General features: G+C 38.9%; 2 protein-coding genes and 1 long non-coding RNA gene across 5 annotated transcripts; 2 read left to right on the plus strand and 1 right to left on the minus strand.

The window, feature by feature from the left end:
- The first annotated feature begins 33709 nt into the window (after window positions 1-33709).
- On the plus strand, window positions 33710-92162 carry LOC124136360. 2 transcript variants are annotated; one of them, XM_048401425.1, is made up of 19 exons: window positions 33710-33825; window positions 38491-39313; window positions 52102-52191; window positions 53586-53597; window positions 56831-56905; window positions 57492-57585; window positions 59233-59466; window positions 61651-61809; window positions 63782-63893; window positions 65198-65332; window positions 66257-66358; window positions 67853-67965; window positions 68416-68636; window positions 70470-70632; window positions 71810-72082; window positions 73974-74175; window positions 75636-75781; window positions 80207-80368; window positions 91627-92162. In XM_048401425.1, the coding sequence occupies exons 2-19, from the start codon at window positions 38563-38565 to the stop codon at window positions 91760-91762; spliced, it is 3180 nt and encodes a 1059-aa protein (XP_048257382.1). In that variant the 5' UTR covers window positions 33710-33825; window positions 38491-38562; the 3' UTR covers window positions 91763-92162. The 2 variants fall into 2 exon arrangements, with proteins under 2 accessions (XP_048257382.1, XP_048257383.1); XM_048401426.1 differs by lacking the exon at window positions 53586-53597.
- Window positions 92163-92461: 299 nt separating this feature from the next.
- Window positions 92462-97429, plus strand: LOC125383208. 2 transcript variants are annotated; one of them, XR_007222701.1, is made up of 2 exons: window positions 92462-95416; window positions 95497-97429. It is a non-coding gene; the product is annotated as an uncharacterized LOC125383208 (long non-coding RNA). The 2 variants fall into 2 exon arrangements; XR_007222702.1 differs by having other exon boundaries at window positions 92462-95188.
- A 3186-nt stretch (window positions 97430-100615) lies between these two features.
- Window positions 100616-115164, minus strand: LOC124136359 (cell division cycle protein 123 homolog). Its single transcript, XM_046502285.2, has 12 exons — window positions 114929-115164; window positions 111300-111368; window positions 110644-110698; window positions 109835-109873; window positions 109111-109206; window positions 107664-107770; window positions 106779-106912; window positions 105727-105849; window positions 104502-104530; window positions 103615-103719; window positions 101430-101564; window positions 100616-100746 (listed from the first exon to the last, which is right to left on the minus strand). The coding sequence occupies exons 1-12, from the start codon at window positions 115039-115041 to the stop codon at window positions 100690-100692; spliced, it is 1062 nt and encodes a 353-aa protein (XP_046358241.1). The 5' UTR covers window positions 115042-115164; the 3' UTR covers window positions 100616-100689.
- Between the last annotated feature and the right edge of the window lie 6732 nt (window positions 115165-121896).

Raw genomic sequence — 121896 nt, forward strand, 5'->3', positions numbered from 1 at the left:
AATGGGCATAAAGCTCACGGAGACGAAGGATATAGATACAATACCACATTTGATTTTTTAGATGATAAAGTACATTTGATAATAAATTCAGTTATTGATATCTAAAAACCGATTTGCCATATTGATAAACATTTCATGATAAAACAAAATCAAATCTGTGATATCATATAACGATTAAATAGTAAAAAGGCGCCCTATATATTGTTCTTTGTGGACTGTATTAAGTAACGCATTTGCATCACGGCTATAGTGTTAATTGCTAGTCTGTTTTTCTGCACCATCATTTCTTGCATCTTATGAAAAACTGTTCAAAAAATGGCAACTTATAATTAACCAAGGCAATAATACTTACCCGACCTGCGTTTATTTATCTCTCTGTCATTATTATCGTTAACATGTGTCTACTTTTAAGTGTATATACTTATGCCATACATCGTACTGGTTAAAGAATGACACATCATCGTGAGATATATGTACTCCATACACATGAGCACAACGGTACTTTGATTCTATAGCACAGAAATTGTTTCCCCGAGTTAGTGTGTAAAGGTTCACCCCTTGTTTTCAGGCGTCTCATTCAGACAAATAAGTCATGATCAGGTGTGACAGTTATCACAATAAAAAGATTTTATACCTGGCGACTGACACTCTTGATGAGTCAGTGATTGAGACAACAGATCAATACACACGCTTCCTATTCAGCATGTACGTATGATTACATGGCTGTGTGTACGCATGGTATGTATGGCTGTATGTATGATTAAATGTATGTAAATTATGTATGAATGTAAATGTATGTAAGCCTAGATTACAAAATAAATGCTTTGGTCGTTTGAAGCCAGAAGGCAGAGGTATTCCCGGGAAAGAAGCGAGAGTTGGTCACTAGAGCTGAAACTTCTCTCAATCTTTTTGAATAATGCGAATGGACCAGAGTAAGCTTAGGGATTATCGGCTGTTGTGTGAAAACAATACTTCAGAAAGAACGACGTCCTGTCCCAATGAACAAACCTACAGATTACGGATTGAACGTCAAAAGTGTCTGTCAGGTTTCTTAATGCTTAATTACTTTTCCTGGAGAATAAGTTTCTTGTACAAGCGCTATCAAACATGTTAACATACAAATATATCAATGTTGAAGCTAGGCTTCACTTCAGTTTTCCTTTATTTAGCAGGCCCCTCATACAGCCTAACTGTTTATATTACTATATCCTGCTGTGCTTTACACCTATCAAAGCTATACATTACTAATATATATGGGCTTAATTTTATCTATATTGCAAACTTTTATACATCATTTATAATTAATAGTCAACATATATACCTATAAATCTTTACTATACTCAATAATGTAACGTAATGTAATAAATTTAACCCCCCTTTCTTTCTCTGTGTGTAATTCTGATGGAAAGAAGTCACTCAACCAGTTCATGCATTCCATGGTAAAAAAAGATCAGACTTGGTTAGAATCCGTGTTTATCTCCGACAACTTCCCACTGGTGACATTGTAGTAAACTTGGGAAGTGGTGATGACTTTTTATATTTATATTATTATAATCTGCCAAACTGTACATAAATGTGTGTGTGTTAAATCATAAAATTCAAAGTTCCTTACACCCATCAATATCATAATGAATGAACATTAGTTTATTGTATGGATTATAGAAAGCTCTCACTAAGTATATGTTTTACATGCATGAAAGATGGGATTAAGGGAGAAAGGAAATATTTTCCTGAACGTTTCCAATAACTAGTGGAGGAAATTGGAAATGGCTGAACCTGTAGATAGCGTCAAATCCGTGAAGGATTTGACAGATCTCACAGGGTAACATTCAACAGGCTCATTACCTTCGGATCGTGTTAACATTTTTTCTTAACAGTTTGGCAAAAGAAAAGAAATTTGAAGTGAACTACATTGGAAAATGAGAGAAGAAATTTATTGTCAATGTTTTTATCATAAAAACTCTCTGTTCAGTAAACAACAGTTGTTATTTTAGTACTTTCAAGAGGAATCCCAAACCTTCTCTTACTGTTATGAATGTCTAAGTGAAAGCAAAAAAACATTAAAGTGCAACAAAGCATTTTCCATGGACTTGTTTATTTGCTATTTTGATATACATGTGTTCAGACTGATTGAAAAATATACAATATCAACTAAAAATTTCTTCCGTGAGTGAATGCGTGTAATACTTGCATATTGGCTCCCCAGTTCTCATAATGCTTCATATGAAAGCAAAATTGTGTGTTATATTAACATTATCTCTTATGTCAGTGACTGATTTCAAACCGCGTGTCTTGGTGTTACACAGCCAGTGTCCCAACTCTCGTGTATCTACATTAATGTTTCGCCCTCGCGATCTAACGTTATAACATTTCAGGTCATAGACATCCTCTTATACATAGCAGATGCGTTCTGGACATATTACCTTTTGGCTCCATAGTCTGTACTGTCTTAAAATTGACTTTATTAGTCTTCGAATGTTACGTCTAGTACACACAAACAGGACCGTTTAACCTATATAAGGAATGTAGCAGACAGTGGATCTTCCAGTTGGCTAACTTTCTGTTGGTAATATCCGTTTTCTTTTAGCAAATAAGAGGATAGTTAGTAACCAAGATATACAACGCATATTTTCACAACTATCACAAAACCATTCGACACTGACACCGCATCAAACCCCGCGGTAGACTGGACACAGTTATGTGCTCACCGATTAGACTAAACTGTTAACAAAGCACGATGTCGAAATCGTCCGTGGTGAAAGAGAGGCCCACCGCAGTCAAGCTATCGTCGAAAGATTTAACAGGACATTAGCGGAACGTTTGTTTGGCTATCAGTATGGGATCGAAATGAAATCCGAGCGATTGAGATCAACCGAATGGGTGACACGATTATCAGCCGTTGTATCAGCGCTGAATAATGAAGTAACGAGATTAATAGGGAAGAAACCATCCGATGCTATTAAAATGAAATCAGTGACTTCCGAATCTTCAGCACCGAGGAGAGGCAAAGAACGAAAACTTCCGGATAGAGTAAGGGTAAGATATTTATACCAGGCCGGTGAACTCGAAGGAGGCCTACGTCGCGCAACCGATCCCATATGGTCCCTTAAGACGTATAACATTAGTCGATTGGTTACGAAAGAAGGAGAGCCTATTCTTTATTATCTTCAAGATGGACCGGGTAGGGCATTTGTACGAGAAGAGTTGTTCATAGTTCCCGACGGTACGGTATTACCACCATAACCATAGGCATAGGTATTTCCACCATCATTATCAACCAATCTCTTTGTATCTAAGGGGGATAATGATGTCTTGTTCATTCTTAATCCATATATCCTATGATTGTAACTTCTTAAAGAGTTCATCTCGTGTTTGAACGTTCTACCGTTAAATAATGATTCTTTATACTGTTCGTGTTTGATATGCTTTTTTACAACATACTTCTTAACGCCCTTAGCTTTTCTTATCTCTCCATTATCGGACTTCTTTATAGAATACATCTTAGGTCTTAATCCCACATACTCCGCTATAGGGGTCCCAGCACATTCATCCTTCATCTTACCTAACACCTTTTTATTTACAACGCTGTGCAGTGGATTATCTTTTGGGTAATCGCTCGTGTCGTACATATCTATTTTTTCTGCCATATCTTTATACACATCCTCGGTTTGTATTTCCATCAACAAAGAATCTGTGTCGGTATATAACACCTCGCATCTATCGCCGTATTGCTTCTTAAGTTCGTTGTAATAAAAGTCATACATTAAGTGTTTTGACAAGTCGAGAATACTCATACCGACGTACACCGGTCTGTTGAATTTTATATTACTCTTCTGCATATGCAACGCGGCTAAGTCGTTATCGAATATCTTGCTTCTGTTAAAAGCCGGACTGGCTATAAGTTTCCTGAGTCTTTCTTCCTCATTAGATCTGACTAATTTAACATCAACACGCTTCCTTAGATTCTCCATAGTTTTACCAAATACCGAGTTATTAATGAGCTTATATAGATTCTTTTCGAAATCGCTGGTAGCTATCTTTCTTAAATCTGTGTTCAACCTTATATAGGGCTCCATCCAAGGGCTTTGATCGAACTTTAGAACTCTGTGTATTTTCTTAAGTTTCATACCTAACGATAGATACAACTGGAGATTTCTGTAGTGAACTATATATATGTTTTATCCATCAAATTTGGTACGAGTTTTTCTACGTAAGCTAACCTACTATTACCCATCAAGGAGCGTTGATATTCCGACATCCAATCTTTATTAACCATTAATCTTTCGGGAGCTAGCGGATAACTGTTATGATCTTTATGTAACGAACTTGGATATTCCAAGTCAACTTCTAGTATGTACCCTTTATTCACTTCGATATCATTATTATGGATATTATGGATATCATTCACTTCGATATCATTGACCCATTCAAAACCACCCGTGGGTAAAGGTTGATTCATAGCCCATCCATGCAAATTGTTAGCGTCGAGATATAATATATGCGCGTCGGGTTTACTGGGATCGTATCCTTCCACTAATTTATTATTAGCCTTAGAATACCTTTTAGCTGCCATCGATATACCACCTCTTAATCCTTTCTCAATAAACAAGTGCATATCGTAATCTGTGAGTAATTTTAGTTCTACGCCGGTCTTCTTCAACAATGCATCCCACGATAGTCCGGGACTGGAATAGTACCATGTCGGGTCCAAGCCGTATTGTTTGAAACATGTCTTTCTAAATATCTCGAATATATCGGCGAGTAACAATACATCGGTTTTTAAGTACAGATCGTGATAATCGCCTAAATTCTTACAACCTAATTTATCCCAGACCGTCAGAGCGTGTTCATAATCGGCATCGGTTATTTTAGATTCTGTTAAGTTACTATAGAATGATTCGAGGGGTGGTAATTCAGTTTCTTCGAATCTAGACCAATCATCCATATATTCGTAAGGATATACACCTTTTCTCAGCAACAAATGACGAGTAATCTTATCGGTATATTTATTTGTTATCGCGAAGTCATCGGGATTGTTCGCATTAGCTAAATTGTCCAGGGAAGATAACAGAAACTGTACGGAGTCTATGAATCTAAGCCCATTACTTTGCTTTGTTCTAGATTTCCCATCCTTGTCCCTATAATGTATAGGTTTAGTCAACGAGAACGATATGTATTTTTCCATATTATTAGGAATGCACGTTAAACCGCCGTCGGTCTTCGAGATAGCTTGCATAATGAGATGTGAATCGTATCCCCTAAGGTTATGAAACACAACGGGGATGGGTATTGTTTGAGAATTCATTTTTAGTTTCAAGTTACACTCGTTATGAGCGGCTCCCCGATAATTACCCGTGACGTGGCAATGATCTCTTACGGAATCCCCATCCAGGGGTTTATTACAAACGTGACAACTCGTTGACTTCTTATGGGCCCTCCAATCATCCCTCGTCATACGCATGGGTTTCTTACACGATAATTTTTCCCTGATTATTCTCTCTTCATTTTGTAGATATTCTAGGAACTTTCCCGCTGCATCGGGACCTCTGTAAATCACAGGCAGGTTTGTTTTCCCATCATACCTTACAACTATATATCCAAACCCACAAGGAATATGTTCTTGAGTTTTGTATGTAAAACTACTATGGTTGGTATTTTCTATGGGTTTGATAAGCGCTTCGAAGTCGGCGTAAATTACGTACGGTACTGGCATTTGATTACAATAATGTTCAAATTTTAATATATTTTTTCCTTCTTTAGGCATATCGATCCTGATAGCATTCTGTCCAACACCTCTACAGTCTTCTTTATGCGCTTCTAATAGATCTTGTCTGCTGTACCCATGCAGGCATCTTTCACAGAAATATTTCTTTCTAGCATGTTTTGTTTGATCGTATAATAGCCTGTTTAAACTCTTTATCCACGTATAATGATATTTACCATCTTTTTCGATCAGAAATGAATTGATTCTGGGGATATTTTCCGGAGCGGAGCTTATCCTGTGTACAACAATTCCTTTAGAATGTCCGAAAACATTTATAGCTAAATTATTTTGCTTTTCCACCTTATCAATTTGTGATATTGGTGTAGGTTCGTCTATACCATCGAAGTTGAGTCCATCGTTTTGGGGATGGCTAGAAGGTCTATCCAGATGCTTGTCTACGGGGAACAATGCAGATCTTATCATCATTCTTAAATAGTCATCGCATTTATTTTTTACGTTAATTATGGCTTTTTTCTTCTTATAATACGGGGGTAAATCTATATAAGATCCACCTTTGACTGACTGACTGACTGAGTATGGTTTTACGCCGCTTTTAGCAATATTCCAGCAATATCACGGCGGGGGACACCAGAAATGGGCTTCACACATTGTACCCATGTCGGGAATCGAACCCGGGTCTTCGGCGTGACGAGCGAACGCTTTAACCACTGGGCTACCCGACCGCCCCAGATCCACCTTTGAAAGGCATATAATTTGCTATATCTAAATATAAACTATCGATTTTATCCACACCCTAACCCGAACCTCTATTAGTCCAGCGTTCTAAAGTTTCCTGTATTCTCTGAATTGATGTATCTTATGATGCGCTTATAGTATCGGATTCGGTTATAACTTCTTGATTGCTACGGAAATATGGTTCGGTATATTCGGTGCTATCGTCTGTGTTACTTTTACTCAATGTCATTTTAATCGTCAGCTGGTATTTTATACTATGTAAATCATCTAATTCCTCGTTAATTTTACTCGATATGATGGGCTTAATATCGTTAACATCCATGTTGGAATTAATATCCATCTTCCAACCTCTTAGATATTTACCAACGCTGGCGGATGTGGGTACAAATATTAATTCTTGTTGTTGATTATCATCAACATTATCAATATCAACATTATCATTAGGTTGATTATTATCTAGTAAAGCGATCAATTCAGCTCTTCTCATTCGAGAATAACCTCTCAGCCCACTGTTTCTCGCTCGAGCTTTGAGTTCCCTAACAGTCTGGGGTCTGTTGTATTCCAAACCGAGTAAATCCATCAATTCAGCTTTTCTCATACGAGAATATCCACGCAGTCCACTTTGCTTTGCCATAGCTTTTAATTCTCTGACAAAAACCATTGTGGTTGAATGGTATATGCAAAATGAGACAAATGTCTAATTGGTTGTTTTTCATATATCTAAATACATATTCTCCCCAACCTATTCCTCTCATTGATGTAATCTCTCTTCCTAGCATAAATAATCTGGTTCCTGACCCTATCAGCACCGTGTTTCTTGCATAAACAATAACGACCTTTGACCCCTATCCCGCATTCAGAACACTTATAGTTAATGTTTCCACGCCTGATGTAATAATTGTGTATGCCGCAGTAAAAATCAACACAGCGTCTATTACAAAGAGTAGTCTTCCCCCATGAGTGTAAACTTGCAATTATTCATGGTATATACATCTATCATATCATTTGTCTAAATGCAAGTCACATCTACACTAGGCGAGATATTGATTATGCTATTTATAGATCGCTCTAAACTAGGTCATAGCCACAGCTGTCACTGCGTATTCATGGTTTGGCTGAAAATCAATACAGCAGTCAATCCCAACATGATAAATTTTACCTCTCGGTTCTTTTGTTCCTCTGACGGTGTATAAAACTGACTCATTGTTGGTCTTGGTATTGGGTCTAGTTTTTTCCAAAAAACGAGGAAGTATTCGTGCATGGCAGATTCAACATCCTTAAACGTTTGAATTGAATGTCCTTCCTTAAGCAGTTTTTCATGAATAAAGTCTAATCTTAATGTCCTATTTCTGGCCCATTGTGACTGGGCTGCTTGGAGTTGTTCTAAAGCTTTATTATGTCTTTTCTGTTCCGAACCTCTCATACTAGAAAATAAAAAATTACTCCCCGAAAATGCTAGAGCATTAACAATAGCTCCACCGACCATCATCGCAATTGATGCCATATGTATAATAATATAAATATTCAAATGTTTAATTACTTCATTATGTCTTCCGGGAAAAGTCCTTGTTTGATGAGCATATCCTTCGTTGCCATAGCCAATCCAATATCAAGAATGGCCATTCCGATGTCATATCCATTAAAATCTAGCTTGGGAGGTGTGGCTTTAGTAATCATTTTAGCCATACGAGCATAGCCAATGGCCAAGCCGGTGACCACCGCTGAATGATACGTCGCGTTTACCAACATTTTACCGTCTGTAACTGGAGTAGTCATGCTTCTTATAGGATTATATGAGGACTAACCTCTAATTGAACTTGTTGTTGCGGCGGGGGTGACGTTTTCTCTTCTCCGGTCTTATAAAGGAACCATACAGCCGCTATACCAGCAACTCCTACTAGTGCCCATGTTTTAATCGGATAAATATTTGAATTATTTATTAATTTCGCTTTGCGCGCCAGCCCTCCCTTTCTTCCTGCAGCTATTTTCAAAGGATTCTTTGTCACTCTGGGTTGTTTTTTTGTTTTCTCATTCACATGTAGTGCATCCTCATTCACTTGTTGTTCCGCAATCTGTTGTGTGTTCACAATCTGTTGTTCCTCGTTCACAATCTGTGGTGTCACCTGTGTCTCCATTATTAATTTGAACTTCGTTCTTTATATTATTAAGTGGGCACGTATGTTTAAATTGACAATACCTAGCCGTTATTAAAGCTGTGGTGAACGGAGCTAAGAACATTCCGAATCTATGATAAAACTCACAGCTCACTGCGCTTATAGCGTGTTCGATGAATGGGTCTTTCTCTAGAGATTCGCATAAATGCAGGCGATGTTCTGCCGGGATGGGGAGAAACGTACTAGCTACGGCTGTGTATAGTTGTAATATAGATGTGAGGTGAAATTGGGTTTAACGTCGCGTCCAAGATTATTGCACTTATATAGCGACGTGCATGCACGTGTATGTGTGTGTGTGGCTGCTTGTACTAGTCCGGACTGATGCCGATTTATAGTGCTAGCTCACTGAGATACCATGCCGCAGTTTAACATGAATACCCCACTCAGACACAGTATACTGACTCCGAGCCGACCAGTCCTTGTTTTAGCCCCTTAATGCCGAGCGCCAGACAGGGTAACAACAAGTACAATCTTTTAACGTCTTTTGGTATGACGCGGCCCGGGATCGAACCCCGGACCTTCCGCTCTCCGGGCGGACGCTCTACCACAAGACCACGGAGGCGGTCTTGTAATATAGAAGACCCTATCGTTTTAGTCATGGTAGCTCCCAATCTAGACTCGTAACGCGCGTACAGTTTTTTAATTTCTTCGTCTGTCATGTTATCAATTTTTTTCGATGGTATAATTTTCTATGTTTATGTTTATCTAAAGATTTATCTGTAACATTTTGATCTGCATCAGATTCTTTGAGCATTTGTTCGATGAGTTCGTCGCATTCCATAATGTAATACCTAAGGAGATATTTAAGTCTAACATAATATAATATGACATATCCAATACAACCCGTAATAATGAACTGTTGCGAAAGAATGATGATTTCGAACCACATTTTATGTCATATTAACTGCTAATGTTCAATTTGCCACATTTTGCTACATTTTTGCTACATTTGCTATAATTTTACTATATTTTTGCTATAATTTTGCTATAATTTTGCTATAATTTGCTAAGCAATTGCATAAGCAGCTGGTTGATCGGTTTTTAATACGAGTTTACAGTGCTTCGTTGCCGCTAACACTTTTCTGACTTTATCTCGTTCGATCTTGGTATAAATGACATCATTTTCGCGTAAACATTCCTCGAATGAATCTTGGTCTTTGCAATGAAACAGTGCTACCCATTTGGTCTGCTCTCTGAGATCTTTCAGGACAGAGTTGTATTTTTGAGTAAGTACCCAAACGCTATGTTGAGTATGCCGACTGGAGAATGCTAAATACGAAAGCATATCTTTCTTTTTTGTGAGTTCTTTACTCGCGCTTCAGTCGTCTATTACGAAAAGGGTCGATTCTCCTTTGTATTTTTCGTGACATACTCGTAGACAGTCTTGTAATCGATCGCCCGGATCGACTCTGTGTACCCCGTCGTCACATAAATATTAACGAAAACGTCCCGATAATGACTTTCTAAAATATCTAGAATAAAAGCTGTTTTTCCACAGCCCGTTTGCCCGCATATGATAGCGCAGTGCGGATCTTTAGGTAAAAGATTATTATATCGACTTTGACTCTCTCGTTAACAGGTGGCAGTACAGGTGGAGGTACACCGCCTAACGATAAAAATGGTATAAAAGAGTGGATAAAAAAGCATTTAAAAGCATTAGGTTCAGCACTGGGAAAGCTCGCTGAGAAAGCCGCGGCCGCACTTCCCGGTATAATAGGGAGTGTTGTTTCCTGGCTATTGAATTTATTAGCTAAGACCACCACTTGGCTTAGTCAAAACTTGTGGGGGTTGATCGTAGCAATTGCAGGGCTGTTGTACGTGTTCGCTAAGAACTATTTATCCACCAATTCAGTTCGCTAACCAAATCATGAGTAAACCAACTGAGACTCCACCCACTACAAGCGCTGTTTTTTCATCGATATGTTGTTGATTTTTAGCCTCAATATGCGGTGACACTTGTGCGTGTGCATTAAAAGATGGTTGAGCGATAGTTGGTGTTTGTGGCTTGACTATTCCCTTTTCGCCCGTGATCGTTTGCGTTATTAATTCGACGTTAATATCTGAATTTATACCTGTTTTTTGTTGATCGGTAGCGATAACAATTTTATTATTATAACCTATCACTTGACCGATCTTAAGTTCCATATTACTCGGAGACATGTATAGTCCCGGCGCATAAACGAAGTCCACTTTGGATTGAGCGTACTGTAATGCATCTTGAAAACGCTTTATAGACGATGGTATGTCAACTGGTGAATTAATGGCGTCCTCCACGTTTGCGACAAACTGTTTTTGCGCATCGAGCGCCGTCCCAGAACCGATAATGGACGTTCGTGTTTGCGATTGTGCACCGAGAATTGCCCATACATAAGTTCTTATCGATTCATTAAATCTTACAAATCCTGGGTTAGTAAAATTATTTTCCGTTTTATCATTAAGAAATTCATTCCAAGCGTTTGCGATATCGTTCATTTGTATAAATTTTGTAACAATATAAGCCAAACCACCCTTAAAACTCATAAGGGAACCTCTCCAATCGTTACTCGAAAGTTCCCAGCCATGATTAAGATTATGCAATCTTACAAAAAGATTGTCTATCTGTAAGAATTTAAATGGATCGAATGGTTGATGAGTTTTTTTAACTAAATCATCGCTGACTTCTTTAACAGTTCTTTGTCCGCTGTACGGAACACCTAGACCTTGGTTTGCTCCTTTAATGCGCCAATCTTTACTTGTAGAAACATTAAATTCATTACAAATACGCTCATACGCGGACCTATCATAATTATTATTTGTGGAATTCCACGCTCGATCCTGCGGTAATGGAGCACTAATTTCTTTAAGTATACGTCTTATCTGATAATACACGTGAAATAATAAAACAGACTTATTTAGCATAAATCCTGGGGCATTAACAGATACGCCACATCCCGTTGTGGCACACCATATGGCAAAGTTTAACTGATTCTGCCAAAATTGCATAGGATTGTGAAACCAATCGTGCACCATTTTATCGCTAGTTGCCGTGACCCTGTAATTTTCAAAGATATCTGGGAATTTAACGAAAAATTCAGCACCAGAGGCAGTTACTATAATCGATTGATTAGTAATGTATCTCGATTTCATATTTTAGTTATGATATAGTATCATTGTATATTTAATATGTATGTTACACTCCCTGGAATAACAAATGGTCAGTCTATTGAACTGCTTCATACTATCGATAACTCTGATGGACAACTCGAAGTAGCTCTATGCGATGTAACGTATACCCGAGGTGGACCAATATAAATGCTATAAAAAGAAATAATGAGATGATTATACCAGGTGAAAGCAATAGTATTGAAAAACGCATTACTATACCTGATGGGTATTACAGCGTATGCTCACTCAATGATGAATTTTTTAAGACTATGGGAGCTAGTCTCACACAAAATGAGTCGAATGGGGCGCTGATTTTAAACCCTGGAGTAACAAGTATACTTATTGGTGAGAACTTAGCAATTACACTTGGATTTGGACAGCCAGTAATATTAGCACCCAACGAATCAGTGATTGTATATGCATTACCCGATTTAGTTCCCTATAAAGAGTTGTGTATCCATCTTGAGCAGATCAGTACGACGGATAATATTCAACAAGAAAGTCCTTCAACTCTGCTCAGAAGTGTTCCAGTGAAAAATGAAAAATATAATAGCCGTAGAACGGAATCTTTCTCAACATTACAATATAAAAAATTAAAGCGGGGTATTATTTCAGACCTCAAAATTTCTGTATTAGATGTAAAACACCAACCTGTACATTGTACATATAGGATACTTAAGTGTAACACTCCATATTAAAAATAATGGTTGATTCCATATTTAAGTTATGATATAGTATCATTGTATATTTGATATGTATGTTACACTCCTGGGAATAACAAATGGTCAGTCTATTGAACTGCTTCATACTATCGATAACTCTGATGGACAACTCGAAGTAGCCCTATGCGATGTAACGTATTACCCGAGGTGGACCAATATAAATGCTGCGAGATTAAATAATGAGATGTTTTTACTGATAAACAAATATACAATTGACAGTGCCATTATTATACCTGATGGGTATTACAGCGTATGCTCACTCAATGATGAAATTTTTAAGCCTAATGGAATGAGTCTCACACAAAATGAGTCGAATGGGATGCTGAAATTAACCACTGGAAAAAAAGGTTTAATTATTGCCATCAACTTAGTACCTAAACTTGGATTTCCACGCGACTCTCAATCTATAAACATGATAAAACCCAACATAACAATACATGGAAATACATTACCCGATTTAGTTCCCTATAAAGAGTTGTTCATCCATCTTGATCAAATAAGTACGACGGATAATATTCAACTAGAAAGTCCTTCAACTTTGCTCAGATCTATTCCAGTTAAAAATGAAAAATATAATAGCGGTAGAACGGAATCTTTCTCGTCATTACAATATAAAAAATTGAAGCGTGGTATTATTTCAGACCTCAAAATTTCTGTATTAGATGTAAAACACCAACCTGTACATATAGGATACTTAAGTGTAACACTCCATATTAAAAATAATGGTTGATGCATCAGGCCCTGGGACAGTAAGACAATGTAATACAATTGCGCTTTCCGATCTCGGAGACACAGAAGGATTTGATAAACCTGGTTACAATGGTAAGTTATACGCTTTACACTTACACGATAATGTATACAAGCGGAAAGAAGTCACATTCACTGGTAATCAAGAAGATTTAAGCGATGTCGACGTTAGTAGACTCATTAAAAACACTTCGTACAATATTACTCGCAACGACGATAATAAATGGGCTATGGTCGAAGCAAACATCGAGTTGCTACTGAATATCGTCATTACCCCAACTTATGTGATGATAGGTAAGGGACATAATTTAACTAAGATAATAAATAGTGGCATCGTACTCGCGGCTTATATCCCATCAAAACGAAAAAGTGTGTTAGTCACTCCCCTGCCAGAAAACCCAGGTCATATGTTATATAGTCGTCCGGCCTTAAAAAATGTTAGTTTAGATTTGGTTACTGAATTCGAAGATATTAAAGTTAACCTGAGTGCAATACCTAATCTTTCTACGCTTATTATTGAAGTCTTGTTCGGAGATGCACCGGAAGATGCCTTCGATATATTACCAGGTCTATCGATTAAATGGCTCAAGAAACACGAGCGTCAACGTTGCAGTATTATTCATATCGGAGCATCGCCCGTTGCAACCCTCGAGGGGGTACAAATTATTAAAAGTGACAGCATTTCTCTTTCTAAGATATTATTGCCGTATAATATACATTTGATAAGATTGATGTATAGTCTCAAAACATTTAAGCAAGACCAATTAAAGACTATTATATGATCGTAATATACACTATGAGTTTATATCCGGCGCTCGGTGAAGCATTTGAAAAGATGGAAACTGTTGATGGATTTCGATTACATCAAATAAGCGACATAAAACATCGAATAGGGAAGGATAGGGAGTTGAGACTTGGATTGTATAAAAAGTATCGCAGAGCCGTGAATGCTCTGGACGGAGTTGACACCGCTCTTGTAGTATCTGGCATGGGACTCGGTGTAGCGGGTATCGGTTTACTATCAACTATTATCGCCGCGCCTATCGTGCTCGGCATGGAAATAACCGCTGGAGTCTCGGGACTGGCAGGAATAGCGATAAAATTCATTTCTCATAGGTTGCAAAAGAAAGCATTAAAACACGATAGTATTCGGATACTCGCCGAAGCAAAGTTGAACAGCATTGAGGATCATATTTCGACAGCAATGGCCGATTGTAAGATATCCGAGGATGAGTTTTGTTTAGTGCTGTCAGAACTCACCAAATACAACGAAATGAAGCAGGAGATTCGATCAAAATCTCGTAAGACCAATGGTATTAGCAAAGACGAGAAAAAAAAGTTCATAGAACAGGGGAGGCAACAAGCGCGTCAATTATTCCGTGCCAAAACCAAAGAACTGGTTGGAGATTAAAAATAGATTGCTTACTATCGTTTGATCACATTTAGACAAATGCTTACATAAATATATAATAATGGAGAAAGCTATTCAATGGAGAGAATTACCACAAGGTTTTTATTATATCAGTGATGTCAAACCAACCAAATACGGTTATCAATTGTTTCTTATCAATTTACAAAAAGAGTGTAGTTATATAGTCTGGTCTCCTAGTAAAATGAACGAAGAACTTAATAAAAATGTTGAATATCGCTTTATCGATAAAAATAATAAAGAATATTTTTATTACCATTTAGACTCATCTAAAGCAATGATTGGCACCAGGTATTGGTGAGCTAGGGCCAATTTAACTTAATCTCATGACTATCGTTAAATCACATAATCATTTTGGCATAAAAAATGCCACCTGTAGTAGCAGTATAGGTATATGAATCCGGCTCCAGTGGAAGTGGTCCAGAACCATCATTACCTATACTACTTGGCCTGATCCAGTTTCTATCAACAGATAGTCGCCATATAGCTGGACTATTGCAGGTTGTGGTTTAAAATAACACATTCAATCACTCACGTATTTCACATATTCAATGCAAGAGGCTACTACGCGGGTGGTGGGTAGAGGGGGAGAGGTAGGGTGGTGGTTGTTGTTGCGAGACTTGGTTGTGTAGCTGGAGGGAGGGTGGGGGGAGAGGTAGGGTGGTGGTGATTGTTGCGAGACTTGGTTGTGTAGCTGGAGGGAGGATGATAGGAGAAGGGTGGTGGTGGTTGTTGCGAGACTTGGTTGTGTAGCTTGAGTGAGGGTGGGGGGAGTGGTAGGGTGGTGGCGGTTGTTGCGAGACTTGGTTGTGTAGCTGGAGGGAGGGTTGGGGGAGAGGTAGGTTGGTGGTGGTTGTTGCGAGACTTGGTTGTGTAGCCGGAGGGAGGGTGGGGGGGGGGGGGGGGGGGGTAGAGGGGGAGAGGTAGGGTGGTGGTGGTGGTGGTGGTGGTGGTGGTGGTTGCGAGACTTGGTTACGTAGCCGGAGGGAGGGTGGGGGGTAGAGGGGGAGAGGTAGGGTGGTGGTGGTTGTTGCGAGACTTGGTGATGCAGCTGGAGCGAGGGTGGGGGGTAGAGGGGGAGAGGTAGGGTGGTGGTGGTTGTTGCGAGACTTGGTTGTGTAGCTGGAGGGAGGATGGTGGGTAGAGGGGAAGAGGTAGGGTGGTGGTGGTTGTTGCGAGACTTGGTTGTGTAGCTGAAGGTTTGTTTCCGGTTACATCAGCTTGTATGTGGAAATTGACTAATCTGACTCTTAGTAAAACAACTGATGCATTCTGTTTGGAAGGACATATGAGTGTTGACAGAAAAGTTTTGAGGTGAGGTGATGTCGCGTTACATTGTCGCGTGTTTGTGTGTGTGGCTGTTCGTACAAGTCCTTATATTTTATAATGCTAACCCACCTATATACCATGCCACAGTTGAACACCAATACCCAACTCAGACACAGTATACTGACTCTGAGACGACCTGTCTTTGTTTTAGCCCCAAGAGTAAGGCAGGGTAACAACAAGTACTATCTTATAATAACGTATTTTGGTATGACGCGTCCGGGGATCGAACCCCGTCCCATCCGCTCTCCGGGCGGAAGCTCTACCAATAGACCACGGCAGCGATTAGAAACGTTTGGAGCCTCACAAGGAATTCAATAATGTTTTGCTGCGGACATCACATAACGACCAAGTTGCGTATCCTTGTCAATAAAGTGAATTGTTTGATGGTAATTTTATGGACGTTAAACGACTATTAAGTAGACACTTTAAAAGGTGAGGTGAAATAGGGTTTGCTTGCACGTCCAATATTATTGCACTTATATTGCGACGTACTTGCACGTGTGTGTGTGTGGCTGCTTGTACTAGTCCGGACTGATGTCGCTTTATAGTGCTATCCCACTGAGATACCATGCCGCAGTTTAACATGAATACCCCACTCAGACACAATATACTCCAAGCCGACCAGTCCTTGTTTTAGACCCATAATGCTGAGCGCCAGACAGGGTAACAACAAGTATCATCTTTTAACGAAGTTTGATTTGAAAGCTCTACCACTAGACCACGGAAGCGGTCCCAATTAAAAAATATAATTGTTGTGAATAGTATACTCAACAGCAAAAGTTCCTGTCACACCAATATATCAGTGTATTTTTCAAACAAGTAAAGTTTGGTTTTCAATAGAGTAGTACATGTATGGAATCAAGTCACAAAATCGCAACTGCTACAGAAAAGTATGCATTCCATGCAAAAATTGACTTTTAAGCAAGCCCCATGCATTTCACTACCCCAGAATGGGTATGAAAACATGTGCGTGAACGGGATTCCCTCTGCATTGTTTAGCATCGTGCTGACAACCACTCAGAAAAACAACAAAATTACGCAATTATTCAACATTGCGAAATGCCACGCCTGTCCGAAAATGAGCGTCTTCGAGCAATTGGAATTCTTGAAGCAGGATCGAGTCAACGCGATGTTGCAAGACACCTTAATCTTCACATCTGATCTTCACGGATAATCTCTGTTATTTTTGTTGATATTTCAAACGTAGAACATGGGATAGCATACGTTATTAACATCGCCTTGATCTCACTTTAAGTGGTGAACCACCCACAACACATTTCAATCACACTCACAAACAATGTAAATACAGGTGAAGACTAAGTTATTGTGTGCGCTACAAGCTACTGATGATTTGTCGAGGGACAATGGTCTTGAATGTTGATCATAGTCCTATTGGAATACGCAATAAAAACACATTACCCTCTGCGTTCAACATTGGTAAAAGTCATTCGTTGCTGATATGAATGACTGTATAATAGTTTGCTTATTCAGTGGTCAAGTACAAAATTAAAGAGTAATGAATTTCCCTCATATGTACATTAACTGTTTGTGTACATCAATCATTTTTGGGTCATGTTAGGCTTCAGGGATGATATTTTCACCGAAAGTTGTACTATTCAACCATAACAAATACTGTGCAAATCACAATAAAGCTCTTATGGTCGTTGTTTACGCTTTGAAATGGTCAATTATTGCCAACTGTTGAATTTCACTTTTCTCTGTATAAAGAACTCACTGCATACATGGTCCATGTATAGGTTAATTACTGTAATTGGTTATTTGATATTCAGTTGCGTGATATGTCACAGAGGTAAATCTAATATTCATAACAACTAATTTATTTGGCTTCTATCTTTTATATGAAACAAATGCTATAACATGGGGTGATAAACTTCATTGGCAATAGACGTAGCATATAATTGTCCGCATGAACAGTCTACTCTGTTCCAGATATGTTTATTCATTTTGTCAGCATTTAAATCGTTGCATTCCTGGCTCAATGATTCATTTGACGAAATCTTGTTCCCTGTTTTGAATTACCGTCAGATAGTTCCAGACCAATTATAAAATTTCCAGCCCTATGTGTTGCGCATAATTCCGAGATAATTCGAAGTTCATATTCTTGTACGAACACTTATCAAAATTCATTTATACCTAGTACTATTATGTACATATGTATATTAGTTCAAACTATAATAATGACTCCCTCTATTCTCGAAACGGTCTTTGTTCTACGACAACCGACAATCGTAAGTCGGTATGGGAAAACAAAATATTTGTTTAATTGTTCAAAGTTCATAGTCAATGTCATATGATTATAGACAAGGAAGATAAGAAATTAAATATAAAGAGTAGACACTTTAAATGACACAAATTCTTTTAGTTAAATTTGCTCATAATTTGGTCTTTTCGTGGTACATAGCGCCAAAATACTCTTAATTATTTACTTTCATGTCATTACTAATCTCACATAAGGTCAAAAAATGTACAACGTTTAACAGATATGATAATGACATGTTGTATCCAAACATATCCAAACATATCCAAACAAATCCAAACAAATCCAAGCTTGGAAATATGACCTCGACAAATTTTCGAACGGTCGTATTTCCATTTGGAATGGTGGTATTTCCAAGTTTTGGATTGTTTGGAATGGATGATATTTTGTCCAGTGATGATTAGTTGGCGCCCGTCTAGACTGTCCAATCAACGTAAATATACAAACCGTGATGTTACTTGACCAGTTGATGACACCTGTCAAACTCAAAGTGCCCCTGGTCCTCCACCCACCATGTGTAATACTTTAGCGTACTTGATTGCTTAACTTGCAGTTATTTCACTGTTAGGCTGAGTGATGAGAGAATACATTTTGTTGTTTTTGTTAACGATCGTTTCCATTTTCAACGTGGTAACCTTATAAGTGACTAACTTTTTTATCATGATGAAATGAAACATATTAAAATAATCAGAGGGACTGACGATCGCATTTTTCGCATAAATGTCATGCTCGCATTAATTTCATGATTTACTGAAGATAGATTTGAACATTTCTGAGCAACGATCATGTTTGGGTAAGGGAAGTAATCTTGTCTCCGCTTGCAATTGGATTTTGTTCCGAGATCGCAGCTTGACTGATCGGTACGGCCGAAAGGCGGCATCCATGTTGTTCATGCTCCGCTGATCACGGGGCCTCATTTGTCTGTATTCTGGGTGTCTAGCCGGGAGAGCCACATTTCAGAAATGGCTATTGCCGGTAGAGCCACATTGCAGAAAGAAGGTCTGGTGATGGACTATAAGGAAGATGAGGAGGTGAAGAAGCTGGTGAGAAGAGCTGCTGCCCTCCCTCTACTACCTCGTGACAAAGTGGATGATGTGTGGCTTGATGCCATTGCTGACTCTCCTGCTGGCCCTAAAGTGACTGCTTTCATGGACTACGTGACAACCAGTTGGGTTCAAGGAGGGGCCTTCATGCCAGAGATTTGGAACCATTTCGAAAACCAAGGCCACCGTACCAACAATCACCTGGAAGGGTGGCACAACAAGATAAAGAAACTTGCCAAGAAGTGCCACCCGAACATCTAGGAGGTAGTGAAGCTATTTCAGCGAGAGCAGTCACTCAAAGAGGTTGCAGTCCTGAGACTCACTCACCAGTGGTCAGAACCTTCACGAAGAAAGAAGTACAAGGCAACAATCGATGCACGTATTGCGTCCCTCAAGATCCAGCTCCTGAACCAACACCTGAGTGAGATGGAATATGCTGACCACGTGGGCGACCTCCTTCATCTGCAGTAATGACATTAAATCCATTATGATATTCATATGCTATTCATATTCATCAATGTAAAGTTTTGATGAATATGTTATCCTTGTTGAATAAAAAATGAGAAAACAAGACTTGTTTTGTTATATACGGTAACCTGTTAGAATCACAAAGCATGTTTTGACAGCATAGCCGCGAGAGCCACATTATACAATCACGCAACCATAACCATTGCCGCGAGAGCCACATCAATTTGGGCTATCTATTTTCGACATGTGGCTTTGCCGGCCTGTAACCGTATTCTGCTTATGAGCCGGGATGCGCATGAAACACGGGTGTCAAAACGAATATATTTACCAATTATATGTACGGTCAATTAGCCAGTCCAAGAGACAATACCCTGGTTCTACCACCTTTAGGTGTAATTACGTCGCATGCCCCTGGTTCACGGTTCGTCTGATCTCCCGTCATAAAACCACGATGTTTATTTTCCTGGAGCCTCCGACAGCGCCGACTTCCTGTGTACATGTACGTACATGGCAATAAATGGTTTGACAGTTGTTCGACGGAATCAATCAATAATTATTGACAGAGTGATGTAATTTAATTTTGTCACTATTCACAACTCCTATTTTGATTTTCTATTGTTCAGCTGTATTTTCGATCAGTTTTATATTTATAAAAAAATCTTCTCTTGTATTTATAAACCAAACCTAAAAAGATTATATAAGAACAATTGTGTTTTAAACCGTAATTTTTCTATTAAAACAAACATGCAAGTAAGATTTCAGCCGTAATATTACTTTAGTTACTCCACAGATTACACATCTTATATGCTGCAAACGCAGCGAATGTAATGCTACTACGTCACAGCTGCCTCGGTAATGAAGGCGGTTAGAGCAGACGAATTCCCCCCCCCCCCTCGCTGTATAATGACGGTCGCTAACCATATATATATGTATTTTTCGTGTTTTTGGCTTGATTTGATTGTCCTTTGTTGAAAACAAATGTTCAATTGTGAAAGCAAACCCCTTTCCCCTGAACGTTAAAAGACAGGAGACTTTGTTTTTGTCTGAAATATCAACGTTGAAGTCGTTTATATATTCGGAAATCCATATTATGGTAATTATTTATTAAATGCATTTCCTGTTTTGTATATATGTATATTTTATTATGTTAATATGGACAATGGTAAAATTCATTATCACAGTTTAAGTGCTATTCACAAATGTATGTAAATCTACTTCGTGATGAATGAAGCATGGCAATAAATGTATGCATCTGATTCTTCATTTGTTCTGTATTCTTTGATGAGAATGAGTTTCGTTAATGATGATCACTCTCACAGATTTTTTGATAAGAGGATGGGACTTTAACTGGAGAATAGTTATGAAAAATATATATATATAAGTATAGGCGGTCTGTGCAAATGTGGTGAAACTGATACCTCATTGATTTGCCAATCGGGACTTGGAAATCATAGTCTGTCATTAAATTGATTTTAAAATATATGGTTTTGACTGTAGTACGTCCTGACATCATAATATTATGTTGTAAACAACTTATCTTATCTTATGTTAAGTAAAACAATTATTGATAACTTCCTGAATTCCAATTGTTCAATGAACAAATTATTCACAGCTCTGGCGTGAGACAACAATAAATTAGATGTTGCCAAAGATTGTCCATTTCATGATCTTAGGCACATGTCGGCGCACTTACATGTGAGCCGTCTAGACGACTGTCTGTTTTGTAATTAAATGGCAGCTGCTATCCAGCCGAAGACCTATTACTACACAATCAGCAATCTAAAAAACAACAAAAAATCCTCATCCTAACCGACTACAAGCCCTCAAAAATAAAAACACTAAAAACCACCCCAAACTAATAAATCAAATACTCAATAGCTGAAACAACTTAACTAGGGCAGGTAAACAAATAGAGTTCATTTGAACCCCCGCCCACGTAGGAATCTTTGGAAATGAAAAGGCAGATAAAGCAGCAAAATTATCCCTTAAACTCCCGGAAATAAGCTTAAACTTACCCAGCTCCAAATCAGAAATCAAAAGTCTCACTAAACAAAAAATGGCAAAATATATACCAAAACTTAAATAGCCAAATCGGGAAAGTACTAAAAAAAAACCTAAATAAACCAAAAATACTACACCCATCCAAAAAAAATCGACAGAATAATTACTAAACTACAAACAGGCCACACCAAACTAAATAATCACCGTAAAATAGCTAATCTACACACAACAGGAAACTGCCCACACTGCAAACAACAAGAAACACCAGAACACGTACTCATTCACTGCACACACTACCAAACACACCGAACAACACTACAGACCACCCTAAATCTTAAAACCGGACTTACACTAGAATCAATCCTAAATCCACAAAATAAATGAGAATAATTCAAAGCCTTAGGTTTATACCTAATTAAAACAGGACTAATTAGTCGAATTTAAACCCCATATAAAATAATAAAACCAAAACTACCTTATCTAACAACCACCCAACACACACAGCTCCCTTAGTTCGTCCCCCACCCACTCTTGGCATTCTTTCCAAATCTCAAAATTTCAAAATTACTATATAAGCAACCCCTATATAAGCACCCCTGTGTTGGAAATATGTTTGGAAATGTTGCCATTCCAATTTTGGATTTTCTGGAAAGATCCATCCTTCCAAGCTTTGGAAAGTTTGGAATGAGCGATCTTTCCAAAGCATTCCAACGTTCATTCCAAATTGGAATGGACGCTATTTGGTCTTGTGCAAGTTTGAACAAAATCAAATCAATATGTACAGAAATATGGGTTTGAATTTATCTTGCGTAAGCTAAGCACTAAGCTTACTTGTCGTGCTTATGGTTACAAAATAACAAAATTCATAACAGATAATTATCCTTTGCTAATACTATTTTGCTAGCCCCATTTCACATTGGTGTTCTCTCAAATAGTTCCACTCATGTCTCAACTATTTTCACAAGATAGAGTAACGTCCCCTCGCGAAGGATAAAATATTTAAAGAAGCTATCGTAAAATATCTTTACTTATTTCTTACACATCTCTCTTCAAAACGTTTAAAATATTTTTCGTAACCATTATGTAACTCGCGACCTTAGACCTTTGATGTAACGAGTCAGCGTATTCCTCATTTGGTAGTTAGAGTGTGTGCATTGAATAAACATTTAAGTAACCATTATTATTAAGTTTGAACAATTATTAGCTTTGACACAAATAAACAGGGCGAGTATGACAAGTAAGGCAAGGTGACCTTCTTTCCATATCAATGATAGCTGTTCACTAAAATGTTCAAAAATCGCTACATGCCTATTCAATTTATAAGATTGATATAATACCAGAAATGTATTTAACAACAATTCGATCTTTATCTTTACGCAGATATTTAACGAAGTTCAGGTGTGGTATACATACCCTCAATATACAATTATACAGACACTCCAAAGATAACGATGTTTTAACATCAATGTGTCCTTACTGCAAATATTACCAAGAAGATGAATACCATGTTTTATTAATATGTCCAGTATATGAAGATATCAGAATGAAATACCTGCCTAACTATTATTATACGTATCCATCACAAAGAAAATGTGTACTGTAAATCAACAACCAAAATAGCCACATTCTTCTGAGACTTGCAGTTTTTGATTATAAGATATTTGAAAGAAGGATGATTGATTGAATATTAATAAAACTGTGTACATCTATTCAGCTACAATATACATGTACAAGTGGTGCTCAACGACGAATTTCCTACAACAAAATGTCATTGTACTATTGGCCTCATGCTTCAGCCACATATACGAAATAAATCTGTCTGTCTGTTAACTAAAATACATGTACACACCACGTTTCATCCTTCTAGCACAAAAATATAAAAATGTTGGAGAAAATGTCCCTAATATGCCAAGAGAAATCCCTCTGGTGACCTTGGCCTTGAGTGGTCATATAAATTAAACTACTTAAAATGAGACCTTTACTTACAGGCCGATATGCCAAATATACAAACAAGATGTTAATAAATGTGGGGTTTAAAAGGTTTGTGTGTAAGTATTATGTAACCCGTGACTTTGACCTCGGATCCACGATGTAACAATTTAATTGTAATCCTCACTTGGTAGCTACTGTTAGTGCAGCGTAATAATAATGATTAAGTTAGTGTAATTATCAGCTTTGACATACTGACACAGCTTGATCGTGTAATGTTGGTCAAAGTGATCTAATTTTCATATCAATTACATCTTTCTCTAAGATAAATAAACTCAACAAATTTCATCAACTTAGGACTAAAATATGAGAGTTACAAAAAGGTCCCTTAAAAGCCAAACTGAAAGCTTTTTAGTGACTTTGACCTTAGGGCCCTTATATGCCGAACTAGGCAGTCTAACTCTAACTAGGGTTACACATATATGGAATACAAGGTTTTAATGCTAGGATCCTTTGCACGAAGAAGCTATTGCAAAAACAAAAGCTGCAGTTGTACGAGTCAGGAACGGACAAATGTCATTGAAAATTGAGAATTCATGGTTGGTTTGTTGTTTTACGCCGCACTCAGCAATATTCCAGCTATATGACGGCGATCTTTATATAACCGAGTCTGGACCAGACAATCCAGTGATTGATATCATGAGCATCGATCCACGCAACTTGGATCGATGACATGCTTCAACCAAGTCAGCGAGCCTGACCACCCTATCCCGTTAGTCGCCTCTTACGACAAGCATAGTCGCCTTTTACGGCAAGCATGGCTTGCTGAAGACCTATTCTAGCCCGGATCTTCACGGGTCGAGAATTCATGGAGAAACTAGTGATGTACGTGCTGACGTCCATATAGATATATCTGTGATAATATAATGTCATAAATAGTTACATTGGTCTCGGGTTACTAGTGATGCTTACGATGCATTAATAGTGGTACACAAGTGATCACTTAATGTATGATCATTTGAATTGGAAGGTATTTGAGTTTCAACTTTTTCAAGCTTTGTTTACAATGAACATCTGTGGCCATGTACACATAGTTTTTTAACATGGCTACATTTTCATATTTTCCCTTGTTCACTGTGAACATTGTGACAACGCCATAATAGGTGAGTCATGGTTCAAATTCAAGGGCCGTTACATTACGACCACAATGATGGCTGTATCACATGTGGGCAAGGTGGTAACTGAAGAGCTTGGAGCTAAAAGGGGCCAAAATGCACTTTGGCCCTTTTTGCATATTATTGCATAAATAACATCTTCGTGTTTTTGTCTACCTGTAGAAAACATATTGTATGTTTTCTTTGATGCGTTTTTGAAAATAATATAGCTACTTAAAATTTAATAAAAGGGCCAAAGTAAAGTTCCAAAAGGGCCAAAGTCACTTTGCTAGATTTTGGCCCTTTTAGCTCTCATTTCTGTGTGTGGTTGAGACTGGTTGTCTGAGAGAGATTTTGAAAGTTTGGAAACCTTATTATTATATTTCAACTATTTCAACAAAGTTGGCATTAGTTTAAATCATTTAAAATTACTTCAATAGTATGTAATTACGTGTGTACTTTTAGTAGTAGTTTATCAATCTCACATGTTAAATCACATGCTAATGCCTGAGGGTTAAAAAGGGCCAAAAGACAGACATTGGCCCTTTCCACCCTTACACAAATTAAAAACGTAAGTTTTGTGAATGTTTTTTTATAACAACATTTATATCTCTGCTGTCAGAATGCGTTAATGTCTAGGAATTTATGGGTAAAAAAAGTTCATTAACATTCATAATATTATGTGTTTTCTTCAATTTTCACAAAACAGACTCCACATGACATTGGCCCTTGTGGCTCTAAGCTCTTCAACTGTACTCCATCGCAAGATGTCACTACCACCATATACATGGTTCCACCCAGAGAAAACCAACACCCTTCTTGTGTCTGCGCACGTTACAGAGTGTTACAGTCTCAGTAGTTAGATAAACCGTTCAATGTAACCATCATCGAAAACCCAGGGTAGCATACCTCCATTCTATTATAATATCTACCCTGCACCCATTAGTCACCATAGCTTCATTTCGATAATGACGTCACCATTTCAAGCTCTCCCATCACTAACAATTTCTCTCGCCCATGTGTGGAATTTGAGTGGACGGCTACTTTAAGCATCATGTAATATGTATCCGGATATATCATAATAAAATGGATATATGTATATAAACAACTCTGAGTTATCGAGGATGCAATCTAATACGTGGAAACTCTACCCCTGAGAACCTTCTTGTGTGGTACAGAAGAATAGATGATATATCATTGGGTAAAAAACAGATAGAGTTAAGGAATGTCAATAAGGACCAGGGGCGGTTGGTGTAGCCTAGTGGTTAAAGCGTTCGCTCGTAACGCTGAAGACCCGGGTTCGATTACCGACATGGGTACAATGTGTGAAGCCCATTTCTGGTGTCCCCCGCCGTGATATTGCTGGAATATTGCTAAAATTAGCGTGAAACCATACTCACTTTCTCAATAATGACCACAGCAGTGAATCTAATGTAAACACAGTTTGACAATAAATATTTTTATTTCAGTAAACATATCTCATTTATAACAAAAGAAAAATACGTTGTATATAAGGTTGTAATATATATATGTATGTGTTTTGGGGATCTGCTCATACAAATTATTTTCATGCATATCTTTAAACTTATTTTTCTATTCGTAGTTTGAATATGGGCGTTGAGAAAATAGCTCTGCCCTGCAATATATAACATGATGGAACACAATACAGGTACATGTTAGCAATAACATACATGCAGTTTGACATATATAAATATATGTTGCATCAACCGAGTCACAGAGTCTCAAACGTTTATAGTTATCCTGGCCACCTCATGTTATCGAAAGTGAACGTTGAAGAAGAAGGATTCCTGGTTAAAATAAAGCATACATGATTTCCTGGGGACGCTATATTTTCCTTCCAGGGCCTCTTCCATTTTTTTGTCATTAAACCTTAACAGAGGAGGCAGACTGCGTCTTTTAGAGGGGGCATCTTTTACGCAGAGTGATAGCGTGAACGCCGCACTAGGAAATATCCCAGCTATATGAGGAGGCCTGAAAATACCCGAGTCTGGGCCAGACAATCCAGTGATTGACCTCATGAGCCTCGATCTACGCAATTGGGATACGATGACATGCACCAACCGAGTCATCGAGCCTGACCACCCGATCCCGTTAGTCGCCTTTTAATACAAACATGGGTTGCTGTATGATTTATTGAAAGTGTTCATACTGAATACCCTATCCTGAAATTAAATATCATTACACGTTTTCCTCCATTTACTACACGCACATGGGGCAGGAAGTAGTTTCATCTCTCTCGCATCAAGATGCTCCGCAGTCCCCTGTAGATGCATACGTACCAGGCTACCAGCTGATGAAACACGTGGAGTCTTCACGAAATAAAGTATTACTTATTCGGAGGTACAAAATGAAGGTAGTTATGGCATACCTCTCATGCTGGCTGTAAAAACATAACTGAATCATTTCAACAACATTAACCATTTTTTTACTGATTTGGGGTTAAGAAATAGAAAAGTGAGACGCTCGAAATTATGTGCTGGCTTTTTTCTATTTTAATCGCAAATCTGTACAGCGAATTGAGATGACAGTGGCGTCCATGCCACTTGTTGATTATTAAAGAGGAGGGAATGTTTGGATGCGGAAACAGGTAATACCATCCCTACCTCTCCCCTATCTGTCAGTTTACCGTATTTATAGAGTAACAGTGATCATCTGTATGTTGCGGGTTCTGACGTCAGTGGTTTCATTGTGTACCATTTCACTTGTGACCACTGACGGACAATCATTTTATCGTGAGGTCACACAATAAAGTACTTGGTCGCGCCAATCACGAAATCCACCCCCCTATGCAATGTTTATATTTACATAGTTTTTTTATTTACATATTGGGTGATTTAGTGATAAGGACAGTCTACAAAACTGGTCATAACTACGTGTGTGAATATGTTTTTTTCGCTGTTTTTTGCAATGTTCCAGCAATATCGCGGCGGGGACACCAGGAATTCGAATGCGCTTCGCATGTTTGGAATCGAACTCGGGCCTGCGGTCATAATCAAAGAAAACAAGGGGAATCAAAATGATATCTGTTAACCCATGAAGTTTTATTTAATTCTACCGTGTAAACATACCAGTGAAAAACAAGCTTCGTCCTATGGTTCATATATCTTGCTGTATGTAACACGTCGGAGGGGTCATTGCAAAAATAAGGGACTAACTTGTATCGCGACGTTTTCTTCTGGTGACATTATAAACAAAACATAGTAGATTATGCTCCCTCTGAGTTTTGCTGCCTTAAACGACTTGCTTTGATACATTATTTAGCAGAATAATCGGTGAGATTCATTTCCTGCTTTTACTGAAGGATCTTTAGTATTAAATTGTCACTTCACGATCATTTGAACAATCCAAATTTGGGTCATTTGCAAAAGAATTTTTTGTAGTTTAATCATTATTTCAAATTGGTACAGAGCTTATTGCCATCTGCAAATGAAGTAAACAATCACACCTAAACATATGTGATTACTTGAAATATGTAATTAAACTATATATAACGTTGTTGGGCAGAACACAGGGTACCCGTTGCACAAAGCTATCGTTGCGCTCAGTTTGTTCGTAACTCCAAAACTTTAACATAGGCTTACGACTGTCGTAGCGTTCATATCGCTTTGAGCAACGGGGCCTAGATAAACAGATTACAATTTGTCCGAGAGTCATCTCAATATTGCCTCACCCTTCCCGAACCGGCGTCAGTGATAACCCATTTCCATTCGTAGCCGTGTGTCTTCAGCGGGATGAGGTTGGCCGTTCATCTGTCCGACCCTGGGGGGAACTCACGCGCCACCACGCCCTTCTGTGTGTCCCAGTTCCCCAGGGAGGGTGCGGCGCCCAAGATGACCAAGCGTTGACCGGCATGACAGTAGTCGGCCACGGACACTGTGACGTCACATGTGTCGGAACGGAAGGCCTGAGCGAGACGTCCCCACGCCGAATGAATGGTTCTTCCTATGTTGTCGATGGTAGAGCTCCTTCTGCATGGATCCCAGAGAAGGACATAGGTCTTCTTGCTGTTTGTAGTGATCCGGTTCCACTCAAACGATGACCCAACAGGAATCAAAACCCGTGCCTCCCATTTGGAGAATTTTCCAAAGGCACTGCATTCACGCTCTTCTTGAGATCCCAGCTTCCAAGTTGAGGGATGGAACCCAAGATGCAGACATGGGAGAAGCAAATTCCCCCGCTTCCCTCCCGAACACGCGCGTTGTCTTGGTGACAGTGCATCCTGAACCCGGCGTAGACGTACTCGCCAGACATCGTCGGCATCTGTGACAGCATTCGCGGCGAGACAACACACACAACTGACTGCAAACTTGTTGCTAACTGAGTTTTGGAAAGACGGGCTGTCTGTGACGTCATGTCATTATGACGTCACAATAACGAGAACGTCATCTACTTTACAGGAGAGAGAGACGATGGTTGTGGACGCCTTCGAAATATCAAACATACTCTATGTTATGTAATTTGTCATTGGTCGAAGCGCTACCCTTATTTATGCATGGATGGTTGGTTGGTTGGTTTGGTGTTTAACGCCGCACACAGCAATATTCCAGCTTTTTGACGGCGGTCTGTAGATAATCGAGTCTGGACAAGACAATCAAGTGATTGACATTATGAGCATCGATCCACGCAATTGGGATACGATGACATGCATCAACCAAGTCAGCGAGTCTGACAACCCGACCCCGTTAGTCGCCTCTTACAACAAGCATAGTCACCTTTTACGGTAAGCATGGGTTGCTGAAGACCTATTGTACCCCGGCTGCCCTTCTACGAAATCCTCCACTGAGAAACGTCACAAACTACTTTTAATCATGTCGTTAGATGTGCCGCCATCAGCTGCAGGAAAGACCTTCACAATTTAAATTGTACTTAATTAGGAAATTAAATTTCAAAACTTTATACATGTTACGTACATGATATCAATATGTAAGAGAAATAATAGTAAACATAGTCTAACGAAGGTTTTTGCGTAAACATTTAGCTGTTTTTCGAATACACCCCAAAATTGTGCTATGCCGGAAATATTTGTATTGTACTCCTTCTAGTATAATACGGGGGCACGGGTGGCCCAGTCGTCTAAGGCGCCGCGATTCGCTGTGCAGAGTTGCGTCCCCTGGGCACGCCAGAAACCTATGATTGTGGGTTCGAATCCCGGTTCGCTCGATTATGTTTCTAGGTTTGTCAGCACCATACCCGTGCTCGTGGGTTTCACCGAAGTGGTAAACGTCTGAGACCTGCATCACTTCGGACTTTCCTCCCACATTAAGCTGACACGCCGCGATATAACTGGAATAATGTTAAAAGCGGCGTTAAACCCAACTCACTCACTCACTCTAGTATAATACCAACAGCGTGTTCTTTCTGTTGTAGGGTTAATCTTAGCATGCTACTGTCCAACGGTTTGGGTGGGAATGAACAACACTTCGTTCCTTTTATACCCATATCTTTGTAGCTGGCCATGATGTAAGTGCAGCCAAAGTTTCACTTCAAACTCAAGTTCTGTTGATCTGGGTCTGTAGCAGTTACTTACTCAGCAAATTGTTTTGGTTGTGTTTGGGCTATTGATTCTCAACCATTTTGTGACACTATTGGGGGGTTGGTCCCACCATTCCATTGGTCCATATTCCAGTTTTGTAAGGCTGCGTTCACACAGTGCCGATTATGGCTCCCGTTTGAGATCAGACAGCGCTTCTACACGAAAAGTGAAAAAGTCGGATTACTATCCTCAATGATCGGGAATGCCTATCATTGTCTGAACGCAGTCGTACACGTTCGTAACAGAGTCCTACGGGTCGGGAAAGGTCCAGAGAGGTCGGCCAAGCACTCCCGACATTATGGTGCGCCCGTAACATTCGGGAAACTCAGCCGATTTTGTCTAGTCGGATTACAATGTCTTGACAGATTCTGCTGTATCGGATCAACATCTTAACAATGACCTGTGTTGTCTGGACGGTGTCCTGTCGATTGGGACGCTGTCGTGATGAACGGCCATGATTTGGAGAAATTGTTCATTGTCGTTTCTTGTCGACTGAGTCCAGATTGCGTCCAGATCTTGCCGAATGAGCGAACCGTCTTTGTCGGTTCACTGTCTGATCTCTGTCGGGTCGCATTCGGGAGAATCGGGACGCTGTCGGGACAGATTCGGTCGTTTTTTTACCATGCGGAAGAGACAAATCGGATCAGATTCGGATTGAGAACGGGAGAATCGGGACGAATTCGGCTGGCAACGGCTGAATCGAGACGCTTCCTGAACAATATCTGATTGTTGTCGTGATTAAATAAATGTTTTTACAAATTTGTGAATTTCCCGCCACGAATCACATTATCTTGATCAGGCTTTTGACAAATGTTAATCGGGAATAGTCCTGTCAAGGACGGCAGTAAAAATCCTGAATGTGTGACTGAGCACTAACGGTTCTTCTTTCTTCGTCAGTTTACATGAAAAGTTAGGCTATTTATGTCCATCATACACAATCTTAGTAACTGAAAAGTACATTCCTCGAGCAGTTGTGAGTACAAACATGTCATGTTAACCAGTTTCCTGCGAATCTGAAGAAAACTGCACACAAAAGGCTTTTTCTACATGTGGTGTAAAACAATGTTTTTTTACAACAACAAAATGCTTTATTGCAATGTACTGCTATTTTCAATGTTCTATTGAAATCACCTACGTCTGTAGGCCTACTGTTAAGTGAACAGTGAGAAAATATTTACATTCTTTCATTATGTTGAATTTGAAATGTGAAGTAAAAAACAATCTCATCACTCTTTTATTAAGAAAGAAATCTCAGGCTCTAATGATGAAGAAAAAACAACACGACTCTTTACCCTACCCCTCTAAATATCAAATGGTCCGCCCCTTAACCGGGTGGTAATCACGTGATTAAAACTCGATGATGTTTGTGGGAACTGGATAATCCATACCCGCCCATTTTCCCTGGGTACGAATCTCCCTGGCGACGGATCGTCAAGTATTCTGTTTATCGCTAGCGAAATGGATATGTCGTGAAAAGCGCACTTTGCATTTTTGGTCATTACTGTAAAGTAATATTTCTTATGAGCGGAATGTCTTGTTTTCACTTTATAAGTATTAGCACACATATGCAGCCATCTTCGTTTATCAAACATCGCAATATTTCGTGATTCTATTTCAAGTGGCGGAGGGGGCACGGGTGGCCAAGTCGTCTAAGGCGCCGCGATTCGATGTGCAGAGTTGCGTCCCTTGGGCACGCCAGACACCTTTGATTGTAGGTTCGAATCCCGGTAACCCAGATTATGTTTCTAGGTTTGTCTGCACCATACCCGTGCTCATGGGTTTCACCGAAGTGGTAAACGTATGAGACCTGCATCACTTCGGGCTTTCCTCCCACACTAAGCTGACACGCCGTGATATAACTGGAATACTATTAAAAGCGGCGTTATACCCAACTCACTCACTCAAGTGGTGACAATTGGTCACACAATTCAATGCATGAGGGCACCCTGCGGCACAAAAGTTCCCATTCAAAAATACATTCATGTTCATGCAATAAAACAAAGAAGATAATATTCTGGAATTGGAAGATAAAAGCAGTACATGTATGTATCTATATTTACGTCATCCCTGGAGTATTTATATTTTTTTTACATCAGTTCGAGTTCGAAGTATAAAAATGAAACCTAGCTGGGTCTCCATTTTGTCGGTTAGTGTTTCCTGGATCTCAATACCATAAGGCCGCAAGCCCCGGTCTGTATGGCCTAATACGTACGTTTGTTTTAAATATGTTTATCTTTAAAATAACAGCTGAAATATCTATAAGCGAGTCACAATTTTAAGTCCTCTGTGTGTGAAGTGAGGAGAAAGATTATTACACTTTTAAAGCAACGTGCATGCATGTGTGTGTGTGTGTGTGTGTGTGTGGCTGCTTGTACTAGTCCAGACTAATGCCGATTTTATAGTGCTAGCCCACTGATTGAGATACCATGCCGCAGTCTAACATGAACTCCCTACTCAGACACAGTATACTGACTCCGAGCTGACCATTCCTTGTTTTATCCACTGATTCCAAGCGCCAGGCAGGGTAACAACAAGTACCTTCTTTTTAACGTCTTTTGGTTTGACGCGGCCGGTAGGGATCGAACCCCCGACCTTTCGCCCTCCGAGAGGACACTCTACCTCTAGACAACGCAGGCGTGGTAATAATGTCAATACAAAGTTTGTCGGTACCCTTTGTATTGTTTGCATTTCGGCAATAAGAAATAGAACCAAAATCAATTATTATATTCGATGTACCATTCGCTGGTATAGAAAGTTTTTGGTAATGGAAATTGACAGCTACATGTGAGTAGATCGACGAGCTACACATTCCACTGGTCAAGTCAGAATTAACCACACCAAATTTAATTTCTGAGTTTATGTATATTGTTAGACATATATTATGTTAGTTCTCTATATCGATAGGTCATAGGATATACGTAGATAATTGGACACAGGTGAACAATATCACATTCAAAATTACTTATTAATCAGAAGAGCTCCAGATCTCTCACAGTGGAGAAGCGTTTTTCTACTGCTTGACCCGACATATATCACAAATCGTCATTGTCGGGTCTCTGTGATCTTTTATAGTGTAGGTAATTCACTATCTCAAGCAGATTTCACAGTGGCAAATAATTGATAATGGATACCGACAAGATTACGCCTCGATGCCGAGTGTTTAAATGTATTGGTGATACTTCCGAGACCCTTCTGATTGTAAAGTGGCGGTGAGATTAGAGCCGAACGAGCACTTCAACCCGTGGCGTCCTGTTGCTAGGTGACAAGGGCAACCCTCAATGGCGTTGTCAACAAGCAAACAAGATGGCGGCCTACGGAGCCCGTTCTCGCACCGCATGGATAGAAACTAGTTAATGGATGGGTATTACGCCACTGTCATCCTATTTAAGACGGGTAAGATTATGTCAATGTATTTTAATGATAATTACAATCGGAGATTGAAAACGTCCAGTGACAAACCTCACTGAACGCTGATAACATTAGCAGTAGGCCTAGGTCGGACACCTGTCACTAACACTATAGTAACAGTAACAGTCCTCGACTCGGGATTGGAAATGTGAAAACAAACTGTCCCGTGACTTTGAGAAATTGTGTTTGATGTTCATCATATCCAAAATGCAATGTTTACATAAAGATTGAGCTTCTTTCACTTCAATTATGCGATTATTTTATTGAATAGTTGTGTTTTGACAGGTATTGCTAACACTTGGTTATTTTTCTGATATATTTTATAATAGGCCTAGTAATCCGCACTCCCTCAACATACACAATGAACTTAGTATCACAAGAAGCACAAATTCATCTTACATGTATATTGTTCATTTCATTTCATTTGTATACTATATTCTTTCGACAAACTCTTTCCAACTGATTACTGACTGAAATGTCTGTTTGTGGAAATCTTGGTAATATAGGCCTAGTTTCTAAGCTACCAAAAATCATGCATCCTCAATTACCCAGTTTGCTTTGTCTTCATTCTATTATAATATATATGCTTCCCCCATCCTCTACAATAAAGCGCTATTTTGAGTCCATCTGAATGACAACATATATAGCAGCCCAGTCACATTACCCTCGTATGTGAGAGAAATTCAAGGTGATGTTACTGAAAACAAAGATGGCGACATCACTTCCAAATTGAAACTATGGTTATATGGTGTCAAAAGCAGCAAATCAGTTTTTGGTACTCATCGTGATAGAGTGGACATTTAATATACTGAATAATCATGTTTATCATAACCAGTACACGTGTCACCTTGGGCATAATGTAAAAAGCTGTATATGGTTTGGCAATGCCTCACCCTTGTTTGTGGGGATCACCTCTGTGGTCAAGTGGATAGAGTGTCTGCCCGGAGAGCGGAAGGTTGGTGGCTCAATCCCTGGCCGCATCCTACCAAAAGAGTTAAAATTTGGTACTTGTTGTTACCCTATCTGGCACTCGTTATTAGGGGCTAAATCAAGGACTGGCTTGGAGTCAGTATACTAGGTCTGAGTGGGTTATCCATGTTAAACTGTGGAATGGTATCTCAGTGGACTAGTACACACTATGCACAATGATATATAATTGCAATAATTTTGAGCCGTGAGGATGCATGTCATCATATTCCAATTGCATGGATCAATGCTCATGATGTCAATCACTGGATTGTCTTGTCCAGATTCAATTAATTACAGACCGCCGCCATATAGCTGGAATATTGCTGAGTGCGGCGTTAAACAACAAACAAGCAAAGGAAAACAGGCAAAGATGTTGAACGCAGCATTGAACCCCACATCACCTCTCCTCACCTACTTATTGGTTGTACTACAGTGTTTAACATCTACAACCTCCATCACTTTGAGCTTCCCTACCACATGAAGCTGACATCTCCCTGAGGCAAGGGAGCTAACAGACTTTAAAAGTCCAGTTTCCACCTTTGCCGAACTAGGCTGGAATCTGGAGTTACATTTTGGCTGGACTAACGAGTCTATAGATACGTAATGCAATCAAAATTGCATAACGAACTGGACATACAGTTCGTAAACATGGAATTCAGCCTGAAGATTTCAGTCGACTGCAGGATTTGCAAAGCAAGCGTACCGCCAACTGGGTGTTGACAGATATTTGCCAATCTTTTCATGTTTTTTTTCAAGGTGCTCAAGTGATATGATTCACTTCGCGAGGTAATACCCGTTATTTTACAATATGGACCATGAATAGATCGTCTTGACCGGGCACCACCATTTTGTTTGATGCAAATGCAAGTGATATGAGAGATTGAATCTGATTGGTCAATAGGAGGGACATAACTCATAATAGCAACTGGCGGCGCTACGGTCGAGCTTGGAAATTCCAGCCTAGCTCGGCAAGAGTGGAAACTGGACTTTTATAATCAGTTAACACCCTTGCCTCAGGAAGATGGTTGCCATGTAACTGAAATGGTCATACTTTTAGGAGTGACCTAACTCACATGACTAATGCTCAGCAATGTCATGCAAGCAAATATCACTCTTACTTCTAAACATAATTCTGTTTCAGGACCATTTTGCCAATAATTAACATATAAGTGCTCTCTGGTCATTTGAGTAGCAGTCATCTAATAACATCTCAGAGTAAGAAGATCAAGATGTCGTTCATCATACCACATGAGAGAGGCTTGATCGACATCTTGACAGTGGAATTACTGCTGTATTTACAAGCATTAGCTAGTAACATGATAATGACTATCTGACACTGTAAGGGGCTTACTGTCAAATTACAAAGGTACCTTATAGTAATCATAACATTTATTGAAACTTACATGTAATATTTCTTGATACATCAATAAGGCTGTCTGTTTGTGCGTTTCAGCTTAAGATTTTCTGATAACAGCAGATTAGCTTTGTTTGTTTGATAAGTACTGAATGAAGAGAAATAAACCATATTTAATAGGCAAGACCTAGGGAAGGGTTTCAGTAAAAGAAATACCGTATTCAACGGAATAAGCGCCCAGGGCGCTCTCAAAATTAGAAATAGGGGGCTCTTATTAGAATATTATTTTGGTGAAAAAAACAGTTGAAAGATAAATTTCGTGGTTTATGCTGACAGCCTGAAATGTTTATGTACGACAGATATATTTTTCCAGAATTTAATTGCCCATAATTAAGGGTGCATATAACACATGAGTGCGTATTATACGCGAATAAATAAGTCTTGTGTACATTGATCAATCGGAAGGGGTGCTAAATGGGATTGTTCACCAGCCAAAATATTAGCAAATGTCGCCGAGGGTGCTTATTAGAGCGGGGCGCTTATTACGTCGAATACAGTACACAGTGTTTGAAATAAGTGCTGTTCAGGTGTTAGTTTACTGTGCTGGTGGCACCGTAAGTCCCCATGATCCCCATTGAGGTTGCCTAGCTTTGGTTACTGGTGGACTATAGCCGGTGTTTTAAAATGTATGAATGATATTGTTATGCTCAAATATGTTTGATAAATTGTTTTTAAATATTACTTTGTATTCGTGATTAAATTGTGTATATATCAACTTGGTCTCTTCGCTTTACGTTACATTTTAACTCACTCACTCACTACTGTTCTGGTGAATGGGATACTAGTGTTAAATTGCTTCACAGAATTCTGAGAAATGTTCAAAGAAATCATAAAAATTCAGAATGGGCAGTCTATTTATATAAATATTGATTATCAGTATAAGTCCTGAATAAATTAATTATTTGATTTTCATTCAAAATTTAAACGATGTGAGGCAGATCAAGTTATTTTTTATTATGTTTTGATTTTTTCATTAGCAAGCTGTTCAAGGCATGTTTATTGTATATGTTGATGGTTGTGATTCATATGAAGATGAATGTTTACTGGGACTATATGTGCAGTGGTATGTAAATTAAGAAGAGAACAGACATAGAATTTAATTTTTAAGGTACTTTAGGAAAATAAAATATGTGAAGTGAGGTGTTTTTTAGTAAAACATGTGAGGATAAACATTGATAATTAATTTACTCAGGGTTATAAATTAATTTGTACTTTCACTCGTGTGCAAAAATGATTAGCTGCAAAGTTGCCGTCTTAGACGTTGTGGTCCACAAGAAAATGTCACTGGTAAAGGAATCCTTCCTGAGTTTTAAATACTAAATTATAGTCTTGGACTATGAGACTAATGATAATTTTGAACCCCGTTATTTGTTTGAACAAAGAAAAATTACTTTGGCTATTTGGCACCACAGGTCACTGTCTGGACAAAAATAAACAATATTTTTGGACTCAACATGGTGTTTTAGAAGGATCACATTTTATTATGCAGCACTGGGGAAATTGAACTACCGTGTTCGACGTAATAAGCGCCCAGGGCGCTCTAAAAATTAAAAATTGGGGGCTCTTATTGGAATATTATTTTGGTGAAAAAAAAAGATAAAAGATAAATTTCGTGGTTTATGCTGACAGCCTGAAATGTTCATCTACGACAGATATATTTTTCCAGAATTTAATTGCCCATAATTAAGGTTGCATATAACACAGGAGTGCATATTATACGCGAATAAATAAGTCTTGTGTATATTGATCAATCGAGGGGGTGCTAATTGGGATTGTTCACAAGCCAATATATAAGCAAATATCGCCGCTTATAAGAGCGGAGCCTTATTATGTCGATTACGGTAGTTTCAGATAATCACCTGCATTTCAGTCTGCATTATTTATACATAAGGAAGAGAATGGATGTCAACTTCTTTATTATGAGGAAGACAAATGTCTCCAGTGCAATGTCCCAAGACAAGGTATGCCGGGCATGTCCATTAGCTGTGGGTGTGACTGACTCACTGATCCTGCTTGTTGCCAACATAATGTATATAACTCATGCATATTCATCAGACAGGAATTATGCATATTCATCACCCAGTCATCGGGTCAGTCTCTACAGTGTAAACAATACTGATCAATATTTCTGCAATCGCATTATAACCGTCTCAACTCAGAACCTATTGGCCACATCGCAACAGGACTCTTAGCAGTTCGGATGGTTTCTGATTGTTTAGTTACACTGTGGGGATGAATCATTAGTGAATATTTTTTGGTCATTTCAGGATGCTGATGGGCAGAATATGCGATCATGACATAGAGAAAAAAACAAATAAAGGGCTGTGATTATTCCCAAGATGGAGGAACCTTACTTTTTCCAACAAGCTGGATTCCATTATCCAACTAAACGATTCCGGAAACTTCCAGAGGACTTACCGGACAGTTTAAAATTCGCTCACCTGAATCCTCGGGTCGCTGCCTACCTGGCCAGCAAGGAAAAGCAAAAGCAGGAAGAAGATTTGTTCGGAGATGGATTGGGGAAGAAAAGTCTTATGCCAGAGATTAACCAGGCATTTCAGCATGTTAAGAACCATCTGGACACCACTCTGTCCAACGATGAGGACTCACAAAGATATCTCTTTGAGGAGGCAAGGAGGTCAGCCTTAAGTATTCTTTACCAGTTAGGGAGAATTATATACAATTATGAAAGCCTTGGGGAATTTATTCCAAAGAGTTTGGAATACCAGTTAATGCTCAATTATAAAGATCTCACTGCAGATGTGATACATGTTCCTCGGGAATGGCAGACGATAGTAGCAAGGGAGATGTTTAATCGAAAAGTTACTGACATCCCGAGTGACGATGATAAACAAGGTATTGACGAGGACGGGAGGTCGACTCGGACTGATAAACAAGACAAGTTAAAGAAGAAAGTGCCCAAGTCGGGTTTGCCGGAAATAGTCGAGGATGAGGACTCAAATCGGACTACTGGTATAGCGACAACTCGACGTAGTGATAGCAAGCAGTCTGGTCAGTCCAAGAAACCAGGAATGAGCAGGGCGGATCGGGGAAAGAATACCCTCCATGCAGACTCCTCAAGATTGTCAGGTGGGTTCTGTGCTTTGTTCTTTGTTATGGTCTGCTTTGTGTAGGGGCTTAGCTGGAGGTCATCCAAGGTGCAACTATTGGCTGTGCAGAGTTGCCCCCCTTAGTCGTACAAGTATCTGCTGATCATGGGTTTGAGTCCAGAGTTCAGTGCTATGTTCTGTTATGAATCTAGATATCAGTGCTATGTTCTAATATGAATCTAGATTTAAGTGCTATATTCTGTTATGAATCTAGAGTTTAGTGCTATGTTTCTTTTATGAATCTTGATTTCAGTGCTATGTTCTAATATGAATCTAGATTTAAAAGCTATATTCTGTTATGAATCTTGATTTCAGTGCTATGTTCTAATATGAATCTAGATTTAAGTGCTATATTCTGTTATGAATCTAGAGTTTAGTGCTATGTTCTATTATGAATCTTGATTTCAGTGCTATGTTCTAATATGAATCTAGATTTAAAAGCTATATTCTGTTATGAATCTAGATTTCAGTGCTATGTTCTAATATGAATCTAGATTTAAGTGCTATATTCTGTTATGAATCTAGATTTCAGTGCTATGTTCTAATATGAATCTAGATTTCAGTCTATATTTTGTTATGAATCTAGAGTTTAGTGCTATATTCTGTTATGAATCTTGATTTCAGTGCTATGTTCTAATATGAATCTAGATTTCAGTGCTATGTTCTATGATGAATCTGGGTCTCAGTGCTATGTTCTATTATGAATCTAGAGCTTAGTGATATTTTCTGCTCTATTATGGGGCACAGGTGAGACCACTAAGCACCACAATTGGCTGTGCAGGGTTGCATGGGTTTGAATCCATGATTTATCCTAATCATGATCTTTGGTCTGTCAGCACCATGAACCATGGTTGTGGGATTCACCAAAACGGTAAACGTCTGCAACCTACTACACTTTGGGCCTTTCTTCCACATTCAGCTGACATGCCGTGTAATAAAAGAAATTCGGTTCAAAGCGGCATTCATCCCACCCAATAAACTCATATAATTACTTCATCGTTATATCTAGAAATGTTGATGAGAGGTGAAATAGTGCTTAACATAAAAATTATTGCATTCCTATAGTGCTGTCTGTCTGTCTGTCTGTCTGTGTCTGTCTGTCTGTGTCTGTGTCTGTGTCTGTCTGTCTGTCTGTCTGTCTGTCTGTCTGAATCAGAGAGAAATCATCTATTATTCATAAATTATAAAATCCAGTATGCTGTAACTAAGGGAATAGATCGATATTTTCCTGGTTGTTACAATGATGTATTAACTGAGTTGGATTGCCCCTGATTTATGCTCAATGGTAGTTAGTATATTGTCAGTTGAATTTTAAAATATTTGATGTCAAACAAAAACAAAATTGAACTCTTTGAAGCCATATCATCAATATGTGCCCCAAACTCTCTCTTGACATCACTTGTGACATCAGTTTAAATAGTTTTAGCATTAAGGTTACTAGCAATCCTTCCTGGACCAAAAGAAATGTTACAAGACTAATGGCTGAAATCACGGACTGCCATGATTGAATTACTTGCATGTGCATGTCTGACCCATAATTAAGGGTGCATATAACACACGAGTGCGTATTATACACAAATAAATAAGTCTTGTTTACATTGATCAATCGGAAAGGGTGCTAATTGGGATTGTTCACTAGCCAAAATATTAGCAAATATTTGCGTGGGCGCTTATTAGAGTGTGGTGCTTATTACGTTGAATATGGTATGCTCTTTTGCTTAATTGTTAAGCATTATTGTAAGAAACTTCCTATATTGCATCATCAGTTAGAAATATATTTTTTATTTTCTCTAGTCAGCAATAATTATCTGCTACAGAGTTGCAATGTACTATTTGCAGTGTTCAAAATTAAGCCTATTATTAAAAGTTTACAATTTAGTGGTCCCTAGATTTAAATACTACAGAAGCTAGGGCTGGGACGAATCCCATTTTACTACCCAGGTACCCACACCCCTATTACCCGACCCTACCCAGGTACCCGCTATTGGTGTCAAGAGACAGGTACAAAATGTCTGATTGGGAATAGTTTGACAGTAGCCCTGGCAAAATGTATTTAGATACATGTATAAAACGATGTGGTCATGCATACACTAAAGTTGACTAAAGTATTAGCTTTTTTCAAACATATATAAGTCAGAAGGAACGTGTTCATAGTCATGAAGAAATGCGAACATTGGATACTTAAAATTGTCGTGTAACCATGTATTTATATTGTGAATTCGTGTCATGAAACAATATATCACGTGACTAACCACGGGTCCGGGTAGTCCTGTGGGTACTCGGGTCCTACTCAATACCCACCCGGCCCGAGTACCCGAGTTACCTGTCCCAGCCCTAATAGAAGCAAACCTCAAGGACCCCAGTACCCTACTTGAGTTTGAACACTGTAATTGTGAAAGTGGTGGCCTGCAAGGTTATGTCACTGGTCCTTCTAATTTTACTAGCTCCTCAATAGCTGACTTATGTTAATTTTGTACCATGTATTGTCAATTGGTGATGTATAATTTCAGTATGCATGTACTTGATTGTCAGTTGACACTTTACAAGGTTTAATTAATTGTAAGACAATTAATAATATCAGAGATTTCACTAAAGTGGTAAACGTCTGGGACCTGCATAACTTCAGGCTTTCCTCAATTAAGCTCAGATATGCTATGATATAACTGGAATACTGTCAAAAGTGGCTTTAGACCTAACTCATTCACTCTTAGCTCACCTGTCTGAAAGTTAGCATGTCATGTCCTTTTTGTCCATCATTTATTGTTGCACTATTTTTAAGTGGGCAGTAACACTCCCAAAGAAAATTTCCTAACATATATTTTATTCATAAAAATATATGAGTATATTTGTTTTAAAACTTTAATGAATTTTTTCGCACAATTTACCACATACCAACCCTGACAACATATTTGAAAATCATTTTCAAGAAATTGGCCTAGACTTTTAAAGAAAATGAAATAAAAACACACCGTAATGTGTCCTCGTTTTGTATCTTGAAACATCAGCTGTTGTTAAGACCCCTAATTGTGTACTAAAGACATCTGAAATCTAGTATGTTTGGATCTCTAAAACATCTGACAATACAGCGACAGTAAACAAAGTGTCTGCCCACTTGGACTCTGCTGACCCCTCAGTGACCACAAAGTACTAGCATTGATCTCTCTACGAATAAAAGAGTTTAAATCTCCTCTAACATCTTGCTTTGTCACAAATGTAAATGGCTAACAAGTTTGCACAGCCATACAATTGCCTTGAACCGCTGCCATAAGATATAGAGATAGACTTTAACGAGAGACAAGGGCTACGTTTGTAGACATGTTATTTCAGCATTATCTTTCTTGAAGAGAATAAAGCTCCCTTTGCCAGCAGTGATTTCTTGATTACTGTACAGATGTCTATTCAGTAATTTCTTGGATAACATACTTGAAGATATAATACTGCTTTGTACTTACTGAATTCCAATCTGCTGACTCGCGTTTTTTGTGTAAATTTAATTTGAGTAAGGTTGCTATTGGACTTATTGAACAATCAGTCTTTTAAAGAGTTTAATATGTGTGTTTGGTTTCTAAGAAATAAGTTAATTTCACTTAATTCTGTATCTAAATAACTCTGTCTGTATTAAGGTGATACTGATAGCAAGTTATATTTCTGTTTATCAAATTTTGTGGCCTAAAATGAAGAACTGGCTAGAATTTTTATTTATTTATTTTTATATTTTTGTAATTTCAGAACAATATAAATTGCAAAAATTGTCTGAGGCATTGTAATGGAAGGTATAAAGCGACAATTCATTTCAATTTCCCCAACTTTACGGTATCCATTCCATGAAGTTTCCTTCATTTAACAGTGTGCCTATGTATTGTACATCTAGGTGAGTGAGTGAGTGAGTTAAAGATTAATGCCACCTCAGCATATTTTCGACCATATAGAGACAGCTATATCTAGGTGATTGCTGGGGAAAGCAAGTACTATATTTGTCTTGCATATGGAAAAGAGATCAGTCTTCCAGTGTAATATAATCTATTGATTTTCAATTTGCGGATAAAGAAACTTATTTCAGGATTACCCAAAAAATGAAAAAATGAATGATTCAATTGAAAGTAGGTGGGTGATAGGATTATTGTGTAGACTTAATGGATTCGTCTTAGGTGCACTTACCGCAGTAAAGAAATGCATTGCTCACTGGCGATGTGAGTGCATTTATGTGACAGCATAAATCAGAATTCATTATTACTATGACGCTCATACCACTGAAAGGTTGTCAAGACAGACAGGTGATAGAAATTTACAATTATGTTATTGAAATGGACTAAGTATTCCTTACAGAAAAAATGACAGATAAATAAAACTTATTTCCGTATAGAGTCTTTAATGCTTTTTAATGGTAATGTATTTGGTGTATTGTGATATGGGTGTCGTCAATGTCAGTACATATGAAATCGACGTGATAAATTACCAGTAGGTAATGTTGTATATTTCATTGATCAACAGAATGCCAAGGGTGTAACACAGACATAAGTGAAGTAAAGGGAAAATGGTGTTATCAGAGTGAAATAAAATGGTAGTTTATATCATGAGCTGATAGATCTAACATGATATGGCTGAAATAGAAAGGGTGGTTTGGTGCTTTATGAGTTTAATAATGATGTTGATACAGCTTCTTATCAAGGATTTATTTACCATGACAAATAATCAACAACATATCATTTTCAGATTTTGTATATGCTTTCTTTCAATACGATTTCACTGTTAAGTGTTAAGATAACATTTTCTGTGTAACCTGTATGTTTGTCCTCATTTCAAAGTAAGAAATATGATTTTTGTTAAGTTATCAATTTTATTTTCGAGGAGATTTTACACTTAAGACAAATGGGTAACTGAATGTGATTTATAACATGATTTCAGCAGGATCAGCTGCATATTAATATAATACCGTATTCGACGTAATAAGCACCCAGGGCGCTCTCAAAATTAGAACTAGGGGGCACTTATTGGAATATAATTTTGGTGAAAAAAATACAGAATTGAAAGATCGTAAATTTCGTGGGTTGGCAAAAGCAGAAAACGACCGCTCTCAGTATTTTACCCCTTTAGATACTTGCAAGTATTAACTTACATATCTATGTATTTGTGATAACGCAACTCCACATTAATGATGAATAAAATGATCGTCGACGCCCACATGAGTGAGTTTTATACTCAAATAAGTAAGTTTTGTGTACACTGATGAATCAGAAGGGGTGCTAGTTGGGAAATATCTCCATGGGCGCTAGCAAATATCTCCATGGGCGCTTATTTGAGCGGGGCGCTTATTACGTTGATTACGGTATATGTAAAATCACAATTACAATCTGTGCCATGAACTTTGAAGTATACTAGCCTTACATTCTTACATATCCCACATTCTCAATTTTATGATGTATTATCCAGGGATAATTCTAGGGTGGGGCCCTAAATTTGAAACAAGGCCCACATTTTAAAATACAATGGGACATTTTAACATTGTGCTGTATGGGCAAGTGTGGGTATAACTCTGGAATATTTGAAATTTTCACATAAAGGGCCCATGTCAGAAAATTCCTAGAGTGAAACATGATTATCTTATTAATTCTTATTAATCACTGATAAAATAACAGGTTTGTTCATCCTAATAATATTTTGCTCAGGAAAATGTATATCCATCTTAAAGATCTAAATTTCCAGTTTCCATATAACAGTTTATACCTTTTGTGACAAATTGTTCCATCAAAGCAATTTCCAATATATTACATTTCAATGTAAACGCCACACTCAGATCACAAACAGGATCAAATAACAGTATTGAGTTCACCCATATCTTTCCCTAATCTAGACCCGAGCCTATTGTTATATAACAGCACAACACAGAACCGCCGCCATTAATCAACAAAAGACTAGCAATAATATACCTGTCTGCGTCCGTCAACCTAATAACTGTAACCTTATTCCAACATTTAATTACATACCTAATCACAGGAGGATAACGCAACAAATTGTGACAGAAGTAAATACAAGAACACAGTATGGCACCCCCAACAGGTATATATCACCACAGAATAGAGCCAGGCTTCCCTGACGGCAGAATAATGGCCATATTGTTCAAAATCTACTTGAGACTGCATACTAAATCTCTCACAGTTAAACTTGACTCTCTTGCGATGTTGACATTAGTTTCACATTGTAAAGGACGACTCTCGTGGTCAGGTTGGAAACGTGTAATTCGTCTGGAGGAGTGAAACAGGCTGCAGATTTCAGGCTTGTTTTGACTTGTTGTTACTGGGACTTACTTGACGACGTCGTTCGGCTTATCTGTAGTATTGTTGAAATGTTTTAAAGCCTCCAGCACGATCTTAATGTTTGTTATGGATCAGGAAATTTGTCCCTCTTACAAAGCCTGGGGATGTGTATAGGGTTCTTGTTATCGTAGAATTTGGTGTTATTGCTAAAGAAGAGCTACTGACGGACAGTTTGTTGGTGGGCAGAATACCAATTCTACGGTTCCTTTTCGCACATTTTCTGTGCAAATGGTTCTGAATAGGGTTGTTGGTCTTTGTTTGTGTTCACACTAATGGTCTAAGATCAAAATTGTTCATTTATTGACTCAGGGATTATGTTTTCATATCTATTTCTCGCCGTCAATATTTTTGTTTTTTCAGTGATATTTCTAAGGTGAAGACATGTTTGAAGCTGGAGGGAGGGTTATAAAACAGTGCAGGGTTTCAGATCGGTTCATTTTTTCATAACACTGACTGATTGTCATCCAAAATGATCTAAAAAAATTTTTCAAATTAAGTCATGCTTAGGTATCGCCTTTGAAATTTAAGTGTACGAACAAGAAGAATAGTTTTGTTACTCCTAAAAGAAACATAATCATTAAAAAAAATAGTTTTGATCAATCTTTCACTAAAATAATTGAAAAGTATGGATTATGAGTTGTATTTACAGTTTGTTATGGTATGCATACCAAGTTTTGTATAACATTGTATATAGGCTACAGACTGTAAGCTATTCAGTGTCCTTGCAAAATCCTTTAAAAGAATTTGGCCTGTTCCTGGAAATATGCAGAAGTCATATGTAAAGTATATGATAGGTCAAGGAAAGCCAGTTGAGCACAGTTCCAACAGGATGTCTGATTATTGGTATTTGTTTAAGTGTTCTCAACGACACTGCCCTTGTTAAAACAGAAATGTTCAACACGTATAGATCAATCGAGTTCCTGAGTAGTCAGTCATAAAGCAATCCAATAACAGTCCTGCCTCTACTTGTTGTCATCAGTAGAACTGATATGTACATGACATGTGAAGTGACACTGATATACTGATAACATAGGACCCTCTAAACTGCCTGACTGATTGATTGCAATCGATTACAACCAGCACTGAATGTCTCCCATTACGTGATTTTGTTAAAACGAAAGTAGTCTAATAAATATACTCTTTTATTTGATGAAATAGACACATGGAATTTTTTTAACAGTACCTTTAGGCAGTAGTGAGGTGACATGGGGTTTAGCGTCTCTTCGCTTATATAATGTGCGTGTTTGTGTGGCTGCTTGTTTTAGTCCGGACTAATGCTGATTTTATAGTGCTAGCCCATTGAGACACCATGCCGCAGTTCAATATGAATACCCAACTCAGACCCAGTATAGTAGACCTGTGAAGATCCGGGTAAGAATAGGTCTTCAGCAACCCATGCTTGCCGTAAGAGGCGACTATGCTTGTCGTAAGAGGCGACTAACGGGATCAGGTGGTCAGGCTCGCTGACTTGGTTGATTCATGTCATCGATCCCAATTGCGTGGATCGATGCTCATGTTGTCAATCACTAGATTGTCTGGTCCGGACTTGATAACTTACAGAGTGCTGTCATATAGCAGGAATATGCTGAGTGTGGCGTTAAACAACAAATAAACAAACTAGCACAGTATTACCACCTTTTAACGTCTTTTTGTATGACGCGGCTGTGGATCGAACCACCAAGTGGGTAGCCTAGTAGTTAAAGTGATAACTCATCAAGCCAAAGGCTCAGGTTTTACTCCCAGCTTGGGTACAATGTGTGAAGCCCTTTTCTTGTGTCCCTGTCGCTGGAATATTGCTGGAATGTTGCTGAATGTGACATAGGCCCTACTCACTCACTTTAGCAACATCTTTTCAAACTGCAGAAGTTGTTGAGTTTCATCAAAAACTGGAACCAAATAAAGAACATAGATTTTAGGAGTTCAGTGATACCTTCCTACTCTACTTGCTGCGTATCTCAATACACTAGTCAGGATGCAATATGTATCTCAATATGCCAGAATAGCAACACAAAGGCCATGAAGTGAAAAGGTATTTTTGTAATTTTATCTAAAACATGTAAGTCACTTAATCTTGATGCAGAATCTCCTCACGTAACTTTGCCAAGTAAACATGAAGCTTGGTTCAGTAGCAACTTCGGCATTCTGCATTGCACTGGTAATGTAAATGATTGTGTGATGGCGCCGAAGGTCTGTCGTCAAGTTGGTGGTGCTACTCACGTATTTTAGATGAGTGAAACAGTCGGGACAGACTTTTTCTTGCATGTTAATTGTCCATACAAAAAGTAACAGGGAAGGCCAAACGATCTGAAACAGCTAGTTTCAATCTCACGTTATTCCCGCACTTGGCCCTTTGTGTAACCAGCGGCTTGAAGTGCCCTACATTTTAAGCTTTGCGATTGGCTGTTGAGAGAGTGTCAACCAATTACAAGAAGGGATGCCTTTAACACGTTAAATTGATGACAAGCAAACGTTATAAAAAGCACACTGTTTTTGTTGGAAGATAAAGTTATTCTTTGATTAATTCTTTGCTTAAAGATCAAAGGCTCTGACTGATAAAGTACTTTTAGAGAATGGGCTGATGTCATGACACTGTTCAAATTACCTGCCCATGATCTAACATATCCTTGGTAACATCATTATTTACAAAGATAAAACCCAAAGCTAATCTTAAATTTGTTTCTTAGAAAAGTAATAAAGTTTGCTCTACCCCAATGTGCAGTTTAATAGACTTTCATTTTGTCCTAAATTACTGTAAAATCCAATGTCCCCGTGCTATAACTACAATAGTTCAGGGCAAAACTTAGTCATAACACTTTTTTACACTCTCAAACTGTATTTTTTAAGTAAGTACAAAATATGTGTGTACAAGGCCCAGTTACACAAAGCAATCTTAACTTTAAGAAGATAAAACTCCCATACTTAAGGACCGATCATTTGATATTCTGGGGAGGGCTGGGATTCTGTATTGAGACCAGATTGTTTTTCTGCAAAAAAACAGATATTTTCTTAGTTAAAACCATGAGCTCCAATTTTTTTCTTCTAAAAAACACATTGCGTCAGTGTAATTTTTGTGGCAGACAAAAAACTTTTCTCCAATAGTATGGACAGAATTTATTTTTTTTAAAGATTTTTTATAGGACAATTTTTTGGGGGGGATAAAATCCTCCCTCCCCTCCTTAATCACTTTGTGGAACAGGGCCCTGGTCTATGTATTGTGTATCATTATACTCCAAGGCCCAGTATAGCAGTGCAGTATGTCAGTGTATCATTCCACACTTAATAATTTTATGGCCCCCATTTATGGCTAATCTTGGAGATGTCAGTATGGGCTGTGTCCACCCAAAGAATGCATGGTCAGTTGAGATGAGTTTTATGAAGACTGTCGCGATAAATCATGAACGACAGTGTTTATGACAGAATTGTCAATACAAGGTCGCCAAGCTAATGAAATCAGCGAACATGTTTCAGCTACCTGGCAGGACAAAATTTCTGTCCAAGATCAATAGCGTTTTGTTATATTGCATGAACTCATTGTAGCCCCAGGTTACCTGAAGAGACATGCTTGATTATTCTTGTGTTAAAACTAACTGTATATTGTTGCATCTGAAATAAACCTTTCTCTCCTTACCATCGTGCAAATCATGTGATCGAGAATATTTTATCATTTAGAAATTGTTTTGACCGTTTTTGTACATTGTACGAGTTTGTTTGTTTGTTGTTAAAAGCTTCACTCCAATATTCCAGCTGTATGATGGCAGGCTGTAAATAATCAAGTATACAATCCAGTGATTGACATCATGAACATCTATCCACACAATTGGGATACGATGACATGCATCAACCAAGTCAGCAAGCCTGACCACCTGACCCTGTTAGTCGCCTCTTATGACAAGTATATGCCTTTTACAGCAAGCATGGGTTGCTGAAGAGTTAATCTTACCCAAGTGTTCACGGATCCATTGTACGAGTATCAGAGCTTTATTCAGATTGTTGTGAATACTTACGGATCAGTTGACTTGTGATATTGATATAAATTAGAGTCAGTTCATTTCTGATTACTGGCCTACCCTGGTAATAGAGAATATATTGTGGTATGGATTTTCAACCTTCCAGTGGAATTTTGTTGCCCATTGCAGGGATTTGCTAGGGACAAACAGGAAGGGACATTTTCATGATTTTATCAACTTTTGATATGACATTCTTCTATATAAACCTAAAGTGGAAAAATGTGTTTATAAAATTTTGGATGAGATTTAGTAAGTCCAAGAAAGGGAACCAATGAGAAACTATGTAGTGTTGTGCGAAGGACAGTTTCATGAGCCAATCAATTCTGGCTGATTACTGTTTATGCATATTTGTGCATCACTCAAAATGGCACCAAGTCAAGTATTGTGGGATTTGGGAATTTGTTACGGTTGCGTTTGGTTTTGCCCAATGTCGTCAAATTACTTTTGTGTAACTCACAAAATGAAATAGCTGCCTCCTCAAGAAAAATGGAGCTTACTGACACAATCTCATTAAAATCAGATCTTAGTTCTCTCTATCGCTAAACAAAGATCTGAGGACATCCCATAACGGGTCACGTCTGAACGACCTTTCATCCGACCAATCAAAGCGTAGCTTACCAGATCATGAAAGTGACAGTTAGAATGTGTTTTCTAATCATGCAACCTCGAAAACGTTAACACAGGGTGTTTCGAACGACAGTTATGGCCCGTACGACTGATTCCGTCACAATTATCGTCTATGTCTCGCTTCTGTGGGATAAACATTTTTTAATGGAGGAGGCATTGCACTGCCATACAATCTCAATCATATATTAGACATTCCGGGAATGTTCGTTTGTTCGATAACTGTGTCATCATATTTTTCAAGCGTAGTCTGAAATGGAAGTCGCCAGGTTGAAATGAGTGCCGTAAAGCTCAAGAAAGCTGCTTTCTAATTGGCTGATGTCAACTTCTTCTTAGTCATTTCACTGGTCGGTCAAAGTTTGCGAAAGGTTTGTTCTGACGTGACCCGTAATGGGATGCCCTCAGATCTTTGTTTAGCGGCATCGAGAACTTAGATCTGATTTTAATGAGATTGCTTACTGACACAGTTGAGGATTTGTCACAAAACGTCATTTTCAAGGCTGTTTATTTGTCCTCCTCCATCCAACCAATTTTGCCCAATAAATCCGTAATACGAAAAAAAAGTATGAATCTATATTTTCCCTCCTCCATCCAACTAACTTGTCTGGCCTTACTTATATATGAAGCCTAAAACAACATTCACACATACCTTGACACCCATGTGGTGCTTCTGGATTACACTTGGCCCCCAGCATCCTGTGCTGGTCATAAGAGGCGGCTTAATGGATCTGTTGTCACTCAGTGACTTGGTTGATTGCACGTCATCGTAGGGGGCACGGGTGGCCCAGTCGTCTAAAGCGCCGTGATTTGCTGTGCAGAGTTGCGTCCCTTGGGCACGCCTTAAACCTATGATTATGGGTTCGAATCCCGGTTCGCCCCGATTATGTTTCTAGGTTTGTCAGCACCATACCCATGCTCGTGGGTTCACCGAAGTGGTAAACGTCTGAGAACTGCATTACTTCGGGCTTTCCTTCCACATTAAGCCGACACACCGTGATGTAACTGGATATACTATTAAAAGCTGTGTTAAATCCAACTCAAGCCCGCATGTCATCGTATCCCCATGGTCTGGATGGTTGCTTACAATATCGATCACTGAATTGTCTGGTCAAGACTCAATTATTTACAGTATAACTGGAATGTTGCTGAGTTTGGTGTTAAACAGTAAACCCACCATACACTGTGATTGTTGAGTGAGCAATCTTACAGGTATACGCGGCAACACTCAGGTGATCAAGGAATAGCTGACAAGCTATTGTCAACTTGGTTACCCAATCTCATTGAAATCAGACCTCAGTTCCCGCTACCGCTAAACAAAGATCTGAGGACATCCCATTAGGGGTCACGTCAGAACGAACTTTCATCTGACCAATCAGGGCATCGCTTACCAGATTATGAAAGTGACAGTCGGAATGGGATTTCTAATCATACAATCTCGAAAACTTTAACTCCGAACGATAGTTACGGGCTTAATGACTGAATCAATACAATCTAGACCATCTATTAGCCATTCCAGAATGTTCTTTTGTTGAGGTTTCAAATTTGTAATCGAGAATTTGTCAAAATATGTTTCGAAGCGTAGTCGCCAATTTGAAATTAGGGCAGGTAGCTGCCTTCTGATTGGTCATTCCATTGGTTGGTCAAAGTTCGCGCGAGGTCTGTCTGATGTGACCCGAAATGGCATGTCCTCAGATCTTTGTTTAGCTGAAGCGAGAACTAACATCTGATTTTAATGAGATTGCTCGGTTACCATATGTTATGATGTTATGATGTGAAAGTATCAGAATGTAACATATGTGACATGTGATGTGTTTTTGCTGCAGTGGCGGGCTCCGTGAGATCTCCAGGCAATAGGCGCGGTTACCATGAAGACTATTTGTCAGCGCTGACAGAAACACCCTCGGACGCAAGATGTGAGTACCTTTCATATCTGTTTTTTCGTGTTTGATTCTTAAATGGCAGTTCATATCTGAATGCCAACTTTTGATCATCAGAATCGATCATCAGAATTTTTAATTTGTCCAGATCCCGATGGTTAAATCTGATTCAGTTGTCAATAGACAAGTTTGTAAAAACTGACAGTAGTACCAACCAGACATTTTCTTTTGCTATATATTTCCAAAAATGCCCCCAACAGATGCTGTTTTTATCCATTATATGATAAAGTTATTCTTCCATGAAAAATTGCAAGTGATTCCAAAGTGTTTGATTGGCTAATCAAGCAATTATTTTGCATTTGTATTTCCATGAACCCCAAAATAGGCCATGCTCACTACCAGACTGCTGTTTTCTGATTGGATGATACTTATGTGGGCGGGGCTTGCATTGTATTATTGCGCTGAACAATGTCGCTGATTTCATGTTGTCAGTTTCTAATGTTAATGTTTAAGTAAGCTCAGTTTTGTTAGTTTCATTATAAATGGGACCTCATCCCACAACTTCTGAGTGGAATCCAGTGTCATTAGGAAAGGTTGTTGTTGGTTGGTTGGTTGGTTGTTTAACGCCTCACTCAGCAATATTCCAGCTATATGACAGCGGTCTGCAAATAATTGAGTCTGGACCAGACAATCCAGTGATTAATATCATGAGCATCAATCCACACAATTGGAATCGATGACATGCATCAACCAAGTCAGCGAGACTGACCACCCGACCCGTTAGTTGCCTCTTACGACAAGCATTGTCGCCTCTTACGGCAAGCATGGGTTGCTAAAGACCTAGTCTAACTGGGATCTTCACGGGAATCTTTAGGAAAGGACAGAAGGAAGTCATTATTACTCGATTTACATGATGATCTCTAATTGAAGTAAATTAGGGATAAATTTGGTCCAGTATTGACGGAGATTTATATTATTTAGAGTCTGGTTTTGACAATTACCACTGTTGTTAAATGTTCCATAGAGAACCAGTTTAGATGGTCATGGATTTAACTTGTAAAAAAGCATTTTGACCAGGTTTAGACAATGTTTAAAAAAAGAAATTTTAATCCTATTTGAAATAAGTTTCACCTGGTAATACAGCATTGGGGTAGCCTAGTGGTTAAAGTGTTCACTTGTCATGTCAAACACCCGGGTTCTATTCCCCACATGGGTACAATGTGTGAAGCCCATTTCTTGTGTCCCCGCTGTGATATTGCTAAAATATTGCTAAAAGCGACGTAGAACAATACTCACTCACCAAGTTATACACTATTACAAACTTTATATAACTGATATAGACAGTTTTAAAAATACATATTTCATGTCAAAAATCATTTCTAGAGAATACATGCCTATGTTTTCAACAATTTGTACTCACAATATTTCAGACAGTTCAATGAGTAAGTCCCTGCTGCTACTGTTTCTATTAACAACTATCTTTGCATTAACATTTCAACAAATGTATCATTCAGTCATTATTTCTGTGCATTATTTATGTGTTCATTTATTAATTATCCATAACTCTTGATATATAATGATATGAATATTTTCTGTGTTTTACTGCCTGTGATATATAAATACTAATTGGTTTTTTACCTGTTTATTTTATGCATGAAAGAAAGCTCTACCGTTCATATTAGCAACATTTTGTTGCTTTTCTGTCTCTTATGTCTGAAGATCAGTCAACAATACAAAGAAATTCTTTTTTAAATAATATCCTTCAAAGGGAAATAATTCTTATTTCTACATTTGTCTTTCTTCATGTAAATCCTATTTCAAGTTTAAAATTGTTGTTGAGGAAATGAAAATTTGTTCTAAGTCATTTTAGCTCTGTTTTAACATCTACTGTATTCGACGTAATAAGCGCTCCGCTCTAATAAGCGACCATGGCAATATTTGCTAATATTTTGGCAAGTAAACAATCCCAGTTAGCACCCCATCCAATTGATGATCAATATATATGATACTCACTCGTGTGTTATATGCAGTTATGGGCAGTTAAATTCTGGAAAAATATATCTGTCGTATATAAACATTTCAGGCTGTCAGCATAAACCACAAAATTTATCTTTCAACTCAAAATAATATTCTAATAAGAGCCCTCTATTTCTAATCTTGAGAGCGCCCTTGGCGCTTATTACGTCGAATACAGTAGTGTTTTTATCTTGTCAGTAATAATGTGATCTGACTGGAGATAAGGAACAAAAAAACTGGAACAGGTTATGCCTTGAGAAATATATGTTTATATTGATAAATTGAATGTATATATCATTTGATTGTTTTCTTCAATAGTTAAGTGTATTAAATCCATATAAGGTAATCCTGAGGAGGAAGTAGAACAAGAGGACCTCAGTGATAACCTCAGTTGTTGTATGTACAGAGTATACTATTTACCTGCCACTAATCTTGAATATCATCTTAACTTGAGGGGCATTTGTCAGAGAGTAATTTCTTTCCATACTGAAAGCTCTACAAAGGCCAGAATTTTGTTTATTCCTTGGTTTACAATTATGTCAATTATAATGAAATAAATAAAAATAACATTATTTTATTTTTTTACTGCTGAAGATTATATTCTATTTTATGAAATTATATTTATGTTCTTATTCGATACCAAAAACACACTATCAATACCCAATGTACAAGACAACATGTGAGGAAATACATAATGGCAAAACAAATTTATCCAGAGCCATGGTAAACCAAGAAAAAACCAGAGATGGCCTAAACCTAAAACGAGCTTCCAGTTTCGAGGGCAACTTAAAACTGATCTCGGGGCCTAGGGTGATTGATGGTGAAGCAGAAGAAATTGGTAACCACCTGTTAATGTTAACAATAAACTTAGGCATCAGTTGAAGGGTGGCGGTGGTGGTTGTATCAGATGAAATTATTTTGGAATGGTAAAGAAAGATTTAACATTTCTCTGTGGTTGGTACTAATATGATCAACACTTGGAGAAGAACTGGATCAGGTTAATACAAGAATTTAACCATTTCTTTTTATAAATATTGAGATAATGTTTCAGATGCAAACATGTTAATCGTGAATTTTGTATGGAAGATGAAGTATATTTAAAATGCAGTGTTAGAAATTAATTTATATTTTCACTTGTCGGCAACAATTGACATGCTACAGAGTTGTAATCTACCTAATGGCAAAAATTGGTAGTCAACAAGGAAATGCCATTAGTCCTTCATGAATGTGACTGATCTCGGACAAGTTGACTTATTTCGAACCTTGATATGTGGTATGAATTAGGGCTGGGACGAGTCCAAATTTACTACCTTGGTACCAGACCCCCTATTACCCAGCCCTAACCAGGTACCCACTGCAGGTCTTAAGAGTTGGGAACAAAATGTCTGATTGGTAATTGTTTTACTGCAGCCTTGGCCAAAACTATTTAGATACATGTATCAAACAATCAGATCATGCGTTCACTGAAGTTGACTGAAGCTTTATCTTGCCTCAAACATATACAAGTCAAAAGGAATGTGTGCATCATCAGCAAGAAATGCAAACATTTTTGTCTTGTAGTATAACCACTTAGCTATAGTGAGTTCTTGTCATTAAACAATATATCACGTGACTAACCATGGGTCCGGGTAGTCCTGTGGGTACCCAGGTCCTACTCAGTACCCACCCGACCCGAGTACCCGAGTTACCCGTCCCAGCCCTAGTATGAATACAGATCAACAGGTTCTACAGTAGAAAGTCATGTCGCAAATGAATTAGAAAAATTCAGTCCTTTGGTATATTAAGTAGTTAAGATGTGTGACTGGTACGTTGTTAAATGTACATTGTCATGGCTTGTGTTCGTGTTGACACTTGCCATATTATCAAGGTAAGATTACTTTGAAATGAGTCATTTCTGGCAATTTTTACCACTTGATGAGTAATCACAATTTCATATTATCTTGTGGACATATTATCACATTACTATACATACAGTTCAAGATAAACGAATTGATTAATAATTCATGTGAACATGCATAATTTTAATTCACATTGTTTGTATAATAGTTAACTTTCTCGACCTATTGTTTAATGACATCACTGTAACGGCTGGTTAAGGTCGGGTGATACTGTAAGCTTCTCATTCTCAAAATAGACGACACTGTTTCTTCACATCTAATTATAGAGTGTGGATGACAAAGAGATTGTTACATTTGTGTGTACAACACAATTATTTTACGAGAGCCAGAATTTGTTTATTCAAAACCAATTCTGACATTTGTTTTGTAAAATCTGTACGACAGTCTCTGATGGAGTAAGGGACGTACCATTTGATTTTCTGGGGGTGGTGAATGAGCTGGGATTCTGTTTTGAGACTTGATTTTTTCAGTTAGTGCAAAACCAATTTTTTTTAAATTATACCTATGAGCCTAAATATATGTTTAATATATAACACCTTGCGATAATGTCATTTTTGTGATAGACTATATCATTCTCTTTTTCACTAGTCATGTTAAAATGAATATTTTTGAGAATTTTTGGGGGCAAATTATTTTTTTCAATAAAATACCAGGCTCCCAATCCCCCCCCCCCCCCCCCCCCCAAGAATGTTAAATGGTTGGCCAGGAATCTCTAGTGATGACCTACAAGTACATATTATTTGTGTGTATTTGTGTTGCAGCAACCATGGGAAACCCCAGCTATTACATGTGTACAATACAGTTCCAGCTGTCTTCAAAGCAGTGTGAAGAAAAAGGTAGGTTGTGTATTTGACTTGTTGACATACCGTAAATATCCTCATGAACAACCAGCCTGTAAAACTGCCGCTAATATTTTTGGCATATTGAAGCACTAATAAGAAAAAACTTTTTCAACGTTTTGGCACCAGACTTCGACTGTTTGCAGACACCATGCCTTTCATCATGTGTCATTTTTGTTCGTTTGTTGTATAATGTAATTGCATGTGAAGACTCATTTCTTGACCAGACAATCCAGTGACTGATATTGAGCACGCCATCAGGATACAATGACATGCAATCAACAAAATCACCCTGCCTGACCATCCAATCCGTTAAATCTCCTCAACCAAACAGCATAGGTTTGCTGGGGACAATTGTAGCCGGCATCCCCAGGCACAGGTCTGTTGTAAGGGCCTGCTAAAGTAGAATTTGGTTGGACAGGAGTAGATCGTTGTTCATGCTTTCAGTCACTGGTTTGGCTGGTCCAGACTTGATTCACAAGCCATGATAAACCTGAAGTATGCTGACTGCAGATTTAAACAATATTTCACTTGCTCACTGTAAAAAGCTTCGTTACATGTGAGTGTGGCCATGATGTTTCAGGGTGGATCGTGCAGAAGGGGAAGGAGGACGAGATAGCGAGGGAGACGCTGCTGGAGTGGTGTGTTCAGATTCTACAACACTGCATGAAGATCACGTGAGTACATTACACTGTAACGGGCAGTCCTTACAAGCAAGCCTTGCAGTAAGACTATACCGGGTACTCCTTCACCAATTCACAGTTATATGATATAAATTCAATGATATGATGCACAATGTATCAATTATAATTGTCATCTTTGCATGCAGAACTGATTCCATAATGGGATTTGATCAGTGCAAAAAAAACACGCACTGGATATTATTTCTGCATGGGCATATTATTCTGTTTGTTTTTTTAAATTATTATTCTGTATTTTTTTTAAATTATTATTCTGTATGAGCAATTCAAATATGACAACAGTCTCTTCAAGACATTATTCAAGTATTAGCAAATCTTTTTTGTTTTTGGTAATGGACCATGATTTGTTTGGATGGACCGTAATTCTGGCAAATTTTGAGAGCCATTATTCTGGCAAATTTTAAACCCCCTTATTCTGGCAAATTTTCAGGCCCATCAATGGATCTGAAAATATCATCAAAACTGACACTGTATGACAGTTTTCTCATATTCAGTCTGATCATGTATTTGTGTTTAAAAACATAATGATGAAAAATGAAAATGTTTTTTAATTAGTTTTTAGAAAGAATTTTCCTTGTTCTATCAAACTATGTATTCAACCTTTACATATTTAGTGTTGTTCTAGATTTGTTAAAATGGGGATTCATATACCTCACTTTTTTGCAAATGTGTGGGCTGTTCATAGAATCTTAGGGCCATCACTGGAAAGTATTTACTTTGCCTCAGTGAATTGATCTACATTGTCGTTTCCCTCTGTGATACATATAGCACCTGTTATGTACATGTTTTTACTTCATGTTGGTTGAGTACAAAAGAAGTGTTCGAAATTAAAGTCTTCTGGGCTACTTGAGGTTTGCTTCTATTTTAATCTAGGGACCCTTAAACTGAAAACTTTTAATATTAGAATTGTAATAGGGACCCTAGACTTTCCAATCTCATTAAAATCAGATCTTAGTTCTCGCTATCGCTAAACAAAGATCTGAAGACATCCCATTACGGGTCACGTCAGAACGACCTTTCTTCCGACCAATCAAAGCGTCGCTTACCAGATCGTGAAAGTGACAGTCGGAATGTGTTTTCTAATCATGCAACCTCGAAAACGTTAACACAGGGTATTCCAAACGACAGTTATGCCCGTACGGCTGATTCCGTCAAAATTATCGTCTATCTCTCGCTTCCGTGGCATAACCATTTGAACGGAGGAGGCGTTTCACAGTAAGCGGGAAGCACTGCCAGACAATCTAAACCATATATTAGACATTCCGGAATGTTCGTTTTTTCACTTTTCAAAATTTTAATCGAGAAAGGTGTCAACATATTTTACAAGCGTAGTCTGAAATGAAGTCAACAGGTTGAAACGAGTGCAGTGAAGCTGGAGAAAGCTGCTTTTAATTGGCTGATGTCGACTTCTTCTTAGTCATTTCAGTGGTCGGTCAAAGTTTGCGAAAGGTCGTTCTGACGTGACCCGTAATGGGATGTCCTCAGATCTTTGTTTAGCGGCAGCGAGAACTAAGATCTGATTTTAATGAGATTGCTAGACTTTCTTGCTTAATTTTGAACATCGAACAGTGCAGCGAAATGTAGCTTTATACTTCTAAAGTATGTCCTGCCTTATTTTCACAGACGAGAACAGTATGCACAAGAAATAGAAATTGGTTTTGACAAACCTGCTCAAGTTCGTTACTATGGTGACACTAGAAAAGAAACTTTGTTAAAATACCGAAAATCGCCAGTAAAGCCTTCAATCAACCCAGCAGTGAGAGGCCAGAAACCACGGATACCTCACATGTATGACGATCGCAACGAGGGGAAACAACTCATGCTGACTTCACACGTGGACGGCACAACAGTCGCGTAGTATCCTTGCTTGAGAACAACAAATTCAAAACAATTTCTCAGCATAGTTCAGGATCCTGAACTTATATTGTCTGGACAGACATACAGTGTACTATGTGTTTGTAAACATGGAAATTGGGTCTTTAAGAGGCATTTAGAAGTGATATACATAAGGAAGAGAATATATGGATGTCAACTTCTTAATTATGAGGAACACAACGTTTCGGAGTATATGCTTACTCCTTCATCATTCACCTAATGAAAGAGTAAGCATATACTCCGAAACGTTGTGTTCCCCATAATAAAGAAGTTGACATCCATATATTCTCTTCCTTATGGAAATTGTGAAAAGTAATTGTCAGAATTTAGTTATAATCTGTAGGGAGCTTCATTTGTATTCATTTTCCAATTTATCTCAACATTCATCCTCTATATCTCCAGGGCTTGCATTTGGGTAAACCTACACTAACGCCTGGATTCATTACTGACCTGTGGTTTTTGCAATCTCAAATTACCCGCCCTTGATTTCCATTTGCCAAATATGATTGGCTGTGCTACTTGGTTAAATGGACCAATCAGAATGTGAGTTACAAACCAGCCTCAATGTTGGGTTGGCAATATCAACAACATGGCGGCCAGTCCAATTGATTATGATTGAGTTTGTAAGAAATTCAATATTGAAAAACTGACTGACATTCAAAAGAAAGCCCTAAAACATCTTTTGGATGGAAAGGATGTCTTCATGTCCATAAAAACTGGCAGTGGGTTTTGGTTTCTAGGCAATACGAGTTACCTCCCTTACCCTTACCCTCTCCTTCAGGCTAAAAAACATACTAGTCTTGGTTCTCAGGCACCGCCCGCATCATCATAAAGTCTGCCGCACGTTTTGTTTTTATTTACATTTACATTTTTTTTTTAAATTATCCAAAATGCAATCCAATATAGCATGCAGTTACTTCCCTTTTAATGCACACTGCGCATCTTCTGTTATAGTCATGGCGGCAATAGGAGTTGGTATGCTTGTTTCTGTAGGGAGGCCCTTTCCCAGGTTGATGGAACACAACTATTTATTTGGTTACGTTCTAGGTAGAACAAGCAAAAATATTATCATCATTATTTTATATTTATTTTCAAAAGTCATTGCCTGAGAACAAATTCTTTTATTTTTTTAAGCCTTATGTCGACGCGTGATTTTTGGTAAAATGTAAATAAAAATCAAGGGCGGGTAATTTGGGAATGGGTCAAGGGGTAAGTGTAGGTTTTCCAAAATGCGAGCCCCTGGGATATAGTGGATGCTCAACATTGAAAGATGCAAGATAGCTTTCATCTCAAATGATACAAAACATTTTAGACTGTCAGGGCATTAAGCATTTGTGAAATCAAGAGAAAGTTAACTGCTCAAAATTGATTTACTGAAATAGACTCAGAATAGAATCTATGCACATCATTAATGTGATGAGGCTCAAATACCAGCCAGGAACCTGTGTGTCCGAGGAGAGCTTGCAACACACGTCACATTTGCTGCACATTTGATAGGGTATCACTAAGCAGACCTAGGAATTTCTGTGTGTGCACAATTAGTGTGTGTCGGACCCGTGAAGATCCGGGGTAGAATAGGTCTTCAGCAACCAATGCTTGCCATAAAAGGTGACTCTATTGTCGTAAAAGGCGACTTATGGGATCGGGAGGTCAGGCTCGCTGACTTGGTTGATGCATGTCATCGATCCCATTTACGTGGATCGATGCTCATGATATTAATCACTGGATTGTATGGTCCAGACTTGATTATTTACAGACCGCCATCATATAGCTGGAATATTGCTGAGTGCGGCGTTAAACAACAAACCAAACCAAAAACCAACAAAAGGAGGTAGGTGTATTTAGACTTGAATTAAACACTTTGCAGTTGTACGAACACCTGTAAGTAGGAACTAGGGATAGAAATAGATCACATATTATTCTGTTCTAGAAAATTTAAATCCAACCTTGCACATATGGACAAAATGCTTTCATGAAATGGTACTTTTACAGATTGATTCTCATGATGTCGAAAACTGTATTGTCTGGTCCAGACTCGATTATTTACAGACCGATGATAGCTTGAATATTGCTTGTGGCATTAAACAACGAACAAACAAACAGATGTGGCAAGGTAATTCTGATTGCAACAGATATAAACAATACACTTCCTTGACCATTGTCCAGCTACCCATCAGGCCGTCCAGCAGTGGTGAGCAGTGGGGCCGGGTACGGCCGGCCAGGCTACTACACCATAGCCTACACTGATGACCTGGACATGAAGATGCTGGCCTGTTTCACACCGGTTGGGAAAGGGTGCTGTTATCATCCCAATGGTGTAGTCAAGTGAGTACGCCTTTGCCATCATACTTGAATTTATTACAATAACGTTAGAAATAACCGAGTTCATAAAAATTGTATGTGCACTAGTGCAAATATCACTTAATGTGCGCCAGTGTATTGTTTACATTATCCGGATGACATTGTTGACGTCATTTGAATCTTATTGTGACACGGGGGCACGGGCGGCCCAGTCGTCTAAGGCACCACAATTCGCTGTGCAGAGTTGCGTCCCTTGGGCATGCCAGAAACCTATGATTATGGGTTCGAATCCTGGTTCGCCCTGATTATGTTTCTAGGTTTGTCAGCACCATACCCGTGCTTGTGGGTTTGACCGAAGTGGTAAACGTCTGAGACCTGCATCACTTCAGGCTTTCCTCTAACATTAAGCCGACACGCCGCAATATAACTGGAATGCTGTTAAAAGCAGAGTTAAACCCAACTCACTCACTCACTTATTGTGACGTAAGAAGAGAATGTATTCTGCAATACGCTTTTCAAACGATACACATTGCAAAATATTTTCTGTTTTCAGTATATTTGGTAAAACAAATATATAACAAGTTTCGGTATTACATGTATCATTTGACCTTAAAGTTTCACAGAAATTCATTCACAAATGTTTCCCTTCAAAATTCATTCACAAAATGGCAGAAACTTGGAAGAATTTTATCTCTGTGTATCCATGACAAACAAATGGTGGTGACTAATTATGCTGCGTAATAACTTTAGTGTGTAGGAAATAGGATCTGCATATACAATCGGTGTCAAACGCTTTAGCAATACAGTTTTTTTGCCAATACACAGCCCTAGTTTGCAGTTATGTCATGCAAGAAGGTTTAATTTGACGACCATGAGCAGTCTGTATCAAAAACTTCTACATGGCCCTTCGCATCCTTTTCAGTAGATTTCAGTGTTGTCATATGGACAATATTTAGCTGAACTGACCAGACCGAACCAAATTTTACTTCACTGTGGCTTTAGACTGGTGGAGGAAGTTGCAGACTGATGAGTTAAATATGGCTCCATTTCATTACTTGACTTAAGGCTAAAAAAAATAATAGTCTTGGTTCTCAGGCACTACCCGCATCATCATAAAGTCTACTGCACGTTTTGTTTTTATTTCCATTTGCAAAAGAATATACAAATCCTAATACTTAAACACAATGCACAAACAAAATTGAAAATGGAAGCAAAAACGAAACATGCAATGAACTTTATGATGAGGTGTTTGAATAAAGATAAAATTTCCGTCAACGTCAGTGTATGCATGACAAGATCGTTTTATACAAGTATTTTGCTCAGGGCTACGGTCAAACTATTCCCAATCGGGCATTTGGACCTATCTCTTGGGACCTACAGTGGGTACTCGGGTAAGGTTGGTTAATAGGGAGGTGGGTACCCAGGTAGTAAATTTGGACTCGTCTCAGCCCTAATCTGACATATATATTCACAGCTGATAGAGAAATATTATACAAACCCATGAAGTATTGACGATACTACATAAATCAGTGATTTCTTGCCACCAGATACAAGACATTCCACTCGATAAAACAGTTTATATTGAAGTCCTTATTAGTATGTATATACAGGAAATTAGATGAAAATATAAAATATTCCATACAGTACAGTTTCCTTTTAAACATGTTAAAAACTTTTTATAATTTCTGTTAATATTGTGTTTATATGTGATATTTCACCCCCATACCTCTTCCATGTATTAGAAGCACAAGTGGTCAAGTCACCTAAGGCACCGTAAAATGCTGTGCAGAGTTGCTGCCCTTAGGCAAACCAGGAACCTTGATCGTGGGTTTTGTTTCTAGGTGGTCGTGTTCGTGGGTTTCACATGGGTAAACATCTGAGGCCTGCATCACTTTGGGCTTTCCTCCTACATCAAGCTGGTGTACATAACTGCAATATTGCTCAAAGCACTGTTAAACCCATTCACTCGTGTTATGTGTCTGACTGTGTGCTGCAGGTTTTTAGCAACGGAGAAGGGAGGCCATTTAGCAGAAGATGATGGAACAGTCTCCCAAAAATGGAAGTGGCCACATGGAAATGTGAAAATAACATCACCAGTCAGTTTCCAGGTAAGATGTCTTGCTGGAAGTTTATCTGTCATTTATAATACCGTATGCGACGTAATAAGCGCCCATGGCAATATTTGCTAATATATTGGCTGGTGAACAATCCCAGTTAGCACCCCTTCCGTTTGATCAAGACTTATTTCTTCTTGTATAATATGTGTCTTATATGCATCCTTAATTATGGGAAATTAAATTCTGGAAAAATATATCTGTCATATATAAACATTTTAGGCTGTCAGCATAAACCACGGAATTTACGATCTTTCAACTCTGTTGTTTTTCACCAAAATAATGTTCTAATAAGAGCCCCCTATTTCTAATTTTGAGAGCGCCCTGGGCGCATATTATGTCGAATGCGGTAAGTTTATTGAAGGACTTTGTACTAAGAAGTGTTGTTAAATCTGAACTTCATCAATTCAATAGATCTCCTAAGCGATGTTAGTTTATGGTCTAAGGCGAACTTAGCTAAGTGAACTTACCTCTAACGTGGACTTATGAGAGTCATATCACTGTAGTGTTCTGATATGTGATGTGTGTATGACTGTGAGCATGGGGATTCTGCCTTGGACTTTTCTCCAAAGTCTTCTTTCTTAGTTTGGCTGCGAAGATGACTTTGTCGAACTGGTGTACGGCAGAATCCCTATTGACACTGTCACGCTGGTATGATCAGTTTCTCAAAAGCCATGTTTAGCATCGTGTTCAAGATTATTGCCCTTATATATATATACACTTGTGTGTGGCTTCTTGTACTAGTCCTGTTTTATAGTGCTAGCCCACTGAGATACCATGCCACAGTTTAAGATGGATACCCCACTCAGACACAGTATACTGACTCCGAGCCAACCAGTCCTTGTTGTATCACCTAAAACTGAGCATCAGGCAGGGTAACAACAAGTACCATCATTTAACATCTTTTGGTATGATGCGGCTGGGGATTGAACAACAAACCTTCCTCTCCTGAGCAGATGCTCTTTCCACTAGACCACAGAGGCAAACACAGCAATATGTTGGAATGTTCACTGCAGAAAACCTTATCTGTCGTCCTTGACTCATGCTTTCCTCCTCGTGGAGATGGAAGGATAGAACTGGACCCCTGTAACCCATGCTTGTCGCAACAGTTGACTAAAGTGGAACCTTTGGTCAGGCCCATACTTTCCTGGACTGGTTTGTCTGGGCCCAAAATTATCTACAGATTCTGTGATACAGCAATATTGCTGTCTGGTGTCCACAACTACGTCTGCTGCTACCTTTTTTCAGCAATTTTTTCATAAATAATTGTTGTTGATGTGTTTATGAATGTGTTCTAGATAAACAGTTTCCTGACATTCCGCTGCGTGAGCCAGAGCTCCATGGTGCTACACTTCAACTGTATGAAGGAGAGTGCTAAGTTCCCGGTGGGGCCTGTGCCCGGAGCAGTCGAGCCACGACAAGGAGATGAAAATGTAAGGGGATCAAACATGTTCATTTTATGAAGTTTTTAGAATATATTTCTATAAGGAATAAAAAAGAATTGGGAATAAATGTGCAAATTCTTTGTTCTTTATCAATAATGATGGATATATTATAATCATCATCAGCAGCAGCAGCACCATCATTATCATCAGCATAATTGTCAATGACCTTATCCTTCCCCTCATCCTTCATCACCTCCTCCCCCTCCTCCCCCTCCTCCTCCTCCCCCTCCTCCTCATCCCCCTCCTCCTCCTCCTTCTCCTCCTCCTCCTCCCCCTCCTCCTCCTCCTCCTCCTCCTCCTCCCCTTCCTCCTCCTTCTCCCCCTCCTCCTCATCCCCCTCCTCCTCCTCCTCCTCCTCCCCTTCCTCCTCCTCCTCCTCCTCCTTCTCCCCCTCCTCCTCATCCCCCTCCTCCTCCTCCTCCTCCTCCCCTTCCTCCTCCTCCTCCCCCTCCTCCTCATCCCCCTCCTCCTCCTCCTCCTCCTCCTCCCCTTCCTCCTCCTCCTCCCCCTCCTCCTCATCCCCCTCCTCCTCCTCCTTCTCCTCCTCCTCCTCCTCCTCATCATCATCAGAGCCTTTTAGCCTGAGGATCAGGTGGTCACAGTATGTGATCTGGCTGCTGTTGTGTCAGCATACCCCGATGCTCATACAGTCAGCCTCTGGTTTTATGGGCCAAACTAGATTATTTGAAACCGCAGTGATACAGCTGAAATATTGCTGTCATACTGCAGCATTAAGTAACATTCTTCATCCTTATCAACATCAAAAACGTTGCTGATGTATATATTCTTAAGTCTTACAGCACCGTCATGAATGAATGTATGCACATTAAATGTTTATTTCCCTGCTTATCTTTCTCTGTGTTGACGTCAGCCACCCTGTACATGTTTAATGTATGCAATGTATGTTTTCAGGAGCAGCTACTAACAACTTTCACCTTCTCATCACGAGCTGCCAAAGAACTACTCAGACTTTTTGCACCAAAGACTAAAACAAAATCAAAATCAAAGAAAAAGGTGACACTAACAGTTTTTTTGCATATCTGGAACACAAGACTAAACTAATCAATTTTCACCACTTCACACTTTAATCAATCTTTAGAACAAACACTGTACACGAAATATCAGACGTGAAGATTAGCATAGACATATCACGTGAGTGAGTATAGTTTTACGCCGCTTTTAGCAATATTCCAGCAATATCACATTGGGGAACACCAGCAATGGGCTTCACACATTGTACCCATGTCTGGAATCGAACCCGGGTCTTCAGCATGACGAGCAAACGCTTTAACCACTAGGCTCCCACTCTCTGAAACAGACTTTATGAGAAAGCTTATTTCTTTCTCTTTTGGAGGCATTTTTATCACTATGAAAACCATAAGGAAATAAATGCGCACATGACATATTTGGTGTCTGGTTCCTCTTTTTAAAGTAAAATGTATAAAAGTACAAAGTGACAAAATAGCTCATAAATGTAAAAAAAATAATTGCAAAAATATCTGATCTTTTACTCATAGATCTGGGACAGAAACAGTCTTCAGCAATCCAGGCTTGTCGCAAGAGGCGAATAACTGGGACCGGGTGGTCAGGCTTGCTGACTTATCATTGTATCCCACTTGCATAGATCAATACTTATGATGTCAATCCCTGGATTATCTGGTCAAGACTTGATTATTTGCAACCTCAATATTGAAGGAATATTGCTGAGTGTGGTTTTATACCACAAACAAACTTCACTTGAACATAGAATGTCAAATATAGATATTCCCTTTTGTTTTCGGATATTGTCTAGGTTAAATGCTAGTGAGTGATTAAGTCTGTACATGTATTGTTCATGGTTAAACCATTCTGATATTCACTGCAAATAGTGTTAAAATGAACTACAAGCCTCACTGTATTGAACATATGGCTAACAAAAATAATAGTCTTGGTTCTTAGGCACCGCCCACATCATCATAAAGTCTGCTGCACGTTTCGATTTAATTTCCATTTTCAAAAAAATTAAAAATATTATAATGCTTAAAAACAATGCACATGGCACATGGATACTTGCCTTTCCATGCACACTGCATTACTGCGCATCTCGTGTTATGGTCATGGCGGCAATAGGAGTTGATATGCTTGTTGATGTAGGGAGGCCCTTTCCCAGGTTGATGGTAAACAACTATTTATTAGGTTATATACTAGTTTGAACAAGCTAAAAAACCACCACCCACCCACTCTGTTTTCGAAAAAGCCATTGCCTAAGAACCAATTCTTTTACTTTTTTAAGTCTAATGCTAGGAATAGTTCTGTTTATCACATTATCCCTACATTATCACTACATCATTGTTAATGGGTGTCTTTATGTTAAGATCCCATGACTTGTGTGTCACATGAAGTGTATTGCACAATAACACTGTTGTGTTTGTTTTCATCACTGTTTCATGATATCAATTAATTCTGTATGATCAAGGGGTGTTTGTTAAAACTATTGTTCCATCAGTGATGTGAATGTTGTGGCTCCAGGATAAGTACAAGGGTCAACTCGCTGAGCTCCAGAAGATGATGGAGGTCCAGGACCAGATCCAGTATGATACGGAGGCTGACAAGGAGCTAGCCCGGCTCCAGAGGAAGGCAAGGTAAGGTGGACGGGAGCATACAGATGGAGGGATGGGCTGCATGGCTGCTTTCAAGGAAAGCGTTTTTCACAAATTCACAGTTATATGTGATCCTTTGCATTTTGAGGTGTTCACAAACCATATATTGAGTTACAATATGCATCAGAAACAATTTCCTCTTCCATTTTCTTCAATTTGTGTGTTCTATAGATGTTTTGCTATAGATGTTTGAATTTCATTCCATATATCCCAAAGAGACAATATTGGATCTCCAATATATGATTAATATTCTTAAGCATTTAAATTTGTTTTACTATGGTACCAATTTTCATATTTTGTCTGCATCCAGTCATATTTAAGTTCTTTACATTATTTCAATCGACTGCGTTTTTTGAAAGCATGAATCACGTATCACAGTCTCAAAAATTTGTCATTCACATTTTTTGCACTGTTTGCGTTTTGCCCTCACAGAAACTTAGTAGATGACTGGCTGGAGCACTACCGTCTAGCACTGGAGATGTGCACACCCACACTCAACTCCCTTCAAGACATGCCATCTGTACGGCGCCGATACGCCCAGTCGGCTCGACTAGCCGGGGACGTTGTCGGCAGCACCAGGAGAGGGTTAGTGTCCAGGTCGCCGGACACAAGTAATGTATTCCGGACACTGAGAGCCCCATCCGCTCCTGCAGGTAATGGGAGATTAGGACTGATTACAAAGTTCTGATCGGGTTTGACTGAGTAACAAAACTCTGAATTCAAGTTTAACATAAATTGACGATGAAATACTGCTGAGTGTAAAAATAAAATAAACTGCTTATTGTAAAAATGATTCATTCTTGAAACCACTAGGCATACCATTAGTAGCAGTATCACGAGGGGTACATGTGATTTTATGCAATCCTCGTTATGTTTTATACCATGAGCCGTCTTACCGACGTGTTTTAATATGACATTGTGAAAGAGTTAAAACAAATTCAAAATTAATAGAAAACAGCTGTTAAATTGATCCGAGGTTCACTTGCGCTATGTCATGTGACTTTCATTGACTCAGAAAAAGGGTGAGTCTTTTTACTTCAAAGTGGGTTTTAAAGGGATATATTCTCCCTCTTAGAAATCCATGAGCACTTCAAGTTGCTAATGTTCACATTTCTTTTGGACTGCTCACACATTCCTTTCGAATTCTTTATGTTTGAGTAAAAAGATAACGCTTCCATCAACTTCAGCATATGCATGATTAGATCAGCATCTTGTACAGAGGAAGATCAGTTTTCAATTTTTTGGTGTAACAATTATTATAAATATTAAACTTTATTCACACGCACACTCTCTCACTCTCGCATTCACTTGTTGCTATGGAGTTCCTTGGGTATGGTATGGGACCAGTGTGGTAGTGATTATGTGGGTCACTGGTATGTTGCTCAAGGCTACATGGGTAGTGCAACTACTGCTTCTGCAGAAATTCTGCAATCAGTCTGTATACTTAAGATCAACCTCATTAGAATCAGATCTTAGTGCTCGCTACTGCTAAGCAAAGATCTGAGGACATCCCATTACAGGTCACATCAGAATGACCTTCCACAAACTTTGACCAACCAGTAAAATGACTTACATGAAGTCGTCATTAGCGAACAAGAAAGCAGCTTTCTGAAGCTTTACAGCACTAGTTTCCAGACTATGCTTCCAGACTATGCTTTCAAAAATATTGTGACAAAGTTCTCGATTCACAATCTGAAAGGGGCTTTCGGGTAGACTAGTGGTTAAAGCGTTCGCTCATCACGCCGAAGACCCAGGTTCGATTCCCGACATGGGTACAATGTGTGAAGCCCATTTCTGGTGCTGGAATATTGCTAAAAAAGGCGTAAAACCATACTCACACATGCACACTCACACAATCTGAAAGCTGTACAAAACAGTTTTCAGGAATGCCGTATAGATGGCCGAGATTCAATGGTAGTACTTCCCATGGCACTGAATGTCTCTTCCGTTTCAAATGTTCATCGCATTGAAGAGAGATATAGACAATGATTTTGAAGGAATCAGTCATACAGCCAATAAGTTTCATTCCGAATACCCCGTGTTTATGTTTCCAAGTTTGCATGATTAGAAAACACATTATGACTTTACTTTCATTTTCCCGATCTGGTAAGCTACGCTCGGAAGGTGGTTCTTATGTGACAAGTAATGGGATATCCTCAGATCTTTGGATATGAGAACTAAGATCTGATTTTAATGAGATTGACTTGAATATGGAAAGGGTATTGTCAATTTTATTTATTATGAAGATAATATGTTAGTTTGTTGTTTACGGTGAAGTCAGCAATATACCAGGTATATGACACCTGTCTGTGAATAATTGAGTCTGGAACAGACAATCTAGTGACTGACATCATGAGCATCGGTCTACACAACTGGGATACTTTGACATTCATGGAGCCTGAACATTGAGCACCCACTCCAAGTTAGTTTGCTTGTCTTACGACAAACAGTAGTTTCTTAGGTCTAATAATAACATATTATTTCAGGGAATCAGAAGAGAGATTCATCAATGGCCGAGAGTCGTCAGCCATCACCTAATCGGTCGTCTATGGTTAAGTTTGAAGAGAAGTCAGAGATGTTCACATATGGACAGGGAGATGAAAGGACAGTGTCTCCTACTGCTGTATCTGTCATGAGAAGACTGTCAGAGTTAGTAAACTTTGAAGTCAGAGTTAGTAAACATTGCTGTCAGAGTTAGTAAACTTTGAAGTCAGAGTTAGTAAACATTGAAGTCAGTTAGTAGACATTGAAGTCAGGGTTACTTAACATTGAAGTCAGAGTTAGTAAACATTGCTGTCAGAGTTAGTAAACATTGATGTCAGAGTTAGTAAACATTGCGGTCAGAGTTAGTAAACATTGATGTCAGAGTTAGTAAACATTGCAGTCAGAGTTAGTAAACATTGCTGTCAGAGTTAGTGAACATTGCTGTCAGAGTTAGTAAACATTGATGTCAGAGTTAGTAAACATTGGTGTCAGAGTTAGTAAACATTGCAGTCAGAGTTAGTGAACATTGCTGTCAGAGTTAGTAAACATTGCTGTCAGAGTTAGTAAACATTGATGTCAGAGTTAGTGAACATTGATGTCAAAGTTAGTAAACATTGGTGTCAGAGTTAGTAAACATTGCAGTCAGAGTTAGTAAACATTGCAGTCAGAGTTAGTAAACATTGCTGTCAGAGTTAGTGAACATTGCTGTCAGAGTTAGTAAACATTGCTGTCAGAGTTAGTAAACATTGCGGTCAGAGTTTGTGAACATTGCTGTCAGAGTTAGTAAACATTGCTGTCAGAGTTAGTGAACATTGATGTCAGAGTTAGTAAACATTGCTGTCAGAGTTAGTAAACATTGCAGTCAGAGTTAGTGAACATTGCTGTCAGAGTTAGTAAACATTGATGTCGGAGTTAGTAAACATTGATGTCAGAGTTAGTAAACATTGCTGTCGGAGTTAGTAAACATTGCTGTCGGAGTTAGTAAACATTGCTGTCGGAGTTAGTAAACATTGATGTCAGAGTTAGTAAACATTGCTGTCAGAGTTAGTAAACATTGCAGTCAGAGTTAGTAAACATTGCTGTCAGAGTTAGTAAACATTGCTGTCAGAGTTAGTAAACATTTGGAATGGAACCTGGGTTGTTGGTGTGTGAGCTGAGAATGATCCATAGACAAGGGTAATAATTGTGTAGCGTTGTGAACATTCACTTAGAGAGAGTCTGATGCATTATAAATGGACGATTATTATTATTGTTGTTTTTGTTAATGGTATTGTTGAACTGCAACATGAATCCTACTGTTATTGTGCCAGCCATTTTATTTCTCCACCATTCTTCTTCACAGAGTTGGTTCCAGAGCCCAGTCAGCTCTCGGTCATTGTAAGTCTCCCACCCGACAGAACACCAACATGTCCCTGCCGGAACGCATCCGTTCTGCCACCTTGTACCACAGCACGTGTCCCCTGGCTGTCAGACAGTTTGCCATGACGGGGGTGAAGAGTCAGTGTCGATGTAACCGTTACGCCATGCCCAACATCACTGACATCGAGTTTGACGAGTTCATCCTCAGGGAGGCCCCACCATCCCAGCTCCAGATTGTGTGTGCTGTGTCCTCTCTGTAAGTGATGCTAATAATTGTTTGAGACTTACATATGGTTAAGACTATTTTTATCCTTGGGTATGAATTTTGGAAAAACATTGTGGGAGATGTTTCAGGGTAAGAAGGACAATCCTGTTTTGTTTCTGTTCTGAAAATTGGCTCAGTGTGCCATTCCAGCAGTCTGAATAAATGGATTATTAAGTTGTAATGTGTGTTATGAGAGTAACCTCCCTATCAACATGGATGAACCAAGCTCCTTCCCAGCGCGTGACACCTGCGTTACACTCTCGGTAACATCGCTGACACCAGTGTGGGCGCGGCCATTACAAGAATCTTGAAATATGCCCTCCAACCCCATATGTAGTAACGTTTATACTTTTGTTTATGTCTTTGGGAATGCCATCATATTTCAATTTGAAAAGGTTTACGACTCACCATGTTTTCCAGATGAATTTATTTTGAGGTTTTGATAATCAGATTGGTTCGAGATTGCAGACTAACGGAAAATCAACCAACTTCTCCCTTACATTCTTACTATATCAATAACACAATAATAGTTTTAATGAAACAGAAATTCAAATTGACAAACGAAGAAAGTAATTTAGCAGCAATAAGTGTATTCGGCGTCACGACAGTCGTCACTTGTTTGTAAACATAACGGTCATTCGGTTGCGAGTTCAACTCCAAGCATGGTTGTGGCCACCTATTCACAGTGGGGAGTTTTGACTGGTGGCAGCGATGGTATAGAGAGCTCTGCGAATGGGCTATCGCTGTGAGGAGCTTGATGGATGAACAAGCACATTCATGGCAGACATGTTTTTTGAGTCATTGAACCTGTCTGGGGTTTGTAATTACCTTTATTTTGCCGTCTGTAAGGCAAGTTATTTGTTCCTTGAATTAATGGAGTTTCAACGGGGTCGCCCTGTACACAGGTTAGAAGAGTTTTGATGTTTTTCCCCCCAACACAAAGAGCATGTAACACCAGAAATTCCATGTCAACAAATCTGTTCTCAAGTACACAAATTAATCATGTAATTACACAGTCTGGTTATAAAATGTGTTCATTGTATATCTGGATTAATGTTAGTAACCTATTTTATTAATTTCATTCAAAATTTGTTCAATATCGATTTGGCCAAATCATGTGCGAAGTGATCAGTAGATCACACAACTCACCGTTATTGACAGCAACCATGGTCAGATTACCGCTATTGATGCCTTGAAACGAATTTTAGTGGACAAAGAATGGACATGTATATATCATAAATACCATACTTTGACTCGTTGAAAGTCATATTTGTGGTAGTTTTGTCCATTATGTCAACATAAAGTATTCGCCATTGTGAGCACAGGAGCATCAACAGTGATTGGTCAAATTGTTCCATACGTAAAAAATATACGGCAATAGCGATCATCTGTGCCAAAGTGCTACGCTTATGGTTATTAATTATTTCAAATATATGTAGTAAAGCTGCAACTAAAATAACATGATATTTGAACATATTATTCCTGATAAAATAATAGTATCATAAACAATTCATTGTATCAAAATTCTTTAAAGTTTTATTATAAAGTAATTTTTAATAGAATCACCGGTAGATTGGGAGAAAACGTGGGCACCTGATTGCTATTTCCGGGTTAGTTTACGAGAAAATACTCACAGTAATCTTAATCTCATATAAAAAATGCCTAGCAGAACAGGAAAAAACAATTTAAATGGTAAATCTTCATGTCTATTGATGTTTTATTTCAAATTTCAAATTTGTATTGACCAAGTTTAATTGTTATCACCTGTTTTTACCTGAAGGATACAATGTCATGTGTTTCTATGAGCTGGGTAGTTTCATTAATTAGCAACGCCTGATAATTCTCTTTCCCTGGTGCTAACCTTCCCCTTCCACCCCGGCAGCTACCCCCATGCTACAGGGGCTGAGGACATGTTGAACCATCTGTACAACAACATGAACAGGAACCGGACACGCCCGTGCACCCAGTGTCGAGGCGACACGTACAGGATATTCAAGTACGATATCAACACAGCAGCAGACATGTCTGACCACACTCAGCCCCTACTCCTCACCAGGCACAACGTGGTTCCAGGAATGTTCCTGGTAGGTACTGGAATTGTCTTTGTTGTAGGGGTGGCAAGAGTGTTCCTGGTAGGTCCTGATATTGTCTTTGATGTAGGGGTGGCAAGAATGTTCCTAGTAGGTACTGGGGATAGGTCCTGGAATTGTCTTTGATGTAGGGGTGGCAAGAATGTTTCTGGTAGGTACTGGGGATAGGTCCTGGAATTGTCTTTGATGTAGGGGTGGCAAGAATGTTTCTGTTAGGTACTGGGGATAGGTCCTGATATTGTCTTTGATGTAGGGGTGGCAAGAATGTTTCTAGTAGGTACTGGGGATAGGTTCTGATATTGTCTTTGATGTAGGGATGGCAAGAATGTTTCTGGTAGGTACTGGTGATAGGTCCTGGAATTGTCTTTGATGTAGTGTAGCAAGAATGTTTCTGGTAGGTAGTGGGGTTAGGTCCTGGGATTGTCTTTGATGTAGTGTAGCAAGAATGTTTCTAGTAGGTAGTGGGGATAGGTCCTGGAATTGTCTTTGATGTAGTGTAGCAAGAATGTTTCTGGTAGGTACTGGTGATAGGTCCTGGAATTGTCTTTGATGTAGTGTTGCAAGAATGTTTCTTGTAGGTACTGGTGATAGGTCCTGGGATTGTCTTTGATGTAGTGTTGCAAGAATGTTCCTGGTAGGTACTGGGGTTAGGTCCTGGGATTGTCTTTGATGTAGTGTTGCAAGAATGTTTCTTGTAGGTACTGGTGTAAGGTCCTGGGATTGTCTTTGATGTAGTGTTGCAAGAATGTTCCTGGTAGGTACTGGTGATAGGTCCTGGGATTGTCTTTGATGTAGTGTAGCAAGAATGTTCCTGGTAGGTACTGGTGATAGGTCCTGGAATTGTCTTTGATGTAGTGTAGAAAGAATGTTTCTGGTAGGTACTGGTGATAGGTCCTGGGATTGTCTTTGATGTAGTGTAGAAAGAGTGTTTCTGGTAGGTACTGGTGATAGGTCCTGGGATTGTCTTTGATGTAGTGTAGCAAGAATGTTTCTGGTAGGTACTGGGGTTAGGTCCTGGGATTGTCTTTGATGTAGTGTAGCAAGAATGTTTCTGGTAGGTACTGGTGATAGGTCCTGGGATTGTCTTTGATGTAGTGTAGCAAGAATGTTTCTGGTAGGTACTGGGGTTAGGTCCTGGAATGTTTCATTACAAACTGTTAGTGTCAGAAGTCACTGTCTCTTCAAATTCTTCTCATGGGATCCCAGTTGGAAGAGCTCCCCAAACCTCTTTTACTTGTCTGAAGAGGAAACTAAACTGGTGGACATGCTGTGACATCGTACCCTGATGGTGCGGTACTCCTAATATCAACCACTGGTCTGTCTGGCCCTGACTTTTTACAGGCCTTCAAGATATGGCTGGGATATTGTTGATTTTAATGTGAAACAACTAAAACACTATGCACCATTCAGATTCATAGAAGAAAGCAACTGAAAAAACTTTTTTTTGTTTACAGATCTATGCTGATGGCCGCCTCCTGTTCTGTGATCACATCTTCAATGGCTATGGCAACACCAGCAGAAAGGACTTCAAGAAGCAGATCATGAAATCAAGGCTAGACTCACTTCAGGGCTTCTCCCTGCCTAAAGATTTCAGATTTAGGTGAGTAGGACATTTGGAAAAGTTATCACCTGAATCCTATGTCTCCATCAAACCAGCACTGATCACCTCTCTCAGCTTGGGGGTGGGGTAGCCTATTGCTTACGGAGTTCACTTGTCACGCAAATATTCCAGGTTTTATTCACCACATGGAAACACTGTGTGAAGCCCATTTCTGGTGTCCTCCGGTGTGATATTGCTTGAACATTGCTAAAAGCAGAATAAAACCATACGCACTCACTCATGAATATACAGGGTAGAATAGGTCTTCAGCAACCCATGCTTGCCTTAAAAGGCGACTATGCTTGTTGTACGAGGCGACTAACGGGATCAGGTGGTCAGACTCGCTGACTTGATTGATGCATGTCATCGTATCGCAATTGCGTGGATCGATGCTCATGATGTCAATCTATGAACAGTTACTGCTTGCTCCATTTGCGCCAAATCATCAACTTCTCTCAAGTGAAACAATCTTCTCTCAGATCCATCCTACAGACTCAAAACATTTGGCTGGAACGCCATCCCTCTTCAAGCTGAAACTCTTACAGAGCTAACCACAAATCCTACCTGTGTGCTAGCTGCTATAACAGTGTTTATAATCTCATTTCTCTCTCCTTTTAACATTTTGCAAACTCAGTATTTCGATGCGTAATTTTACATGAATTTTGTTTCCTTATTCTTCCTTGTTGCACTTTGAGCAGTTATTATACCCCCGACCTTTTCTCTTTTCTCTTAAACTATTCAGTGGATTCATCTCAAACTTAGTACATATAGTCTGTGTCATATGGAGGGGTGCAGTCAAAAGAAAAAAATGCTTTTATTAATTTTCCATTTTTTTTATGAATTTTTCAAACCCTAACCCTATCCTAGCTATTTAATTTGAAACTACTGACACACTAGGCGGGTCGGGGGTATTAGTGAGCCACGCTCACTTTTGCCCTTGTTCTTGTCTGTTTAAAGTGCAATTTTAATTAATATTATTACTACTACAACTACTACTACTACTACTACTACTACTACTACTACTACTATTACTACTACTACTACTACTACTACTACTGTTATTGTTGTTGTTGTTGTCATTTATCACCTGAAATAAAGACTTATGGTATGAGTGGACCTTTGTTGGTCAGTGTTGGCCGACCATAATGTCAATGTTTGGAGACCACCTCGGTGAGATGTTTGCCCTCCGAGGAACGTTGACATAATATGCTTCTGGAATACCAAACACTGTAACACCTCTGATGTAAAGCTTCTCAAGATAATCACATTCCTAATCTAAATCTAAATGTAAATCTCCCACCCTAGGCTACAAGTTCGTGAGGTGCAGTCAGTCTTGACATCCTCAATCAGGGCTTACATATGTAGAACTATGGCCCATGTCATGGTCATATAGCATATATGTTTAGATGTGGAGCACACCTGCCCACCTGACTGGACAGCATAGTATGTGATGATAGACATCCTCAGTCAGGGCCAAAAATCATAACAGCAATGCCCAAACTATGTATTAACATAGTTATAAATAACAATCACATTACAACGAATGAATGCCTTGTCTGATCCAATAGGAGGAATGGTATATTTGTCTGGATTACTTGTATGTGTTATGAGTAATAAGAGGATTAGGTCATAGGATATATGTGATCTTTTCAGTGTTTGTATACATGCAGTAATATGTTACATAGCTGTCTGGCAAAATATGACTCATATGTCTTTGAACCAGGCTAATGTAGCATTGCTGCCAGAGTAAATCCATGTTACTGGGAGTCCATAACCATATGAGAATATTTATCTTATAATTTTCTTATACACTTGGCTATGATCTATTTCAACCATTAGCACATCAGGGTAACTCTGATGTAGAAGCATGGATACAGTAACTTGCACCGTAATAACCCAATCCCAACCCTCACTGCCAATACCCACCACTACCAACTCCACCATCAACCCCACTGCCAACCCCACTGCCAATCGCCACCTCCACCATCAACCCCACTGCCACCCTCACTGCCAATCACCACCACTGCCACCTCAACCATCAACTTCACTCTCACTGCCAACCCCACTGCCAATCACCACCACTGCCACCCTCACTGACAATCACCACCACTGCCACCTCAACCATCAACCTCACTGCCAACCCCACTGCCAATCACCACCACTGCCACCCTCACTGCCAATCCCCACCACTGCCACCCTCACTGACAATCACCACCACTGCCACCTCAACCATCAACCTCACTGCCAACCCCACTGCCAATCCCCACCACTGCCACCCTCACTGCCAATCCCCACCACTGCCACCTCAACCATCAACCTCACTGCCAACCCCACTGCCAATCACCACCACTGCCACCCTCACTGCCAATCCCCACCACTACCACCTCCACCATCAACCCCACTGCCACCCTCACTTACAATCCCCACCACTACCACCTCCACCATCAACCCCACTGCCACCCTCACTGACAATCCCCACCACTACCACCTCCACCATCAACCCCACTGCCACCCTCACTGACAATCCCCACCACTGCCACCCTCACTGACAATCCCCACCACTACCACCTCCACCATCAACCCCACTGCCAACCCCACTGCCAATCACCACCACTGCCACCCTCACTGCCAATCCCCACCACTACCACCTCCACCATCAACCCCACTACCACCCTCACTGCCACTATTCCCACCCCTACTGCCACCCCATATTCATGACGCTGAAATTAAAGCACCCATCATTCTTCTAACAGTCTTTAACTGCCTCCAAGCTCACCTTTGAGTTCAGTGCTAATTCTACACTAAATTATAAATCCCTTAAAATCTGTTCAGCCCTCATTTAAGATGAGATCACTCGATCATTTTCAGATGGGTTGATTTCCTGGGACATTGGCTCATTGTCATCCGAAATGTCCTGAAGATTTTTATCAAATTTGGTTAGGATATAGAAAAATATCCTATCAAAAGCTCTAATCATGGAAATGTCCTATTGCCATTTGTCTCAAGCAAACCCACTGCTTGACATTGACAGGTGACCAGTAATAAACTGTACAATAAGTTGTGTTACTGATTATGTGAAGATCCAAGATAGAATTGGTCTTCAGCAACCCATGCTTGTCATAAGAGGCCCCTAGCAGGTTCAGGTGGTCAGGCTCACTGACTTGGTTGATGCATGTTGATTGTGTATATCCATGCTCATGTCAGGCACTGGATTGTCTGGTCTAAACTTATTTACAGACAACCATCACATAGCTGTCATGTTGCTAGTGTAGTGTTTAACAACAAACAAAATAAAGCACCCCCTCTAGGGCTGGGACGAGTCTAACTTTACTACCTGGGTACCCACACCCCTATTACCTGACACTACCCGGCTACCTACTGTAGGTCTCAAGAGATAGGTACAACATGTCCAATTGGGAAGTTTTTTAACCATAGCCCTGGCAAAACATATTCAGATACATGTATTAAACAATCTGGTTATTCATACGCTGAAGATGACTTAAATTATATCTATATTCAACCATACGAAAAGTCAGAAGGAATGGGTGCATAGTCAGAAAGAAATGCGAACATTAGTGACTTGTAGTGTTACCATAGAGTTCTAGGTAATTTTTGTCATTAAATTATATATCACGGTTCCGGGTAGTGCGGAGGGTACCCAGGTCCTACTGAGTACCCAAGGACCCGGGTACCCGAGTTACCTGTACCAGCCCTAACCCCCTCCCCAATCTTAGATGGTATTCCAGAACAACCTGTATCCCGGCAAGAGAAGGTCCATTCTATGCTATGCTTGTTGTACGAGCTGCCTGGAGAGGCTTGGGTGGTAAGGCTCTGAGACTTGGATACTTGCATGTATTCAGACCTGGACACGGAGATCGTTGATCATGCTTTTTGTCACTGGTGTGTCTGGTCCCGACTTTTTTATTTACAGACCACTGTGATAAAGCTGGAATATTACTAATTTGCGTTACACAACATTCACTCAGGAACCACCCAGTTTGGCAAATGTTGAACATTTATAGTCCAGTAGTCCTTATAATCATAACATTTAGCAAAACCATTAAAAATGGCAAAATTCTACTTGTCCTTATGATACCTTAACTATTGGGCAGTTTGGCAAGGACTACAGGACTAGTGCCAATTTCTACCGCTGTTGAAATCAATCAATGGTACAAATCAATGGCTGCTATCAAGAATTCACTGTATGCTTGTCTCAGTAATCTCAGTGGTTTAGATTTAAACATGATTGCCATGAATATATACTGCACACACATTTGTACTCGAATATAGAAATATTGAGGTTTTGAAACATCCAGAGACACTTTTCTCATGGAGTCAATCAAAAATATTTTCAAACCTGAATAGAGAGAGTGCTGGATCCAAAAGAATTAATTTGAGTAAATTTTTTCTTATTTTCTGCTCCAGCCCTAGTCGAGGTCGCCATGGTGCCCGGTCAGCGTGGGGTGGGGAGATCGGTGGCGCCGGGGTGGATAATTATGGCAGTCCAGGGACGTCGGTCAGTAACGCACTCATGCCAAGACTTCATTCATCCGACAGTGGGGAGGGGCCGTCCTTAGACAAAGTAAAGTAAGTATGACAGCTTGTTGGAGCACATAGATGTTGTACCTTGTCGTGTCTGGGGAACTGTTCATTTAGTTTTGTGAACATCCCTCACATTTGTCAGCATTTTCAAATCAACATCAACGTCTTTATAGTTACATTGCTTAAGAGAATAATTGTCTCTATTATTTTTCACATTTCTCAACATTAGAAACCTTAATATTACCTTTGTTTTGTCCATCTATTACAAATGAATCTCAAAATCACCTACAGTTATTAATTGATCCAAATTTCAACATTATGAAGTTTAATAAGTAGCGTGACATGCGGACAGTTAGAAAGCTTTCTATCTGTTTGTAAAGCTATTTCCCATTTAACTGGTACAAGAAAAAGATACGACTGGTAAGTTTACTGGGGACATAATGTATGAGAATAATGTGGTATATCTATTTCCCTCCTATAGCCATGTGTTGGTAACCAGCTAGTGTAAGCATCTCTGTTCATCTGTCAACACTGTGAGGCACCTGTAGCTGGCTGGGTTGTTGTACAATCAGACTCCACTCCTGTATACACTGGTACACCTGGCCTCATACATAAGGAGGATGTTAAATGTGACTGAAATGGGGATTGGTTGGTTAATATGGTTGAATGCAGTTGGTATTTGGACATTGGACCAATGACAAGATCTTAAGATTCCTCATCTTGTTAAGTGCACCATTTCAATGCTGTTATTAATACAATGCCAAATATGAAAATATTATACAAACTCCTTCATGGCATGTCTGCTTATATTCAGTGTATTTTGTTAGATATCAGTACATCATATTCCAATTGCGTGGATTGATGCTCATGATGTCACTCACTGGATTGGTTGGTCCAGACTCCTTTCATTTACAGACCGTCGTCATATAGCTGGAATATTGCTGAGTGAGGTGTTCATAAAGTTTGATCATTATTGATAAGAACAACTGTCCACATTATATTTCAAGTTCTGCATACCACATGTACCAGGCAGGATCAGTTATCATGGGAATATATGACGTCATCCATTGTATCATGACTAAATGCCATTCCACAGTGATATTATATCTGTCTCACAACCGTTCACAAAGGTAGAGATCCCGTGAAGATCCGGGTTAGAATAGGTATCAGCAACCCATGCTTGCTGTAAAAGGTGACTATGCTTGTCATAAGAGGCGACTAACGGGATCTGTGGTCAGGCTCGCTGAATTGGTTGATGCATGTCATCGATCTCAATTGCGTGGATCGATGCTCATGATGTCAATCATTGGATTGTCTGGTCCAGACTCGATTATTTTACAGACCACCGTCATAAAGCTGGAATATTGCTGAGTGAGGCGTTAAACAACAAACAAACAAACAAACACAAAGGCTGAGAGGGTTACAGAAACGCTATCGGTTCCAGATGAAATTTCTGGGCAATGAATATTCAATAAGACCCACACATCTAGAAACACGTGTTTATCTCCTAAGTCAGTTGTACAAGAGACATTGAGAAGTACCAGGTATACAGCAGTAGTGTCTGTTACAACAAGCACCACCGCCCAGCAATGTATGTTGGCTGGGTTGTAATACTGAGTCTGTTTTGTCGGTACCAGTCAGTCTTGTATCGTCCATGGATATAGGGAACTGTATCATTTGTATCTTGTATCGTGATCGTGTCCTTGGTGGCAATAACTCCTAACAAATGAATAATGGTTTAATATTTTCACAGAATTTATACCTAACCAAACATGTAACCATTCTATTTGAGCATCTTTTTTGCATATATTAAATATTTGGAATTATACTGATGCATAAAAGTAAGGGAACATGTAACATCATTGCAAAATAATGTTAACTTTTTTCAATGCAAATCAACAAAACAGTATTAAGACCCACTTGCACAAAGTGATTTTAGTTCTAAGACAATATGTGTGTGTAAAAGTATTGATATTAGGATAGTCTTAGGACTGAGACTGCTTTGTGCACATGGGCCCTTTTGTGTACATTGACAATTTGTGGTTATACGTTCAGACTGGAGGTTCTCCAGCTGTTCACATATTTCTTACCATCAGTATATGTTATGGTTCCTGTTAACCAATATTTAGATGGCCTCGATATGTATAACACAAGTGTTGCTGGTGGATTGTCTTGAACACGGGCTTCATTGACCAGTGCAGAGAATGCCTGGAGGCATACTTTGCCTGTGGTAATAAGCATTCAGATTTTGGGGAGTTCTTTTCAAATAGTATAACCACAATTGTTCACTGCATGTTTAACAGTGACAGGATCATCTTCCTGAGGCAAGGGCGTTAACTGACTCTAAAGTCCACTTTCCACCCTTGCCGTACTAGGCTGGAATTCCTGACTTGATTGTAGTGCCACCAGTTGCTATTTACAAGTTATGTCCCTTCTATGTCCCTCCTATTGACCAATCAGATTCCACCTCTCACATCACTTGCATTTGCTTCGAAAAAATAAGGACACCCAGTCAAGACAATCCCATCGATAATCAAGATCTATATTGTAATAAAACGTGTCTTACCTCCCGAAGTGCATCAAATCACATGTGCACCTTGATTAAAAGCATGAAAGATTTGCAAAATATCTGCCAAGACGCTGTTCGCAGTACACATGCTTTGCAAATCCTGCAGTCGACCAAAATCTGCGCATTGAAATCCATATTGTTTGCAAACCAGATGTTTAGTTTGTCATGCGGTTTTTATTGGACTATGCATAGACTCCAGCCAAAATTTAAATCCAGAATTCCAGCCTAGTTCGGCAAGGGTGGAAACTGGACTTTAATAGTCAGTTAAAGCCCTTGCCTCAGGAAGATGAGTCAGGATTGGGTTTCTAAGTATTACTGTGTCCAGCAACCAGCTATGGATACAAGATGATGCATCAATTGTGAGCCTTTAGTTCCAGTGTGGGAGAAATGCAACAAGGTAACGTTGATCGAGTGAAGCAATCACATCGTTGTCACTTGCTCAGCACTTGTGCTGTGGAGGAGATATTACATACTGATCCCTGTTTTTAGAATTTTGACTGTGCATAAGAAAGAAAGTTCCTGAAACGGACTACATACAACTGTCAGATCTCAAAGCTGTTTAGATACAACCTTTAGACAATATTTCTTGGTCAGACCATTTTTTTCTCTAATTTTACATGAGTCTGAGTTAAATTAAAACAAAATCATTTTTAAGAATTTCATATAAATATTTTATTAAAAGATTGATGTAACATTATTATTTTAAACCTCAAACAAACCTGCCTTTTTTATATTTTTATTATAATTTCATTAATATTTTTAATCCTATTTTTTACATTTTGCCAAGAAAATCTGTTAAACAAGTTAAAAAATGGTCTCGCCTTACACGTTGCATATGAAACATTTTCTGTCATTATCTCCTAGTCTATTTTTCGCTGAGTATGTGCAGTGAATTTCCTGTTGATGCAACCTAGTTTGATTCACCCATGCCAGCTTAAAATATATTATATCCCCAAACCATCCAAACCTCTACCATCAACCCCATCTAAATGCAACCCCTGTGCTTCTCCAACCTCCCAACTTATCTTGTGCATCATCTGTATTCTCAGATTATCATAAGTTCTCACATGTATATTTCATTGACCTAGCTGTTGACAGGCTGGCGTGTCACTCAATGAAACTCGTCACCAAATGACAGGTGACTGACATGCGTTATTTACATGGTATACATTTCAGACTGGCTAAGTACACAAGACGACTACTTCAAGCAATAGGTACAGCGTGTGGCTGGCTTTGTATTTCTAGTGCTAGATCACTGCTATAAATATCTGACGTTTTCAATGATGGTCGCTTAACCAGAAAATGTGATTAAGCATTGGAATATTGAAAAATAATACTTCATAGTATTTAAAATAAGCTGCATCCTTTAGCCATTAGTCCAAAACCAGAAAGTTAAAATACCCTTTGGGTCTGACACTACTCTAGATATCAGTGTCTATACTATGAATAAATGAAACGAAAATAATACCAAGATGCAAGTTCAGGCAAGTTAGATTTTAAAAATTTGGCCAGACATTTTTTAACTTTTCATTTTTCATTTTCATGGCTCATAATCTTCATTTGAGATATTGTTTCAAAACATTTATCAATGGTTGTAAATCTATTGAAAAACTGCAAAGCAGCTAGCCACATATATATTTAAGCTCGAAATATTGTTTGAGTGACACGGCTTGCATGGTTTATGTCATAGGGCGATCTATCGGCGGATCGGGCCATTACTAAACCTGGTGCCTTGGAGGTAATTGTAGCTGTGTGTCCGTTCATTGTCCGCGTCTGTCCACACACGGATTGTAGGCATGTTTGAAGTGAAAATACCTCGTTATTAATTCACGCTTTTTTTTAAGGCACCACAACAACCATTATGTTTTGTTTCATTTCATCACCAATAAGTTTGGAAATAATATTTGATTTTTGCACTGTTCACATCACAACTGCCTGCCACAAACATTTCTTTTCAGTTAACAGGGGTGAGAATCTTCAGATTTCCTGGTATTTGAGTGACCACAAATTTGTTAAAATCCCATGGCTTCCCCCCCTAAACACCCCCAAATTATGGACCACGCTCCATTCCAAAGAAGTTTCAGCTGAAAAGGAAAATATCCATTCTCATCCCTGAGTTACAGTATTTGGTGTATTTGGTGCCCTGGGTTTTCGATGCTGTCTCAAGGGTTAAGCCTGAATTAATATGTGTCTTGATTGTGTGTTCAAGATGCAATACGTATCATGATACATAAAAAATGATACAATCTGAATACTATGTACTGCTGTCATTTTGCATGAAAGTAGGTAGCCAAACTATTATGTTGCATTTGATTGGTTAATTGATCACTATCAGTTCGAATAGTTGGCCAATCAGATTTGCAATTGCATACCCAGCCTTCTGTCATTAACTCATTTAGCAAATATTTTTAAAATTAATTTTATTGGCTATGTTGCAATGCAGGAAAAATGTACTGTGCTCATCCACTATACAGGTAACAGCAATAACTATGAAACTGATTGTTTTGTATCAAACATAAAACTATGATACAATATTTGTATCATGATTGATGCATCAATGATGACCTCATCCTATCTTGGGTGTACTGATATACTAATGCATGAATGCATTATGGTACTTGTCTCATGATGGGATATATGAATGTGCACTGTTCAAAATTAACATGAAAGGCTTGTGTTTGTCATTACCCTCATGTTAAAGATTTAAGGGGTTGCGAAACTTGAATACTTCAGGATGAAATATCAAGGACCCCCCTTAATTTCAAACACTGATTGTGCATACTGAGTTATTCACCAATATAATATGTATAAATATCAGTTCTAATGTAGGGGCATGGGTGGCCAAGTCGTCTAAGGCCTCGCGATTTCCTGTGCAGAGTTGCGTCCCTTAGGCATGCCAGAAACCTATGATTGTGGGTTCGAATCCCGGTTCGCCCCGATTATGTTTGTCAGCACCATACCCGTGCTTGTGGTTTCACTGAAGTTGTAAACGTCTGAAACCTGCATCACTTCAGGCTTTCCTCCCACATTAAGCTGACACACCATGATATAACTGGAATACTGTTAAAAGCGGCCTTAAACCCAACTCACTCACTGAATTCTAATGTATCTAACATACATTAGGACTAGTTTGGGAATTGGTTGAAAATTCAAGTTTGGTCATTGCTTTGAAAAATTGGATGAAGGTAGAAAAATCATACATAATATTCTTCACTATATCCCCCTTTTATATAACAACAAAAAACATAATAAACTTTCAAATTCTATGTTACTGTACCAGCTCTCCTCAGGAACACAAGGGGCGGTCGGGTAGCCTAGTGGTAAAAGCGTTCCCTCGTCACGCTGAAGACCCGGGTTCGATTCCCGACATGGGTACAATATGTGAAGCCCAATTCTGGTGTCTCCCGCTGTGATATTGCTGGAATATTGCTAAAAGGGGCGTAAAAACCATACTCACTCACTCACGTAGGAACACAAATACATGTAGGAAGACAATTTGAAGACTTTTGTTTTTGACATTTAAAAAGATTATTTGGACTGGTAATTTCAGACACTACTCATGGTCCCTGGGACCAGGATCAATATTGTTGAAATATTGATAAGTATGATTACATAGATCTTAACATTCTCACAACTCTATACATTTAAAATAACAGAGAATTTATTTTCAGTCAGCACTTCAAAATATACATTATTTTTTTTCTCTAAGAGAAGGAACCAAACACTTTCTGTGGGCCTACCCACAAGACATGATTTTTTATAACCAAATATTTTCTGTGGATCTTTATTTTTCTTTTGTTTTGGGGTTTAGATCTGAGGACTAATTGTTTTTTCCCAGCATTTTCATGAACATTTGACTCTTCTTTTTTTTAAATACTAACTCCGCCCAGAATACCGCTTGTTGGACCATTACAGGGATTGCTAATTGTCCAAGTTTTTAAAGTCAGCAGATTGATGCTCAGACTGTCAACCGCTACTTTGCATTGTCAAGTCTTGACACCCAATGGGGACCAAGTTAGATTAGGTCCCATGCACTCTATTGAGTGTTGTACAAGGTGACTAATTGTTCAGACTCAGTGACATGGCTGATTGCATGTCATCATTCCATCGACGGCATGGATGTTGTTCATAACGTCAATCACTGATTTATCTGGCCCAGACTTGATTATTTTCAGGCTGAGTCATGTTATAGCTGAAATAGGGGCAGTCGGGTAGCCTAGTGGTTAAAGCATTCGCTCGTCACTCGGAAGACCCGGGTTTGATTCCCTACATGGGTACAATGTGTGAAGCCCATTTCTGGTGTTCCCCGCCGTGATATTGCTGGAATATTGCTAAAAGCGGTGTAAAACCATACTCACTCACTCACTCACTATAGCTGAAATATTGCCTACTGCGATGTAAAATAACAAATAAGAACAAACAAACTACATCTATAAATATGGCTGAAGTATGATGAGGTACCGGTAGAAACAATAAAAACATTTTCAGTATTCATGACAATTAACAGGGTGTTAAATAGACCAAATACGGTATTTTTTATTGAATTATTGATAACTGTTTTGATAAATGTTGACAAAATGAATTAAGGGTCCCTCTCCTACATTAATGTTTACTGAAGTTTACGCTCCTGTTATAATTAGCTACAACAGCGTTTCGTGGACAGTTTAAAAATATTTTTGTGTCTGCCAGTTTAGAATGTATGTGGTTATCTTTTGATGTGTACTAAATGTTGGTGCTGGGTCGCATAAACAAACATCTCGTGTGTTGTGTGAGATAACTTACACTACATGCAGAATATGTTTAGCTATATCAAACTTATTAGCCAAATGTGTGATTGATTTGTTGTCTTTTTTTTATTGATTTTCATTTTTTGGGTTTGCACTTTATTTCTATTTTTTATTGCACAATCACAAGCACATGCAATGCAATCATTATGTCAAATATGTATCATAGAACTTTTTTCTTTTTTTCTTATTTTTTCTTTTGTTTTCTTTTTTTTTTCTTTCATGTATATAGTGAAAATTATCCCAGTGCCTACCTAAGGAAATACTTTTTTATTTAATTTATTTTAGATCTGTCCTTTAGTAGCCAGAATAAAATGTATATGCTGATCGGTATGATGCCATTGGTGTCAAGATTTTTCTTACAGGTTTGTTTGTTGTTTAAGCAACACGTAATACTCTTCCAGCTACATCTTCTGCTGTGTGAACATATGTAGTAGACATATTTTTTAAGGAATTCAATCAGATAAGATAAATGGGGTGTATTCTTCAGAGGTCAGTCAAATTTATTTTCTCATTTTTCAGATCCTTAATTTTGCATGAATAGAGTAAATAATAACATTAAATAAGTTGTTTTACATTAAAAAAAATTTTTTCTAGAAATATGTTTTTTCATTAAAAGCTTGTGAGACTTTTTAAAGAAAATTGTTTCAAAGCAACCCAGACAAAAAGCAAGGTTTTTTTTGGCACACTGAATATTGGAATATCACGAAAGGAAATCGGTGAAACAAGAAATTAGACTGATCTGAATTAATGCATCCTCGCTAATCCAGGGTATTATATCTCCATTTCTTATGACATACATACCCTGGACCCATACTCCACCAATGCTTTGTCATGATCTCCGTCTCCCATATTGCTAACCTAGCACAGAATTTCCGTTGCTGATAAGCTTGAAAGAAACAACAAATGAAAAGGTCTATTCTATACGACAGTTTGGCAAGATCAACATTCAAACTAGCGGCCTCGTTCAAGCGAGCGATATATTTAAACAAAGGATTTTACTTCGAATCAGAATGATCTAGCTGGAAAAGATGTTTTAATAGAGGGACCCAAGTCCTTATGCTATATGTCATTCCCAGATTATACATAATAATACCAGTCAGGTACTTGAGATATTAATAACTATTTGCCCTCTATAAGTGTAATTTGATTAAATGGCTATTTTTAGTGTTTTGTCATCAGAACTGGAGTCAAGACGAAGCATTGGTGACGAATGGGTGCAGGGTATTTATCATAATGGAATTGAGATACGATGCCCTGGATAATTTAGGATGGATTCCTTGATTGGTGAAGAAAGTATCATTTTAATTGGAAAAGTGATATCTATGATATTTATGACATTTGATTGACAATCACTGACATTTGTTGCAAGTTTGCTTTGTGTGTTCATGTCTTGTCTCTGTGTTGCAATGTGTGTGGGTTTGCTGTGACTGACATCTTGCATTGAAATTACACGTTTGGTGCTATCAGAAGCTTTGTGTCAAGCGATGGAAATTAACTATTTTATCACTTTCTAAATATAAAATGCTATAAATTGAATAATTATTATATCTTCAACATTTTTTATTTACACATATTGACATCATACCTTAATAAGGCTAAAACAGTTACTCTTGCAGTAAGATTATTCGTTTCAAAATTTCTCATTTATGATTCCAAAAATGTTGTCAATAAAACATCTTGCATAATTGTACAAATATATTAGGATTTCTATATAAAAAATATTTGTCCATAAAAGTAGCGTCAATGAAATATAGACGACTGTTATGAATCTGTTCTCCTGCTTGACTGTTCTGTTTTCCTCCCTGCGGCAGTTCCAGCAATCAAATACCCTCCCTGACATCAATCACATCACATAACTGACAGGTAACAGCAACAGTGGTAGATTTTATTGTGTGAATATCATTTTACAGGGAAAGATATTAAATTAATGAATGTGGACAGCAGACTGTGATTGTTCGAAAGTACATGTACATCATTCTTTGTGTGAAAAAAATAGATACCGTATTCGACATAATAAGCGCCCAGGGCGCTCTCAAAATTAGAAATAGGAGGCTCTTATTAGAATATTATTTTGGTGAAAAAAATTTGGTTGAAATATAAATTTCGTGCTTTATGCTGACAGCCTGAAATGTTTATATACAACAGATATATTTTCTGGAATTTAATTGCCCATAATTAAGGGTGCATATAACACACGAGTGCGTAATAAATAAGTCTTTTGTACATTGATCAATCGGAAGGGGTGCTAATTGGGATTGTTCACTCGCCAATATATTAGCAAATATCGCCATGGGCGCTTATTAGAGAGGGGCGCTTATTACGTCGAATACGGTATTGATAGTCTCAGCGGGGACTACTTTCAAGTGTGGATACAAGTTTTTAGAGGTGTAACAATACAGTGGGTCATGATACGATACGTACCATGATACTATTGGTGTGATACGATTTGTACCCCGATACAGTATGTTTATTTCGTAAGTTGATTTTTTTCTTTTTGCAGGTGAATCACAACCCTGAATCATTTGTTGTTAAATTTGGGATTTTGTAGGGCAAAACATCTTGGTAGAGGGCGCTGTGAATGTTATGCTATTTATAGCCAACTAGGGAATACTAGAGAATCTGCGTAAGCTGGTTGTTAAATAGTTTGTGTTATTATTCACACATATAAATCATGTAATGTAATGTACCATATGTATCGCAATACAGGAGTTGTTAATCAATGTATTGTATCATGGGCCTCCTATCGGGATACAGTACTGTATCACCGTATCGTTACACCACTACAAGTTTTGGGAAAGATAAGTGGTGCATTTTGTGATTTGGCAATTAGCTTTTAGTAATTGTGTAAGTTTGTTGAAAATATGTCATTATTGTTGCTGCATGTATATGTTTTGTATTCCTGGTTTTCTGTAAAATGTCTGACTGTATACATGTCTAGTATGCTTTGAGAATTGGGGTGAATAGCCCTGCACCTTCCTCTGGATTCTCGTACGACCTCGTATTCGTGAAATGTCAATACTTTCCCTGATGGAAGGTTTCCATAAGAATCAGTCTTGTAATGTCAGCATGTACTACTTTCAAGCTGTATTGGAACAGCTTATTCAGCTGAAAGTTGTAAGATATTATATACATGATACATGAAAATGCTTTATTCTACAGCCATGTCATGGGTTGTCCAGGTGCCTCAATGGTGCAAGATGCAATTCGCTTCATGCCTCATTAATGTCAGATCTTTTACTCTGATACGATACGTTCTGAGGTTGCAACAGGTGCATCCGGAGTCAACTTTGACCTATCAATCAAAATAGAGGCTGCATGGGTTTTTGAGTCAATCGGATGACTCCTTTGTGAAATGAGACCCTGGGCCCTATTCCACAAAGCGATCTTAGCGCTAAGTCAATCGTAACTCCCATACTCCAATATAGACTTACGACAGTCGTATTGGTAAGATCGCTTTGTGGAACGGGACCAAGGGCCCACTTGCAGAAAGCAATTTTAGTGCTACGAGTATTGTAAGCCTATGTTAAAGTATGGGAGTTACAATCATCTTAGCGCTAAGATCACTTTGTGCAAGTAGCCCCTGGGCTCTGTTTCACAAAGCGATCGTAGCGCTAAGATGATCGTATCTTTAACATAGACCTACAACAGTTATAGCGCTGAAATTGCTTTGTGAAACAGAATCCAGGTTGTATTCAAGAAGGTTGCCCTCCTCCTCCCCCTCCCCCTCCCCCTCCCCCTCCTCCTCCTCCCCCTCCCCCTGCTCCTCATCCTTCTATTTTGCAGTTTGCTCCATGATTCATCCTTCGCTTTTTGGCCCAGACCTGCTGTGATACGTCTGTTTGTTGAGGTGTTTATATGTGATTGATATACTGACTTGCCATTTTAAGACTGAAATGCTGTGTTTGCAGTAACAAGGTTTTAACAGCTTCATGACATCTCTCCTTCAGGGACCTGCATCCTGTGGCCAAGTTGATCAGCCTCAGCCTCAGCCTCTCTCCCATCAGCTACCGACCGACCGCTCACCTGACCTCTCCCCTCAAACAGCAACCAATAGCTCACTCAATACCCGGGACAACAGGATGAGGCTGGACACCTGAGTACCTTCAATTTGGAGAACACTCTCACCCTGCGTCTTAAAGTGCCAGTTATTCCCCTTGCAGTGTTCAAAATTAAGCTGAAGTCAAGGTGTCCTTGCCAGTGCCCTCATAGAAAAAGATTTAGGGTCGCTATATACTTCATATACTGTATGACCAAATCTCAAGGACCCCAGCACCCGAGTTAATTTTGAGCACTGCCATGTCTGGGTCAGGATGTAATGATTCAGATACATATTGGTTCATGATGCTTGAGTGGCAATATAGAACACATCTTCCCGAGGCAAGAGAGTTAACTGACTTTAAAAGTCCAGTTTCCACCCTTGCCGAACTAGGCTGAAATTACTGGGCTCAATCGTAGCACCACCAGTGGCTATTACCAGTTATGTCCCTTCTAAGCCTCTCCTATGGACCAATCAGATTCCACCTCTCGTATCACTTGCATTTGCTTCACACAAAATGGTGGCGCCCAGTCAGGACGATCTGATCGATAATCAAGATCTATGTTGTGATAAAACAGGTCTTACATAGCGAAATGCATCAAATCACATGAGCACCTTGATTAAAAACATGAAAAGATTGGGAAAATATCTGCTGACAACGAGATGGCGGTGCACATGCTTAGCAAATCCAGCAATCAACCAAAATCTGCACAACAGTTTAAGAACCGGATTTCGATTTCGGTGCGCAATTTTGATTGGACTATGCATGGACTCGCTAGTCCAGCCAAAATGTAACTCCATAATACCAGCCTAGTTCGGCAAGGGTGGAAACTGGACTTTTAGTTAGTTAACTCTCTTGCCTCGGAAAGATGTAAAGAACATCGATGGAGGAGTTGGTATACAGTGAAACCCTAATTCCAACGTCATCAGGGACTGGCCATTTTACTCTGTCCATGTATTGCCATTCACATTACATAAAACTTTCAAGAAATCTCGACATGAAAAAGTGCTTGTTCTTGCAATTGTTTAGTTGCAACAAACAGTGTTAACGAAAAAGATAATCTTGTATAGTGGTTACCATAGAGAAAACGTCAAACTGAAGCAAACATGTTGTCTGAAGTTGTCTAAAAATATATTACTATTATTTTTTTTTACCCAAGGTTTGCAGCATTGGATCTATGATTTACTGTACCAATACGAAAAGACACAGTCACTCAATATATAATGTTATATTGACAGATATATAAAATTAATGTAGAATCGTTTCCAAATATGATTGACAGTGGTATTGTTGGGAAACATCTTTCCTGCAAACAAAATCTGACAGACCAATATATATATACTGATGTAGGAGTACAGCAATGCATTTTCCTCCATAAAACTGATGAACATTTAACCATCGTTGCCCTGTATCAGTTAAAATGAATATGAAACCATTATTGATTTGTTGAACTTGCAAGAAGTTTATTAAATTTGGTTAATATATTTGCACATATATGCATAATTTAGTTTACCTCAGAGCTATTGAGGTACATCTTCTGTGACTATTTTAACAAGTTTACCTGCCTTAGATATATGTATACAAAACCATCAGCTGATGAACCAAAGCCAGATCTCTTTTACACCAAAGCATATTGAATGTTTAAGTATTGGCCATGTGAAACTGCTGAAATATTCTCTGCTTCCAGCATTTGATATTGTAGTTTTATTTTGTTGGTCAGAACTTTAATGTGTTACCGATATTCCATTGTCAAACTGCTGAAGTTGTGTATCCCCTTATCATGAAGCTTTACTTCCAGCATCAGAGAGAGAAAGTATTATTCAATTAAACTGCTGACATCGATATTTTCAAAATTACTACTGACTGCCAGAAATGGAAATGCATTATTCATCTGTTGAACAAGAAATTAGGAAATTGTATTCTATTTCAAACATGTTTGTACAGGCATCTTATTGATTTTGTTCTTGTATATAAGAATTCTTGCTTGCCAAAATATTTGTATATAGCCTTGATACAGTTGTGTAACCAGAGTGACTGGGTTGCTTGTATTGTTGTTGGAAATCTATACCATTAAGTTGCGGTCTGTGATATAGTAGCTGTGATGAGCAAATTGTTTTTCTATTCTATTGTTCATGAGCCAAGCCTATTGTTCATGATTCTACTCTATTCATGATTCAAACCTATTGTTCATGATTCTAACCTATTGTTCATGATCCCAACCTATTGTTCATGATTCCAACCTATTGTTCATGATTCCAACCTATTGTTCATGATTCTACCCTGTTCATGATTCTAACCTATTGTTCATTATTTTACTCAGTTCATGATTCTACTCTATTCATGATTCTAACTTATTCATAATTCTACCCTATTGTTCATGTTTCTATCCTGTTCATGATTCTACCCTATTGTTCATGATTCTACTCTGTTCATGATTCTATCCTTTCTTCATTCCATTGTTGCATATCTTCATGTTCTCATGTAAGCCAGTTTTGTTTTGATGATACATGAAGTACACAATTTGTTTATGTTGAAAGTATGACATGAAACAGTGTTTGCCTTTCTCAGAATTTCCTACAAAATAATATTATGAACAGAAGACAGTTTTACATCATTTTGTAAAGAAAAAGTGTGATCCTTGATACAAAATCATACCTTAGTAATAAGTAGTATTATATTGGTAATGATAACTTTCTGTGATTTGCTGTGATTGGTATTAAGCTATGTGCACATTCAGAAGCATTCTGTTCTTTGGCTTGTATGTTATTGTTATGAAGTCCATTGACACACCTTAAGAATACTCAGACAAAGGCGGAAATACTGACATACAGCCTCTCTGGCTGTTGTCAAAAATGAAAATATTGTGAATAAATAAAAAAAATCACAAATATATTTTAAATTCCTTTTGCTTCATTTAACACAATGTGCCTTTTTTGTTATTGCTCTGCTCATATTTTCAACAATGTTATTATAACAATACCAGACATGCCAGAGTGATGTCATAAAAGTTATACCACTCCTCAGTAGTGTATGTGACAGTAAAAGTTATCCCTCCCCTCAGTAGTGTATGTGACAGTAAAAGGTATCCCACTCCTCAGTAATGTATATGTATGTGACAGTAAAAGTTATCCCTCTCCTCAGTAGTGTATGTGACAGTAAAAGTTATCCTTCTCCTCAGTAGTGTATGTGACTGTAAAAGTTATCCCACTCCTCAGTAGTGTATATGACAGTAAAAGTTATCCTTCTCCTCAGTAGTGTATGTGACAGTAAAAGTTATCCCTCTCCTCAGTAGTGTATGTGACAGTAAAAGGTATCCCACTCCTCAGTAGTGTATTTGACAATAAAAGTTATCCCCACTCCTCAGTAATGTATATGTATGTGACAGTAAAAGTTATCCCTCCCCTCAGTAGTGTATATGTATTTGACAGTAAAAGTTATCCCTCCCCTTAGTAGTGTATTTCGACAGTAAAAGGTATCCCACTCCTCAGTAATGTATATGTATGTGACAGTAAAAGTTATCCCTCTCCTAAATAGTGTATGTGACAGTAAAAGTTATCCTTCTCCTCAGTAGTGTATGTGACTGTAAAAGTTATCCCACTCCTCAGTAGTGTATATGACAGTAAAAGTTATCCTTCTCCTCAGTAGTGTATGTGACAGTAAAAGTTATCCCTCTCCTCAGTAGTGTATGTGACAGTAAAAGGTATCCCACTCCTCAGTAGTGTATGTGACAGTAAAACTTATCCCACTCCTCAGTAATGTATATGTATGTGACAGTAAAAGTTATCCCTCCCCTCAGTAGTGTATATGTATTTGACAGTAAAAGTTATCCCTCCCCTTAGTAGTGTATTTCGACAGTAAAAGTTATCCCTCCCCTCAGTAGTGTATGTGACAGTAAAAGTTATCCCTCCCCTCAGTAGTGTATATGTATTTGACAGTAAAAGTTATCCCTCCCCTCAGTAGTGTATTTCGACAGTAAAAGTTATCCCTCCCCTCAGTAGTGTATGTGACAGTAAAAGTTATCCCTCTCCTCAGTAGTGTATTTCGACAGTAAAAGTTATCCCTCCCCTCAGTAGTGTATTTCGACAGTAAAAGTTATCCCTCCCCTCAGTAGTGTATGTGACAGTAAAAGTTATCCCTCCCCTCAGTAGTGTATGTGACAATAAAAGTTATCCCACCCCTCAGTAATGTATATGTATTTGACAGTAAATGTTATCCCACTCCTCCGTAGTGTATGTGACAGTAAAAGTTATCCCTCCCCTCAGTAGCATATGTGACAGTAAAAGTTATCCCTCTCCTCAGTAGTGTATATAACAGTAAAAGTTATCCCTCTCCTCAGTAGTGTATATGACAGTAAAAGTTATCCCACTCCTCAGTAGTGTATATGACAGTAAAAGTTATCCTTCTCCTCAGTAGTGTATATAACAGTAAAAGTTATCCCTCTCCTCAGTAGTGTATGTGACAGTAAAAGTTATCCTTCTCCTCAGTAGTGTATGTGACAGTTAAAGTTATCCCACTCCTCAGTAGTGTATATGACAGTAAAAGTTATCCCTCTCCTCAGTAGTGTATGTGACAGTAAAAGGTATCCCACTCCTCAGTAGTGTATTTGACAATAAAAGTTATCCCCACTCCTCAGTAATGTATATGTATGTGACAGTAAAAGTTATCCCTCCCCTCAGTAGTGTATATGTATTTGACAGTAAAAGTTATCCCTCCCCTTAGTAGTGTATTTCGACAGTAAAAGTTATCCCTCCCCTCAGTAGTGTATGTGACAGTAAAAGTTATCCCTCCCCTCAGTAGTGTATATGTATTTGACAGTAAAAGTTATCCCTCCCCTCAGTAGTGTATTTCGACAGTAAAAGTTATCCCTCCCCTCAGTAGTGTATGTGACAGTAAAAGTTATCCCTCTCCTCAGTAGTGTATTTCGACAGTAAAAGTTATCCCTCCCCTCAGTAGTGTATGTGACAGTAAAAGTTATCCCTCTCCTCAGTAGTGTATTTCGACAGTAAAAGTTATCCCTCCCCTCAGTAGTGTATTTCGACAGTAAAAGTTATCCCTCCCCTCAGTAGTGTATGTGACAGTAACAGTTATCCCTCACCTCAGTAGTGTATTTCGACAGTAAAAGTTATCCCTCCCCTCAGTAGTGTATGTGACTGTAAAAGTTATCCCTCCCCTCAGTAGTGTATTTGACAGTAAATGTTATCCCACTCCTCCATAGTGTATATGACAGTAAAAGTTATCCCTCCCCTCAGTAGTGTATATGTATTTGACAGTAAAAGTTATCCCTCCCCTCAGTAGTGTATATGACAGTAAAAGTTATCCCTCCCCTCAGTAGTGTATATGACAGTAAAAGTTATCCCTCCCCTCACTAGTGTATATGACAGTAAAAGTTATCCCTCCCCTCAGTAATGTATATGTATTTGACAGTAAAAGTTATCCCTCCCCTCAGTAGTGTATATGACAGTAAAAGTTATCCTTCTCCTCAGTAGTGTATGTGACAGTAAAAGTTATCCCTCCCCTCAGTAGCATATGTGACAGTAAAAGTTATCCCTCTCCTCAGTAGTGTATATAACAGTAAAAGTTATCCCTCTCCTCAGTAGTGTATATAACAGTAAAAGTTATCCCTCTCCTCAGTAGTGTATATAACAGTAAAAGTTATCCCTCCCCTCAGTAGTGTATATGACAGTAAAAGTTATCCTTCTCCTCAGTAGTGTATGTGACAGTAAAAGATATCCCTCCCCTCAGTAGTGTATATAACAGTAAAAGTTATCCTTCTCCTCAGTAGTGTATATGACAGTAAAAGTTATTCTTCTCCTCAGTAGTGTATATGACAGTAAAAGTTATCCCACTACTCACTAGTGTATATGACAGTAAAAGTTATCCCACTCCTCAGTAGTGTATATGACAGTAAAACTTATCCCATTTCATCAGTTAAAACTGAGTTACTCTGGCAACTAATCCTTCAGTATTGTTCTCAATTTGATTACAGAAAATGCATTTTTAGCATATGACAGTGACTAAACAAGCATTAAGAACAAGTATCTACCACTTATCATTCTTCCAGTACCTAATCAGCAGGTAAAGAATCTTACTGAACTGCTCTGTTGTTACATCTTCCTATACATCATCATATCTAAACAAATAATCTTACCATTCAGAAATCCTAAACCAGATACAAAATGATACTTGTTCTGTTCTGAAAACAAATTTCAATATTATTACATTTGCAGTGGCAGTCAGCCACATGAATAACCCTTATCTCTAAACTTGGTGATCAATAGAAAATTACTGTATATGAAATATATGTTTCATAAACATTCCAGTCAACCATGTCTACAATTATAGACTGCTCATAGTTATCGTACTTAAATATGACTGGCTATATTTACAAATAGACACCAGTCTCCTGTACTTAATCCCTTTACAAAGCTCACCATACATAACTCCTGTTAAGGCCATTATTTCTAGTTTTATGGATCACAGATTTGTTCTGTTTAAGTCAGAGGGGGGACAAGGAAACCTCAATCTAGGTACGGGTACCTTTGATTTTCAACATCCACAGATGTCCACAAAGAAGACATTAAGTAGGGAGATAACTCCAGCAGTCTTTGTATCACAAGCTCCTCACAGCGATAGCCCATATGCGGAGCTCTCTATACTATCGCTGCCAACAGTCAAAACTCCCCACTGTGATAGGTGGCCCCAACCATGCTTGGAGTTGAACTCGCAACCAAATGACCGTCATGTTTACAAACAAGTGACGACTGTTGTGACGCCGAATACACTTACCGCTGCTATAATACTTTCAGTGTTTATCAATTTGAATTTCGATTTCATTAAAACTATCATCTTTTATTGATATAGTAAGAATGTAAGGAAGAAGGTTGATTTTCCGTTAGTCTGCAATCTCGAACCAATCTGAATAAAACAACAAAGAAAATTCATCTGCAAAACATGGTCAGTCGTAAACCTTTTCAAAATGAAATATGATGGCATTCCCAAAGACATTTATAAACAAAAGTATAAACGTCACTACATTTGGGGTTAGAGAGCAAATTTCAAGATTCTTGTAATGGCCACGCACTCACTGGTGGCAGCAATGTTACCGAGTGTAACGAAGGTGTCACGCACTAGGCAGGAGCTTGTTTGTATCAATGACAAGGGACAGAACTCTTGATTCATCACGCACCAAGTCTACTATGACTGATCAATTTGCTAAAATATCAATGTCAAATTAAGCATCATATTAAGGTCATTGATATTTTAAGCCACTTGGGTAATCACAAAATATTCTTAAATATGTGATGTCCAAAAATATTTTAATTAAAGTCAAACACAGTTGTGTTGAAGTTGACAGGACATATGTAAATACCTTGAGTTTTCTGAAGTTCGACACAACCGAAAAATGAACTTTGCATACATTTACTGATGGGATCAAGCTTTTACTTCAAGGTAACCATAAGTTTGACCAGAGACCATATTATAGATAATATTATATGGTCTCTGGTTTGATCAACACAAGTGTTTGACTGTATGTAGTTTTCAGTTTTGATGAAAATAGAGTGGGTGGACGTGTGATCCAACAGAAGATAAGTAAATACCGATAATGGCTTTAGGCAGGGACCACACAGCGACTGCCCTTGGGCAAGTAATGTTATATGTCCATGTATGTCATCATGTCCATAGTGTTAAGTACTATTTATGTCACAGATCTCATTCTGCTCAAGTTGACCTCGAAGGTCGGCTGTTACATATTCTTGTTACTTTGTTACACCAGTGTTGTATAACCTGAAGGGGTTGTTGACTCGTATGATATTTTCAGTTTCATCCATGTGCCTGTGTGGAGATACCATATTTCATTTACCACAGAAAACAATTGCTCTTGAGGATTCTCTATAAAATATTTAATGTCAGTCTGGACTTCTGTTTTTATTTTGTAGTATGTTTTACGAGAGTGTTAGTTTGGGTTAATACCGTTGTGAACAGTATTTCAGTTAAAACACGGCATGTCAGCTTTATGTGAGAGGAAGCAAGATATGAGAATTTACTTTGGTGAAACCAATGAGTTTATTTGGTTTTTGGTTTTCTTTTGTGATGCCAAACTCAGCAGTATTCAAGCTATATGACAGTGGTCTGTAAATAATAGAGTCTGGACCAGACAATCAGGTGACATCATGAGCATCGATAAACGCAATCGGGATACGATGATATTCATCAACCAAGTCGGCGGGCCTGACCACCCAATCCTGTTAGTCGCCTCTTACGATAACTTTTGTCACCTTTTACGGCAAGCATGGGTTGATGAAGAATTCCATTCTACCCCGAATCTTCATGGGTCGAAAACCATGATTACTGGTACAGTGCTGACAATTAATCATACTCGGGATGATTCTTGGACTCAAACTCACAATTATAGGATCCTGGCATGCCTAAGGGACACAATTCTAAACAGAGACTTCTTGTGAGACACATGGGAATTCCTGTACCAATATAAATCCCCAGCTTCCTGTGCTTCTAGTATGAGACAACTAAAGGGATTGAGTGGTCAAGCTTCTTGACTTGGTTGATTGCATGTCATCGTATCCTAATTGCAGAGATTCATGCCCATGTTATCAATCACTGGATTGTCTGGTCCAGTCATATAGCTGGAATATTGCTGAATGTGGTGTACAACAACAAACAAACCAAGCCTTAGATGACTGGACCAACCTTGCACCCAACATGTATGTTTAATGAGGCAATTGGGTAATTGTGTATCAGGTGGTCCAAATGGCTGTTGTGTTTGGAAAGTACCTTGATGTGTGTCCAGCTCACAAGAACAAGTATTCACTGTGACCTGGTTGTTATAGTGAGGCAACTTGATTTCCCATGACACGACCAGGCAAACAACACAAAGACCAGATGCACTTCACTGCTTTATGTACAAAATGATGACTGTATTTACACAAGAATAGTCTGCCTAGACTCCTCTGGAGGTCAACTGGTGGTGTCCTCGTCAGATGATGTGTTCTCGCTGGTGGAAGTCTGCACTTTCTATAAAACAGAACACATATATTAACATATTGCTGAACATGTGTGGCAGGTGAATACAAGCAACAGAATTGTGGAAGTACCTGATTCAGCAACATAAACTGCAAGACAAGCAGAATTTTGCATCTTGGTTATTCATGGTTAAAAGACCCATGAAGATCTGGGGTAGAATAGGTCTTCAGCATGCCGTAAAAGGCGACTATGCTTGTCATCTCTTACAACAAACATGGGGCACTTAGGACCAACCAATTCTTCCCCAGAATCCTCATCCCAGTCATCTCTTGCAACAAACATGGGGTACTTAGAACCATCCAATTCTGCCCCGGAATCTTCATCCAAGTCACCTCTTATGACAAGCATGGGGCACTGAGGACCTCTGCCCTGGAATCCTCATATTTATAAGTCACCTCTTACAACAAACATGGGGTACTTAGAACCAACCAACTCTGCCCCAGAACCCTCATCCCAGTCATCTCACGGCAAGCATGGGGAGCACTGAGGACCTTCTCTGCCCCAGAACCCTCATCCCAGTCATCTCACGGCAAGCATGGGGAGCACTGAGGACCTTCTCTGCCCCAGAACCCTCATCCCAGTCATCCCTTGACAAGCATGGGGAACTGAGGACCTTCTCTGCCCTGGAATCCCCACAGAGTTCAGCATATGGAAGTCTATCATCCTGATCATACCAGGTGCAGGAGGTCCATGAGCTTGTAGGGATCCTCCCCAGCAGCCAGGTCGACGAAGTCCCGCGGCATGGCGAAGTAGGCGAAGGGGTTGGGCTGTACTCCATCCTTGCTCTGGAGGAACCGAAACTCAGGGCGCTAGGAAGGGAAACAAAGAAACACTGAAGGATCATCAGGCATTATAACGTGTCTTGTTTTCACTCCAGTCAGTCAATAACTGAGTCAAGACCAGACAAACCAATGTTTCATACCATGAGCAACGTCACACCAATCAACCAAGTCATCAGTCCAACAGAGTCCAGATTGGGACAGTCACAAATACAGTCAAGTCCCATTAATCCGACATTGTTGGTTGCATATGATTATGTCGGATTAAAGAGTATGTCGGATAAACGAAACTAGGACAAAAAATTGGACAAATGGTCAATTGGAAGGTCATTCTGACGTGACCTGTAATGGGATGTCCTCAGCGATAGAAAAATCATACATAATATTCTTCACTATATCCCCCTTTTATATACCAACAAAAAACATAAATAAACTTTCAAATTCTATGTTACTGTACCAGCTCTCCTCAGGAACACAAGGGGCGGTCGGGTAGCCTAGTGGTTAAAGCCTTTGCTCGTCACGCCGAAGACCCGGGTTCGATTCCCGACATGGCTACAATGTGTGAAGCCCATTTCTGGTGTCCCCCCGTGTTATTGCTGGAATATTGCTAAAAGCAGCGTAAAACCATACTCACTCACTCAAAACACGGGGCTATGTACTCGTGGGCAGATGTCCACGGAGTCATGATTCACGGAGACTGATTAAAGAGTGATTTTGGTAATTCATTGCAAATTAGGTGAGTCGGAGTCGGAGTGCGAGATTGTCGGATTAAGGGGTCTAAATAGCACTGATTTAATCGGTTCCCCTCATTTGTGTTGGATAAAGCCGATTGTCGGATTAACGAAACTTGACTATGTGATGTTTAAACTAACACTGTCAGCTGACTTGGGTAGCCTAGTGGTTAAAGTGTTTGCTCATCACGCTGAAGGCCCCGGTTTGATTTCCCACTACAATGTGTGATGCCCATTTCTGGTATTCCAAAAAAGCGGCGGAAAATGCAAACATGGCAAAAGGAGAGCAGTAGCTTTGATTCTACACCAACTGATACAACACCAAATTTTCAAATTCATTGATGGGATTATCTGCCATATGGTTGAGATAAGCCAGTTAATAAGAATGTATACAAGGTACGGCAGTGATAAGGACTTCATATGCTCTTGTTTGTTTGTTTGTTTGTTGTTTAATAATATTCCAGCTATATGACGGTGGTCTGTAAATAATCGACTCTGGACCAGACAATCCAGTGATTGAAAACATGAGCATCAACCCACGCAATTTGGCTCGATGACAAGCATCAACCAAGTCAGCGTTAGTCGCCTTTTTCGACAAGCATAGTCGCCTTTAACAGCAAGCATGGGTTGCTGAAGACCTATTCCATCCTGGATCTTCACGGGCCTATGCTACTGTTGACACACAGCAGACAATACTGTTATGACCTCGCAGTATATCATTGTTGGCGTCATGTTGACATATCAGCTTCACAAGGATTTTGTTATCAAAAACATTACATTTTGCCACAGCCTGTCCTGAAGTGTGGAGATTAAAGGGGGTGTCATGAAAAAATGACACAGCAAAAGAAAGAGTGAGCGCATCAAACTTTATCAACTACATGAGGGACCAATTTGAACTTCATAAGGGACCTGTATGGGTAATTTATATCTTGGGAGGGTGGGGGGGGGGGGGGGGGAGGTATTCATGAAAATTGTTACATGTATTTGTGGGGGCCATGAAGTATATCTTACATATAATGGAGGGGGGGGCAGCAAAATATGACCTAAGACCAATCTCACCCCCTACCCCACCAAAATTATAACTCTTCCTTGGCAATAGTTGTTTGACTATCCTTTCATCTGCATCCTCTGCTTCCTTGCATCCCATGCATTGACTCAGTACTTGCAACCATCTGTAGAAACATGGTGTTCTCGTACCAGCAGGTGACAGTGGAATCTTATCTATTCCTACTTGTATCAAATGGTCTCTCTCACTCGGGAAATACAAAAGATCCTTGCACTAGTTTCACAAACATGATTAAATCAGTACGACACAAGCTCATTTTGTTCATCTCAACACAGTGTCTGACCTCAGCCTTGAGTTCTCCACTGTCATTGGCCAGTTCTTCCCATGTAAACAGCAGGGCATCCGTCACCTCACCGAACGGGTTGAAGTCCACCAGAGTCAGGTGGCCCTGGATAAGAGATAGGGAATGTCTGCACGGGAAGTCATGGGTTTAAGATGCAGGAGTATAAGTGAGTCAGTTGTTTGTTTGTTGTTCAACGCCGAAGCTATAATCAAGTCTGAACCAGACAATCCAGTGATAGACATCATGAGCATCGATCTACGCAATTGGAATACGATGACATGCATCAACCAAGTCAGCGAGCCTGTCCAATCGATCCCGTTAGTCGCCTCTTATGTCAAGCATGGTCGCCTTTTTCGGCAAGCATGGGTTACTGGTGAGTGAGTTGGATGCTGAGTAAGTCATGATGCTTCGAGCAGTACTTTAGTTATATCATGTCAGTTTGATGTAGGTGGAAAGCCCTAAGTCATTTGATTGGTGAACATGTGTGTGTGTGTTTGTTTGATGTTTGTCACACACTCAGCAATATTCCAGCTTCTGACAGCCTGTAAATAGTCGAGTCTGGACAGGACAAGCCAGTGATTGATATTGTGAACAACAATCCACGTCACTGGGGTATGTCAACCAAGTCACTGAGACTGACCACCCAATCTACTGAGTCGTCCCTTAACTTTAAGAGTACAACAAACAAGCATGGAAGTTTGAGTTTCATCAGGAAATACTGATCGTAATTCAACCCCAGAAGCAAAGTCCTACCCTCATTTTAAAGTCCTATTTGTTGTTAAGGAAACCGGTAAAAATAAAATATTCTTATATTCCAAAATAAGCATATTGCACAAGTTCACGGCTCGTTGCCGAATTATTTGTTCAAGATAACTTAATTGATGTACCTTATCTTTCCTGTATACATCAAACACATCTGAAAAATAAAAAAAACAACTGATAGATGACACCATGAAAGATCGAAGATCATACATGATACAAATATTACATGAATTGTTTGACAGGCATGATACTGATACTACAGCAGCCAGTATCCTAATACCCGGAAAGGCTTAAAAAAATAATAGAATTGGTTCTCAGGCAATGACTTTTGAAAATATTGTGCGGGCAGGCGGTGTATTTTTTTTGGTTGTTCAAGCTAGTATGTAACAAAAGTTTGTTTACAATCATTTCGGGGAAATTATGTTCTTCTTAAATATTGTAGCATTTCACTGCCGGGGTCGTGTGTTCGAGACACGGAATATATAAAGATTTTTATATTTTTTTAAATGGAAATAAAAATGAAATGTGCGGCAGACTTTATCTTCTGCTGGCAGGGCCTTAGAACAAAGACTATTATTTATTTTAGCCTAAACATTGTACAGTAAGGGTAAAATGTGAACCTGCTGATAGCCGAGTTATAGTGTTTCAAATGGTTATTATTGTCTGTGGTTAAACTCAACTTGTCTGGTTCATTTACATCATTTCTTAAGACCTTTTGAATTGTCAAAATATAATTGACAAATGTGAAAGACATTGTACAGTTACACCTTTGAAAAAATGATTTAAAACAAGGAGATATTGAGTTTGGTTGTAACACCTCACTGAATGGTATTTCAGTCATGAGGTAAAATGGGGGTAAACGTCGCATCCAAAATTAGTGCACTTATATAGCAACATGTATGTACATGTGTGTGTATGTGTGTGGCTGCTTGTGAGATGAGGTGAAATTAGGTTAAACATCACGTCCAAGATTTTTGCATTACATGTATAACGAAGTGCATGTACATGTGTGTGTGGCTGCTTGTACTTGTCCTGATTAATGACGATTTTATAGTGCTAGCCCACTGAGATACCATGTCACAGTTTAACATGGATACCCCACTCAAAGCACTGTATACCAAGCCCACCAGTCCTTGTTTTATCAACTTAATGCCGAGCACCAGGCAGGGAAACAACAAGTACCAATCTTCTGGTATGATGAGGCCAGGGAATCGAAACCCCCAATGTTCCGCTCTCCAGTCAGACACTCTATCCACAAGACTATGGAGGACACCACTCAAACAAAGAAAATGTTGATCAGTCTGGGAATTTTCCCAAAGCCTCAAAACCTAGTTTGTGTACAGTACTTACAGCTCTCATCAGGAAACTTGTTGGAGATCATGTGATAGAAGAATGCCTGAATGTCGCTGATGATCTCATCTTTCTGACTCTCCAGGAAGGCGTAGTACTGGATGTGATGTCTCTGAGATATAGCTGCAAAGGCAGAATATCAAAACTGGTGACACTTCCATGAACATTTGTACAACCAGGTAGTGTAATAATATGACTAACTTGCTATATTTATTTATTTATTTATTTATTTATCTATTTATTTATTTATATTAAAATAATTATATATTTATTCATTTATTTTCTATTTTTATTTATTTATTTATTTATATTAAAATAATTATATATTTATTCATTTATTTTCTATTTTTATTAAAAACATTTATTTATTTGTCAGTGTTCCAAATAACCAGCACCAAACAAATCTACTGGTCGTGTTGGATCTACTAGACACAATGTTACTTAGAGTTTTAGGCTTGATCTATCACTGATTTCAAAAGTCATACAAACTTAAATTACTTTGTTCATCCCCAAAATAACAACAGACCACCATTTAGTTATTTGTACTGGTCCTTAAAGAAAACAAGCATATAGTTGACAAAGTCATCTATATCCCCCGCCCATTTTAACACGTTATGGTCCCAAACCAGGTAACTGACCCAACATTTCTCTTAGCCCATGTCAAAATAGCTGCAATGGAAATTCTAAAATAAACATTTCTAAAACTCCTTAATATCAAATGGCACTAGTTCAGTATGCGCTTTATATATAGACATGCAATGTTTGGCAAGGAAATATTTAACAGTTTATTTGTTATACTACTTAAGTAAACCAATCCTATATTAAAACTTAAATCCAACTTGTTGTCATGGAAACATAAACAATAAAAATTTCTAAAAGTGCTATATATCAAAAGGCACCAGTTCAGTATGTGCCTGGTAGACATGCAAAGTTTTGTAAGAAAGTATTTAACGGTTTTTGAGTTATGCTCTGGAAACGAACACCACCCTTATAGAACCTAAGTCCAACTTGTTGCCATGCTGCATGCCCCCATCAGACAGAGATTTACCTACCAATCAGTTTCTTGTTCCTGACGAAACACCTGAACTCCATGCCAGGCTGCAGATCCTGCCATCGCCTCAGGATCAGGTCATACTTAACGTCTGCTCGCGCCATCTCAAGGTCACAGTCAGAACAATGGAGAAACCTGTAAACAAACAGACCTTGAAACTTTGTACTTACAACTACCACAATATCAAAGAGTGATGAAAACAGACGCTGGCTCTGTTGATGGCTTCAAAATTATTTTTGATTGAATTAGGACTGCTAACATCCATGGCATAATGTTTCTTTTTTTCTCTCAAAATGTTTGTACAGCATTTCAGGGCCATCATCACCATCATCATCATCATCATCATCATCATCATCATCAATCTTAACTTGATAACACCCAGACTTTATTCTTAAACACATGTTTGTTATATAACTGGAACAATGATCATCATAAGCTAAACTGCTAATGGTGAATATAAGGCTTTAAAAAATAAAAGAATTGGTTCTCAGCAATGTTTTTTTAAAATATAGTGCCCACAGGTGGTGGTTTTGTGTTGTTGCTCTTGTTCAAACTAGTATGTAACCAAATAAAACCAGTTGTGTACCATCAACCTGGGAAAGGGCCTCCCTACATAAATGTATTCCTTGATGAGTGAAATACTGGAATACAGTATTTGACAACTGTTGGACTTGGAATATTTAAGGATTGGGGTTGTTTGTTTTTTTAAATGGAAATAAAAACGAAACGTGTGATGAACTTGATGATGATGTGGCCAGTGCCTGAGAACTAAGACTACTATTTTCTTTAGCCTAACAACACTCACACATGTAAATATGAACAGGATGGACAAGAAAAGGCAGGTGAGTGAGTGAGAGTACATGCAAATATCAACCACGAAACTTACGGCTGTGACAAATCATGTGCGATGAAATCGGAACTTTTCAACAGAAGGTAGACATCACTGGGACATGTGCACTTCAGGGTTTTATCAAAAGAAATCCACGTCGCATCCTGCAACACAACAGAGGGCAGAGTTCATCATACTTACCTTGTCATGGATACTGCAGTCAAGCTGAGCCTGAATGATCAATCGTCCTTTTGTCAGCAAAACAATTGTTTAACATCAAGAGTACAAATGGTAAACTTAGCAAACGTCTTCTCATTTGGCTAATCTACAGGAATAAAGTTATGGTAATTGAATTGAACTTTTTGATATATGAACATGTTGTTTGTTTGTTCGTTTGTTTGTTGTTTAACGCCGCACTTAACAATATTCAGGCTATATGACAACGGACTATAAATAATTAAGTCTGGACCAGACAATCCAGTGATTGATATCATGAGCATCGATCTACGCAATTTGGATACGATGACAAGTCACCTGATCGTGTCGCCTCTTATGACATGAACATGTGATGACAGGGAGTATTATAGATAACTACTTCTTTATTATACATACACAATGTTTCAGAGCTACCTCTTGCTCTTTCATCAGGTGAATATGTATGATAAAGTTGTCATCCATAATAATCCTTGTATTAATAACTATTATCATATCCAATTTCTAAATGCCAAATAAGACTATTATGCATAAGTGAATTTTAGCAATTCTTAACACTGATTGGTCAGTTGAAGCTCTATGAAATCACACCGAGTAGCCTAGTAGTTAAAGCGTTCGCTCGTCACACCGAAGACCCAGGTTCGATTCCCGACATGGGTACAACATGTGAAGCCCATTTCTGGTGTCTCCCGCCTTGATATTGCTGGTATATTGCTAAAAGCGGCGTAAAACCAAACCCACCCACTCACTCACTCATTGCTGAGAGACCGGTGAAGATCCAGGTAGAATAGGTCTTCAGCAACCCATGCTTGTTGTAAAAGGCGACTATGCTTGTGGTAAGAGGCGACTAACGGGATCGGGTGGTCAAGCTCGCGGACTTGGTTGATGTATGTCAGTGTATCCCAATTGCATGGATCGATGCTCATGATGTCAATCACTTGTCTGGTCCAGACTCGATTATTTACAGACCGCTGTCATATAGCTTGAATATTGCTGAGTGTGGCATTAAACAACAAACAAACAAAAAATCATTGGTGATAACAATGCAATTTGAAATGATAACTGACTTCAGACAAGTTTGTCATTAGGGTTGACGGTTCATAGATTTTCTTCATATTCATTCTTAAAATGATTAATACATGGAATAACCATCTCAAAACTGGGGATTATGGATTATCTGTGACCCGTGAATGAATGCTGTCCCCGGCAAAACTTCGGGACTTATACAATTCACCCCATTGGCACAGATAATCCCTAATTCCTCATAGCTCTATCATAGTCTCAGACTAACCCGTGGAGCACTCCAGTTGAGTTTGGGGAACACTCTCCCCCCCAGCTTCTGTATGGCCTTCTTCACCAGCCTCTCAAACTCAGGGAACTCCGGCGCCTGACACACAGAATGGTCATTATTAACCCAATATCCCGCTGCCAGGTTTCCTGGGAGTTATCTAGGATTCACAAACTAAGTACCCTGGGCTGACAAAATGGGGAAAATCATAATTTTTCAAAATTGGGACTTTCTAAAAAGTCCTTATTTTCATAAATTCAGGGGTATTTGAATAGTTCATTCAATTATGGTTCATTCAACTAAACTACTCTTCTTGTTTATCATGGTTTATTGGTGCATTAAACATGTCTAAAATACAGGTCACCTCTCCAAAGCAAATACATAAGTGTTTACTATAATAACATAACTTGGCAATATATTTTATTTGAATCCGGGAAATTCTTAATGTCAATTGTTTCAGACATGTGGCCGAATATCAGACTTGGAGCAGGTCTAGATAAATCCCAGGTTTCTATTATGGAAAAACTCCTCCAATTTAGTACATTCATTAACATGATTTACATTTACTGCCAAAACATAAAAAGGTTAGAAGTGTCTCATGCCGCTTAACACAAGCTGTGTTTATTGTGTTTATTATCTCACAGTGATATCAATTTGGAATCTACACATCAGGGCCCAACACTGGGGTGTTTACAGTGCCCACTGTATGCCGAGGATGGATACCTACCACTGCCACTGCTGCACTGCCTGACCCCCAGTCAACGTCCTGGACAAACAAACAAACACATGTCATGATATCCTGTGTAATATCGTGTTAACAAACATCATGACGTTATAACATGCTGTGTAATATCGTATAAACAAACATGACATCATAACATGCTGTGTAATATCGTGTAAACAAACATGACATCATAACATGCTGTGTAATATCGTGTAAACAAACATCATGACGTTATAACATGCTGTGTAATATCGTATAAACAAACATGACATCATAACATGCTGTGTAATATCGTGTAAACAAACATGACATTATAATATGCTGTGTAATATCGTTTAAACAAACATCATGATGTTATAACATGCTGTGTAATATCGTATAAACAAACATGACATCATAACATGCTGTGTAATATCGCGTAAACAAACATGACATTATAATATGCTGTGTAATATCGTTTAAACAAACATCATGACGTTATAACATGCTGTGTAATATCGTATAAACAAACATGACATCATAACATGCTGTGTAATATTGTGTAAACAAACATCATGATGTTATAACGTGTAATATCATGTAAACAAACATGACGTTATAACATACTGTGTAATATCATGTAAACAAACATGACGTTATAACATACTGTGTAATATCATGTAAACAATCATGTTATGACATCATCTAATGCTGTGTAAACAGCCATGTCATGACATCAGCACATCCTGTGTAATCAATGAAACGTAGTGCCAGGATGGCACACCAAGTGGTGTCCAGCAACATCATGTTCAGGTGTGACTGGTTCAACTCACATCATCATCATCATTTTCATCCTCTGGTCTTGATTGAGAGCTCCCCTGTACTGAACTGTAAACAGAATACAGGAAACACATTATCCATATGGGTCTTAATAACACAGTTACCATGGTAACATGCACATATTTAAGTTGCAACAGTTCCCTGAAGTGTGCAAGCAGGATGAATTCCTGCCTTGAGGATCAAAATCAGAAAATATTGTAACAATAACTCCATGTATAAAGCGTCAGATTCCATTCACCAAGTGAATGTTCATGACACAACATTATCATCATCCCGGTCAATGGATCAGTGTGAACTCAAATTTCATTCTCAGCTCCCTGGAGGGTATACAACCCAATGTTTGATTTGTTTACTTTTAACTTGAAAACTAAAGGTCCTATTATCTCACTATGCTCGCTACAACATGCACAGCGTATGGTCACATCCAGTTAATAGAACAATAGAAGAACACCTGGAAAATCAGGCCAGAAGTCCCTCAGAAGTTCAAATATGGCTCTCTGTGACTTTCTAAACAAGGATATATGGATTTCTAGCCCCTATGGACATTTGACTGCCAGGTTAGCACTGATTTCTAACAGTGCAATTTCTACGAGAGTAATAAATACACACAACAACAACACAGTCGACAATGTCAGCGCCTCCTACTTACCCCTCTGGCAGCACAACGCCATCCTTGTGAAGGTAGTCGATGAATTCTTGAGGTAGAGGCAGCACCACACTGTAACACCAAACATCACACCACTAAGTAATGCATAAGTGAACAATCTCATTAAAATTAGATCTTAGTTCTCGCTATCGCTAAACAAAGATCTGAGGACATCCCACTACGGGTCACGTCAGAACGACCTTTCATCCGACCAATCAAAGCGTCACTTACCAGATCATGATAGTGACCTTCGGAATATATTTTCTAATCATGCATCCTTGAAAACGTTAACACAGGGTATTCTGAACGACATTTACAGACCGAACAACTGATTCCGTCAAGATTATCGTCTATCTCTCACTTCCTTGGGATAAACATTTGAACGGAGGAGGCAGTACAGTACAGTACCTGGGAAGCACCGCCATACAATCGCAACCATATATTAGACATTCCGGAATGTTCGTTTGTTCAGTTTTCAAAATTTTAATCGAGAACTGTGTCAACATATTTTTCAAGCCTATAGTCTGAAATGGAAGTCGCAGGGTTGAAACGAGTGCCGTAGAGCTCGAGAAAACTGCTAATTGGTTGATGTCGACTTCTTGTTAGTCTTTTCAGTGGTCGGTCAGAGTCCCTGATGGGATGTCCTCAGATCTTTGTTTAGCGGCAGTGAGAACTTAGATATGATTTTAATGAGATTGATAAATGAACAGTCAAACTGGGACCGATTAATTGCTGTTTATTGCATTAGCATGTTCTTTTAGTATCAGGAATATCGTGGCAACATGTAACTTGATATAAGTCAATTCTGGACAGACACCAATATTCAGTTATAGATACCACTGCAGCCCGTAAACCAGCAGTTTGTAGCATGGTGAGGATCATGATCATGATGATGACACACTGTTAAAATCTGTTTCTACTTTGGTTTTTAAAAACAAGCATTAAATGAAATAAATAGAAATAACTGTGAAAAGAAGATACTTCTGAAGAAACCAGATGGATGAAGGAAGAGACCCTGAAATTTCTGACATTAACTTTTTGGCATCAACTTTGGGCTTTTTAGAAGAATAACCAGGTAACCATGGTAACAACGTGGTTAATTTAATGGATCACGCACTCCACCTTCTCTCTCCACGATCCCGTTCAATGTTGCCATGAAGACCAACAATATTATCGAAGGTAAGAACAATCATACTAATGATAGTAATAACAATAGAAACAAAACAACAATGTTTATGCATCGATATTCCAACTTCTTTGGAGGAAATCTTTAAAAACAGACTCAAAAGATTACAATGCCGTAAATGCTGTGAATAGAAATATAATTAATAATGTTACCAATGAAAAGAGCATAAATGTATATACTACTACATAAAACATTCTTATCATTGTCATAAATATCAGGTGCCATTTTCACTGCACCTTCATTAGCTGTTTTCAGGAAAGCAGTGCTGTTTTTGCATGTTAAAATTTGTGACATGGTAAGGTGCTGTTTTAGCCTGCACCACCGATTGAGTGAGCAATTTCAGACGCTTTTAGCAATATTCGAGCAATTTCACAGTGGGGGACACCAGAAATGGGCTTCACACATTGTACCCATGTGGGGAATCAAACCCGGGTCTTCATTGTGACGAGTGACTGCTTTAACCACTAGACTACCTCATCGCCCCCCTGCGGCCCAGAGATACATGATCAGCAAAGTTTAACATTGCAACATCTGACTAGGTTATTACATAATACATGCAATTCATCAATCAAAATATATATTTCAATATATTTTACGGATATTGGGATATCATGATAATCACATAACATGCCTATCAAAATTTTAGATATTTTAAGGAGTAATTGTATTGTTTTATGATCAATTTACACTGTCTTTGATGAATAAATAATTAAATTTCAGTCAACAAAACATTCAAGAAAATGTTTACAATTCCAAATGAAACAACTTTGGCTACACATGTCTGTACGCCCAGGGATGCTAAATAGAGATCATATTTTTTTATTTCTTGCCTGTGAAGAGATCACCTGTTTAATAAACATACAGCTGTATTACACATTGTGTAATACCAAAGCGTGTGCTTATGTACTGCGGGAACAAGTTACACTAACAAACATTGAAAGCTCTCAACATCCCTTGGCTTATGCAATGACATTGCGTGAGGAGATGCTAGATCACTGAGAGGAGCTAATGCACACTCAATGACCCCAGTAGCCCTGTTGCTAGGCTGACATCACTTGGCATTGTTTCGCTGGTGCATCTTGCAACACAATTCCACAAATCATGCCAAAGAGTATTGTGACATGATTGTAAACTTTGTGACTTTGTGGTGCAGGTCCCGTTCCACAAGGCGATCGTATTGTAGCGCAAGTCGTTAGTTTCTGTTAAAGAATGTGAGTTACGTTAACCTTAGGGCTACGATAACTGTGTGGAACAGACGTCTGAATTCTAAAGGTTGGCTGTTGTATGGTATTAAATACATTTGTGTCAACGTTTGACGTATTCTGTTAACTCTATTGGATTAATACGTTGTGGATTGTGTAGGTGTGTGCCTATTCAAACGCGAGAGTGAAATTCTAAAGAAAGTTATAAATGGCAAGTTATAAATAAAATACTAAACGAGCTTCCGTGTAATACCAATTAACGTGAATAGTTCTGGTATCTGCCTCGCTTTTGCTCGTCAAATACCAAAACTATTCACTATTCAAATTGGTTTTACATGGGAGCTCGTTTAGCATTCTATATGTAACTATTATTTAGTGTCGGGGTAACACCGTATCAACAGCTGATTTATATTGAGGGGAGGTGAGATGAGGTTTAACATCACGTCCAAGACTATTTCACTTATATAGTGACATGCATTAATGCATGTGTGTTTGTGTGTGTGGCTGTTTGTACTAGTCCAGACGATTTTATAGTGCTAGCACACTGAGATACCATGCCACAGTTTAATCATGAATACCCCACTCAGACACAGTATACTGACTCATAGCGAATAACTCCTTGTTTGAGCCCCTAAATGCCAAGCGCCAGGCAGGGTAAGAACAAGTATACCATCTTTTAACATCTTCTGGTATGACGCAGCTGGGGATCAAACCTCCAACCCTCAACTCTCACTAGACCACGGAGGCAGTCGACTTCTGTTTAGGGGTCTTGATCTTCTTCTCCATATATAGCAGACGATCTAGTGTAACCATGGCAACAACTTTCTGCTTACATGCACATGTGCGATAATAATTGCAAGATGGTCTTCTGAAGCATCACATTACATTGTTTACTTGTTGAGAATATTATATGACTGTGCATTATGTCCCAAATTGATAACACTGCATCACCCGAAGAATAGGCTGACTTCAACACTGTTCAGAGAAGAATCTTTGTTGTTGTTACATTATTGATTTTGACAGTGTTAATATTGTTATAAAATCTTATCCACACAAAATATATCACACATAATCGATGAATCGGATCAGTCAATGAAAGTATCCGTAACGAAACCAACCAGACATCAAAATACTTTGGGGAGTTTTATACATAGAAGCAACCACAACATACACACGCAGAGTTAATGATAAAATAGGAACACCGAAAGCTGTCAGTGTGACAGATTCTCTATTTACAATTTTACCTTTTGATTGTAAGATCTTTGAATCTGTCATACCAAGACGAAAAGCTACAATTAAGCACGTGCTCTTTCTTCATTTTGTGTCTTTTGAGGTTGTTTACGTCCGTCCTTCCCATTAATTCAACCAACGACTGTCAAAATTACCTGACAGCTACATCAGAAAATGAAATTTCCGTAGCGATTGCGTGAGAAATCAAAACATGTACATGTGCTGGGCTGATACCTTTACGCTCACTTCCGCTTCCGGGTTGTGGGAGAACCAGTCTAAAAGATGTAGACTTGCGCTTGGTCTTTCACGAATAAACCCATTTACAGACATCCGATCATGATCTCGCCAGAGTCGTCTCAGATATTACATCGTAGTGGTAAATATAGGTTATCACGCGAGTGTGTTTGGGGATGGTAAATATCCCGTATTAGGAATAAACATTGTATTTAGCGCGATAACCTCTTTATCATATGCTTCTTATAAGAGGCGACTAACGGAATCGGGTGGTCAGGCTCACTGACTTGGTTGATGCATGTCATCGTATTCCAATTGAGTGGATCGATGCTCATGATATCAATCACTGTACTGTCTGGTCCAGACTCGATTATTTACAGACCGCTGTCATATAGCTGGAATATTGCTGAGTGCGGCGTTTCAAACGTTTTAAATGATCCATGTGATCACTTTTGTGTATGATTTAAATATTTCCCGCCGTGGCAAAACCACAACTACTAATGAATGGCAACTACAATTATATGTATATATAAATCCAAAAATGGTCGCTTGAAATGGTTTGAAGCTTTAAAAGTTAAGCCCAACATACCATTTTGGAAGAAAACATATTCGATCTCATTATTTTAAAAAAAAATGATGTTGGGGTGGATCTCCTGGTATTATTTTTTATTATTCGACTGTTTTGTCACACATAAAGTGTATAAAAAATGCCCGAAGGCCCCTCCTTGACTATTAAAAAGGCGTTTCAAATTCGAAGTGTGGAGATCCGACCACCCTTTTCCAACAGTACAGAGTGCTTAAGCACACTGGACGGCGCTATGACTCTATAGTATATGGTGGAGCCTGCTTAAGTAATTTAAAAACAGCTTGATTGTTTATCAAAGTTAAAAGTTTTGCCTTGGAACCTTAAGAACATCTTATAAATCGCCAGAATGTTGAGGCTGAGAAGCCGTCCCCAAAACAACGTCACATAAAACTATCTTTGCAATATTTTTCAATAATTGTTCTACTATATCCAATTCAACATAGGATTGCCTTTTTAATTCGCTTCTTGCAATAAAAAAAAACAGCTCTTAATCCAACACTTGGAATATAAATCAAAGTTGCCTTTTCTGGTGCTAATATCAATCCTCAAGCCATAGCTCCCATTTAACTGTTATCTTCTCCATGTCAGTGTGTTTGTTGTATAACGCCATACTTAAAAATACCCCAGCTATATGACGACAGCCTGTAAATAACAGAGCCTGGACCAGACGATACTGTGATCGATATTGTGATCCGCGATCTACTCCGTCGGGATACCATTACACCAATCACCGAGCCATTCCATTCGTCACCACTCGCCCCTTTCCGTAACCTGCAAGAAGACTAGTCGCTATTCGGCTTGTCACGGAATAACACGAGTTGGACCATTCGTGACCAACTCGTGTTATTCCGGGACAAGCCGAATAGCTTCTTCTTGCAGGTTACGGAAAGGGGCGAGGGGTGAGTGAGTTGGATTTAACGCCGCTTTTAACAGTATTCAAGTTATATCACGGCGTGTCAGCTTAATGTGGGAGGAAAGCCCAAAGAAATACAGGTCTCAGACGTTTACCACTTCGGTGAAACCGACGAGCACGGGTATGGTGCTGACAAACCTAGAAACATAATCGGGGCGAACCGGGATTCGAACCCACAATCATAGGTTTCTGGCGTGCCCAAGGGACGCAACTCTGCACAGCGAATCGCGGCGCCTTAGACGACTGGGCCACCCGTGCCCCCTTGTGACTGGAAGGTCACTGTCTTGCATGTTCTGCTGGATTGTACGGACTCCGCAATTGCAAAGGATACTTTTGTTTCTTTGTTGTTGTTCAATGTTAACAATATTCCAGCTATATGACGGCGGTCTGTACATAATCGAGCCTGGACCAGAGAAGCCAGTGATTGACATTATGAGCATCGATCTACGCATTTGGGATACGATGACATGCATCAACCTGACCACCCTATCCCGTTAGTCGCCTTTTAAGACAAGCATTGCTTGCTGATGACCTGTTCTAACCCGGATCTTCATGGGGTGGATTCTATTCACAGAGCAACAGTTCAATTTTTTACAAGCATAGGCGGAGGTTGTATTTAAACTATTTGAAGGAAATTGAATTAACAAATTGTAAAATGAGGTTTTATGTATGATAGATTGTCATTGTAAGAATTGAATGATGTCATTGCAAACAGAGATTCTTGATGCAGTGACGTTTAAGATACTTAAGTAGCGTACAATTATTGCAACTCGGATTAGGTCACGCAAGTCAAACTTAATAGAGGAAAATGTCAAGCAGAATGTTACAGCATGTGGCATACAATTTGTTAGACTGATGACGTAAATATTTCTGTAGCGTCATTCCGAAAATGAAAACACGGCTTCAACTTGGGTGGTCTTGCTTTGGTTACTGGTGACTCATTGCTCTTGTTTCAAATATAGTTGTTCTGTAATGGACGTTACAAAATGTGCTCGCTTATACGTCTGGTTAATGTTGTACATAATCGGTGATATTTCAACAACCAATTTTACTGCGCTTTGATGACATCGTTTTTCTCTCATTCCTATTAAGCTGAAGCCTTGCTGTTTAGACGTCAAATTGTAACTGAGGGTGGGATAGGATGTGAGAAATAGATTAGTGCGGGTGTGTGGGATGGAGGGAGGGGTGGTGGTGGAGAGGGTTAACTGAGGGAAGGAGATCATGAGTGTCAACTGAGGACACGTGGGGTGAGAATTATCTAAGGACGGGGAGGTAATGTGAGAAATATATAAGGGTGTATGGGTGTGGGTGGGGTGGGGTGGGGGGTGGTGGGGTTAACTGAGGGAAACCCTCTGAGTGTGTGTGTGTTTGTATTTATTTATTTATTTATTTATTTGGGGCGGTCGGGTAGCCTAGTGGTTAAAGCGTTCGCTCGTCACGCCGAAGACCCGGGTTCGATTCCCGACATGGGTACAATGTGTGAAGCCCATTTCTGGTGTCCCCCGCCGTGATATTGCTGGAATATTGCTAAAAAAAAGCTGCGTAAAACCATACTCACTCACTCACTATTTATTTATTTATTTTTATTTTATTTTTTAATTTATTTTTATTTTTTAGGGGGGGGGGGGGGGGGGGGGGGGGGCAGCAGCAGTTGTATTTTTTAGACAGGGATTCGAGGGCTTGGTAGAGTGGAAATCCGACTTCTTTCAAGTTAGGTTGATGATTAATGTGTAAGAGGGCGGAGAATACAAATAAGAACAACCAAACGCAAAATTCATCACTTTAACGTGTCGGTCTGACGTGACCCGTAATGGGATGTCCTCAGATCTTTGTTTAGCGGTAGCGTAAACTAAGATCTGATTTTAATGAGGTGGGAGGCACCTGAGTGCCGATCCTCGGTCGGATTGTAACCACGTGATCAAAACTCAATGATGAGAAACCCAAGCCCAGCTCCCCGAAAGCCTATCAAGCGAGAAATTGAGAATCGACAAAAGGTACAGCTTGCCCATGGACTAATGACCCACACCAGTGTTTGGATGTCGCTGAAACCTGTGCAATTGGATTTATTGAGGACTGTGTACTATGTGTAGAATAAAAGAGTGTTTTTTTATGAGATTCAAAACCCGAATCCAAGGGATAACTCGAGGACGAGGGTTTTAAATCTCATAAAAAACAGGGTTAGTGTTTTTTCTAACTTATAAACCGAAATAGAAACATAAAACAATAATTATGAACAGTTAAATATGTTAAACATACTAGCCATGAAGCTGAGGAAGCGGGCGTAAAAGATCTGTTGTTGGGGTACGGGTACTTGTAAAAGACGATTTTGAAAGCATTGTGTTGTACCAGCGCTTCTGTGGCCTAGTTGTACACTCACTGGGCTACAGATACGAAAATTGTGTGTTCGATCAGCCGGAATATAAAGAAAGTGTTTCTCATTTTATTTTACAGTCCCTTACATTGTGTTCAAATGCAAATTTTCAATAAATGTCTAGCGAGAAACATGAATATGTTTTGATATAAACGGAAGTTGTATTAATAAAATTCCAGGGATAATATAACATCCCTGTTTATGACTGGAGAACAATAGCATGACGCCCCTGGATGTTTATAAGTTCTTAAAAATCCTTTTGCTGTTGTAGAATGTTGTCAATATCATGATGAAAATGTCCTGATTCTTTTTATTTATTTACACAATTTGAGGACGTAACAATATTTCATGAATATATATAATTTGGGAGACACCGCCAAGTCACTTAGTGACTTGGATGTTATGTGCACCCAACTTTCAAAATCATGAATACCCCTGGACACTTGAGACTAACACCAGAATTGAACAGTCCGGGGCTACACGGGTAGAGATAGTGAGTTTACGTGCCTATCAGAGGTGAGGTGAGGTGAAATTTGGTTTAACGTCGCGTCCAAGATTATTGCACTTATGTATAGTATAGTATAGTATAGTATAGTATAGTATAGTATAGTATAGTATAGTATAGTATAGTATAGTATAGTATAGTATAGTATAGTATAGTATAGTATAGTATAGTAAAGTATAGACTCCGATCCGACCAGTCCTTGTTTTAGCCACTTAATGCCGATTTCCAGACAGGGTAACAACAAGTACCGTCTTTTAAAGTCTTTTGGTATGACGCGGCCGTGGATTGAACCCCGGACCTTCCGCTCTCCGGGCGGACGCTCTACCACTAGACCACGGAGGCGGTACGTGCCTATCAGTGGTGAAACCAGAAGATATTCTATTTACGAACGATTATGGTTATGACTTTGAAAGGCATTAAGAAGTGATACACATAAGGAAGAGAATTTATGGATGTCAACTTCTTTATTATGAGGAACACAACGTTTCGGAGTATTCACCTGATGGAGGAGTATGTATATACTCCGAAACGTTGTGTTCCTCATAATAAAGAAGTTGACATCCATAAATTCTCTTCCTGATTAAGATATGATCCACGAAAGTTTTTACTTCTCATAAATCAGCTTGATTTCCTCGATACAATGACCATATGTCACTATAAAGTGAGTGAGTGAGTGAGTGAGTATGGTTTTACGCCGCTTTTAGCAATATTCCATCAATATCACGGCGGGGGACACCAGAAATGGGCTTCACACATTGTACCCATGTCGGGAATCGAACCCGGGTCTTCGGCATGACGAGCGAATGCTTTAACCACTAGGCTGCCCGACCGCCCCTTGTCAGTATAAAGACCACCCACTTCAGCCCGAATAGAATATAGAGTGAGTGAGTGAGTGTGAGTGTGAGTGTGAGTGTGAGTGTGAGTGTGAGTGAGTGAGTGAGTGTGTGAGTGTGAGTGTGAGTGTGAGTGTGAGTGAGTGAGTGAGTGAGTGAGTGTGAGTGAGTGAGTGTGAGTGTGAGTGAGTGTGAGTGTGTGTGAGAGAGTGAGTGAGTGTGAGTGTGAGTGAGTGTGAGAGAGTGAGTGAGTGAGTGAGTGAGAGAGTGAGTGTCAGTGTGAGTGAGTGAGTGTGTGTGAGTGAGTGAGTGAGTGAGTGTGTGAGTGTGAGTGAGTGTGAGTGAGTGAGTGAATGAGTGAGTGTGTGAGTGTGAGTGAGTGAGTGAGTGAGTGAGTGAGTGTGAGTGAGTGAGTGAGTGTGAGTGTGAGTGTGAGTGTGAGTGAGTGAGTGAGTGAGTGTGTGTGAGCGTGAGTGTGAGTGTGAGTGAGTGAGTGTGAGTGTGAGTGAGTGTGAGTGTGTGTGAGTGAGTGAGTGAGTGAGTGTGTGAGTGAGTGTGAGTGTGAGTGTGAGTGAGTGAGTGAATGAGTGAGTGTGAGTGAGTGAGTGAGTGAGTGAGTGTGAGTGAGTGAGTGTGAGTGTGAGTGAGTGAGTGAGTGAGTGTGAGCGTGAGTGTGAGTGTGAGTGAGTGAGTGTGAGTGAGTGTGAGTGTGAGTGAGTGAGTGAGTGAGTGAGTGAGTGATTGTGTGTGTGAGTGAGTGAGTGAGTGAGTGAGTGAGTGAGTGTGAGTGAGTGTGAGTGTGAGTGTGAGCGTGAGTGTGAGTGAGTGAGTGAGTGAGTGTGAGTGAGTTTAACGCCGCTTTGAACAGTTTGTCAGTTCCATCATGACGTGTCAGCTTGATGTGGGAGGAGACCCCAAGTGATGCAGGTCTTTCATTTCCGTCAATTACCACTCAGTATGACCCAGATCAACGCCAATGGTATATGTACCCAAACAATGTTTGAATCTATAAATAGTCAATAGTACCTGAGAACTCGACTGCTTTTGTCCCCGCCTCAAGATGTTTATTATGATGAATGATCATAATAAAATTGAATGACTGAGCGAAATATAAAGATTGTAAAACACTTTTCAATCACATCAAGAATCACATTGTGTCCCCATTACGAAAACCGATGCTCATGATGTCAATCACTGGATTTTCTGTCCCAGACTCAATTAATTACATGTAGCTGGAATATAGTTGAGTTAAACGTTAAACTACAAACAAACAAAACAAGTACCGTTATCCGCAGCTTGGTACTGCGTGAGTATGGTTTTACGACTCCTTCCAGCAATATTCCAGCAACATTCCAGCAATATCACAGCAGAGGACATCAGAAATGGGCTTCACGTAATGCACCAATGTGGGGAATAGAACCCGGGTTTTCGGCTCGACGAGCGAACACTTTAACAACAAGGCTACCCCACCGCCCCTAGGAAGGGACAAACAGTGAGGTTGTGATGAGACTGTGGACTGTAAGGGATTTTACTAGAGCTG

Source organism: Haliotis rufescens, unplaced genomic scaffold (genome assembly GCF_023055435.1).
Source record: "Haliotis rufescens isolate VD_foot unplaced genomic scaffold, xgHalRufe1.0.p SCAF_22, whole genome shotgun sequence".
Lineage (NCBI taxonomy): Eukaryota > Metazoa > Mollusca > Gastropoda > Lepetellida > Haliotidae > Haliotis > Haliotis rufescens.

What these genes read in the sequence shown, in the direction of transcription:
- LOC124136360 (XM_048401425.1), top strand. Translation starts at nt 38,563, where the DNA reads ATGGAGGAACCTTACTTTTTCCAACAAGCTGGATTCCATTATCCAACT. An exon ending in AATCAAAATCAAAGAAAAAG is followed by an intron (nt 66,359 to 67,852) that starts GTGACACTAACA and finishes TTGTGGCTCCAG; the next exon opens with GATAAGTACAAGGGTCAACT. An exon ending in CCTAAAGATTTCAGATTTAG is followed by an intron (nt 75,782 to 80,206) that starts GTGAGTAGGACA and finishes TTTCTGCTCCAG; the next exon opens with CCCTAGTCGAGGTCGCCATG.
- LOC124136359 (XM_046502285.2), bottom strand. Translation starts at nt 115,041, where the DNA reads ATGGGAAGGACGGACGTAAACAACCTCAAAAGACACAAAATGAAGAAA. An exon ending in GCACATGATTTGTCACAGCC is followed by an intron (nt 106,913 to 107,663) that starts GTAAGTTTCGTG and finishes GTTTGTTTACAG; the next exon opens with GTTTCTCCATTGTTCTGACT. An exon ending in CAGGAACAAGAAACTGATTG is followed by an intron (nt 105,850 to 106,778) that starts GTAGGTAAATCT and finishes CTGCCTTTGCAG; the next exon opens with CTATATCTCAGAGACATCAC.